Source organism: Tachyglossus aculeatus, chromosome X1 (genome assembly GCF_015852505.1).
Source record: "Tachyglossus aculeatus isolate mTacAcu1 chromosome X1, mTacAcu1.pri, whole genome shotgun sequence".
NCBI lineage: Eukaryota > Metazoa > Chordata > Mammalia > Monotremata > Tachyglossidae > Tachyglossus > Tachyglossus aculeatus.
In genome coordinates, this window is record NC_052101.1 from 113,504,900 (window position 1) to 113,608,966 (window position 104,067).

Genomic DNA, 104,067 nt, shown 5'->3' on the forward strand with positions numbered 1-104,067 from the left:
ATTTTTGTGATTAGTCTGTTTCCTCCAAAGAGTTCCAGGTCCCCCGAAGAGACCTATTTTAAGGTTGTGTTTGTGTGCAGAAATATCCAGCAAAATCACTATGCTTTCTCGGTGAAAGCAGCCACACTTAAGTGGCATTTGCCAAAGCGAGAATTTATATTCCATTATCCAGTAGATGTGCTGTATTCTCTTTAAGCTAAGAGATGGGAAATACACACAGCCAATTCTCTACATATCCATGCTAGGGAGAAAAGAGGGATAAGCAAAATCCATACTTAATCCCCAACACCCCAAAGTAGCCATTAGGATTGACCTGTCCTGTGATTCTCCAAATGACATTCCTGGGTCAGATGCACAGTCTCCCTAGTCGAGTGTTGTGACGGCGGCACCAGGACGCTTGGAAGAACTGTGGGGTGGTGGCCCTCCTGGACACCCAGCATCATGGCTAGGGATGAGCCATCTAAGATCCCCTAACTTTCCCTCTAGGAACTCATTATGAACCGCTTCCACACAAAACTATTCAAAGCCCTCTTGGTCTTGCTGGTGTTTTCGGCTGTACATCTTCCTGCGAGAAGTGAAGCACCATGGCCTAGTGGGTAGAGCAAGGACCTGAGTTTTAATCCTGGCTTGTCTGCTGTGTGACCTTGGGCAAATCGTTTCACTTATCTGGACCTCGGTTACCTCATCTGTAAAATGGGGACTAAGACTGTGAGCCCCATGTGGGAGAGGGATTACGTCAAACCTGATTACCTTGTATCTACCCCAGACCCGTAGTAAGTGCTTAACAAATAGCATTATTATTATAAGCCTGTTGTGGGCAGGGATTGTCTCGATTGCTGTATTGTACTTTCCAAGCGCTTAGTACAGTGCTCTGCACACAGTAAGTGCTCAGTAAATATGATCGAATGAATGAATCAATGATTACAAATTCCTCAGTTTTCCCCCATACTGGATAAAGGGTTTCTTGCTTTTTTCCAGCGCTTAGAACAGTGCTTGGCACTAGTAAGCGATTAACAAATACCATCATTATTATAAAAACCATCATTATAATTAAATAATAAACCTTGCTCCTGTGGTATTCTCCCAGGAGCTTAAAATTGTGTTTTGCCATCAGTAGGCACTCAATAAATGTCGTTGATAGCGGATGATGATTGGTGGCTATAGTGTTTGGGAGAGGCAGGCAGGTTTTGGGACTAAAGGTCTTTTCAGCCCTTGGCAGGCGTTCTCAGATCCTGTTGGGAATTTGGGATAAGGGAATCTGAGAGTCCAAGCCCAGAAACAGCTGGAAAGAGGAAGAAATGGCTCGCACTAGTCCCTGCTAAGTGGCGTTCTGAAGATGATCCATGTAAGGCCTATGGCCAGAGAATGCTTTCATAAGAAAAGGAGGAAAAGACACCACAGACTTTCTCCCCTGGAGGGCTCCGCACCTTGGCAACTCCCTCTCGTTGCAGGAAAGTAAGCCAGGAAAGCACACCACTTTCTCTTTTTAAATGGGGAAATATTTTTAATTGGGGAGCATTCTGTTTTTAAAACTTCTGCCGAAACCCGAGATCGAACCAGGGACCTTTAGATCTTCAGTCTAATGCTCTCCTAACTGAGCTATTTCAGTCGGTGGCATCGTTTCACCCTAATTGAATAAACAGGGCATTTACCCTATTTCCCCATTTTTGTGGCTCTCTAAAAAGTGCATCCTACTCCCGAGTGACTCCTCAAGTAGATTTACTCTCGGCTCTCACTCCGAAAGCATGTTTTCCCCCCTTCCAACATAAAGGGAAAAGGGAGGAAAGCTGCCTGCGGCGGGAAGGGCATTATTCCCTTCCCAACGGCCTAGCCTCGGGTCACCATGCAACGTCATAGAACATTATTCTTTCGTCACATGAGGTTAAGAGCCGTTGTTTCTCATCAGGTGGCTTGGCCTTGCCAACAGTCGCTCTGAGGCTCATTTTATCCCAGGCCTGCCTGCAGAATGGGAAGAGGACCAGGTTCTAGCCATCTCACCTCTGACCAAATCTTGAGACTCCTAGGAGACCATGCCCGCCCCCACCAGCATCTCGACGATCCGGACCGGTCCCTGCGGCTCTCTATGCTGTGGGGCAGGCTGGATTCTTGCTGGCTGAGAGTCGAGCTTCAACGGTACGAACCGGACAGTTCATGACTGTAGGCATTTAAAGGGGGGATTCTTGTAAGGAGTCGACGGCAAGGCACTTTTGGCTACTCCTTCTGTGGTGCATCGGGTTGAGCACTCTCCCTTGCACTGAAAGGTCAATGGTGCGATGGTTCCAGCGCCCCATTCGAGGGACTCGGCTCTTTTAGCGAATCGTGTTACTTTTTTATGTGGTTCAGATTGATTTCCCAGGGTGTCTGCTCTGGGCCGAATCCAGGCTGAGTGAAATGAAACCTGCAGGGCCTCCTCCACTCTCCCTGACTCCTAGGTGCAAAGATGAACAGTTCCTTTCCTCGGAAATAAAGGAAATGAATGCCCTGGGGGAGGAAGCGAGTTGGGATCCGCAGCTCGGGTGGGGAGGGGGAGGATGGAGGGGACTCGAATTCGCCCTACTGCGGAAGCGGAACCCGAAGCGGTGGCGCCCTGTTTCTCCTCCGGCGGTCGAGCTCCTTTAGGCGGAGCACCCCCTCCGCTTCTCCCGACCCGGACTACTTAGGGCGGGACACGCGCGGAGGTTGTCTGAAGGCCGCTTGCAAAATGGCGTCGTTGGCGGGTGAGCGGGTGTCGGAGCTGAGGGGGCGAAACGGGGACCCCCCGAGCCCTTTGGGGAGTCCTAACAGGGGGGAGGAGAACCCTGCTCCACCTTCCCACCGCCTGAGAAATAGATCGGGGAGAAGAGGAGGGGGAGGAGGGCACAGATGGAGAGGGGCTGACCCTCAGTGGGCTAACACTCGGTTGTGGGAGGATTTGTTCGCCACTGAGGGTGAGACCCTATAGCTGGGTTATATGGGATGACCCCGGGAAGGTGAGGGAACTAAAGTTGAGGGGGGAACCTAGGAGCCACTGGAGTTGGGGGGGGGGGTGTTTTAGACTGTGAGCCCACTGTTGGGTAGGGGCTGTCTCTATATGTTGCCAATTTGTACTTCCCAAGCGCTTAGTCCAGTGCTCTGCACACAGTAAGCGCTCAATAAATACGATTGATGATGAGGATGGTGTGTGGTTGGGATTGAGCTCCCACTAGGGAATCAATCAATCGTATTTATTGAGCGCTTACTGTGTGCAGAGCACTGGACTAAGCGCTTGGGAAGTACAAGTTGGCATAGCAACTTCAGGGAGGAGGAAAAAGGGCCTTTAGGGGTGGGAGGGGCCGGGGACGAGGCTGAGACCTCGTAATTAGATGTGGGGGGGATGACCTTACTCGTGGGAGAGAGACCCCCCCGGGGGATACTGAGGCTCCGCTGGGGAGGGAAGAGGATGATGATGATGGCATTTGTTAAGCGCTTACTACGTGCAAAACACTGTTCTAAGCTCTGGGGCAGATACAAGGGGATCAGGTTGTCCCACATGGGGCTTACAGTCTTAATCCCCATTTTACAGATGAGGCAACTGAGGCACAAAGAAGTTAAATGACTTACCCAAGGTCACACAGCTGATAATTGGCAGAGCCGGGATTTGAACCCACATCCTCTGACTCCCAAGCCCGTGCTCTTTCCATTGAGCCACGCTGCTTCTCTAAGAGGATGTGATCGCAGTGGGGTAAAGGTGGGGAGCTAATACCAGGAGAGCCCGAGAGTAGTGGGTATAGAACATGAGACCTGATGTGGGGGCCTGAGGCAGATGCTTGTCTCTACGAAAAACTCACGAGAATGGAAGAGGAGAAGCATTTTGGGGTCGCCCAGGTGGGAGGGGAGAGTTCTGTTCCCTCCAGTTGCCCTCCTCCGTAACTCCTGCCAAGCAGCATTTCGAGGCTTCTCTTGGTTGGATCCCCGTGAGGTGAATATGATTGGTTTCCCCTGTTAGGGTGGTCTCTGAAGGACTGTTGTGCCTGGCTCCCTCGTAGGACTGTGAATCCGTTGAGAGCAGGGACTGTGGCTTCTCCCTCCGTCCCTCCCCCAGCACCAGTACAGTGTATGGGTGTTGGTGTGGTTGTGTCCTGCCTCCCCTGTTAAACGGTTCCCATTCTTGGATGGGGAGGCCCAAGGAATTCTGTTGAATCATCATCATCAATCGTATTTATTGAGCGCTTACTATGTGCAGAGCACTGTACTAAGCGCTTGGGAAGTCCAAATTGGCAACATATAGAGACAGTCCCTACCCAACAGTGAGCTCACAGTCTAAAAGGGGGAGACAGAGAACAAAACCAAACATACTAACAAAATAAAATAAATATTGAATGGGAATGAAGGGGGGTTGGGTTCATCAGGGTTATATTGGAAGGCTCCTTGAGGGCAGGGAATGTGTCTACGTACTCTATAGTGCTCTCCCAAGCGCTTAGTGCAGTGCTTTGCCCACAGCACTCAGTAAAAGCCACCGATTTGATTGATCAGCGTAGATGATGGGACATGGGTGTTAGCTTCTTTTGTTTTGGTCATTATTCAGTTCACTTGTGAAGAAGTCAGGATAGTGGATGGGAGCCAAATCCTCTATTCATTCTTTCCAGGACTACTATTTGTGTGTCAGACTGTGCTCTAGCATAGAGGAGAGATGGCTTAGGGGAGATCTGAGGGAGTTGTCATCAAGATCTGAGGGAGTTGTCATCAAGCTGAGCAGGGCCCTCTTGATGCCCTCAGGGGCTTAAAATGGAGTGGGGAAAGCATGGGGTCAGATATCCAGAAAAACTTCCCTTCTACTGGGTGGACAGAGGGATTGGGGGCGGGGGGAGACCCTGGAACAAGCAACCAAGGGAGGGGGTAGAGTTTTCATCCTCAGAGATTTTTAACCCCAGGGTATCCCCCCAACCTTTATACTTTGGATTTGGGGCCGCCTGGGACCAGGTGACATCTACAGGGTGGAGGGGTGCTCCTAAGGTTCTAGAATCCAGTACAGTAATAATAATAATTATGGTACTTGTTAAGCGTGTATTATGTGCCACACACTGTTCTAAGTGCTGGGGTAGATACAAGGTAATCGGGTTGTCCCAAGCGGGGCTCACAGTCTTAATCCCCATTTTACAGATGAGGTAACTGAGTCACAGAGAAGTGAAGTGACTTGCCCAAAGTCACACAGCTGACAAATGGCGGAGTCGGGATTAGAACCCACAGCCTTCAACTCCCAAGCTCGGGCTCTTTCCACTAAAACATACTGCTTCACGTTAGGCTGGTGTCTTGGCTTGGGGACCACTCTCACACACTGGGGTCCCGGGGGATGCTGGGTGACTGGGTCGTGGCCAGAAGACTCTTCCAAAAGTAATTTTTTCGACACCCTTACCCTAGGCCCTTCCTTTGGCTTCTCGGGATTCCTCGTAGGAAAGCTGCCAAAAGCAGCAGTAGTAACGGTGTGCTGTAGTAGGCGCTTGGGAAATGCATAAAGATAAAGTGACATGTTCCCTGCCCACAAATAGCTTACACTCTCATGGAGAGACAAACAGAAAAGTATGTATAATTACAGTGGTCAAAATACATACATGAGTGCTGAAGAGGGTATGAATATGTCCATAATAGTGATAACTGTATTTGTTAAGCCCTTACCATATGCCAAGCACTGTATTATGTGCTGGGGTAGATACACGATAATCAGGTTGGACATAGTCCCTGTCCCACATAGGGCTTACAGTCTTAATCACCATTTTGCAGATGAGGTAACTGAGGCCCAGAGAAGTGAAATGACTTACCCAAGGTCAATCAATCGTATTGAACGCTTGCTATGGGCAGAGTACTGTACTAAGCACTTGGGAGAGTACATTATGACAGAATTAGCAGACATGTTCCCTGACCATAACGAATTTACAGTCTAGAGGGGAAGCAGAGAGGTGGCAGAGCAGGATTAGAACTCAGGTCTTTCTGACTCCTAGGCTTGGGCTCAGTCCACAAAGCCATGCAGCTTTGGAAAGATATGTGAAGAGTGTAATGGGGAAATTGTTTGAAGGAAACTTTGGAAGCACCAGCCCAACAGGTAGCTGTGCCCAAAATCCTCCCGGGGTCAACCTGTCTTATTAAAGTTTGGATTTCTGTGCTTTTCTCTCAGCATTTTCTCGCCTGGCCCAGTTCCGGGGCCTCAACCTGTGGTAAGTCATTTCTCACCTGCCGCAAGGGGTCAGATTTGGAATTTGGAGTGAAGAGGGGTGTGGCTGCCCATCCAGCAAGGAAATCAAACATTGGGTCTTTAGAGGTGCACACTTGGCCCTGAGGCTTTGCTTTTCAGCTTCATACAGTGTTGGGAGTTAATGCTGGCCTTCTAATTATTTCCTAAACCTTCTGTGGAAGGTTTTAAAAAAAAAAAAAAAAAGCTCAGGTAAGACAATCAGCAACACCGCAACCCGCCTGTGGGATGGCCACCCTCATTGTTAGGGACATACCCCCCCACACACACACCTTTGACTTTACCTCCAGGAGTGCCTTTTCATTCATTCAATCGTATTTATTGAGCGCTTACTGTGTGCAGAGCACTGTACTAAGCGCTTGGGAAGTACAAGTTGGCAACATATAGAGACGGTGGGCCGCTGGTCCATGGATCAACTCAAACCCCTCTTAAATCCGCTGGTATTTTCTGCTGTACAGCTTCCTGGGGAAAAGGATTTCATCTGCTCACCCCAGGCGCAGAACTTTTTCCTTCGGTTGGTTCTGAACCTGCCACTCTCCAGCTCCAATGACGGCCCCCCTCGTTGTGGTGGTGTGGGATTTAGGGAACAATTCCGGGTTCTCCCCGCATGCATCATTCACGATTGCATGAGCTTCAATCCTGCCTCTTTTCAGCCGATGTTTCTCCAGCCCGAAAAGTCCCGACTCTTGCATCTGTCCTTGTTCAGTACCAACTCCATCTCCCTGCCCTTGTCTGTCCATTCTCCAGCTTTTAATGTCCAAGTGGAACCAATGGGAATTTGGTATCATTCTTCAGTGCTTAATTCCTCCGTCTCAGAATGGGGTGCAGTTGACATTGCTGGAATTACACTATGTCCATGCGTCACATGAAGGGACAGGAGTGGGGAATGAGTGAGGGAAAGGTCTCTGGATAGAAAACTCTCAATTACCAGAAGCCTGGGGTGATAGGGTGTTGGGGAGTGGGGCGGCAGGGCGGAGTCTTCTGGGTACTACCGAGTTGGGGAGGTGGATCCGTTCTGGGTAGCAGGGATGGGCAACCTCAGGAGCAGCCTACATTGCGGAGAGGTAACCATCGATCAGGGAAGCCGAGAGAGGACCACTGGAGTGCCACAGTGTGGGACAAGAGCTGAGGAAAAGCAGGCTTCGTGCTGGTGAGGGCTTTTACATCTTGTGGATAATCCATGGTACGCATAATCCACTTTGTTGCTGTTCCAAGCCTTTCATTTCTCTGTAGCTGGGGGGTTCTCATGTTACATCTTTTTTCAAGTCAGATGTATATTTTTTTATTTTCCCAGTTCCATTAAAGTCCTTCAGGCTCACTTGCCCCGTCGGAGGCTGGTGACTAACAGCCCGAGCAGGTAAATGCACCCTAACATCTTTGGAAGTGCCCAGTTTGTGCTGTACATTCTCAGGCCTCTCTTTTTGGTGAGAACATTCCACCAAGGGGGAGGGAATGCTGGAGGAACTGGGATTAGAAGCCAGGTCTTCTGACCCTAGGTCTGAGCTAGACCTACTGTTTTTCTGATTGGGGCCTGATAAATGCTATCCATAGCATTTAATGGGCACATACTTTTACAGAATGCAGAACAGGCATTCCCAGTGCAGTGGGGTTCTGGGCATCGAAATTTTGACTGTATCTTGGGGTGTGTTTTCCCATAGATTTACGGATTATAAACTGGGATCTGTTTCAGAACCTCCGGAAAACTAATGTGACATTGTAGTAATAATAATTGTGGTATTTGTTAAGCGCTTACTATGTGCCAGGCCCTGTTCTAAGTGCTAGGGTAGAAACAAGCTAATCAGGTTGGACACAGTCCGTGTCCCACATGAGGCTCACAGTCTCAATCCCCATTTTACAGATGAGATAGCTGAGGCACGGAAAAGTTAAATGACTTGCCCAAGGTCACGCAGCAGATAAGTGGCGGAGCTGGGACTAGAACCCAGGACCTTCTGACTCTCAGGCCTGTGCTCTGTCCAGTAGGCCATGCTGTTTCTCTACATTATTCCATGTGCTATATACACTGTTCGATTCAGCATCATGAGGTTATTGTTTAATCTTTGTTAAAGTAATTCAAAGCAACGCTGCTCATTAACTAAAATGAGTTGATGTGTGATTATGAATCTCTGCAGGAGACTGCAGAAGGAGAAGCTTGTTCTGCTGACTGTAGTAGTGGTTTTTGAACTTTGGTGAAGAATGCGTCCAACTTAGGTTGACCATCAGCCTTTTTTTCTTGTCTTCACAAAGATCCTGTCACACCTGACCTCCTCTCTCCCCTAGCCTCCTGGATTGCTTTTATGCATTCAGTTGCTTTCTTTAGGATTGATGCAAGACTTTTTAATACCCAAATCTCATCTGATTTAGTTTCTTGTTAATATGCATTGGCTTGTTAGAGTTTCTAACAATATAGGTTGTGTGTCTGGGTCACATGTAGCCTGGGGTGGCTGAACCCAGCCAGGGGTGGTCCTGTACTGGCTGCTGACTGGGTGCCCAGCACCACGCTGGAGCTTGGGGGACATCCAAAAGAAGTAAAAAACACAGTCTGTGCCCTTGAGGAACTTGCAGTTTACAGGCAAGATGAGGAGGCACAGATTGGTAAATGTGTAGAGGACTGGTGAAGACAAGTAGTGTGGCCTAGTGGAATAGAACACGGTCCTGGGAGTCAAAAGACCTGGGTTCTAATCCCGGGTCCATCACTTGTCTGCTGTGTGACCTTGAACAAGTCACTTCACTTCTGGGCTTCAGTTCCCTCATCTGTAAAATGGGCATTAAGACTATGAGCACCATGTGGGACAGGGACTGTGTCTAACCTGATTACCTGGCTCTTAGAACAGTGCCTGGCACATAGCACTTACATACCATTTTTTAAAGAAGTGTAATAGATTAGAAGAAGTGTGAGTATATGCAATTGTATTTATTCACTTGTATTTAGTATCTGTAAGTACTAAATGTGTAAGAGGCTGAGGGGATGACATGACCAGGAAGAGAGGTGTGTGTATTTGGGGTTGGGGGGAAATGATCAGGGAGGGCCTCTTGGAGGTGACAGTTTTTTAATAGGGCATGGGGGGGGCGGTGTTGGTGGTGGTTGATTGTGGGGGGCGGAGGGGTGGTGTCAAGGCTTTCCCTGGAAGGAAAGAGAAGCAGCATGGTTTAGTGGTTCTAATCCCAGCTCTGCCACTTGTCTCCTGTGTGACCTTGGGCAAGTCACTTAACTTCTCTGTGCCTCAGTTCCCTCATCTGTAAAATGGGGATTAAGACTATGAACACCTTGTGGGACAGGGACTGTGTCCAACCTGATTATCTTATACCTACCCTGGCCCTTAGAACAGTGCCTGGCACATAGTAAACACTTAACAAATGCTATTTAAAAAAGTCAGTGGCTTTTTTAATTGTCTCACTGGATTGCTTGTCTCTCTCTCTCTCTCTTTCTTTCCCTCCTTCCCCAGCACCGCTCAGGCTGAGCAGCAGAGTGGGGCCGTGGTGACTAAAGCTCCCACTGTCCCAAGCAGCCGGGGGGAGTATATCGTCGCCAAACTAGATGATCTGGTGAATTGGGCCCGAAGGGTGAGTCAGCCTTGGATCTTCACAAGGGGCCAGGCCAGGTGGTGTAGGAACGAGGCACGGCTCCCCTTCCAGTCTCTCAGTCTGTCAAAAGGACCTGCCAACCTCATTTATCGGGTTGTTGGGGTGTCCCTTGAGTACAGGGTGCTCGGGGAACGGTCGCTAGAAGTAAAAGCGACGATCCCTGACCTTGCGGAATGGACAGTCTGACGGGGAAGCCAAGGAGGTACATCTTTGCCAAGTGTACGATGGATACAAGAGGGAGAGTAGCAGCTAGAGGGTGCTGAGAAACACAAGTAGGGCAGTAAAGAAATCTGATGACAAACTGAGAGTTGTGGAAGAGGTTATCTAGTTAGCAGTAATAGGCACAGGGGAATGAAGTAGGTAAACAGATTGGTGCCTGAATGCTGTGGTGGCTGAGGGGAAGGCATGACGAGGCAGGTGGGGTGGATTTTTGAGGGTGAGCTGGGATGGAGTGGGTGAGGAGGCTGTTGGCAGTCCAGCCAGGAGGCAGTGAAGGGCTTGAGGAGGGTGAGAAGAAGCCATCTCAGAGAAAAAACCATCAGGACTGGGAGGCCAACTAAATGTGGGAGGTAGATGATGGGGAGGGAAAAGCCGATGGTCCCTCTGGTCCCCTGTCAAGTCCACTTCCCCTCTCTGATCTTGTTCCTTCCAGAGCTCCCTGTGGCCAATGACCTTTGGCTTAGCTTGCTGTGCTGTGGAGATGATGCACATGGCGGCCCCCCGCTATGACATGGATCGGTTCGGTGTGGTGTTCCGCGCCAGCCCTCGCCAATCTGATGTGATGATTGTGGCTGGCACCCTGACCAATAAGATGGCCCCAGCCCTCCGCAAGGTAGCAGCTTGTTCCCCATGGGCCTGTTCCCCTGTCCCGGGAGGGCAGGAGCCTGGGTTAAGGGGGTGGGGAGGGAGTCTGGGAGCGGGGCAGCCCCCAGTAAGACTCTTGGTTGTGTCTCATCTTAGGTGTATGACCAGATGCCAGAGCCTCGATATGTGGTCTCCATGGGGAGGTAAGTGTGCAAGGCTTTCCCTGGTCAGACTTTGGTTTGGGTTCTTGACCAGGAGTGGGCAGCGGACTACATGCTTCCAGCCGGTGAGGGTGACCACCAGCTCGAGCTTCTTCCGGCTACGCTCTGGGTCGAGGCGAGAACTTGAGGCCGGCGGTCAGCAGGGCGGTAGTCGCTGGAGTTGGGGAAAAGAGAAACATTCCAGTGAGGCAGTGGTACCCAGAGTGAGCGCAGTCTCTCACCTTGCCTATTCTGGCTGTGCTGGCCTAGTTGTCTGGGAGTGGCAGAAGAGGGGGTCAACTTTGGGGGTGAGCACAGAGGAGCAGGGATCATTTCACCTGGAATCTTGGTGGGATAACACTTCTACAAAAGGTTGTCCGCTCTTACCCTGAGATAAGTGAAGGAAGGTCTAAATGCTGGATGTGCCTTTAGATGGGCTTTCCCAGCTCCTGCTATTCACGGGGTGCTAGGGTTCGGGGACCCAGCCAGGCCTGGGGAATCTCTAGAAGCAGCTTGGCCTAGAGGAAAGAGCCTGGGCCTGGGAGCCAGAGGACTTGGATTCTAATCCCAGCTCTGCCACTTTTCTGCTGTGTGACCTTGGGCAAGTCACTTCACTTCTCAGTTCCCTCTTCTGGAAAATGGGGATTAAGACAATGAGCCCTATGTGGGACTGGGACTGTGTCCAACCTTGTGCTTATCCCAGCGCTTAGTACAGTGCCTGGCACATAGTAAGCACGTAACAAATATAATTATTCTTATTACCATTATTACTCCGGCCTCCTAACCAATTGGCAGAGCCATCCCAGCTCTGCAGTCCAGACCAGAAGAATGATCTCTGGAAGTGCAGCCTGCCACCTCAGGCTGCTAGGAGCCCAACCCTGGATACAGTCTCAGTTGGGTGAGCTTGTAGGGATGCCCAGGGCCAGGGGTCCTTCCAGACCAGCAAACCATTACTAGGGGCTCTTGGACAGTCTAGCCACTTAGGACACAAGAACAGGGGTGGAACACGGTGATCCCAGGCAAGAAGAATTGCCAGTCAGTGATGCAGCTGGGTCCTCTTGGGACTCGTGGTTCCAGGGCTGAAGTGTGCTTGGCAGGGGAGTTTCCCTATGCCCGTGTTCCAAGTCACCCAGAAGTCAGCTCTGTATTTCCTGGAACTCTGGAAAGAATCCTGGCATCCTGTCCAACCACCACCAAACCCCCGAGGGCCCTGGGGCCAACACCATGGCTGTGCCTGCAGGAGTCTCACCACTGGAGTTGATGTTCCCTGGTGTGGCTGCACTAAAGAACCCTCTGACTCCATCTCTTCTTCATCCGTTTTAGCTGCGCCAACGGCGGCGGCTACTACCACTATTCGTACTCCGTAGTGAGGGGCTGTGATCGGATTGTGCCAGTAGACATCTACGTCCCTGGTAAGGAAATCGGGACCCTACTCCCAGAACCAGGCACTGGAAAGATCTGAGCTAAGGGACTCTCTTCATGGGGAGGAATACTGACGGTGAAGTGACTCACCCTAGGCTCCCTAGTTAGCTCCGTGCCCTAGTGGAAAGAGCCCAGCCCTGAGAGTCTGGGACCCTGGGTTCTAATCCTGGCACTGCTGCTTGCCAGCTGGGTGGCCTTAGGAAAGTCACTTAACTCCCCAGTGCCTCAGTTCCTCATCTGCAAAATGGGGATGAAATTCTTGTTCTCCCTCCCCCTTAGGTGGAAGCCCCTAAGTGTGGGAAAGGGACTGTGTCTGACTTAATTATGCTGTGTCTACCCTAGCAGTTAGCACACTACTAAACTAAGTACATGTAGTAAGCACTTAAATACCACAATCGTTACTTGTTTTATGAGAGTTGGAATTCCAGTTTCTAGGCCTCTGTCCTGAACTCTTCAGACAGACGTTGGCTTCTGGGTCGAACATTGGGTTTCTCAGGTCATGGCTCTCCCCCGCCACCTTTTCCCCTGTTAGGGCCGGCTGGGCCAATATGTCTAATTCACCTGGGCCAGGTCTATATGCCAGGCCCTCCCCACCCCAACCTAGCCCTGCTTGCCAACCTTCCCACATCTTCAGTGGGGGTGCAGAAAGGGAAGAAGTGTGGGGCTTTAGAATTATCTGGGGCAATTCAGGTTCCCTCTAAAAATGCCTTTTGGCTTCAGTAATCGTAGATGCTTGGGCTAAATGCCTAGGAAATTTGAGACTAAAGGGTGTTTTCAGTGGGCCTGAAGTATCCTTGTTACTGGCTACCTGAGCTTGTTGTCCAGTCTGGGGAGCAGGCCAAAGGAGCAGGGCAGTTGGGGGAGAATGGGGAGGGGCAACGCACAATTGGCCAGTGGATGGGACAGATTTACCCGAGTGCAGACTTGAAATCCCATCTGCCCCACCCTCCCACCCCCAAGATGCCTCCAGCTCCATCTCTGAGGCTCTAATTTCCCTGTGCCTTTTAACTATGAATTCCTTCCAAACTTCTTCAAAGTGGCTCTGCCACCCAGGCTATCTTGTCTGATTAATGATCCGAGTCACGGTTGTGTGTGTTTTCCCTCCTTCAGGCTGCCCACCCACCGCAGAGGCTCTACTGTATGGGATCCTGCAGCTCCAGAAGAAAATCAAACGGGAGAACAGGATAAAAATCTGGTACAGGCGGTAGATGGACATCCCCCAGCTCCCTGAGTGGGAAGTGACCCTCAACCATGTGTGGGAGAAAGCGTGTCATGGGAACCCATTTGTATGATTTATGTATCTTGTTTCCTTCTCCGGGTTCCCCACCATATCTCAATAAACCAGTCTAAAGCTTCGGGGGGCTCTCTTCATTCAAATAAGGGACTGCAGTGAGAGGGTTTCCAGCCTTCCCCCAGCATCTGTCTGATTTGGAGCTGGAGACTCTTCTTTCCTGGCATTCTGACAGCCTTTACCCTAAAAAAATGAGGGTCGGCTGCCCTGGCATACAGCAAACAAGGGGATCCCTCCCTCCTCCAGCCGGATCCACGGGAGTTGGAGGTGAATGGTATTTTCAGCTGAGTTTCAAGGGCTCAAGAATATCCAGGAGAGGGGACCCTTTGAAGCAAAAGGCAGAAGGATAGTGAAAGCGCCCCTTCTTTTTTCCTAGTGTATGTAGAGGGCCACCTAGCACAGTAAGTGCTCAGAATGGGATGTTGATACTTTTTGAACCAACAAAAGCAACTGCTTCTTCACCCAACAGGTGGTAAGTGTGTGGAATTAATTCCTGCAGGAAGGTGTGCCCCCCGCCCCCCAAACAAAAAATACCTGCAGGCGTAAGAGGGGTTTGGATAGATCCTTATGGAGCAAGCTGGTACACGAGAGGGGTGGAGAAGGGAAAGTTCGGGATGGTTAATGGTTATGTCCCTCTACTTCCTAACCTGGTTCCTCCACGTGGTCAGGGGCAGAGTCCTGGACTAGACTGACCTAGGAATGGCATGCTTCAAGGGCTGAGGAAAAGAAAATGCCCCTGGAGGAAATCTAGCAAGGGCTTTTTTCCTCTTCTGGCAGGGAGTGGGAGGGAGGTGATACAAACCCCAATGTCACTGGCCTCTGCCCAATTCTTTCATGCCCCCTGCTGCCATGTCAAGACATGAACTAGATAACCAGCAGTGGAGGGAAGGAGCCAACAAAATCTAGATACGGGCCATTCCTGAAAGAATGCCAATGCTGTGGCTCCCCATGGTCTCAGGAACCAGAAAATCAAGAGGCTAGAAAACACCCATAAACATTCCTTAATATGTTCTCCTCTTTCCCAGATTTAGCCACCCCAAAAGGAGGAAATCAACAGCTTCCAAGAGGGACTTGGCAGGGCCCCTTTAAGCTTCTACACAGCCGGGAAAGAGAACAGAGTCCTCCACATCCGGATCCCAGATTTCACTGGGACATGGGCGGGGGGGGGGGGAGTAGTCATTCACCTGGACTTTATACCTCCCAACAAAGTCTCCGGGTTTATTTTTCTGATTGTGCTAAAAGTTAAGACTTTCAAACAAACATTTGGCTCAGAGAGCAGTAGATTAAAGTAAAGCTATGGGGGAGGGGCAGTGAAGGGTGCAACCTCTTTTTCCTTTCTTCAGAGCAAGTTCTACTTAGGAGCCTACGGGTTCTGGCTGCTAGACCGTCAGATTTGGGGGTATTCATTGCCCGCCTGCTTCTGTGGGCCCCCCACATAATCAATCAATCGTATTGAGCACTTACTGTGTGCAGAGCACTGTACTAAGCACTTGGGAAGTACAAATTGGCAACATATAGAGACAGTCCCTACCCAACAGTGGGCTCAGTCTAGAAGAGTGCAAAGCCATCTTGCACATCTGAGAAACAGGCAAGATGACTTTCTTTCCAAAGGATGACAGTGAGAGGCACAGCAAGCAGAGCTGGCACTCAACCCACTACCCCTTCTTTTCCCAGTCACCATGTGACTAGAAACCAGTGGGGGTGGGAAAATCCAGACTAGAAACAGTTGGCCTGCCTCAGGCCTCAATGACCTCCCCTCTCAGCTTGGATGGGTGGAGGAAGCAGGGACGGGGCAGGGGGATGATTAGTAGTGATTGGAAACAAATTGGAAATTCACCTCCCTTCCCCACCTTTCTTCGGAGGCCTTGGAGTGGATTAAGGGGGTTTGTGGGGAGGGGTGGAAGGCTGTCACTGTTTGATGATAATGGGGGTGATCATCTTGGGGAAGGAGTAGTAGCGGCAGTCAGCTGGAGGGATGAGGTCCATCACTGTTGTGCTGATATTCTCCTTCTTGAACCCCGCCTCCACCAGGGCTGCCATCTGGGTGTCCTGGGGGAGAACAAATAACCCAACTCCTTAGGTTTCGTGCACACAACCCGAGGTCTAGTCCAGAGGTTAATAATCTCTTGGAGTTGTAGAATGCTTTTTACCCATCAGTTAATTTTTGTCCTCACACCATCCTGCTGAGAGGAGAGGTTAGATTAGCCCCATTTTACACATGAGGAATTTTTAAAGGGCCCTCCAGCAGGCAGAGACAGGACTAGATAACCCAAGTCTCCTGACTCCCCTCGTAGTAGCCAACCAGATCACAGGGCACCGTCCTCTACTATGGGCACCATGGGGAGAAGGAACGTATGATGTGGTGAATAGGGCACGAATATGCCCACATCAGGGCATCTGCTCAGGTGCATTTATGCCCTCAATCAGACCCAGCTGCCATTCCAGACCACGGTCAGAGTTGTCCTGTCCACTCTAGCCTCTTTCCACCCACCCCTGACCACTACTGTTTGTCTAGCAGGGAGGTGGAGAGGGGGCTGGGTTGCAGTCTCAGCTGACCGTACCTCAAACATCTTCTCGATGTCCTTGTACTGAGATTTGAGCAGCTCTCCCCAGGATGTCAGGTTACAGTAGGTGAGAACCCCACCGGGTTTCAGCAGGCGGAAGGCGTGATTCTGAGAGGGGACATGAGAGGGCCAGATGGTCAGAACTAGTTGCCCTGACCTTCTGGGAGAGGAAAATCAATCAGTGGCCTTTATGAAATGCTTACTGCGTGCAGAACGCTATACTGAGGGCTTGGATGTATGAGAGCATAAGTAGATAATGATCCCTGCCCTTCAAGGAACTTACAGTCTAGCAGCGGAGCGAGGTAGGGCGAGGAATAGAGTTTAAAGTTGGGTACGTAAATGCTGTGATGGTAAGATGAGTTCCCACAAACTCAAGTGCCTAGATGACCCAAGAAAGGGGTATAATAGGGTGGGGACATGAGATTAGTCAGAGAAGCTTCCTGGAGTAGTGCAGTGTGGCTTAGTGGATCCCAGCTCTGCCAGATATCTGCTGTGATACTTTGGGCAAGTCAGTTAACTTCTCGGTGTCTGTTACCTCATCTGTAAAATGGGGATTGAGTGTGAGCCCCATGTGGGACAGGGACCGTGTCCGACCTGATTAACTTGTATCCACCCCAGTGCTTAGTACAGTGCCTGGCATAAGTAAGTAGGTAGATTTTAGAGGAATGAAATGTAGGGCCTGGGTTGCAGTGGAAGAGGAATGAGGATAGGTAGGAGAGAGAGAGCTGATTGCTTTAAAGCCAATGGTGAGGGGTTTCTGTTTGATGCAGAGAGGAATTGACAACCTTTGGAGCTTTGGAGGAATGGGGAGATGTGAGTAGAACTTTTTTTAGTAAAGCAATCTGGGAAGCAGAGTGAAGTATGGACTGGAGAGAGGTGAGGCTGGAAGCAGGGAGATCAGTGAAGAGGCTGATGCAGCAGTCTAGATGGGATACGACAAGTGCCTGCACCAGCGTGATGACAGTTTGAATGGAAAAAAAGTGGTGGATTCTGGAGATGTTGTGAAGACAGAACCAATGGGATTTGGTGACTGACTGTGGGTTGAAGGAAAGGAAGGAATCAAGGATAATACCAAGGTTGCTGACTGGTGAGACAGGGAGAGTGGTGGTGTCAGCAAAGTCGAGGGGAGAAGAGGAAAAGATGTAGCTGAGGTGGTCCAGAGGAGGGGGAAGAAGGGAGAGAGAAAAGGGGAGGAAAGAGGATTAGTGTCTGTCCAATGGACAGCTTTACCGACTGACAGCCACAAAAGAATTCATTCATTCAATCGTATTTACTGAGCACAATCCAACTACCTACTGCCTTGCTCACTGGCATTCATTCAATCGTATTTATTAAGCACTTACTGTGTGCAGAGCACTGTACTAAGCGCTTGGGACGTACAAGTCGGCAACCTATAGAGACGGTCCCTACCCAACAACGGGCTGGGGTCCTAGCCCCACTGAACTCACAGGCAGAGACACTAGCACCTTTCTCCTGCGAAAGTGACAGTGAGGATATTTTCCATTTTTGTTGTCTGGGGCCTGGCCCATCATTATCATCATCGGTATAGAATGGAAGCGTGTTGGGCAAATGAATACAGTCTTGGGTGCCTACTGAGTGCCAAGCACTGTACCGAGTGCTTGGAAAACAGAAGTAAAGACTTGATTCCTGCCCTCAAAAATTTGAAATTTAATAGAGGGAGACAGGAAACATAAATGGATAAATAAATCATGGTTGAAAGAGACTAGATACAACTAAGAAAAACAAATTAATAGCAATATCAAAAAATCCATGAGGGTGACTACAGGGATGTTACGACTGGGAAGGCGAGGGAAATGAATAACGGAAGGCCTCCTGGCAGAGGTGGCATTTCAGGAAGGGGCCTCGGGATCTGTACTGAAAGCTCCCAGCTAGGGGCTGGGAGAGGCAGGGTAGCCACCTTACCTTGATGAAGTTGAACTGGTGAGTATGCCAGGTCTCTTCTGAGAGCGGATAGGTGTCATAGAGAATTCCTGTTCAGGGGAAAGTGCATTAGCTCCAGGACACAAGTCTGGTGGGTGCGAGCAAGCTCACTCTGTTCCTAGGAAAGCCGATGTTCTCAGCCCTTCTGCCTGGACCCAAGGCTGAACAATCCCAGTTTAGCAAAGGGAATGACAGTAACTGGAAACATGACCCTTCAGCCTCCTAGACTCTCCCAAATGGCCCCACCCCCATCCCTGTCCACAGCCAGAGCATCAGCACCCAAACCAAGGGTGCCTGTTGTCTCCACGCCGGGGTTGTCAATACCTCGGGGTCACTCCCCAGATGGGGATCATAGATGGCTAAGCCTGAGGATGAGTGTGTGTGCAGAACACTAACAAGACACTCAACACAACGCACCCTTCCTAGCCCATTAAAGCTGAGAAAGGGGCCAGCCCAGAGATCCTGGAGCCATGAAAAGCAGGTCTGGGAGCCCAACATCTGGAAGCTGATGGCCCAACCATCTGACAGTGCACCTCCCTTCAGGACTCTGCCCCCAAGAGCACGTCCGTATGTGGTCATGTTCCTCATTACCAGCAGAAGGAGAGTAGAGAGGAAGCAGCACAGCCTAGTGGATAGAGCCTGGGCCTGAGAGTCAGAAGGATCCGAGTTCCAATCCCGGCTCCACTGCTTGTCTACTTTGGGATCTTGGGCAAATCGCTTCACTTCTTTGGGCCTCAGTTACCTCATCTGCAAAATGAGGATTAAGACTGTGGGCCCCACAGGGGACAGGGATTGTGTTCAACCAGATTAGAAGCAGCATGGCTCAGTGGAAAGTGCACGGGCTTTGGAGTCAGAGGTCATGGGTTCAAATCCCGGCTCTGCCAACTGTCAGCTGTGTGACTTTGGGCAAGTCACTTAACTTCTCTGTGCCTCAGTTACCTCATCTGTAAGCACCAGGGTAAGGGAAGCTTGTCCCCTCTGGGGTGAGGGAGCAAGTGAAGAAGTGTGGCATAGTGGATAGAGCACGGGCATTTTGCTGTGTGACCTTGGACAAATCACTTCACTTCGTTGTGCCTCAGTACATCTGTACTGAGATGTAGGATTGAGACTGTGAGCCCCATATGGGACAGGGACTGTGTCCAACACGATTTGCTTGTATCCACCCCAGCACATAGTACAGTGCCTGGAACATAGTGCTGAACAAATGCCATAATTATTACTATTATTATTAGTGGAAAGAGCCTGGGCCTGGGAACCAAAGGACCTAGGTTCTAATCAGTGTGCCTCAGTGGAAAGAGCACAGGCTTGGGAGTCCGGTCATGGGTTTGAATCCCATGGGTTCAAATCCCAGCTCTGCCACTTGCCAGCTGTGTGACCTTGGGCAAGTCACTTAACTTCTCTGTGCCTCAGTTACCTCATCTGTAACATGGAGATTAAGACTGTGAGCCCCATGTGGGACAACCTGATCACCTTGTATTCCCCCAAGCACTTAGAACAGTGCTTCGCACATAATAAGCACTTAAAAAAACCCCACTATTATTATTATTATTATTAATCCCAGCAACATCACAGGTCCACTGGGCGACGTTGGGCAAGTCACTTCACTTCTTTATACCTCAGTTGTCTCATCTGTAAGATGGGAATTAAGACTGTGATCCCCATGTGTCCAACCTGATTATCTTGTATCTATCCCAGTGCTTGGCACATAGGAAGCACTTTGCAAATACCATTAAACACACACACACAACACACACCCGACCCCCACCCCCAGCAGGGTCCCTACTAATTAAAGCGCAAAGAAACTTTCCCGACCTTCACCGATGATGCCAACCGCACAGTGCCGATCCTGGCTCAGCCCCACAGACCACCCAGCCCATGACCGTCAGCGGCAGCAGGATGCTTGGTACAACCAGGTGGCGGTAGCCCTCCTGGACACGAGTCCTCGTGGCTAGCGATGGGCCACTGAATGCTCCCAACTTCCCCTCTAGTAATCCATTATGGATCATCGTTTGTCCATGAATCCACCCAACCCATTTCAAACCCGCTGGTATTTTCTGCTGCCAACAGACCTGGGGGACAAATTCCTCCTGCTCATCTTTCCTGCAGGGTCCAGAACTGTTTCCTTCTGAACCTGCCCCGCTCCAAGGGGTGAATGTCCCCTCGCCCTGATGTACTGGGACTTGGAGAAGACTCCCCTGTCCCCAGTGGGCCACATGTTTCCCGGGACCAGATTCCAGCCTCTCCTGCGGAGGTCTCCATCTGGCCCCTCCCTGTCCGGGGTTCCTTTCCCTACCGTCAAAATGTCCATCAGGCAGCGTGGGCACCACCTCTTCCCATAGTCCTTTCAAGGGAACGACCTTGGAGCCAGGAGAGTAGATGTGAGAGGGGGGAAGGGGGAAAGGGTTAATGCTTTCTGCTCTGCCCCAGGCCTCTGGGAATCAGGCACCAGGGTCACCAAATGTGGATTTAACTCCCAGGTGGGACCTTGGGGTGGGGGGGTAAGCCTGGGTCTGAGTCCCACCCCATTCTCCTCTCCATTCATGTCCATTCTTCCCCCATCCCCAGATTGGTGTCTCCCTGGGCCTCTCCCCACCATCTCTTCCCTCTCCCCCAGCCCAACCTCTCTCCTCTATTCTCTTTCCCCTTTGCCCTCCCTCTCTCCCCAAACCCACCTAAAGCCCATCCCTCTAGACCATAAGCTCATTGTAGGCAGGGAACATGTCTATTTATTGTTATACTGTACGCTCCCAAGCACTTAGTACAGTGCTCTGCACATAATAAGCATTCAAAAATACAACCAAATGAACTACAACTGAATGAACAATAGGCTTCATGTGTCCTAGCTGTGGGCTGGTTATTTCAGATCCATCCACCCAGGTCTTAGCATCGTTGCCTGTCTCATGGGATGCTTGCTGTACCTTTCCTGAGGATAGCGGTGACCACCAAGTTTGGGAGAAGCAAGGAGACTGCCTCTCCGTGTCCCCTCCCCCTTCTCTTCCCCTGCCAGAACAAGGCTCCTTGAAAAAGAGCTGACTGAGATTGGGAAATAGGTTTATCACTTCTTCCCTGGGGGTTAGTCCCAAATGACCTTATCTGTAAAATGGAGAATAAGACTGTGTCCAAACTGATTATCTTGTATTGACCCCAACACTTAGTATGGTACCTGGCACATAGTAAGCACTTAAATAGCATTTAAAAAAAAGAAACAATGCTCCATCTGTCAGGCTTTGGGTAGAGTCTGTTCAAGTTCTTTTTGTCCAGTATAGACATGTAATGCAGATTTGTAGCAAGGGGAGGGATTGGTGGTATCTGATGATAGTCTCCGAGGTCCCCCTAGCCTAACCTCAGCAAGTTCTGACCCTGACTGTCCCCCACAAGCTCTTATATATCTCTAGGCTGGGCAGCTGTGGGTGGAGGTGGGGAATGGGGCTGAGTGCCGTGGGTTGGGCATCGGGAGAGCAGATAGTCATCGGTGGCCCTTGGGAGAGTGTCAGGGTCAGCCATTGAGGGTATTTACTCCCACAGGCCCAGAGAGCCGGGTACAAAGTCCTATCCTGTTGACACCATGTCCATTCTTCAGCTCTGTGGGGGGAAGTCAGACAGCCTGCCCCTGCCTGCCCCCTCCACTTGAGACCGGATCCCAGGGTCACAAGGAAGAAGAGATCCTCGTGCCCCACGCTGTCCTGCTAGAGATAAAGGACCCAGGTGTCTGTAAAGGAGGAAAACGACACTTGAATGCCTTTTGGATTTCTCATAGTTGGGAACTAGACCACCACACACTCCATGCCCAGCGTCCTAGCTATTTATCATACCTTGTGGGGCTGCTGTGAAGCCCAGGCTTTCAGCCGCTGGAAGACGTCTTCGTTGCACTCAATGATCCAGTGCTCCTTGATATCGGCCTCTTCCACCTTGCTGGCTGCGATGGCCAGGCCAAAGCCAACCTCCAGCACCCGGCCCCCTGTGTGATGGAAGGACATGAGCCGGGGGGCGGGGGGGAAGGCGCCTAGGACGCAACCCCAGACCCACCGCCCCTTTCCTACCCAAACTCCCTCTCATCTCATCTCCGCCTCCTCCATCCAAACCAGAAGGCGAGGCCTCTCTGGACACCCCTCACTGCACCCGACAATTTCCTATTCCTCCTACACTAGCTCTGCTTCTCCTCCTAGCACTCCCCCTCCCTCTAGAACAGTGCTTGGCAATAGTAAGCGCTTAATAAATGCCATCATTATTAGCCAGGTTAGGAAAGAAGTAGTCCTGGACACAGGTTTCCCCACTAACTCTTTCTCCAAACAGCATGGCCTAGTGGATAGAGCAAGGGCCTAGGAGTCAGAAGGACCTGGGTTCTAATCCTGGCTCTGCCACTGGTTTGCTCTGTGACCTTGAGCAAGATGGTTCACTTCTCTGTGTCTCAGTTCCCTCATTTGTAAAATGGGGACTAAGACTGTGAACCCCATATGGGACATGGACTGTGTCCAACCTAATTAGTTCAGTGAGAGGCACATAGTAAGCACCTAACAAATACCATTTTAAAAAAAGTGCACTAGCCCTCTAAATCTGCAGTCAGCCAATATGTCTAGGCCGGATTCCCGGCCTTGCTCGCCCCAGGGCTCCAAGACCAAAGTGCTTCTGAGTGAGCCTGGAAGACTCCAGATTGGGTCTCTCTGGCCTGTTAGCTCTGTGCAGCTGACCCAATCCTCCCCAGCCCTGTCCCACTGGCTCTCCCTCTTGGAGGAGAGGCTGAAGGAGGAGACATGGTCCCTGCCCTCAAGGGGCTGACGGTTTGATGGAGGAGATGCAACAGGTCCCCAGGCAGACAGGAAGCATAAAGCACCACTCGGCAAATCCACAAGAACCCAGGCTACCAAGAAATACATCACTGCTTCTGAGAAAGGAGAGGGGAGCTGGAGGAATCAGAGTGACCTGAGTCAAAAACACGATGGGTGTCAAGATACTAGAACATGCCTACCTCCCTTGCTGCTCCTTCTCCTCAGACTCTTTAGCTCTTCCTCTGCTTCCCACTGCCACTACCTCAGGGTTCAGTTCTGGGTCCCCTTCATTCTCCATTTATACCCACCCATTCCCTTGGGGAACTCATCTACTCTCACAGCTCCAGCTACCAACTCAACCAACGTGGATGACTCCCAACTCTGTCTCACTAGCCCCATCCCCTCTCCTTCTCTGCAATCTCACATTTCCTCCAGCCTCCAAGATTTCTCGGCACCAAGTTCAATTTGTCCAAAACTGAGCTCCTCATCTTCCCTCCCAAATCCTCTCCTCCAGCTAACTTTCCTGTTGACTGTTGACACCACCACCACCACAACCACCATCCTCCTTGTCTCTCAATCTTGCAACCTTGGCGTTATCCTTGGCTTCTCTTTCTCCTTTTCAATTCCCATATTCAATCACCAAATCGTTTTGGTTCTTCCTTTAAAGCATCTCCAGAAATCCACCCTTTTCTCTCCATCCCAACTGCCACCTCACTGGTCCAAGCACTTGTCTGAGCCCCCCTTTTCCTCTCCTTCTCCTCCCGTCCCCATCGCCCCTACTCCCTCCCTCTGCTCTATCCCCCTTCCCGCCCCACAACACTTGTGTATATCTGTACATATTTATTATTCTATTTATTTTATTAATGACTATTCTATTTTATTTTTAATACGTTTTGTTTTGTTGTCTGTCTCCCCCTTCTAGACTGTGAGCCCATTGTTGGGTAGGGACCATCTCTATATGTTGCCAACTTGTACTTCCCAAGCACTTAGTACAGTGCTCTGCACACAGTAAGCGCTCAATAAATACGATTGAATGAATGAATGAATGAACTCTATTTATATTGATGCTATTGATGCCTGTCTACTTGTTTTGTTTTGTTGTCTGTCTCCCCACTTCTAGACTGTGAGCCTGTTGTTGGGTAGGGATTGTCTCTGCTGCTGAACTGTACTTTCCAAGTGCTTAGTACCGTGCTCTACACACAGTAAGTGCTCAATAAATACAATTGAATGAATGAATATTCTAATGCAGCTACTACATCAGCCTCCTTGCTGACCTCTCTGCCCCCAAATCTCTCCCCTCTCCAGACCGTATTTAACTCTGCTGCTAGGATCATTTTTCTAAAACATCATTTTGTGCATGTCTCCCCACTCCTCAAAAACCTACCATGGCTGTCCATCCTTCATCATACCAAACAGAATCCACTGACCACTGGCTTTAAGGTAATCAGCTCATTTCCCACTACTTAACCTCCCTCCTCTCCCACTACAACCCAGATCACCCAATTTGCTCCTCTCAAGCCAACCTACTCTCTAGGCCTCATTCTCATCTCTCTCACTGCCGACCTCTCACTCACACCCTTCCTCCTGCCTGGAACTTCTCTCCTCTTCACATTTGGCAGACCATTATTCTCCCCACCTTCAAGCCCCGTCTGAAACCCTGTCTCCTCCAGGAGGCCTTCTCTGATTAATCTCTCCTCTCCCCATTCAATTTCCTCCCTTCTGCCACCTCAGCACCACCCCATCACCTAAGCACTTGGGCACTCACACCTCCTTGTTGCATTTATAGAAAGACACACTAATAGCTTCCTCCTACCTGCTTTTGATTTTTAATAATTCATTCATTCATTCAATCGTATTTATTGAGCACTTACTGTGTGCAGAGCATTGTACTAAGCGCTTGGAAAGTACAAGTTGGCAACATATAGAGACTTATAGCGCTTGTACTTCCCAAGCGCTTAGTACAGTGCTCTGCACACAGTAAGCGCTCAATAAATACGATTGATTGATTGATATAGAGACGGTCCCTACCCAACAACGGGATCACAGTCTAGAAGGGGGGGACAGACAACAAAACAAAACATGTAGACAGGTGTCAAAGTTGTCAGAACAAATAGAATTAAAGCTATAAGCACATCATTAACAAAATAAATAGAATAGTAAATATTTACAAGTAAGATAAATAGAGTAATAAATCTGTACAAATATATATACAAGTGCTGTGGGGAGGGGAAGGAGGTAGGGTGGGGGGATGGGGAGGAGAAGAGGATAGAGAAGCTGCGTGGCTCAGTGGAAAGAGGCCGGGCTTTCAGTGGTCATGGGTTCGAATCCCGGCTCCGCCACATGCCTGCTGTGTGACCTTGGGCAAGTCACCTAACTTCTCTGTGCCTCAGTTATCTCATCCGTAAAATAGGGATTAAAACTGTGAGTCCCCCCCCCTCCCCCCCCCCCCCCCCCCCCCCCCCCCGCCGTGGGACAACCTGATCACCTTGTAACCTCCCCGGCGCTTAGAACAGTGCTTTGCACATAGTAAGCGCTTAACAAATACCATCATTATTATTATAAAGGGGGCTCAGTCTGGGAAGGCCTCTTGGAGAAGGTGAGCTCTCAGTATGGCTTTGAAGGGAGGAAGAGAGCAATAATCGTGGTATTTGTTAAGCACTTGCAATGTGCCAGGCATTTTAGTGTTTGCCTTTCCCAGCTTAGAGTGCAAGTTCCTCGAGGGTGGGGATCATGTCTACTAACTCTATTGGACTCCCCCAAATGCTCAGGACAGGATGGTGATTGACTCCAGGAGACATGGAGGGGGGGGGCGGGGGGCACCAAGCTTCCCCTGCCTCCAGCCAGTCCCAGCCACAGCTGTCCCTGACATGTCACACAGAAGTGTTGAGAGCTAAGGGCCGGGCTCTTCTTACACTGAGTTTATTCTTAACTCTGATGGAAGAGAGGGGTGAAAAGCATGCAGATGAACTTTGCTTCTAGTTTCATTTGAAGGGTCGGCAATAGGGGAAGGGAGGGAAATCAGCCCAGCAGCCTCGGGGCTTTTAATTTCGACCCCGCCCAGGCTAGAAGCAGTATGGCATAGTGGACAGAGCACAAACGGGCCTAGGAGTCAGAAGGTCATAATGATGGCATTTGTTAAGCACTGACTATGTGCAAAGCACTGTTCTAAGCGCTGGGGAGGATATAAGGTGATCAGGTTGTCCCACGTGGGGCTCACAGTCTTAATCCCCATTTTACAGATGAGGTCACTGAGGCACGGAGAAGTGAAGTGACTTGCCCAAAGTCACACAGCTGATAATTGGCGGAGCCGGGATGAGAACCCATGTCCTCTGACTTCCAAGCCCGGGCTCTTTCCACTGAGCCATGCTGCTTCTAATCCCGACTCTGCCACTTGTCCGCTGTGTGGCCTTGGGTAAGTCACTTCACTTCTCTGGGCCTCAGTGACCTCATCTGTAAAATGGAGGTGGTGACTGTGAGCCCCACAGGGGACGGACTCTGTCCAACCTGATTTACTTGGATCCACCCCAGCGCTTAGTACAATCAATCAATCATATTTATTTTACTTGTACATATCTATTCTATTTATTTTATTTTGTTAGTATGTTTGGTTTTGTTCTCTGTCTCCCCCCTTTTAGACTGTGAGCCCACTGTTGGGTAGGGACTGTCTCTATATGTTGCCAATTTGTACTTCCCAAGCGCTTAGTACAGTGCTCTGCACATAGTAAGTGCTCAATAAATACGATTGATGATGATTTATTGAGCACTCACTGTGTGCAGAGCACTGTACTAAGCGCTTGGGAAGTACAAGTACAGTGCCTGGCATATAGTTAAGCGCATAACAAAACTATAATTATTATTATTATTGGTAGGGGGAGTGGGGGAGGAGTCTCCACACCAGGGGCTCAGTCCCAAGCTTCACTACTGGCCTAACTCGTGACCTTGGGCAATTCATTTTTCTCTGGGCCTCAGTTTCCTCTTCTACAAAAATGGGGATAAGATAGACTGTAAGCTCCGTGTGAGACAGGGATCAGGTCGGATCTGATGACCCGGTGCTTAGTACACGGTAAACCCTTAACAAAGGCCATCAAATTATTACCGTTATTCAGCCACTACCCTTGCACTCCCAAGGACTTGGGGCCCGCAAAGCTTTTGAACTTCTTCTCCTGGCCCCTTACTTTCTCTTTCCCTCCCCGCCCCCAATTCCCCCAGCTCCAGAGAACGAGCGTTCTCCCCGAGGGCCGGCAAGCTGCTTATCATTCCACCCCGGGGAAATGTTGGCTGCATTCAAGCACAGCAACTCGGTCGATCATCAGAGCCATAGGGCCCCGTCCCATCCAACTGTGAGGGTCCTGAAGAGCTTGTTTATGTACTCCAAAAAGTATTGGATCTGGAAAGGAGACCACCAGATGGGTTTGCCCTCCCTCCGCGTCCCCTCTAGCCCTGGCACTGCCAGCCTGCCCATCCCATGCCAACGAGATACAGTACCACGGAGTTCTCTGTTGGCCAAGAGCTGAACTTCCAGGTGCCGGGCGGAGGGAGAGGGAGGGTAGAGGTTTAGTCCAGTGCTCTGCACACAATAAGCTCTCGATAAATCCCATTGATTGATGGACTGATTGAGGGAGGGAGGGAGAGAGAGAGAGAGAGCTACCTTTAGAGGAGGCCACAGCAGCCAGAGAATGCATGTATGGTGTTTCCCAGCGCTCCATCACTGGCTTGCCCAGGATTTGCAGGTGGCAATTGCTGGAATCGAAGCCTGCCTGGGCCTCCTTCCAGACTGGCTTGCAATCCTCTCCCTGGAGGAAGATCGGCTGCATCGACTCGGTACTCATGCCTCCCTCCGCTTCTTTTCCTTCCAATTCCTCTTCTGGAATCAGTCCGGCAGGAGCTAGAAAGACAGAGGGTCGGGGGGTCCGCCCGGGAGCTTTCTAACCAACCACTGACAGAAGGCTGAGCCTGCAAACTGGGGCTCGCAGGACAGAGGTTGCTTCTGGACAAGGTTGGGGGGAGGGAGAGAGAAAAAGGCCTTATCTGGCCTGGCGATCTTGAGCATGCACAGTGCAGCCTGGGGGAGGAGAAACAGAGGCGGGATGGTTTTTAAGGGGAAAGGGACATCTGCTGCTAGCCATGGAGAAATGCATCCAGGCAGACGCCCCAGGTTTTCTTTGGGATGTCTTTCTTGCCTCCCCTCCACTCCCGCAGATCTCTCTCTCACTCTCCCAGATCATCTCCTCATCAGGATAATAATAATAATAATAACTGTGGTATTTGTTAAGCGTTTACTATGTGCCAGGCATTGAATAAGGGCTGGGGTGGGTACAAACAAATCGGGTGGGACACAGTGTTCCTGTCCCATGTGGGGCTCAAATTCTCATTCTCATTTTACAGATGAGATAACTGAGGCCCAGAGAAGTGACATGACCTGCCCAAGGTCACACAGCAGACTCTGGGACGGCTCCACGGGCACAAAAACTACATAGGTGAGTTCTAAGCACTTGGAAGAGTACAATACAACAACAAACAGACCAATTCCCTGCCTACAATGAGTTTATAGTCTAGAGAATATATCAGTCCAGTCAGCATGGCCCAGTCCAGCTCTGACATCCTCCCAAACCCTGTTCTCTCCCTGACTTTCCCGTCACTGTAGACGGCACTACCATCCTTCCCGTCTCACAAGCCTGCAACCTTGATGTCATCCTTGACTCTGCTCTCTCATTCACCCCACACATCCAATCACCAAAACCTGCCGGTCTCACCTCCACAACATCACCAAGATCTGCCCTTTCCTCTCCATCCAAACTGCTACCTTGCCGGTTCAATCTCTCATCGTATCCCGACTGGATTACTGCATTAGACTCCTCTCTGATCTCCCATCCTCCTGTCTCTCCCTGCTTCAATCTATACTTCACTCTGCTGCCCAGATTATCTTTGTACAGAAACGTTCTGGGCATGTCAATCCCCTCCTCAAAAACCTCCAGCGGTTGCCTGTCAACCTACGAATCAAGCAAAAACTCCTCACTCTCGGCTTCAAGGCTCTCCATCAACTCGCCCCCTCCTTAATGACTTAATAATAATATAATAATAATAATATTTGTTAAGCCCTTAGTCTGTGTCAAGCACTGCTCTAAGTGCTGGGCTAGATACAAGTTAATCAGGTCAGACACAGGCCCTGTCCCACATGGGGTTTGCAGTCTAAGTAGGAGAGAGAATAGGTATTAAACCCCCATTTTACAGTTGGGAAGTTAAGTGACGTGCCCAAGGTCGCAAAGCAGACAAATGGTAGAGCTGGGATTAATAATGATGGATTAGAACCCAGGTCCTCTGACGCCCAGGCCTGTACTCTTTGGCAGGGGCCTGAGAGTCAGAAGGACCTGGGTTCTAATCCCAGCTCCACCACAAGTCTGCTGTGTGACCTTGGGCAAAACACTTAACTTCTTTGTGCCTCAGTTCCCTCATCTGTAAAATAGGGATTAAGACTGTGAGCCCCATGTGGGACAGGGACTGTGTTCAACCTGATTAGCTTGTTTCTACCTCAGCACTTAGAGCAGTGCTTGACACAGAGTAAGGCCTTAACAAATATTATTATAGACACGTAGTAAGTACTTAACAAGTACTATTATTATTATTATTGCTATCATTATTTCCACTAGGCCAGCCAGTACCACCCAATTCGGCCAACATGGCCCAGTCAATCAATCAATCAATCAATCAATCGTATTTATTGAGCGCTTACTGTGTGCAGAGCACTGTACTAAGCGCTTGGGAAGTACAAGTTGGCAACATGTAGAGATGGTCCCTACCCAACAGTGGGCTCACAGTCTAGGAGAGTGTGGAAGAAAAATTTCACGGACTCTGCGTGGTGTTTTAAAGGGTATGTCAGAGAAAAATTTATTACTACTATTGCTTTTTCTAGCACTAGTAGGGAGTGGTGGTTGACTGACAGAAATCATTCCTTCAATTCAATCATATTTATTGAGCACTTACTGTGTGCAGAGCACTGTACTAAGTGCTTGGGAGAGCCCAGCTCAACTTCAAACAATAATCAATCAATCAATCAATCGTATTTATTGAGCGCTTACTGTGTGCAGAGCACTGTACTAAGCGCTTAATAATAATGATGGCATTTGTTAAGCCCTTACTATGTGCAAAGCACTGTTCTAAGTGCTGGGGGATACAAGGTGAACAGGTTGTCCCAAGTGGGGCTCACAGTCTTAATCCCCATTTTACAGATGAGGGAACTAAGGCTCAGAGAAGTTAAGTGACTTGCCCAAGATCACAAAGCAGACATGTGGGGGAGCTGGGATTAGAACCCATGACCTCTGACTCCCAAGCCCGGGCTCTTTCCACCGAGCCACGCTGCTTCTCTTCTCTTCACTTCAAGCTGCTTCTCTTCTCTTCAGGCTGCTTCTCAATACAGAGTGTTTTCATACAGCTGGCACAATATTCATAGCAAACAGAAGAGTACAATTCAGAAATCTTTAGGATAACAAGCCGAAAGTCCCCTGGGCGTTTTTCTCTCCCGAACCTACTTTGTTCTCTAGGAGACCCCGCTATTAGTGATAAGCAGGGCCAGCGGTCCTGATTAGTCAAGGGAGTAGTTTCATCTTCAGTTGATATGCTAAGATATGTGGTGGTGTGCCCTACTAGAATCAATAATCAAGCACACCCAGAGGTGGTGAAGCAGGCCTAGAGCTAAAACAGTTCATTCATTCATTCAATCACATTTATTGAGCACTTACTGTGTGCAGAGCACTGTATTAAGCACTTGGGAGAATACAATACAACCATGAACAGACATATTCCCTGCCCACAGGGAGCTTACAGTCTAGAGGAGGGGAGACAGACATCAATACAAATAAATGAATTACAGATATGTACATAAGTGCTGTGGGGCTGGGAGTGGGGGAGAACAAAAGGAGCAAGTCCGGGTGACTCAGAAGGGAGTGGAAGAAGAGGAAAGGGAGTTTAGCCTGGGAAGGCCTCTTGGAGGAGATGTGCATAAAAACAAAAAAAACAAAATCAAGTTCAGAGGAGAGAAGGCGAAAATGCAAGGCCTCGACAGTCATGTTTCCACAATCCCCCCTTTTGTGCTTTCAGCACAACAAACAAGGCAGAGTCAAGGAGCCTGTCTCCAGGACTCAGCCAGCTCCAGATAGCCTGCACCCATTTGGCTGCCGCTCACCATGGGAGCCTTTTTGCAGTCAGACTTTAAGCCTTGGGTAACCAACAGCAGAAAGCCATTCTGATGTTGGGGTTGGAAGTCTTACTGTCTGAACCTCCTCATATCCCTAACAACTTGTTCCTATTCAACCTCTCTTTCTCCCCAGGTTCCTTGTTATAGGCCAGTTTGAGCTTCCTCATTGTTTGCTGATGTTTGGATTCACTGACCGTGCATCTGTAACAGCAATTTCAGAACAAATAAAACAGAGCAGTAAAGAAAACCAATATCATCCACAAGCCATAAAATTCTGACCCCTATTTTCCAGCCCCAAAAGTCAGATTTCAAGGGACTAAAGCATGGGTATTCCTTGGGGACTATGATAAGGCACCTGAGCACATAGCCAACAATTACTCATATTAAGATCAACAGCATACTGAATCAAAGTATAATAATAATAATTGTGGTATTTGTTAAGCGCTTACTATGTGCCGGGCACTGTACTAAGCGCTGGTGTCTTGTCGATCAAATCGGGTTGGACACAGTCCCTGTCCCACGTGGGGCTCACAGTCTCAATCACAATAATAATAATATTCATAATCCTGGTATTTGTTAAGTGCTTACTATGTGCTGAGGATTGTGCTCAGCATTGTGTTAACCCTGGAGTGAATATAAAATAAGAGAAATAAAGGAGAGGTAACAATCATTACTCTGCACACAGTAAGCGCTCAATAAATATGACAATGAAATCATAGGCAATGGAAGCATTTAAATATATCAGAATCAACAACAAACGGCTCTGGTAGGGAGATAAACAGTGAACAGTCCTTAAAGAGGAGGTCCTGATGTTAGACCCCCTCCAGGTCACAGATTTTAGGAAGAGTGAGATAAGCATTAGAGAGGGAACACTTTATGTTTCCAATACACAAGTATATTGTGGGAACAATAATCCTGGTTCTAATCCCGGCTCTGCCACTAGGCCATGCCACAACTGCCTCTAAGAGGTGTTTAATTACGAAAGGAGCAATCACCTTAGTGCATGGGTATGCAATTAGCAATAAGCACACTGGTCACTGGGAAGGAGACACCGGTTGTTTCCTTGGGCTTTCTTTCAAGCCACCCCAAACGGGCTACGTCTCAAACCACCCGGGGAGACAGGTTCCCAAGGGGGAATACTCACTTTTCCTAGCTCTAGCAAGGAGTTCTTATCGGTCACTCAGCACCAGAGGGTCTGACGGAGTGGACGTCTCCGACTCTGGATAGAGGCGACTCGCCACATTGGTGTGACAAAGTTCCAACCTACTACCAAGAGTTCATAGAGACCCCTCCCCAGATATACTGATACTTCCAGATTCTTTTCCTTTCCGTTGGCCATATTTGAGGTGAGCAAGGATCCTGTGACAGACCTTATTGCTCATCCAGCCAATCTGGGGTCGGCAGGGGGTTATGGAAAGTGTTAATGCTTCTTATCGCTCCCTGCCAGGCCCTCAGATGTTAGTGTGCTAAACTCACTACCTTAGCCAGAGTATGACAGATCACAATCCACCCCTTGGGTCTTAGACTGTGAGCCCACTGTTGGGTAGGGACTGTCTCTATATGTTGCCAACTTGTACTTCCCAAGCGCTTAGTACAGTGCTCTGCACACAGTAAGCACTCAATAAATACAATTGATTGATTGATTGATTGATTGTCCACTGAGCCAAACCTTTGGGGAATGGTGCTTTCCCGACTCCATTCCCCTCATCCCACCACCCTCCTAGCACCTAACCCCTGGGCATGAAGGTGGGTGAGTCAGTTAGCCAGAACAGTAACAGAGGAGAGAGGCTTGGGGAGAAGCGGGGTGAAGACCAGGAACCAGGATGGCTGCACATCACTCTCCATTTTTGGGGGACCTCGCATTTACTTTTAGCAATGCACCACCAAGGTTCCCTTTTCTGGGGCCCTCCACTCAGAGGACCTGCACGATTTCAGCTTACAGGTCAAAAATATGAGTCCCAGCTTAAGCATCCAGATCTTATGGTGTATATAGTAACCATAACAGGGAAGCAACGTGGTTTAGTGGCAAGAGCATGGGCTTGGGAGTCAGAGGTTGTGAGTTCTAATCTCAGCTCTGTCACTTGTCAGCTGTGTGACTTTGGGCGAGTCACTTAACTTCTCTGTGCCTCAGTTACCTCATCTGAAAAAAGGATTAGGACTGTGAGCCCCATGTGGGACAGGAACTGTGTCCAACCTGATTACCTTGTATTTACCCAGCGTTAAGAACAGTGCTTGGCACATAGTAAGCACTTAATAAATAACATTATTATTATTATTATTATTGGGTTCAAACCTAGGAAGGTACAATCTTAACCATAGAATCTGTTAGGCAGATAAGTAACCAGCAGCATCATATAGCCAGATACAATTGATACAAGTTTGCCAATAATATTTAACAATTATTCTTAATTTATCTAAAAAATCATTATTCAATTATTTTTTAAAATATTCTTTATTTCCAATTATTATCCTTCTGTTACTTTCCAAATCCGTGGGATGATGCATAAACCTTCCTCGGTCCCTTAAAAGGAAACACAATTGCAAAGAAAGTAAACATCCAGGGTTTCTCTTTTACATATTTATGACAGGGTGACATTCATCTGCTCCTAGCCCCATCAGCCAGGCTATAGTAGCTACAACATGCAGGCTTCCATTGTTTTAACCTTTAACATAGTGAAAATTTTATATTAAAGACCATTCGAACTAAAAGATCAATGTAACGAGCAAAGATGAACAAATAAACCCCATTTTAATACCCCATTCAATTTGTAATGTTCAGCAATTCTTGTGTGCACCTGTCCCCTTATCAGAGACTTCTTAAAATCTGTGGCTGACAAAAATTTATCAGCTTAATTGTCTTTTTGTTAATTCTTATTAGCCATTTGAGAACTGGGGTTTTAGGTGGACCTAAAGTCCCTTGTCAAGTAAGGAGATGTCCCACTCCTGGGCCCTTTCCCCAAGAAATTTGTGCAACTTGTTAGGCCTTCCAGTGTTTAACAAATTCCTTAGGTTCTCCTTAATTCCCATTCATGAAAAAATCCAAATTCAATTATCATTCCGAATTTTTCCTTCCAATCTTAGTGTTACCTTTTATTCCAGAACAACATTTCTTTACACCAAATTTCCATATTTCCATTTATCCAAAGTTATATAAGGAACATTAATATATTTTCTTTACAGTCTCTTCTTTTTTCACTCCACATTGTTAGTTCCCTAGTGAACATATCAAGGCAAGTTTCTCTGCTCATTGTATCACGTTTATAAAGAGGAAAGTTTGCATTCAATTTACTCTTATCTCTACGAAATTAGAGCTAGTTATCACCTCCCTTTGCTTAACCAGCTGAGAACTACCTCTTCAACAACAAGATTCATACGTCACAAAAAAGATAGTTAACCATTTGTTTGGGGGAGGCACCTTCCCTTCAAACAAACTTTTCTAGGGTTTTCTTATTCCCAGCAAGGCCCTAAAAGAAATGGTAATTCATTAATTCATTCAATCGTATTTATTAGGCGCTTACTGTGTGCAGGGCACTGTACTAAGTGCTTGGGAAAGTACAATACAACGGTAAACAGACACATTCCCTGACCGCAAGGAGCTCACAGTCTAGAGTGGGGGGTGGAGGAGACAGACATCAATACAAATAAATACAATTACAGATATATACATGTGTTGTGGGGCTGGGTGGTGGGGGAGGGCAAAGGGAGCAAGTCAGGGTGACGCAGAAGGTAGTGGGAGATGAAAAGTGGGGCTAAACCTGGGAAGGCCTCTTGGAGGAGATGTGCCTTCAACAAGGCTTTGAAGAGGGGAGTAGTAACTGTCATCATCATCATCATCAATCGTATTTATTGAGCGCTTACTGTGTGCAGAGCACTGTACTAAGCGCTTGGGAAGTACAGGTTGGCAACATATAGAGACAGTCCCTACCCAACAGTGGGCTCACAGTCTAAAAGGGGGAGACAGAGAACAAAACCAAACATACAACAAAATAAAATAGAATAGATATGTACAAGTAAAATAAATAAATAAATAAATAGAGTAATAAATATGTACAAACAGATTTGAGGAGGGAGGGATGTGAGCCAGGGGTTGGCAAGACAGGTGAGATCGAGGCACAGTGAGAAGGTTAGTACTAGAGGAGTGAAGTACGTGGGTTAGGTTAGGTTAGGTTTTCTGCTTCCATGCCTCCGTTGCAGATCCCCTGCAATTAGGTGATTTCATGAATTGCTAGGAGAAGGGAAACAGAGTAAAAACAACCAAACCAATAAGATGACTCAACCTGTGGGGCTACCCAAATTCACAATGCACAATATGCATTTTCACAACACTGGCCATTTCATTTGAACATAACTCATTCTAGACACACTCTCACACAGACATGGGGGTGCAACCGATCCCTCCTATCAAATGAGGTGTCAATTTCCACTCCCCCAGAACAAATGCCTAAATCTTTATTCAACATTCTCATTCCTTTCTGTGACATACGCATTCCTTCTTTATGTTCCTATATTCTTCTCCACCCACATCCATATACATCATCTCTCTATAGGCATCACCTCAAATCTCAACCCCTTAGCATTCCCAAAACATCCTCCATAATCATTCTATGCACAGTCATTCATTCATTCATTCATTCATTCATTCAATCAATCGTATTTACTGAGTGCTTACTGTGTGCAGAACTCTGTACTAATGGCTTGGGAAAGTACAATACAACAATAAACAGACACATTCCCTGCCCACAAGGAGTTTACAGTCTAGAGGGGGGAGACAGACATCAATACAAATAAATAAATTACAGATAGGTACATAAGTGCTGTGGGGCTGGGAGGGGGGAAGAATAAAGGGAGTGAAAGAAGAGGAAAGGGGCGGGCCTAGTCTGGGAAGGCCTCTTGGAAGAGATGTGCCTTCAATAAGGGTTTGAAGGTGGGGAGAGTAATTGTCTGTCGGATTTGAGGAGGGAGGGCATTCCAGGACAGGGGCTGGATGTGGGCCAGGAGTTGGCAGCGACAGGTGAGATCAAGGCACAGTGAGAAGGTTAGCGAAGTATGCGGGCTGGGTTTTAGAAGGAAAGAAGCAAGGTGAGGTAATAATAATAATAATGTTGGTATTTGTTAAATGCTTACTATGTGCCAAGCACTGTTCTAAGCGCTGGGGTAGATACAAGGTAATCGGGTTGCCCCACGTGGGGCTCACGATCTTCATCCCCATTCTACAGCTGAGGGAACTGAGGCACAGAGAAGTTAAATGACTTGCCCAAGGTCACACAGCTGACATAGTAAGCGCTTAATAAATACCAACATTATTATTATTATTATCATTCAAGGTGGTGGAGTGCTTTAAAGCCGATGGTGAGGAGTTTTGTTTGATGTGGAGGTGGATGCACAACCACTGGAGTTTTTCGAGGAGCAGGGTGACATATCTTGAACGTTTTTGTAGAAAAATGATCCGGGCAGCAGAGTGAAGTATTGCCTGGAGTGGGGAGAGACAGGAGGCTGGGAGGTCAGCAAGGAGGCTGATGCAGTAATCCAGGTGGGATAGGATAAGGCCCTCAAGGCCCTACTGAGAGCTCACCTCCTCCAGGAGGCCTTCCCTGACTGAGCCCCCTCCTTCCTCTCCCCTTCCTCCCCCTCCCCATCCCCCCCGCCTTACCTCCTTCCCCTCCCCACAGCACCTGTATATATGTATATATATTTGTACGTATTTATTACTCTATTTTATTTGTACATGTTTATTCTATTTATTTTATTTTGTTAATATGTGTTGTTTTGTTCTCTGTCTCCTCATTCTAGACTGTGAGCCCACTGTTGGGTAGGGACCGTCTCTATGTGTTGCTGACTTGTACTTCCCAAGCGCTCAGTACAGTGCTCTTCACACAGTAAGCGCTCAATAAATACGATTGAATGAATGAATGAATAAGTGATTGCACTAACATGGTAACCATCAGGATGGAGAGGAAAGGTCAGATTTTAGCGATGTTGTGAAGGCGGAACCGACAGGATTTTGAGGCTGCTTGGAGCCTGGATTTTAAAGTTGGTTAGTGCTGATTTTAAACATATATTTTAATCCCAGGAGAGCCCCAGTTGGGATCCCATTTTACAGCTTTCATTATTTGGACTCTGGAGTCATTCATTCAATCGTATTTATTGAGCACTTACTGTGTGCAGAGCACTGTACTAAGTGCTTGAGTCCAGGCAGTGTAGATACAAAGGAAGATTCTCTAGTGAGTTTGATTGTTATTTGCTCAGAGTATTCACTGGGTTCCTTTCTTCCTGACCCCCAGCACTGACCTAAGTCACCTGATAAGAGTAGTATTGAGAACGGAGTTTCTTTCAGAGGAAGAAGTTAGGGCAGAGTAAGAGCTTGTATCTACACCAGTGCTTAGTACAGTGTCTGGTGCATAGTAAGCACTTAATAAATACCATTAGAAAAAACAAAACATAGCCCACTCCAGGCAGCACAGTCCAGCTCAACCAGCACTGCCCAGTCCAGCCACCACAGCTCAGTCCTGCCAGCGTGGCCCTTCAGCTGCTGCCTCTCCATTCACCCAGGGACCCACTCCTGCCCCCTGAATCCCCCCCCAATCCTGGTGTCCGGGGCAAAACAGTGGCTTGCTTGTTCACTCCCTTCTCCCCACTAGGTTGTAACGTTCTCGAGGGCAGGGCTTGTGTCTACTAACTCTCCTGTACTCTCCCAAGGGCTTAGTACAGTACTGTACACAGAGGAAGCACTCAAGAAATACTGTTGATTGTTTGATCCTCCCTCCCACCCTCATAACCAGGCTGCGGCAGCTGCTGTAGCTGTGGCAGTTACTGTGGCTGTGCCTGTGACTGTTGGATTCTGAGCCACAAAGAACCTGAAGCTTCTCTTCACTAACCACGATACCCTTCTATTCTTTTTGGTTTTTTTATTTTTGTATTTATTGTTCCATCTTTCCTCATGTGTCTGTTGCCAGTCCCCCTATCTCCTGCCCACATTATTCTTAGGTTGGGGTTCAGGGATGGTGTCTATTCTCACTGGTGTAGTTTCTTCCCAGTGCTTAATTCAGTAGGGTTTAACAAATACAGTCGGAGCTTAATAAATACTATTATGCTACTACTACTGAAGGTACTAGAGGTCTCTCTTTAGTTTGTAAACTCCTTGAGGACAGGGATGCTGGTTTTTTTACTTTTGTTGTACTCTCACAAGTGCCTCATAGTAATTATTATTATTATTATTATTATTATTATTATTATTATTATTATTATTGTGGTATTTTTTAAGGATTTATTATATGCCAATCAATCAATCACTGGTATTTTTTGAGAGCTTATTGTATGCAGAGCACTGTACCAAGCACTTGGGAGAGTACAGTACTATAGAGTTGGTAATAATAATAATAATGATAACAATGATTGTATTTGTTAAGTGCTTACTATGTGCCGAGCACTGCTCTAAGCACTGGGATAGATACAAGCTTATCAGATTGTCCCACATGGGGCTCGCAGTCTTAATCCCCATTTTACAGATGAGGTAACTGAGGCCCAAAGAAGTGAAGTGACTTGCCCAAAGTCGCACAGCTGACAAGTGGCAGAGCTGGGATTAGAACCCACAACCTCTGACTCCCAAACCCAGGCTCTTTCCACTAAACCACCCTGCTTCTGTACACAATCCCCACCCACAAGGAGTTTACAGTCTAGAATAATAATAATAATAATGATGGTATTTGTTAAGCGCTTACTATGTGCAAAGCACTGTTCTAAGTGCTGGGGAGGTTACAAGGTGATCAGGTTGTCCCGGGGGGGGGCTCACAGTTTTAATCCCCATTTTACAGATGAGGTAACTGAGGCACAGAGAAGTTAAGTGACTTGCCCAAAGTCACACAGCTGACAGTTGGCAGAGCCGGGATTTGAACCCATGACCTCTGACTCCAAAGCCCATGCTCTTTCCACTGAGCCACGCTGCTTCTCCAAAGGGGAAACAGACATTAAAATAATTACCAAAAGGGGAAATGGATATATACAAAAGTGCTGTGGGACTGGGGAGAATATCAATTGTTTAAGGGGTACAGTTCAAAATGCATAAGCAAATAGAGGGAATGAGGGCTTTGTCAGAAGGACTCTGGGAGGAGGTATGATTTTAGTAGGGCTTTGAAAGTAGGGAGAGTGGTGCTCTACCAGATATGAAGGGGGATAGGAATTCCAGGTTACAGGCAGGACATAGTCGAGGGGTCAGTGGCGAGACAGATGAGGTGGAGGTACAGAGAGTAGGTTGGTGTTAGAGGAGCAAACTGTGTGAGCTGGATTGTAGTAGGAAATCAGGGAGGTGAGGTAGGAGGGGGAGAGCTGATTGAGTGCCTTAAAGCAGATGGTGAGGAGTTACTGTTTGATGTGGAGGTGGATGGGCAATCACTGGAGGCTTTTGAGCAGGGAGATATGGACTGAACATTTCTTTAGAAAAATGATCTGGGCAGCAGAGTGAAGTATGGATTGTACAGGGGAGAGACAGGAAGCAGGGAGGTCAGCAAGAAGGCTGATGCAGTAAGTGTTTGGATCAGGACGGTAGGAGGCTTTTGAGCAGGGAGATATGGACTGAACATTTCTTTAGAAAAATGATCTGGGCAGCAGAGTGAAGTATGGATTGTACAGGGGAGAGACAGGAAGCAGGGAGGTCAGCAAGAAGGCTGATGCAGTAAGTGTTTGGATCAGGACGGTAGCAGTGTGGATAAAAAGGAAGAGAGGATCCTAGAGATGTTGTGAAAATAGAACAGACGGGATTTGGTGACTGACTGAAAATGGGGTTGAAAGAGAGAGAGAAGTCAAGGACAATGACAAGCTTGTGAGCTTGAGAGATGGGAAGGATAGTGCTGCTGTAGTACCGGTTACTGTATTTATTAATCCTTTACTGCGTGCAGAATACTCTACTAAGCCCTGGGAAGGAGTATACATGTGGGAATCGAACACGGACTCTGTTATTCGAGGGCTCACACAATCCAACAGTGACTTGGGGCAAGTCACTTAACTTCCCTGTGCCTCAGTTACCTCATCTGTAAAATGGGGATTAAGACTGTGAGCCCCCCATGGGACAACCTGATCACCTTGTTACCTCCCCGGCGCTTAGAACAGTGCTTTGCACATAGTAAGCGCTTAATAAATGCCATCATCATTATTATTATTATGAGAAAGTCAGGGGGAGGAGGGAAGATGTGTTCGGTTTTGGAAAGCTTCGGGCTTCTGCATAACAAACCCTTCCTCTCTTCCCCCTCCCACTCCTCTTTTCTCCCCCTACACCTCACTGCCCGCTTCTGTTCTTCAACGGGCCAAAGGTAAAAGAGAAACTCAGTTTCCCTTCTCATCCTCCTCGTCCTTTTCCTCTGATCATCATCATCATCAATCGTATTTATTGAGCGCTTACTATGTGCAGGGCACTGTACTAAGCGCTTGGGAAGTACAAATTGGCAACATCTAGAGACAGTCCCTACCCAACAGTGGGCTCACAGTCTAAAAGGGGGAGACAGAGAACAAAACCAAACATACTGACAAAAGAAAATAAATAGAATAGATATGTACAAGTAAAATAAATAAATAGAGTAATAAATATGTACAAACACATATACATATATACAGGTGCTGTGGGGAAGGGAAGGAGGTAAGATGGGGGGGATGGAGAGGGGAACGAGGGGGAGAGGAAGGAAGGGGCTCAGTCTGGGAAGGCCTCCTGGAGGAGGTGAGCTCTCAGCAGGGCCTTGATCACCCTAGTGGGGGAGACAGACACCAAGGAATGACAGACTAAGGGGAAAAAAGAAAGGGGGGAAATGGATGTATGGATGAGTACTGTCTCTAGATGTTGCCAGTTTGTACTTCCCAAGCGCTTAGTACAGTGCTCTGCACATAGTAAGCGCTCAATAAATACGATTGACGATGATGATATATGTATATATGTTTGTACATATTTATTACTCTATTTATCTATTTATTTATTTATTTTACTTGTACATATCTATTCTATTTATTTTATTTTGTTAGTATGTTTGGTTTGTTCTCCGTCTCCCCCTTTTAGACTGTGAGCCCACTGTTGGGTAGGGACCGTCTCTATATGTTGCCAATTTGTACTTCCCAAGCGCTTAGTCCAGTGTTCTGCACACAGTAAGCGCTCAATAAATACGATTGATGATGATGATCACCCGCCCGCTGAGCTTCAACGGGCCGAGGTTAAGGAGGAACTCAATTTCCCAGCGTGCTCAGCGGCTTGTCACTCGGGCGGGAAATGGGGGCGGGAGGCCGTACGTAGGCACGCAGGGGCGTGCCCCTGGCTCCGCCCCTGGAGGCCCCGTGCGGGCACGCGCCCAGCGAGAGCGGGGCGCGCGGCGGTTGTCGGTGCTGAGGCGCGCGGGCGGGGGAGGGAGGAGGAGGAAGAGGCAGGAGCCCCTGCCGCCGTTGCGCAGATCCGGGCTAGAGCTGAGGAGAGGGCGATCGGAGCGTGTGACCTTCCGGAGGAGGGAGCGCAGGCCCAGGCTTCCTGAGGCGAACCGACCGCCGCCATGAACAGCTCGGGCGCCGATGAGATCGGGTAAGCGGGTCGGGGAACGAAGGACAAGACGCGCCTCAGGCCTCAGCTCGGCCGTGAGGGAAACCGGTTTCCCCTTCCGCGGGGGTCCCGGATCCTCCTCCTCACGCCCTAAAGGGTGTCGCGGGGGTGGTGGTGGTGGTGTTCCCTCACCTGAGAAGGTGTCGCCCTCCCTCCTCATCCTCTCCCCCCCCATCCCGCTTTTGAAGGGACCCCACCTTTACCTCAGGGGACTGAGGGCGTCCATCCCCGCGCCCCTCCCCTTCTCGAGGTGGTGACTGTCCCTTTAATGCCCGTCTCCTCTGCCACTCTAATAAGTCTCCAAAACAAGGTTGAGGGGAAACTTGGTTCAAGGTGACCCCGAGGCTGGGTGAGATCCGGGAAGGGTGGGGGGAGGTAGAAGAAACCGATCTATTTGGGGTGAAGAGAGGCGACTGGTGCAACCCCCCCCGCTGCAGCTTCTCCCGCGCTTCCCATTCGGACCCGAGGCTTCTGGGGGGTGGGGGGGTCCTCCCCCTTTTTCCCGGGGTCGCCACAGGTCAGCATCCAGTCGGGAGACCCTTCCCTTCATTTATCTGACCGTGGGTAGACCTTTAGGTGCTCTGTGGATCGTGGGGGTGGCGGTGGAGGGGGGATGCGAGATTGAACCCAGAGCTGCGCACATGGTAGATACGAAATCACCCATCGCCATAGGGAACGGCTTATAAAGGAGGGGGGTCCAGGCTGAGGTGGGAGCGGGGATAAATGATGGGGCGAGGTGCCCCGAACGTGGTTTTCATCTGGCTAGGGGGAACGGGGGGCGGGAGGCGAAGATTACGCAAAACTAGACATCCTGACAGCATTGCCGTCACAGCTAAAGCGTGGCTTTGGCTCAAAACAGCCCGACCTCTTCTGCTCTGCTTTCAAAAAGACAAACCCCAAACCGAAAAACTTCAAAGCACTCGCATTTGGATCGGGAACAACTCTGGAAAGGTTCAGGGCGAACCCTCTTCCTCCCAGTTGTTAAAACCCTGGAAAGAAACAAACCCCCTTCCCCAACCCTCAGCTACTTTCCCGTACTGATAATGTTCCATCATGGGTGGGGAAATTTTGAGATTAACAAATTGTCCCGGTGGATTTTTATCTCTCAAAACTGTAATTTCTCTCCAAATTAGTATAAGGTATAATTTAAAGTTCCCAGGGAAGAACTTTCAGGGCTTCAAAGCAAACTACAGGAGGAAGAATAAGCTTCAAAAGCGTTGGTATTCGACAGCCGCACCTTACTGGAATGAACGTCTTTCTTTCCAAATTTGACCTTTTAAATTCTTCACGGCTTAGTGGATAGAGCCTGGGAGTCAGAAGTTCATGAGTTCCAATTCTGGCTCCGCCACTTGTCTGCTGTGTGACCTTGGGCAAGTTAGTTCACTTCTGTGCTTTAGTTACCTCATCTGTAAAATGGGGATTGAAACTGTGAGCCCCACGTGGGACAGGGACTGAATCCAACCTGATTTGCTTGTATCCCACCCCAGTGCTTAGTACAGTGCCTGCACATAGTAAGCACTTTAACAGATACCACAGTTATTATTATTCTAGGCAATACCTTTTCAATTCCAACCATCGTACTTTAGTTGATACACTCTCCCCATCAGTAATTTCTTTGAATTGGAAGGGCAATACAAGAATAAAATAACTTCATGAAATATGTAAAATTAAATTATAAGGTGATGTATTCAAATGCTTTTATCCCCATTATTAACACTAGTCAGTGTTGAGGCTACGGTGCATCAGTGAAAAATGTGTACCTCCCATAAAGGAAGTAGTCTTTACATCAATTACGTAGGTACACACCCGTGTTTTGGAAGGCATTACTGGTGGTGAAATTCACCAATGAGTGCATGTGTTGGCCGGAAAATGTCAAATGAGCAGCTTTTAAAGAATTAGGATAAAAGTTCTATTTCTACTATGAAAGAGTCTCAAAGTGTTTTATATAGATTGGTTTTAAGTCCCATGGACCCATCTACAAAGAAGGTAAGTGATATACTTAAATGCACACACCTCTAGGGATTAGCACTGTATCACATGTAGTGGCAAAATGAAAAAATCAGCTCTTATACAGCTTGAAATTGCAATCTAATTGGACAGGCCCAATAAGATTACCAAATTAGATTTTCGACACTCTTCTAAAATTCCCTGCTTTGCTCTTAAAAGCTCCAGGCCATCTCTAAGAACTGTGATTTTCCTTCTCGGAAATGGTGTATCCTGTTCAGGGAAAAGATGTAGAAGATTGGACAATCTAGTCATCTTGGTATGCTGCTCTCGCATGTGAGGTCACCTGTGAAGCACTAGCCGATGAGAGGATCCTAACATCTTAGACATATGAATTACTTGAAAATAAATGCTTAAAAGTTGAGGATGCTGCGCAGAGGAGCTGATTTTTCATTTTGAGTGCAGAGGTAAAAAGAGGGTTGGGATTTTGTGGAGGGGATGAGGATTGGGAGGGTCATTTTGAGTCATTTCAGCCTTGATGGGAAATTCTCAAATCTGATCAGAGACCCGGGATGAGCCAGTCTAAGAGTCCGGCTCTGAAAACCGGGGACAGTCTCCCCCACTGGTCCTGTGAAAGGGTTCCTACGTGCAGTTGGTTCATGGTTCTAAGATGTTAACAATGGTGTTTTCCAATTCCTGTGCCTCCCAAACTGGAAATCACCTTAGCTTGGGGGTTCATAAACTTAACCCAGTGTGTTTGTTCTGCCTGTATTTTTAAAAACTGAAGACTCTGAAGTTATGGAACCTCACGCTGTTTCCATCCAGCAAGAGATGCTTTTATATAGACATGCTGGTAATCTGAAAAAGATTTTATGCATGTAGTTTGTTTAGCATTGTAAAGCTAGCTCCTCTTGCAATTACTGGCTTGATCAGTAATGCAGGAGAGCCCGTATGAAAGGCTGCAGAAATTCTGGGGCTAATTTTGTGGGGTAATGTTTAGTTGAAAGGCTCCATTAAGTGACATGGGGCCAGGACAGGTTCAGTCATTCATTCATTCAATCATATTTATTGAGCGCTTACTGTGTGCAGAGTACTGGACTAAGCGCTTGGAAAGTACAATTTGGCAACAGATAGAGACAATCCCTACCCTGCCATGGCTGGGGAAAAAAATGGGATAGGGCAATTTGGAAGAAGAGAAGGTCAGGGTAGGGAGAGAACTAAGCAATGGGAAGCCCAGCTCCCATTTGCCTGGATCTCCACAGTGCTTTTGCACCTCCCTGAAGAGCCCCTGCTTAGCTCTGTTTGGTCAGAAACTCCCAAGCATGAGCAAGAGTTTCTGATAACCATCCAATGTCCTCGCTGCTTTAATATAGTACACTTGGTTCTCTTTTCACCTGGGGTTTTTGCTCTTGTAGAACTCCATGCTAAGGAAAGCATGCATTTTAGTACTCACTCTGTTCCCGACCCCACACATGCACCCAGCTGCTTTTTTGACCCTATAGAGGGGTCTATCCAGACAGAAGTGCTTTGTTGGAAGAACGTTTTCTAATTCTGCCATTCTGCTCTGCCCAGACCTGTAGTGAAACGCACACATTACGGCAAAGTTAAAGCTACCTGAATGACTCACTCTTGGGTCTATGTTCCCTTCTGTTTGTCACCTGCTAGATCCACAGTTTTCAAGGCTTTTCTTAACCCAGACCATCTGTGCACGTTAACAGCAAAGTACTTGGAAAATCCAAGTGCTTCAGTGGAAAATGTGAAGCTCATACTCTTAGGCTAGTAGCTGGCCTTATCTTTGTTGGTAGAACACTTCCGTTTCATTTCCCCGATTCAGAATAGAGGGATTGAGGCTGTCTTGTAAAATGAACTTAGTAGGTGGTTCGAACTCAAATACTGTTTTGAAATTCCCTACCTTTTTTTTTAATAATGGTATTTGCTCAGCACTCGCTATGGGCCAGGCACTGTACTAAGCACTGAGGTAGAGTCAAGATAATCTGGTTGGACTCATGTGGCTCACAGTCTAAATGCCCATTGTACAGATGAGGTAACTGAGGCACAGTGAAGTGATTTGCCCAAGGTCACACAGAAGACAAGTGGCAGAGCTGGGATTAGAACCCACATCCTTCTGACTTTGATACCTTCTGATACCTGGTATCTCCGGCCTGACCTCTCAACCTTGGTGGGTCCAGTTTTGAGTTTCAACTTCCAAGTAAGACCTGTGAGCCAGAGCCCCCTGCACTGTTATATTGATTTGAACAAAAGCGTGAACAGTAGCCATGAATAGCTGGGGTTGTCATTGTGGGAGGGATCCCAGGGTCCAGAGTTGCACCTGCCCTTTAATCTCGTTCTTAACAAGGTGGAAAACTGAGTACATGATGATGAAGAGGCATGTGGGTGTTGCAGATTCCAGATAGAAAAATGAAATATGGAGCCCAGGTCTCAGCTGCGGTCAGAACAACGTAAAGTTGAATCGAGCAAATTGCGAACCAAAGGGGATGTGCTAAGGGCAAAAAGAAAACTGCGATCCAGCCACGGTTTATGGAAATTTGGGGGCAAGAGGTCTTGATTTGTGAGCCACCAAGTCAGTCTTTTGACGTGGCAGCTGCGATGATCAGGGCCCTGGGGATTGCGTATACGGAGATGAGGGAGTTACTTTTCTGAAACTACTGCTTTCTATTTTGGGCATCTCCGGGCCCTGGTAAAATACAGACATCTCGGAGGGGATTCGGAGACAAGCAGCCAGAGGAAATGTGGGAAGGGAAGGATTGATTGGAAGAAAGATTAAAGCACAGTAAGTAGAGTTTTACTAAGAGATAGTTAAAGGCCGTGGGTCTCTGCAAGTGTTAGAAAGGCATAAACACTATAAAGCAGAGAGATCCATTAGCATGATATAGCGGGGCATAGGTGAAATTGAAACTGAATAGCAGGAAAATAATTTCTGAGAGTGACAGTTGGATCCCAGAATGGTTTCTCTAGACAAGTGGGAAGGCTTTTATGACCTGGAACCTTTCAAGCAAGACTCCAAACTTACCACCATTAAAAGGTCTACCATTGGGTTTCCCCAACTGGCAGAGAGTGGACCTTATATTTGCTTTCTTTTGTTAAAATTTGGAAATTGATGTGAAATTATCCTTACTATCCCATGTCAGTTTCTACCACGTTCACTTGGATGATGCTGTTTTGCTCCTGAAGCTGTACTCCTTATATTCTGTGGTAGTTTGGTCTTTGTGAACCACGGCATAGTATTTTCAAATCATGAGTAGTTCTAGGATTTTTCGATGGGTTACAGCACTCAAAAAAAATTTCAGGGCTAGAGACTTTTTCACCAGTGAAAGGACCACAAGCGATGCCACCCTCCCTGGGGTTGCCACTGAGGGGGCAAAGCCACTGTGGAGAGCCAAGATGGCGGCCCCACTTTTTTGGCCCCTGTTGGCAAGCAGAGGATGATCACCACCACCACCAGTTTCCTGGTCCTCACCAGGCACTGAGGCTGGACACGAGCGGTTCTTCTTGTTCAAAAGTCCCTCGAGGAGGAGCCGTTCACCCGGGCAGCCTAGGGAATCTGGAAACGGGCCTGAGTCACTGCAGCACTGCTACACTGCTTTTTGGGAAGGCTTTGGCCATGGTGATGGAGCCGGGCTACTAGTTTGGCAGCAGTGGTTATAGCCAGGAGAGCCTGGCCAAAAAGTACTGCAGCACAAGTGCGCTTAGTACAGTGCTCTGCACACAGTAAGTCCTCAATAAATGCGATCGATTGATGCGGTCCCGTGGATCAGTAACTGTACCGCAGCACGTCCAGAGTTCTAATCCCCAGCCCGTCACCAATGGAACTCTTAGGCTGCTTGGTTGCTCAGGCAGGGGACGGCTCCTCACGGACTTTTGGGCCAGAGGCAAGAGGAACCGCTCGCCCCCAACCCCGAAGCCCGGTGAAGACATGAGAAGCAGCAGAGGAGACAGCACAAGTAAGTACCTTTTCCTTCCTCTTTTTCTCCCCTTCCCCTTTTCTTTTCTCCTACTCTCCCCGTCCCTTTGACACACTGCTCCCAAATTTGCCCTTACACTCAACATGAAAAGTTGGCACCCCTGCTGCTATCACTAGGTCAGACTAGTAGTCCATTCACCCCAGGATTCTGTCTCCAATACTGGCTCCAAAGGACGGTTTTAAAAAACTGCGAGTTGGGTGCCATTCAGGACACCTAACGCAGCCCACTCATTTTACCTTAGTTCTGTTCACCCTCAGCCTGTCCCTCCCACTGTTCTTCTCTCCACCACCACCACCCCCATCTCCCCTTTACCTGACGGGCCCTTTTCATTTCACAGCACCTGCCTTAAATTTGGGCTGAAATATTTAGTTCTTTTGTGTTGGATTGAGAACAACGTTTTCTAATAAGAGAAATGGAATAAAGGAACAAACCCCAAATGAGTAAGCTTCTTACTCTCTCAAGACTAGAGAGTGCAGCTGACAAAGCTCAGCTGTATTGCTGTATTCATTACACAGACTGTTAATTAAAGATTTTTATTGTGATCTTTGTGTAGTCAGTGGTTTTTCTCTCATCAAAGCAGAATTATTTCTGTAAGGCTGCTGGTGATTTGTAAGGTAGCATAGACAGATAAGCCAATTGCAATTTGTAAGAAAGAAGCTTTTTTTCCCCCCCAAACACTTGGAAACATCTCCAGTTCCATGTTACAATGTGCTTGTTATAAAGCATCTGAATTCCACAGAGAAAGTGGATGAATTCCAGAGAAGGATTGAGACACCAGTCTGCTTATAGGGCTGAAAATACTTGGGAATCCTTGGGATGCAAAGCGTTCTTATTTGTAAGATGTATTGCTCTGTAATGAACATGAGTTTTATGCCCAAAAGGATCGGTAAAATAGAAATGTGCTGTTTCGTGAACACATTGATTTCCTTTTTATGCCCTTGCAGAAGAAGGTACATTTGCAACTGAACTTTAATTGATCACTGGAGTTTTGCAAATTACCTACTTAACTCACAAGCAAGGCAGTAAAAGACTAAACCAGTCAAATTGTGTGCAAAACAACTATTCTGTTTCTGTCAACTTTCTTGTTTATGGGGTCCTGGTGCTCTGTTTTAGCCTAGTGGATGGATTAATTAGATTTTTGCATCGGCAGGTTATATTAGAATCCATCAAGAAGCTGAGGAGCAAGGCAAAGACTTGTAGTTAGTGTATAAATAAACCCCCGTACCTCAGTTGACCCTAGTTTAGTGCTCTGACTAAAGCTTGGTAGGGTCATCCAAAATATTCCAGTAATGAGCATGGCAGGTTTAAAACATTTGTAAATGCACATATTTTTGACAGAAAAGTCAGAAACGTGGGTAGCCTTTCAATTCAATGGATCAGTAGTTCCTAGAAGCCAAGAAAGAGCAAAGACTTTTCTGTGTTTGACACCGTATTGTGTGGTTGCTCTAAATGCCCAGTGCTAATTCAGAAGACACTCAGAAAGTTCTTGAAAGTCTGATTTTAATTGAACAAGTAGAAAGGAAGTTACATACCACAGGCATTCATTGGGTGTGAGAGGTGCTAAATCGATGTGTATTAGCAATCGATCATATTTATTGAGCACTTACTGTGTGCAGAGCACTGTACTAAGTGCTTGGGATAGTACAGTATAACAGTTGGTAGATAGAGAAGCAGCGTGGCTCAGTGGAAAGAGCACGGGCTTTGGAGTCAGTGGTCTTGAGTTCAAATCTCAGCTCTGCCAATTGTCAGCTGTGTGACTTTGGGCAAGTCACTTAACTTCTCTGTGCATCTCAGTTACCTCATCTGTAAAATGGGGATTGACTGTGAGCCCCCCGTGGGACAACCTGATCACCTTGTATCCCCCCAGCGCTTAGAACAGTGCTTTGCACATAGTAAGCGCTTAATAAATGCTATTATTATTATTATTATTATTATTATTATTATTATTATTCCCTGCCTGCCATGAGCCTACATTCTAGGGGGGAGACAGACATTAATATAAATACGTTACAGCTATGTATGTAAGTGCTGAAAGAGTGGTGAATAAAGGGTGCAAATCCAGTGTAAGGGTGATGCAGAACTTCCTTGGAAAACTCATTTGCTCAAATATATCAACCACCACCTTTTCGCTCTTTGCTGATGACACCTAGATCTACATCTCGAGCCCTGATCTCTCTCCCTCTCTGCAGTCTCACATTTCCTCCTGCCTTGAAGACATCTCTGCTTGGGTGTGTGTCCTCCTGTCACCTCAAACTTAATATGGCTAAAGCTGAACTTCTTATCTTCCCACCCAAACCCTGTCCTTCCGTCACTTTCCCATCACTGTTGATGGCACCACCATCCTTAATGTCTCACAAGCTAGTAACCTTGGCATTATTCTTGACTCCTCTCTCTCTCAACCCACATATTCAGGCCATCACTAAATCCTGACAGTTGTACCTTCACAACATCGCTAAAATCCGCCTCTTCCTCTCCATCCAAACTGCTACCACGTTAATGCAAGCACTTATCCTATCCTGCCTTGATTATTGTATCAGCCTCCTTGCTGACCTCCGTGCTTCCTTTCTCTCCCTACCCCAGTCCATACTTCACTCTGCTGCCCGTATCATTTTTTCACAAAAATGCTCAGGCCATGTTTCTCCACTCCTCAAGAAACTCCAGTGGCTGCCCATCCACTTCCGCATCAAACAAAAACTCCTCACCATTGGCTTTAAAGCACTCAATCACCTTGCCCCCTCCTACCTCACCTCACTACTCTCCTACTACGACACAGCCCGCACACTTCATTCCTCTAATGCTAACCTTCTCACTGTATCTCGATCTCCTCTATCTCGTCGCCAACCTCGCCCACATCCTACCTCTGGCTTGGAATGCCCTTCCTCCTTATATCAGACAGATAATTGCTCTCCCCCACTTCCAAGCCTCATTGAAGGCACATCTCCAAGAAGCCTTCCCTGACTAAGCCTTTCTCTCATCTCCCACTCCCTTCTGCATCGCCCTGACTTGCTCCATTCATTCATTCTTCATCCCATCCCCACAGCACATATGTATTTATATCTGTAATTTATTTATATTTATGTATATTAGTGCCTGCCCCAACTGTGAGCTCATTGTGGGCAGGGAATGTGTCTATTATTGTACTCTCCCAAGCGCTTAGTACAGTTCTTTGCACACAGAAAGTGCTCAGTAAATACGATTGAATGAATGAATGAAAAGAGGAAATGGCCTAGTTAAGGAAGGCTTCTTGGAGGAGATGCGCCTTCAGTAAGGCTTTGAAGATGGAGAGAGTAATTGCCTGTTGGATATGAAGAGGGAGGGTGTTCCAGGCCAGAGGCAGGATGTGGGTGAGAGGTCAGCAGTGAGATAGACGAGATGGAGGTACAACGAGTTTGTTGGCATTAGAGGAGTGGAGGGTGCAGGCATGGTTGTAGAAGAACAGCAGCGAGGTAAGATAGGAGGGGGCAAAAGTGATTGAGTGCTTTAAAGCCAGTGGTAAGGTGTTATAGAATGGTAATGCATAGACTTTATTCGGAAGAGGAGGTAGTCCACTTTTTGCCCATTGACCCCTCTCCCTTCCCATGTTCTTAGGGGTTGTGAGCTCGTTGGGGGCCAGGGACTAAGTCTAATTCTCATAGACAACAAAACAAAATAAGCACTTAATAATTACCATTACTACTACTACTACCTGAGTACTGTCTTAATGATGAGGTCATTGATGATTTCGTCATCAGACTCAGGATGGCCTAGTAGAAAGAGCACAGGACTGGGAATCAGGAAACCTAGGTTCTAATCCTGACTCTGCTACTTGACTGCTATGTGGCCCTGGGCAAGTGTTGACTTCTACGTACCTCAGTTTCGTCATCTGTAAAATGGGGATTCAATACCTGTTGCCCCTTCCCCTTAGACTGTGAGCCCCTTGTGGGATAGGGATTGTGCCTGACCTGATTATCTTGCATCAACCCCAGTGTTTAGCACAGTGCTTGACACATTGTCAGCACTTGACCAATACCACAATTATTATTGTACTGGTAAGCTTCAAAGGAGTCATCACTGATGATCGGACCCAAAATTTGAACCCAGTGTGATGTCAGGATGAAGTACTTTCTATATCTTTGCAAAATCCACGTAATCTTTTTAATGCTTTTAAATCCTATGCAGTCGCAAAATCAGTATTTTAGGCCAACTACAGCTGTTGCTGAAATTACTAGTCTCTTAGTAGAAAAGCAATTACCACATATTAAAGTTGATGATGGGCAATATTCTCTATGCCTAGTCAGATGTCTGTTCTAGTATTCGTTTTGGTTTGTCCTGCTGCTTTTAGGGGAATTGTTTTCATGAAACAATGCTTAAATTGTATTTCCTATTTTATGCGCCTGTAGTTTGGGAGTTGAAAAATAAAATAAGCTTTAGCGAAAGGGATGTGCTCTTTTGTAATTGGTGGTTAAATGCCATGCAGATATCTTCCCTACTAGAAAGAATTGTAAGTCTTAAGATCAAGTTTGCTAAACCAGTAAGCTTTGAATATATTTCACAGAGATTTTGTAACATAAATGTGACCATCTTAAAAACCCGATATTAAGTCACCAGCCTTGAAATTTGAAAATTGAACAAGGGTTAGAACATGAACTAGCCTGACTTGTTTTTCTGGTGCGTGGAGGATTGGATTGCTTGTAGGGAACACCTGCTTATTAGGTTACAGTTGGTTGCAATTCTTAGCAAAGCTACCTTTTCTGGAAATTAAGATGGTGTTTTTTGGAGGGTACTTTAAATCCTTTTATTTTTCTTCTTTTTTTCCAAAGCAAATACTTGCCCCTTTCCAAAATACTGAGCAATTTTTAAAATGTGGTTTCCTAATTGAAGTGTCCTGTAGCTTAGCACCTAAAGCCGGTCAGACCAGATTATTAAAGGCTTCATGATGACAGAGTAAATGGCTTCTACTAGGATGGTGCCCCAATTGTATACTTACCCAATTTAAGGTTTGGGGAGCAGAAAGTAAAGAAGAGCTCCTCCTCTTAGCCTCTACCTTTCAGAAAATAGTGGAGGGGGGGGGCGGTGGTCAGGGGAATAAATATTACTTCAGGGTTCTCTTTGGCCCAATTTCAAGATTATAGGGATTTGCATTTTGAGCAATTTTAAGTTAATGAGGGCTGAATCTCTGAACGATTGCTTTTTGTTGTGGAAGTCTTCTAATGAAGCTCTTGTCTTCTCAATTGTGATTTCCAAAGGGCCTGTAGCATATGGAATTTGTGAGAAACTTTGTGGGTAATTTTCCCCTTGCTGTACATTGTGTGGGTTGACATTTTGACAGTATCCTTAGCGTTGGTGAAAGAATTGTGTTTTCCATCCGTGCATAACTTACAAATATTCCCTTGGAGAATAAGAAATTGTAAACTCTGATAGAGAACAACACCTGGAAATTTTGCTATTCCATCTGTTTTTTGCAAAGGGATTACTCTAATTGCAGTCTGTCTGTTCATTAGGGCTCTGTACAGTAATCAGATTGATCAGAGTTGTTTAGCAGGGTAGGCATTAAACGTGGAAGATCTTAATCGTGAGATGTTTGTCATAAATGTTAGGTAAATATCACTTTATTACAGTTTCTTTAAGAGTCCATATCCTTGCTGATGGAGCAGTAAAGTAAAGCTTTTCAGGGGTCTTTCATCTGCAGTCTAAAAGTGCTTTCTAAACATGAGTTAGTTCTCCCTCTCCTTTCTGCACGACAGGCTAGTATTTTCATTGACAGTGGTACAAGGGAAAGACATTTGAGGGGCTTGCTGAAGGTAATCAGGGAGTCAGGGAGTCTAGCAGACTAAATGCTCGTGGTGAGATTTTTCTCATTTCTAAGTCAGTCAATCAGTTAGTTGTATTTACTGGTTTTATTGATGCTGCTTTGTGTAGTTTTGCTTGACCAGTTTTAGGTATGCTTTCTGCCCAGAATCCTGAAAGTTTGATTTCTGGCTTTCAGAATCAATCAGTGGTACTTTTTGGGCTCTTATTGTGTGGCGAACACTGTATTAAGCACTTGGGATAGTACAGTACAATAGAGTTGGTAGACCACAAGGGGCTTACAGTCTAAAAGCATATTTTTCTTACCTCTTAGCTCAGTCTGAGCAGAATATTGCAGTGAATAATAATAATAATAATTATGGTATTTGTTAATCACTTACTAAGTGCCAAGCACTGTTCTAAATGCTGGGGTAGATACAGCGTAATCAGGTTGGACACAGTCCCTTGTCCCACATGGGGCTCACAGTCTCAATCCCCATTTTACAGATGAGGTAACTGAGGCTCAGAGAAGTTAAGCGACTTACCCGAGGTCACACAGCAGACAAGTGGTGGAGTTGGGATTAGAACCCATGACCACTGACTCCTGAGCCCATGCTCTTGCCATTAGGCCATGAATAACACACTCCTAAACATATGGTGCCAATTTTACTTCCCATATCAGAATCTTGAAAAAGTTTTACCTGTACATAGTTTTATCCAAGAGGCCATTTTCAAATAATTTACTAATGCACAGTAGGCTATTTGATAAATATTTCATGAGGGGAAAAAATGTGACTAGTATTTGAAGTGTGGGTGGTTTGTGGATTTTGTCATTAAAGTGACCGGAAAAGATTGGAGTTGATTTTGACCATAACAATGAATTCTTTAAATTACAGAAAGCTCTTCGTGGGTGGCCTGGATTGGAGCACAACACAAGGTAGGTTCTCAACCATAACAGTTGAATGTCTAGTGTGTGCAGTGTGTGGTAATAGCTACTTGGGGGAAGTACAAGACACAGTCTTCTGTCCTCAAGAAGTCTGCGATCAAATGGGAGACCTTGGCGGGCACAAGTTATTTCCCAATCAAAGCAGGAGGAAGAACAAAGATACAACTAGTAATAGCAGGAGTAAGGAAAGATGAATAGCCAGTGTACGTAAATCAGTAGATACCAGTATTAGGTGCTAAGGATGGCTGCATATATTAAAGTGCTAAGTTATGTATAATATAACACCTAAGTTTTAAGTCACCTTAATGTTATGTATCATGCGGTCCTGGAAATGGAATATAGATCATTCTAGTCATAATGACACTTGAGCACCTACTAAGTGCTTGTTAAAGCCAAATTTCTGTAGAAATGTATAGTTAATGGCAGTAGCTATACGGTGAAAATCGTATGCTCAGCTTGCGTTCCCTTTTTATGAACTTTGGTCCTGGTTTTTATCATAGGTACCATATTTAGTATGAGAGCTGCCTTTGTATTGATGGGGATGATGTATTTGCTTTGGCACTGTAAAATTTTGTTTCCCCATTTGATGTCCAAGAGGTGGGGAAGTGTGTAGCCTCCATTGAAAGTTCCTAGCCAGCCTTTTTAAGGCCATTGTGGGATCTTAAAGCCAGGAGAACCCTGGCTGTGCATGACAGATAAACTAGCACTTCAACTCCACCCTTGCAGTGATATTCTGCTCAGATGCAAATAGAAAAAGAGTTTCCAAATAAAGTCATCCTGTGCTAGTCAATATTAGGAAAGCCCTCCCTACTGGTTTCCTGGAGCCCAGAAATGATCCCCTGCCCTTTACTATGATTTCCCTTCCTTTCCCTGGCGCCCTCCCCGACTTTTTTCCTATTTCATTGCCAAAAATACATAGATCCTGTAGATTATGTGTGTTTTGTGGGCTTTTTGTGAACATAAGGTTAACTGAGATAAATTGCTGGTTCAGATAATTTTGAGCAAGTGGCCCGTTTCTGCTATTAAGAATGAGTTGGTTATGGTAAGCTAAAACCTTGTTCTGAAAGGGTAACTATGAGAATAGATACTTACTACTGTGGTTGTGTGTGCTTTTTTTTGTATTTTTGTTTTTCCAATTTCTTAATAGAAACGCTACGCAGCTACTTTTCCCAGTATGGAGAAGTTATAGACTGTGTAATAATGAAAGATAAAACAACAAACCAGTCTCGAGGTTTTGGGTTTGTCAAATTTAAAGATCCTAACTGTGTGGGAGCAGTACTGGCCAGCAGACCTCATACATTAGATGGCCGAAATGTAAGTTTTCTTTCTTTTTTTTTTTAAAGTTTTCTTTCATATTCATTTTGAATTGTTTCTTAACTTAAACTTATCTCAATAGCTGAAATTTCATTTGTGGCTATTAAGCTAAATATATCACCTGTGGGACTACCTGAAATGTATTCATTAAGTTTAGCGCTTATGTTATTGAAGTAACGTATATTCACCCAGTGAGTTCGTGGACATCTCTACTACCACTGGCTGATACTGCTAGAAACTCATTTCATAGAGCAGACCATTTTGTACATTTATATATTGTCTGACTTGCAACTTCCTACAGATTGATCCAAAGCCATGCACACCCCGGGGAATGCAGCCGGAGAGAACAAGGCCAAAGGAAGGATGGGTAAGGGAGTGCGCCCTCCCAGGTCCTTGACTTCTGGACTCCTTCTGCTTCTTATAAACAGGGATCAGCATGGAGGCTGGTGGAGGGTGGAGCAAGGGAAGATTTTTCTAGTTTGACATATGAGCAACCAGGCCTTCTTTAAGAGAAATGCTTGGGAATCCAGCCTTTGGGAGCTATTTATCCCATTTCCCAGACTGGAAGTCCCTCAATCTGCGCATCAGGCAGAAACTCCTCACCCTGGGCTTCAAGGCTCTCCATCACCTCGCCCCCTCCTACCTCACCTCCCTTCTCTCCTTCTCCAGCCCACCCCGCACCCTCCGCTCCTCTGACACTAATCTCCTCACCGTGCCTCGTTCTCGCCTGTCCCGCCGTCGACCCCCAGCCCACGTCATCCCCCGGGCCTGGAATGCCCTCCCTCTGCCCATCCACCAAGCTAGCTCTCTACCTCCCTTCAAGGCCCTACTGAGTGCTCACCTCCTCCAGGAGGCCTTCCCAGACTGAACCCCTTCCTTCCTCTCCCCCTCATCCCCCCTCCATCCCCCATCTTACCTCCTTCCCTTCCCCACAGCACCTGTATATATGTTTGTACATATTTATTACTCTATTTATTTATTTTACTTGTACATATCTATTCTATTTATTTTATTTTGTTAGTATGTTTGGTTCTGTTCTCTGTCTCCCCCTTTTAGACTGTGAGCCCACTGTTGGGTAGGGACTGTCTCTATATGTTGCCAACTTGTACTTCCCAAGCGCTTAGTACAGTGCTCTGCACACAGTACGCGCTCAATAAATACGATTGATTGATTGCTCTCTCCTTCAACCATGCTGACAGCATAGTCTAATGGGAAGAGCACCAAACTCTTGATTTCAAGTTTAGCATATTCTCCCCTTTGGCAAGTCACCCGCTTTGACCTAAGTTTGCCCTACTATAAAATAGGAGTTCAAACCACTTAATCCTGCACTGCAAGAGAGGTTGGGGGGTCGGTTTGGGGGGAAAGTCGGGGGGGTGGAGAGAGAAGGCTAACCAGGGAAATATACGGACCTTCTCAGGAATAGGGGCTTTCTAAACTAATGGTTGGGAACCATAGTAGCTTGTTTCTAGGATACTTCTACAAACAAAAGAGCTTTTTTTTTAAAAAAAAAAAAAGAGTGCTCGTCCCTGTTAAAGAGCCAGAGAAATTAGTTGTGTAGCATTTAGAAGATTAAATTATAATTTGAAGCAGGGAGAGGTTAGACAGTGAGGACTTTATAAATAGCCAATATTTACCCCAGACAGTTTTTGTTCCTATCTTTATGTGGGGAGTTTAAACCTTTTATCTGCTGGGATCCCCAACTTAGCTGCTTCCAGTGTTACCGATGTCCGTTTTCTCCTCTCTCTTACATTAGAATCTAGAGACTTCATAGACTTGAGAAGCAGTAGATGTTGAATTTTGAAAGCTGTAGTTCACCTTTCTTTAAAACAGCATTTTTATGCAGAGACTACAAGACAGTAGATACCCTAATTAGTAATTGCATTTGTTAGGTGCTTACTATGTGCTAAGCACTAGGGTAGACCCAGGATAATCAGTTCAGAAACAGTCCCTCTCTCACATGGGGCTCACAGTCAAAAGCAGGGGTGGAGGGAGTGGGTGTTTCACCCCATTTTACAGACAAGGAAACTGAGGCACAGAAAAGTTAAGTGACTTGCCCAAAGTCACACAGCAGGCAAGTGGAGGCGCTGCGATCAGAATTCGTATCTGAATCCCAGTCCTGTGTTCTAGACCCCAATGTCCCTAAGGCTCTACTGAAGAGGAACCAAAGAACCTGGTCAGGGGAATCATTCAATCAATGGTATATACTGAGCACCTTCTGGGTGCAGAGCATTCATTCATTCAGTTGTATTTATTAAGCGCTTACTAAGCGCTTGGACTAAGCGCTTGGAAAGTACAATTCAGCAACAGAGCCAATCCCTACCCAACAACGGGCTCACAGCGAAGCACCTGGGAGAATACAGTACAACAGAGTTGGTAGACACGATTCCTGCCCCCAAGGAGCTTCCAGTCTCAAGGAATAAAGATGAGTGGTTTGAGTTGCTCTTTAAATTGGGTGGGCATACTGAACCCAGTAAGTTTGTTCCCTGATAGTAAACTAGGCCCTTTGAGAAGGGCTGACAACTGTCCATGAAGATGCACTGAAATCAGCCATAAAACCTATTTCTACACCGATAAATCCCAGCAGTTGCCACACCTGGGGATCGTCCAGGCAGGAGGCATCCAGGGGGTGGTTCTTGTCCCAGCCACCACCACCACTCTATTGCTGCTGCCTCCACCTTTAAAGTGAAGGGTGCCCAGATACAGTGTCTGTTGTGAGTCCAACCGGCTGTTCTCATGCGAGTAGTCACCACCCCTCTCCCCCTGGGATCACCTGCTCTCTGCCATTTTTGATCTTTCAGTAAAAAAAATTTGAAAATCTGTAATTTACATTCATCATGCTTGTAAAAACTAGTTTTGGCAGTTGGCAGCCCTGCCTTTGAGAAGAGTGTTATCTGAAGCCTCTTTAGGAGGCTTAGAACAGACAGTCAATGATTGGTAGTTATTAAGTGCTTACAGAGTGCAGAGCACTGTACAAGTGCATAGCAAGAGAGGACAATCTCAATCACTTTGCCCCCTCCTACTTCACCTTGCTACTTTCTTACTACAACCCAGCGCACACACTTTGCTCCTCTAATGCCAACCTACTCATTGACCATTCCTCTCCAAAATCCTTTAGCAATTTGTCTACACCCACTGTCTCAAATTCCTCTCCTCAGATTCTCTCCTTGACCCCTCCAGCTTGGCTTCCGTCGCCTTCACTCTGCAGAAACTGCCCTCTCAAAAGTTACCAGTGATCATCTTGCCAAATCCAGCGGCCTCTACTCCATCTTAATCCTCATCGGCCTCTCAGCTGCCTTTGACACTGTCAACCACCCACTTCTCCTGGAAATGTTATCCAATTTTGGCTTCACTGACTCTGTCCTCCCCTGGTTTTCCTCTTGTCGCTCTGGCCATTCATTCTCAGGCTCCTCCTCTGCCTCCCACCCCTTAACTGTGGGGGGTCCCTCATAGCTCAGTTCTGGGCCCCCTTCTATTCTCCGTCTACACCCACTCCCTTGGAGAACTCATTTGCTCCCATGGCTTCAATTACCACCTCTATGCAGATGATACCCAAATCTACATCTCCAGCCCTGATCTCTCTCCCTCTCTCCAATCTCACATCTCCTCCTGCCTTCAAGACATCTCTATTTGGATGTCCTCCCATCACTTCAAACTTAACATGTCCAAAACAGAACTCCTTATCTTCCCACCCAAACCCTGTCCTCTGCCTGACTTTTCCATCACTGTAGATGGCACCATCTTTCCTGTCTCACAAACCCATAACCTTGGTGTTATCCTTGACTCCACTCTCTCAACCACATATTCAATCCATCACTAAATCTTTTCGGTTCTACCTTCACAACATCGCTAAAATCTGCCCTTTCCTTTCCATCTAAACTGCTACCATGTTAATCCAAGCACTCATCTTATCCCACCTGAATTACTGCATCAGCCTCCCTGCTGACTTCCCAGCTTTCTGTCTCTCCACTCCAGTCCATATTTCACTCTGCTGCCCAGATTATTTTTCTACAAAACCGTTTAGGACATGTCACCCCGCTCTTCAAAAACTCCAGTTGTTGCCCATCCACCTCCGCATCAAACAAAAACTACTCACCATTGGCTTTAAAGCACTCCTCCATTTTGCCCCCTCCTACCTCACCTCACTTCTCTCCTACAACCCAGCCTTCACACTTCCCTCCTCTAGTGCTAACCTCACTATGCTTCAGTCTCACCTATCTCACCACCGACCCCTAGCCCACTTCCTGCCTCTGGCCTGGAATGTCCTCCCTCCTGAAATCTGCCAGATAATTACTCTCCCCTCCTTCAAAGCCTTATTGAATCTCCAAGAGGCCTTCCCAGGTTAAGCCCCACCTTTCCTCATCTTCCACTCCCTTCTGCGTCACCCTGACTTGTTCCCCTTGCTCTTCCCCCTTCCCACAGCACTGTACATATCTGTAATTTTATTTATTCCTATTGTTGCCTGTCTTCCTCTCTCTAGACTGAAAGCTCGTTATGGGCAGGGAATGTGTCTATTGCTTAATTGTGCTCTCACAAGCGCTTAGTACAGTGCTCTGCACACAATAAGCCTTCAATAAATGCGATTGATTGGGGCTTGTGAGATAGTATAAAGCTTTATAAGTAATAGGTATTAATCACTATTGACTGAGAGCAGGGAAGAAGACACAGTTCCTGGTTCACACCAGGCTGACTGTCTAATTAGGGGTCGGGGGAGGAAGTGGCAGCCAGACACACAGGGAAATGTCAGCTACTCAAGTGAATCAGAGCAAGGAAAAACATTAAAATTGAACAATTCAGAACTTGTTGTACAGTCCTCGGACACTTCACTGCCCCAAGTAAACACTTGTGATGCATGGCTGCAGACTGGCTGATAGCAAAAAAAAAAAGGGGGTGGTGGTGGTGAGTGCAGTCATTTCACCCACAGATCTGGCATCCTGGCCACAAGCCGATCCCAGATGCCTACTTCAATGATTTTGGGGGTCTTGGCATACCAGGGTGTTACTACCAATATACATGGCTGGAAGGTCTTCATTGTAGGGGGAGATCGCTAGGTTAAGTTGTCTAGTGGACCGTATCCAGTCTGCAGGCCATGTTTTGCCTATTCTAGTTTGTTGTGCGCACACAGCTGTATTTCACTGTGTCTATCTGTCCTTGGTTTGGAAGGGGTTAAAGGTCAGTCATTCGGTCAAAATGCCTGGCTTATTACCAGGATGTAAACTTAGACACTGGGAGAATCAGACTTCATATTTTTCCTCACCTAGGCCATATCCAGATATATTTTTCACTCCTGTTTTTTTTTCCTTCTTTTTCCTGGAACATTTTGAAGGAGAGAGAAAATCTGACCTCCATAAGGATAATGGACAAACAAATTAAAATAATAAAACAAAAATAGCTCAACTCGAGATCTTAGCAGTCTTGGGGGAGTAAAAGTATTGTCCATTGCTTTCAGTATTCATTCATTCATGCAGTTGCATTTATTGAGCGCTTACTATGTGCAAAGCACTGTACTAAGCGGTTGACTTTGTCCCAGCTCCGTTATGTATTCATTTTTTATTTGAACAAGTTAGAGGTCCCACTGCAGAGTAGGGGAGGTGGCAGAAGGAAATTTTAAAGTTATTTACTTCTGCCTGCTGTCAGCTTTGGTCACTTGTCACAGTCCTAGTGTTGTCATGCATCTGGAGTCAGGTCTGGGTTCCCAGTTGCCAGTGCCTTCTTCAGAAACTAGCCACTGATTAGACCCCCAGAAAAACCGCAGGCTAGTTCTTGGGGGAATCAAATCCTTAGCTCTTACCAATGAAAAAGCCTAGTCTCTTGACAACTCACTTTAGGTGTGGCAGTGTCAATGCCTGCTGCTTCTCATTGCCTAATGGAGAAATACCTGTCCAGCTAATGAGGCTCTTCTCTTCCCTCAAAGTGATTCCAGGTACCCACCATATCTGACATGCTAGAAAATGAGGATTTACTATGGGGAGGAGTCTGCCCAGAGCCCAAGTGTTCTCCTTAAAACTTGTGGGTTGTGGCGGTGCAAGGTGAATCTGAAGTACTGAATTTCCAGAGTGAACTAACCTAAACTCTCCTTTTTGACACAGCAGAAAGGACCTAGGAGCGATAACAATAAATCAAATAAAATATTTGTTGGTGGGATCCCTCACAATTGTGGCGAGACTGAGCTCAGGGAGTACTTCAAGAAATTTGGAGTGGTGAGTCATTTACCCTGACAGTGGCTGTTGGCTTGTTAGAAGAGGTGCCCTCCCTTTGCTGCTTGCTGTCTCTCTGATTTGATTAAGCTGTTAAGTCCATTTTTCCAGAGACAAAGAACCGTACAGTTGAAGTCATTCACAAGAGCCATCGGTGTTGTTGGGACTTTGGCAGTGGCCTGTTCAGCCACAAATACGCCCTTAGGAGTACTTCACCACCAGTGGTGCTGTCAAGGATGATGGACAACCATGTGTACAGTAAAATATACCTTAATTGGTGGTTCATATCCCAAACGTTTGTCCTTCTCCCTCCCTCTCTCCCTCTCACACTCACCCAAGCCCTATCCATTGTCTCCAAAGAAGCTGATGTTGTCTTAATTCATTCTTGGGGTTTGAGCTTTCCTCTGAGGTTTGGAAGAGCAAGGACTTTGGAAGATAAAGATCACCCAAAGGGTTCACCTTCTGTCTAGCAAGCAAGGAGGAGAGATAGTTGATGGAAACCCAGGTTTCGACTCTTGCTTGATGTGGCAGCTGGGTTTTTCAGGCATGATCAGTTGGTTCAATTGGACAGTGGTGGCAGAGAACAAAACTCTCAGCCTTCAGAAACTAACTTTACATTGGGACCGGGCAGTTAGTGTAGTTGCTAGCCCATAAGAGAGAAGGGAGCTCTTGATGGGCTGTTCTCAGTTGCAGCTGTTATTTTGTTTGGAACTCGAACTTGAGAGTCACAGGGCAAAGCCACCATCATTCATTAGCAGTTGTCAGATGGGGTCAGGTAACTGGAAGTGGGCATTGGAGCCCTCACTAGCTAGTAGATGACCTGGATCCCAATTCCAATTGGTTGCTCTTAAATATTTCCAAGACTCACAAGTGAACCTGTTCCATTTTTCCTTGATATTTCTTATTTTCTCTACTTTTACTCATAGATGGAATTTTATGATGGTGGGCAGGGTGAGTTGACATGGAATATGCAAAAATCCACTTTTAAGACCAGCCTCAGCATGGTCAACTTCAGTTATTCAGAAAACTGAGCATCCATTTAGTGGATTATTTGGGTGCCTTCTTCCTCGAGTTTCTGGCTGCTGCTGACCGTTTCAGTGCTTTTAGAGAGGTGATAGACATCAAACTGGTCAGGTTTGCCACTTATCAGCTCCAATAAAATGTGGGGGTTGAAGCAAAGGGTTGAATTGAGGCTTTTAGGTAATGTGTGATTTCAGTTATCTGGGTCTTCCTAATCCTCTTTATTATGGTTACTTGGGAGATGGCTAACCAAGGCTGGGGAATAGATATTAGTGTATATGTGTGTATATATATATATATATAAAATTGTAAAACACAATAAAATTGTAAAACATAAAACAATGACATTCAAATCAGGAGCTTCACAGTTAAAGACTGTAACCTTTTTCTAGCCATTATTGCTTAACTTCATGACTGAGTTAGCTTGTTTCAGCTGTTGGTTAGTTGGTGGGGGTGTGTGTGTGTCTGTGTGTGTGCGTGCCTCCCTGCAAAATTCTAATGGCCAGAACAGGTATTTATTTGTTCTCTTTTTATAGAATGCTAAATACTGGTCTATTCTGCGGGCTGTTGTGATGTTCCCTCGAGAGCATACTTAGTAGAATTTCCCTTCCTTTTCAGGTCAGTGAAGTTGTAATGATCTATGACGCAGAGAAGCAGAGGCCCCGAGGTAAAGGCTGATCTAGTTTGTCCTTGAAACTTCTTCATCTTCTCCTTTACTCAGATGGCAAACTATTTCACACATTAAAAAAAAATAGGTAGAATTTTTTTTTAAGCATTGCCTCACTAAAAGATTTTCAAGACAAATACTTAAGGTGGAGGTTTTTCACATGCAACCCCATTAAGTGTGTTTGTGCTTTTTAAGGTCAGACATTTTGCATTCACTTTTTTTGCTGGTCCTTTTTAATTGAAGTTTTGAAAACTTGACGTTAATTAAATATGGTTTCTGTTTTTAAATGTGTGTAGAAAGATTTGTAGGTATTTTAAATTGTGGTGAACTGATTCTGCTTAAGACGTGTCTCCTGTTTGAAGCCAACATGAACGTACTTGGAAGCCTGATTTCACCCCATCAGCCTGGTTTCCCCCTCCCCTTCCCTTTCCCCTTGGTTCAAATGGTCTCTGGTTGGAATTGGAGGTCTGTTCATCCATGCCACACTTTCCTTTTTGTTCTGTGCATTTATTCCAACTGTTCCATGTGAGGATTAAGAAAAGCAATTTTTATATAAGTTGCAAAACCACAGCACCTCCCAATGGATCTATGGCGTGGGTGTGTTTTTGTGGGTGTTTTGTTTTGCTTTTGATTTTTGTTTTTCCCCTGAGTTTTTGGCTAGTGAGTAACTCTTGTACAGGCTGTGTGAGCAAACCTGTAAGTTTTGGTCTGTCTGCCTGCCATAGCTATCATGTCATTCACTGCATCCAACATCTGCTGAATATTCGAGGCAATATTTTATGATTGCACTAAGCAACAACCACCCTGTAGCATGTTCTGAACATGCTGGAGAATAGTTTGCCATTTGAACTTTCATTTTCTCTTCTGATTCCACTATTAAGTAATGTATTCTTCCCCTCATATTTATTAAGCTGTTAAGTCTTAGTTTTATTTTTAATTTAGACATACATCCTTAGTGACATATTTAAGTGTTTCATAGTAATGTACAGTAATGTTAAGTAAGTTTTTCTCTGTGGATTGTTTGATTGTGATTAACGATATCTCTTTAGATTTCTTTTCTCTAGGTATTAAATATATCACACAGGTACAGGCCAGTTCCACAGTCAGAGGAGGGACGGGCTTTGTCTTCATTGGGGTGTAAACGAAGTTTCAATATATTTTTCTGTTCTGCTTCCTCGTTGGTGATGTAATCTTGAAAGCTGCATTCCCTAGGCAATCTATTTCCTGGTTAGACCCCCTTAATCTAAGACATGTTGGTTCTTGTTAGTACTGTCCATTTTTACAAGAAGTGGAAGGATGTGATCCACGGATTTGGTGAAAACATCCTAGAGTTTGAGAAGACTTTAAAACAAACAAACAAAAAAAGACCAAGCAAACAAAAAACCCACGTTGCCTCATCACCTGGGTGATGTGTGGTTTTATCCGATGTTTTTATCCCCATCTTGCCACGTCTCAGCAAGAGGGATTTCTGGAGTCCCATTCCTTTTGTATCACCAGTGCAGTGCATCTACGTGTTTTGGTATTTGTCAAATACCACAGGCCCGGCCTCAGGCTCTCTGCTCAAGTCCTGACCCTCCGATCTTGGCCAGGAGCCCAAAGGAACAGGTCGGCTGATCGGAGCATCGAGCCTCCAGGAGAGATGGGGCGACTGGGGTAGAGTCAGAGCTATTGCCTGGCTCCGTCGGGGCAGCGTGCTGCTGAGGGCAGGGGTCGGGAGGAGAATCGTCTGCATCAGGAATGGACTGATGGGAGGCAGCTGAGGGCACCCCTGAGGAGTGAATAACTGAAGAGCAGAACTTTAGCCAGGGCAAAAAAAAAAAAGGCCCCAGTCACATGGTGGTGTTCCTTCAGCTGCTTGACTGTGGAGATGCCACTGCTACCCATATTCGGAAGCAAAATTTGCCTGGCAAAATCACATCCCTAGGCTTTTTATCCCCTTCTCTGGTTCAGAGAGAAAATGGGAAAGCAGGGTGTGAGTAGACCCATCCCTTCTGAGTTAGCTGGCTACCCCACGGGGTGTCCTGCTGATTTTTCCAAACTTTTTTTGGAACATTTGGATCTTTTGCAATGTTTCTCTATCTCCATTTCTATGATATAATGGAAGTTTATCTGTACACAATATTCTGCATGGGATGCCTTAATGCTATAAACCACTTCTTTAGTTTGTATTCAATAGATGCATTTATTCCTCCTCAGACAACCCCCAGCACATTGTTTCATAGTGTAATGCTGTTGAGTATATTCCCTTTTCGAGTTCCTAACCTTGGTACCTAACATTTGTTTCTCCCTGAAGTGCCTTCTTCACTTACCTTTCAGTTTTCCTTGCAAGTCAAAGTTAAAACTTTTGCCTTCCTCCCTTTGTGTTTATTCCACGCCCAGTTTTGAACTTCAAATTTCATCCATGGCTGGGGCACTGATTCCCGAAAATAAGTCAAATTGATCTCAGCACCAATCTCAGTTGTATTTAACTAATAATCTTTGTCAACTCATTTGAAGTCTCCTTCTCCCCCATCCCTTTCATTGCCTATTGTTTTACTTACCCCCGGGCCCTTTTTAAAAACTTCTCCAAAGTCCCAGGTAACTAGAGCCATGGTGTCCCCTTATCAACTTTTGTTTACTCCCCAAAGAAATCCAGACTTGAGGCAGGCTTTATGAACTGATCCTGGTAATCCATAACTTGAGTTTTTCCCCTTTTAGTGTGTTTAGAACTTGGCTATTGACTGTACATGAGTTCGGCTAATCCTCAGTGACCTGAGTGTTTTCCTATATCCCCTCTTTTAAATATGCTTTAATAACCAATTTCAAGTCCATTAACAAGTTTGCTTCTCCCCCTCCCCCTCAAGGGCCAGAAGGGACTGGGTTTTTGTAAACTTTCTCTTGCCATGTTCTCTCTCTCAAAAAAAGAAAAAAAGAAAAAAAAGAAATTATATATTGATGGATTCTATCTGGGTCTGGACTCCTGTTATCTTTGGTCCTTCTGCTGCAGACCTGAATTCTTTCAGGATTTCATCTTGCTCTCTTCCAAGTTCTTCCTGGCATCTGTCTCCCAACAATCTTCCTTTTGTGAACAGAGTCAATGGACCATCTCTGTAGGTGGATGGTGCCCATCCGATACCCCTTGCCTCTAGATGAAAGTTGGTAATCGAAACTGATTTTAATGCTCCATTCAAAGACTTGAAAGGATCCTCTTCTGGGCTTAAGAATTCCAGTTAACTTCAGACAAATATATTGTGATGAAGTGCTGCTTTCATCCCAGAGCTACCAAACTTCGTTTATACTGCCACTCTCTTGTGTTTGGGAAATGCTAAAGTTTTTTTTTTTTTCCTTATTTTTTTATTTTATTTTAGTGATGTCTCTTGCTCTTGCTGCTGACAGCAGAATTTGACCTGCTGGAATTCATTTTGGCCTGTATCTTTGTGTATTTATTATATATAACCTTATCTGATAGGCCTCCTTGGGCTTCCCCAACATAGTTGGGGAAGCTTAGCGAGACACTAACTGTTATAGATACTGTATTTCTGTTTAACGCTTTAGAGCAATATTTGGCTGCTGTCAGCACTAGCTGCAAAGCAAAATACAAACCAAGGGGGAAAATCTTGGGTTTCAGAAAGCAAATCTGCATCCAGTGTTCATACATGAGTAGTTAGTGTAACAGGTTTGACATTTTACCCCTCTGAATCCGTATTTCGTATTCGTAGCCAGTAATCCTTGTGTAGATTTCAAAATTTTATTTAGGGGGGATAGAATTCACATTGCTCCATGTATCTCTGAGCTCAGCTCTGGGTGGGGGAGAGGGGTGCCCTAGCCAGGTAAATGGGAACCATTTTAATTGGTTGTTTTGCAACTGCACGATTTGGAAAAGAGCAAGTGCCTAACACTTGACAGACACACTACCCTAGTCCCCTGTTTTGGGGTTATGACATTGAAAAAATGGGCAGGCATATGCTTGTAGGCTTTTTCTGAAACCCTTGTTTGAACCCTTGGTCCACCCCTAATACTGTTCATCATCCTGTTTTGTGTCACAACACCCTGCTACCTTGATTCACTCTTCGTCGTTGGCTAGGTTTTGGATTTATTACTTTCGAGGACCAACAATCAGTGGACCAGGCTGTCAACATGCATTTTCACGACATCATGGGCAAAAAAGTGTGTAGTTGTAGTTTTATTTTACCTTAAGACCAAACCAAGCCTTGGGCAACTGGGGGTTTCACTGGTAGACACAAGTTGAGGTGGTGGTTTCCTCACGAGAAAGAGTTTAGAAGGTTGCACCGGCACTAGGAGGTGTTTTCTTGGGCATGCCCCCCTTAAATTTTTAAAGCCAGTAGTTTGCCAGGAGTGAAGAGATTCAGGCAGTCCCTATCTCAGAGGAAGTGGGTCGTCTTAAATATATGCCAGTTTTGTTGCGCTTCCCTGGGTTTCTTCATAAATAGCTTCCCGGTACTTAGGTGTGCCATTCTTTCAGGTTATCATTTGGAATGCTGAGTGTTCATGGAGGTGGGGGAGGGAAGCTAGAAATTTGCATGCATAAATCTGGCTTCCAGTGAAATCACTTGAGTTGGCTAAGGCTCGGTTTCAGATACCACTCCTTCAGATGTGGCTTCTTATGTTCAAATTCTCTAGACTGATCTGGTACTGTGAGTAGAAATGTACCTTTGACCACTCCCAAGTTATCGCTTAAACTGAACCGAACAACGGAACATCATGAAGGATTGGTTTTCAAAATTGGGTCACTTACTGTGATACTTTGGTACAAACCCACATTCTCTATATAGTATTTAACCACAATGCAGTTAAGTGACCTCTGGTTGTTTCATCTTCATACTGTGTTGCTAATTTGCTAAAGGTGAAGAGTAGGAATGGGAGGAAGAAAACACACTTTGGGGATTGCCAGGTTCCATTCCTTGGCTTAAGGAAAAACAAACAGAAGGGATTAAGCAAGTTCATACCCAAACCATGCCCATACCTCCTCTTCTCACTGCTTCTGGAAAGTGAACTCCAGAATGATTAGCTGGGAGAGATTCTGGAAATCCAGAACTTTTTGCAGTTAATACTCCATGTACTTTGGAATCTGAATTTGAAAGGAAACTTATGGTTTGGGTTTTTTTTAAAACCACTAGTAGTGTGTAGGGCATAGGCAAGCTCAGTAATAGTGCCAACTATTTTCCTGCTCTTGATCTTATTATTACCCTTTGAATGCAGAAGACTCCTTTGTCTTGTCTAGTCTCTCAGACACATCTTGGGCTGATGGTTAGCTGTCTTGGCGATTGTCACCCCAACCTCTTCCCACAAAATGGGTGTTAGATTTAAAATTATTCTCATTATTCAGATCCAAGGGTTTTTAATTATTTTTGAAATGCAGGTGGTTTAAAATTGAAGTCCTAGCGAAGTGTATTTTAACATGGGGAAAAAGGAAAAATTGCAGACAGACACTTATCGAAGCGTTCAAGTTTAAAATTAGCATGCAGATTTCAAAGATGCATGGTGATTATGATCACAAATTCAAAAGAGATGGCATTCAATAGTTTAAGATCCTGCAACACAGTCTTGAACAACGTGTAATCCTTAGGTACAAGGCAGAAAATGTTTTGCTGAATTTGTCAGCTAGTGGTCTAGTGATCATTTCCCCAAGGTCCCCTGTTTATGTAAACAGCCGTGACTTTTGAACAAGCTCACTACCAAGCATTACTGAGAGAATGCTTTCCAGTTCCTTCACTCACAGGGTGTAGAAAAGATGGCCAAAACTGGGCAAGCATATGTCGTTTAAATAGTCCCACTCTGATTAAAAATAAAAAATAACGCTTTGAGTTCCTGTTTATTCCTGTGTAATTGAAATCTGGCCATTTAGACAATCCTCCCTCCCTCCTAGCATGGGTTATTAATGGTTTTCAAAATGCGAGTTTCCCCAGTTGGGAATTAAAAATGTATGGCCGAGGTGACTGCATCCATACATTCTGTTATTAAAGGGTAAAAATTCTAAATCGCAAGGACTACTTTGCTTTTGCAAGCAGGAACCAAATTCCCTTAAGGAAAGTGTGTGAAGACTCATTAATTTGAGTTCTTTGTAAAATTCCCTTGGTCCACTGTAGCAGAGCTTTCAGCTCAGGGAGGTTTTGTTACCACCATGTAGAATGTCCTTGGGGCATGAGCAGAAGGCAAGGGGAATGAGGGTAGGCACAAACCTTTGTCCTAGCACTGTGCCTATTTTCTGTTTGTTCTCTGACATGAATGATTTTTAAGGCAGAGCAGGAGAAATTCTGAATACAAAATACCTCCCTTGTCCTGCTGCTCAGCCCCAGTGGTGAGTCAAATTTATTTTCTTTGTGCTCTGGCACCCATTAAAATTGATCAGAAAGTAAAAATTCTTAAATTTTGGAATACACGAGTGCTGAGGATTTCCATTAATCAAGAAAACTGGGGCCGGGTTGAGGGGATTTCTTTAAGGGAGCAGTAAAGCTGAACTTTGTGTCTAGAATGTAAGTGCTAAGTGTAAGTAGATCAAGAACACTTATCTTCTAGGATTCCAAGCCACTCAGTTTAAGTCTTGAAAATAAAATGTGGTTTGTTGAACGTTTAAAATAGCAAAGGTTCTGGGTTACTCAACACAGTATGAAGATTTGCTTACTGATTCAACTGTTCATTTTTATTGCATGTTTGTTTACCTTTTTTTTCGTTAGATGTAATGTAAGATTCTCTTATCACATCCATTCCCTCTGACATTATTTTGAGTTAATCGAGATTCTTTAAGCGTTAGCCTGGGGAAGGTAAGTCTTTATCTTCCATTAGACATTTTAAATAAAAATCTTAAGTAAAAGCCAAGCGGGTGTTTCTCAGGTATGAGCAGAGCCAAAATTGCAGTTAGACTGGGTTGGCTTTAAAGTCTAATTTCCAAACGCACCATTGCCATTGATTATTTAAAGCTGTAGTACCCTCTCTCAGAGTGGGCTCTTTGCTTTGGGGAGAAAGCCCCTGCTCAATTGGCTGATCTGGAAACACTGCAGATGTGGATTGGTCGGAAAGATCACACTTTTGTCTGCTTGTGAAAATTGTGAGGGGCCATTGAAGGTGTGTATATTTGGCGGGGGTACTTTGGCTTTAAATTTAAAATGTGGAAAACATACAGAACACGTCATTTAAGGATCTTTTTTAGCTCTAAACACATTGTCTTTGTGCGTAAGACTTGCCACGTCTTACAGATGCCTCTGTTGTACCTGAGAAACATTTTTTTTTTAATTTTACTGGCCTAAGTAAGTTTTATAATTAAGTATTTAGAATTGTCATAAGGTGCTAAGTGTAGTCGTAAGTATAACTGAGGGTGTTTATGAAAGGAAGGGGGGTGTTTTTACCTGCTGCTTCTCTCCTGAATGGGTAATCTGTTTGTTTAGGTGGAGGTCAAACGGGCCGAACCTCGAGATAGTAAAAGCCAACCTCAAGGACAGCCGGGAACCAACCAGTGGGGAAGCAGGATTGTGCCAAATGCTGCTAATGGGTGGGCGGGTCAGCCCCCTCCTACCTGGCAACAGGGTTACAGCCCACAAGGTAATACCTCCTGGCTTAAAGACACTTTTGTGGTCTGAAGTGGGTTTTGGTGACTGCTGTCTGTGTTCATTTGTAATAGGCCCTCACCTTTCCAGGTCACTGTTAAGAAACGCTCGCTATCAGGCGGTTCTGGGATTCCTCCTCCAATAGGCAGTCTTCCTCTCAAGTCCCTACAGTGGGTAGGATCGACCCCGACAAGGGGGCTCCTCGTGTTCCATGGGACACGTGCCAGGGCTTACTGCTGTTGTCGGAAGCAGAAAAAGAAATGTCACACCACGAAACCTAAAACGAAGGACCCACCCTCAGTGCGGCCTGGGAATGGTCGCCCTGATCTTCTCCTTCGCTTAACCCCTCCAAGCCATATCTCTGCCCTCTGTGATCTACCTGATCCAGAGCTTGATGCTGGTCTGGATTGGGGGGCTGAGGCAAGCTGAGCCCTGGGACTTCAGGGCCAGGAATGGGCAGTCCAGCATCTCTGCGTCTGCTGGAGGCCCTTTGAGGCCTCCACTGCAGGAACACAGCTACCCGCAGGCTAGCCCAAAGCCAGTTGCAGCGATCTGGGACCTGGCCTGCATCGGGCTCTCTTACCGCATGCCTGAGGAACGTGCCTTCAGCTCTGTCCCTTGGGTGGCTAGGACCCTGGCCGGGGCACCTGCATCGCGGGGAAAAGTTGGGTTTCTCTGGGGCTACAAGGGACAGGCCTCAATCTGGAAATACTGACAGGCCATGAAGGGCAAAGTCAGTTTTCAGAAGGCATTTGCAAAGGAAGTCTTTTGTAAGTCAGGAAGACATCTTTGTCACTTGGAGTGACCCACCCAAGCCAGCTAGCCCTCCAGCCAGGGATATTGGTGGTGCTGGGCCAATCCTGCACCAAGCCCCATCCACATTTTTCAAGGGCGACAGCTTAGTTTTGTTCTGTCATTGTCCGAAACCAACTAGATTTGGCACTGTTGTGAGGAGGGATAAAGTGCAACTTCTTGGAGGCTGGCTTGCTGTTTTGTTTTTTAATTTTCCTATGGAAATCCTTAGGTGTTCACTTTGTACTCTGCGGAGGAAAGAATGGAGCATTTCTTAAGTTATGAAAACGACGGACTGGGTTCCCAGGAGATCGCTTATGAACTCTGCAGCTGTGGCTGCTGTACCCCACAGTACAGTAAACTGCAGCCAGGCGGAATAACGGAGCATAGAGTTGGACCTCAGTCAGCGCCTCCATACCATGGGCCTTCTGTAGGGCCACCCCCAGGGCGCTTCCTTCATATTTCCTGAACAGTTGGCCCTCGGCTAAGGCAGGTGGGAGGGAACATTCTCATGGCGCAGAAAGATAGAGAGAGAGAAAGAGAGCCAGACAAGCCCCCAGGTCACGGACAGTATAGTAAGGACCAAAGCTGGAAACAGATCCCCAGATACTCAAGCCTCACATCGAGCTGGGTGGAGGGAGGGCCAACGATCCGTCTAACTCACTTTTTTTATACCTAGATCCTACAGAATACAATAGGAGATCACCCATACTCCAATGCTCCTGAAATCCCCGAGTGATAAACCAGGTTCCCGATGGAAGCCATATGGATTCTCTTAGTATCCCATTTGAAGTCCTAGAGTGTTAAATCATGGCTGAGTGATTTGTAATTGGATTCTCAACTTGAATCCTGACCATAATTTGGATTTTGTTTTTGAGGATAAAAATAAGGGCGCTTCTGCCGATATTAACAATGAACTGATTGTGAAACCCTTTCTGGATTGCACTAACTTGCTTTCCATTGCCTGCTGCTTGTATATGACTGAGTGGACTTAGTGTATGGAAGGCTCCAACTGTTCTCTTCTGTTTGGTTTTTTTTTTCCAGGAATGTGGGTGCCAGCAGGACAAGCGATTGGTAAGTAGGCCTCTGAAAAACCTTCAGCTTGCCCAGCCAGTGTGGCCAGCTCCCTCAGGAAATGCAACTCTGGCACTCAGAGCCCCCAGTTGTCATTCCCCTAGCCGGGCCCATGGAGAAAGGTGGGGTGAAGGAGAAATTGGGAGAATTGATGAGGAATTATATTCACTGCTGCTGTCAGGGATATTCTGTATCTTCATCTCATTAGGCATTTATGTCCAAGCTCTAGAATTCAGAGCTATGAATTTGATATTTAAGGGCAGAAAGGATGCTCCCCCCCCCCCAACCCAGCGTGTATACACACACACACACACACACGCACACGCACATCAAGTGCCTATTTAAGTGCCTAATTGAATTTATTCTCACTACTCTTTCTGGGTTTTCTAGGTGGATACGGACCGCCTCCCACAGGAAGGGGAGCCCCACCTCCTCCCCCACCTTTTACCTCGTACATAGTGTCTACGCCACCAGGAGGATTTCCACCTCCACAGGGGTTCCCTCAGGGTTATGGCACCCCTCCTCAGTTTAGTAAGTTTTTTCTTAGGCTGGGGCAAATGGGGGAAGAGGGGTGGGCAGGGTGTGGGGAGACCTGGATTCTGGACTATCTTCTATTTGCATTCATAAACCTCTGTGAGAACAAGATTGCTATTGAGATGCTGGGCTGTGAATCATCAGTGGGACTCTTTTGTTTCACAAAGCAATCATGACTTATTGAGGCCTTTCACATGAAGAAAAACAAAGGTTTGTTTAGCATCTTCAATTTGTTAATTGTAGTTTCTGCGCCAACCAAATTGTGTCTATTCTCAGTGCAATCACTTTAATGATATCTCTTGCTTGAAGTAGTGTTTTGTTTTTTTTACCAGAAGGGATTTTTCTGTAAATTCTCTTTTTTTTCCTTTTTTTTTTTTTTTCTGATCCTCATCTGCCACCAGTTTGGGAAAGCTGATTTTTTTTAATTTATTTTTTAAAAAATCTAAATAACTCCCAAGGATTTTTTGGTAAGTTCTGTCCAGCCACAATGTAATCAGGATGGCTCTTAATCTTTTGAAGCTCTACCTTTGTGCTGTCTTAAAATCAGTGCCTGATTAGAGTGGTCAAATGTGGAGTTTGGTGGAGTCATCCAGCTAGCAAGTCACATAGCTTGCCTTCAATATGGAGGCATTCCTAAGGAAATTGAGGGGAATATTGACTCCCCTGTTATATTGAGGGGTTTTGTCTTTATCAAGTGTTTCACTGAATATTTGGGAGAGGGGGGAAGTTGGGGTATGGAGAGCCAGGCACATGACATCATTACACTGCTCCGCACATGGTGCAGTGTGATGACATTACATGGCTGCTTCCTAACAACTGCTGCTGCTGCCACCGGTAAAAATGGGAAAGGAAAGGTAGAGGAAGAGAAGGGTTGGGGAGGAAATCAACAATGGGCAACCCACCTGGGGACTTCTGCCCAGCAGGATGGAATGAACCCCAGTCTCCAAAGGGTCATGGGAATCCTCACCCCAATCCACCCAGGGAGGGAGTTTCTGCCCCCCACATCAGGCAGAGGAATCCCCGCCTATCCTGGATGCTCCCGCGCACTCCACAGATTTTCATCTGACCTGTACTCCTGCTCCTGCCTGCAGTCCCCCGACCTCCCCTTTCTCCTCAGACTCCCTTGCCAGCTTTGAAAAGCTAACGAGCCAAGAGGGAAAGCTGCAGGTTGGGGTTGCAGGCCAACACAGCAGCTGGACTCACCCCCGGCCTAGCACTTGGCCAGCACGGGGCTTCTTTTGCTCCAGACACTCGTTGTGGGTGAGCGGTCTCCATCCCCAACTCAGCTTGGCTGGCCTTGGCCCCACTGCTGTTTGCTGTGGCTGAGTGTTGCCCGCTGGGCGGGAGTTGGGCACGGAAGGGAGAATTAGAGCAGCCTGAGCTCACCCTGCCATTGGTGAGGAATAGAGCCACCATCTTGGCTCCCCCTCAGACCCTGTCCATTCACAGGAACAGTGCAGTCCAGCTGGTTCCTGCGTAGCCTTTTGCCTTGGGGGCGGAGCTATGGCCAGCTCCCTCACGGTGCCAAGTCCACAGGTGGGCATCAATGCTCAAGCCACATTTGATGCCAAGAAGAGCAATAGGTTCCTGACCCCTGCTTTTAGAGTTTACTTGGATCTATCAGGTGTACATGGTGTGTCTGTGGGCCTAACCAGAACCAGTTAAAGAGATGTCCCCAGAGCAAATCGGAGTGTTTTCAACTGGCTGCCCGTTCTACCCTGTTGAGTGAATTATCCCAGAGATCTTTGTAAGTACACTGGGGGCCTTTTCTGCTTGGGGAAGGTGAACATCTCCCAGCTGAAGTGCTCTGGGAAACCTCCCATGGGTTGAGGAGAGTGTGGGAATCTTCAGCCAGGGTCTTACACATTGCAGTGCTGCAGGCAGCATGCCACTGTTTTATTTGGCTATGGTAGCCAACAAATCCTCTCTTTTTATATATATTATATATATTATATATGTGTGTATGTATGTATTCCATCCCTCTTACAGGTTTTGGCTATGGGCCCCCACCGCCTCCACCAGATCAGTTTGCCCCTCCGGGAGTGCCTCCTCCACCTGCTACTCCTGGGGCAGCACCACTAGCTTTCCCACCACCGCCAACTCAGGCAGCTCAGGACTTGAGTAAGCCTCCAACGGCCCAGCCAGATTTCCCTTATAGCCAGTATGGTAAGTACTTAGGTCTTGTATCCTGGATGTTGTTAATTCCCCTCCCCCCCTCCCCCAAGACTGAGTGTGTGTGTGTTTGTTCCCTTTAGTTTTAATGTTCTGGTGCACGGGGTGGAATTTACAAATGTACAAAGGAGTCTAAAGCCTTTCAGGAGTCTCTTGTTCCATGCAACTCTTTCTGTACACGTTTTTGGTCATGCTAAGTTTTGGGACTCTGAAAAGCAGGGATGCAAGCCCTGGCTAATGTGGGACCTTCCCTCCCTGCCGCCCCTACTCCGACCCTAGATTTAGGACATCTTAGAAATGGGCGGGTTGTTTCTTCTACTACCCTTGGTAGTTTGCTTTCACTTTCCTAGTTCCCCCAAGCCTTCAGCAGCCCTTACCATGCCCCCCACTCCCTCCCCCCCAGCTGCCCTCCCTTGAAACTGCAACAGCATGGGGCCTCCAGCTCACCAACCTGCTGAAGAGGAAAAAAGATCCAGTGGGGGAGGCTTCAGAACAACAGGTCACAGCAAAACTTGAAGCAGAAGTGGCTGCTTGCTGGGTCTCCTGAGGACCCTCAAACTGAAAGGCAGTACCCCCCACACACACACATACACACACATACCCCTACCCCCAGTCTTCAGGGTATCGTCAGTTGGGGAAGATCGGGCCTGTTAGTGGCTGAGAGAAGTTAGAAGGGTTGAGGGGAAAGGGGGTAGTTTTGTGGGTGTAGCTGTGTGAACAGCAGGAAGAAGATGAGATTTCATGCCCCTGAGTTTCTGTTGAACTCCATGAACGCTGCTGGCAGTACCTCCATCTGAAGCCTCAGATTGGTAACAGTGGAAGTGGACGACTCGGACTGAAAGACCTGCTAGTCTGATATGGCTAGAGTCACCCAGAAGCCACGCTGTCTTAAGCAGTTTCTCCTGTCGGTAGCTGGACCTGACATGACTGCCTCAAGGAGCCGTTCTGTAGAAAGAGCCCGAGTCCCAAACGTGTTTCCCTGTGTAGAAGATCATGGGTAGCATTAGGATTTGCCGGCCTCTTGTGGTGTGCAAACAGCAGGGATTAGTTTGGCTTTCTGGCTTTAGTCTGTTTGGACCAAGCTGGTCAGCAATTGTTCAGGGAACCGGAAAGGGGAAGAAAGGTTGCGGTGTGTGGGGTTTTTTCTTCCCCAGGATCTCTTTGTGTGTTGAGCAGAGTGAAGGCTGACAGATTCCATGTTCCCCCAGGCAGACGAGGGATCCAACTCACTAGAATGATTGACCTGTCCCAGTCAAATCGGGGGTCTCAACACCTCGACGTCTGACGAGGCCAAATGAGACTGCTCGTTTCTTTGGCGGGCAACAGTCCAGAACAATCCTACCCCTGCTTATTCCAAGCTTCTGGCTTCTAAGCCCCAGCACTCTACCCATCCATTCTAAAGTACCTGGAAGGCAGATGGGACAGAAAGGGCAGGGTGGTGTCTCGCCATCCAGCCTATTTTCTCTCTCTCTGCTCTCTCTCTGTATCTGTCTGTCTCTCTCTGTCTATCTGTCTCTCTCTCTCTGTCTCTGATCTGGGGAAGGACTGAATCCCGCAATCAGCCCTGAGAACTGAAGAGTCAGATCGGGGTGGGTGGAGGGGAAGCTAGGGTTTGAGCAGTTCAAATACCGTTTTAAAAAATAACCCGACAACAAATACCATAAAAGATCCCGGCCTGATGTTTCTCTAGCCAATGACAAATTGCTTCTATGAAAATTCTATAAGGGACATTTCCTGACCCTAAAATATCCCATTTTGCAGACAATTTCCTGTACTCCCCCGGCCTCTGCCTTTCCAGTACTGTTTTCTCGCCATTCTGGCTGGGGGAGTTGAATTAGCCCTTCCCGTGCACGCAGTGTGCAATGAAGGCTCCTGGATTGCTGTTGAAAGGCCCTTCCCTTCGCTAACCGTGCATGTTTTCCCTTCCAAACAAATGAAAACATTGATAGACGTCAAAGCCATTGAACCGTAGAGTGATATTTTTTTGCATTTTTATAGGCGGTTATTTCAGACACCTTAAAGCCCTGTAGTATTTATAATTAGTGAAAATGTAAAGTTGCTGATAGAGTAACCATAAGCCCTGGTGTATGTTTCCCCTTCCCTCCCCTCCCCACCCCCCCCCTTAAAAAAAGTTACTATCTGTACAAGGTGTCTTGGGGTTAGTCACCCTGGTCTCCTCATTTCTTACTAGGGCTGAGTACCTATTCTCAAGACCCCTCAGGCTTCGGGCCAATACTTTGTTTACACTCTTATGGTCAGGCTGAGCAGTGATATATCCTAGGTAGGTGGAGCCTATTTATAACCAATGCTCTTACTGTATCTGCACTGGGGGAATGAATGTTTCTTAGAGGGTCTCTTCTATCTTGTTTTGGTTTGGGGTGGGAGGGAAGGCTAGTGCTGTGGCTCTGAAACGTTTGCTTTTTCCCATCGAAGGACCTACTTAACCACCTTCCTAAGTCAATTGGGTCTAGTTAGATCTAGCCCATCCACGTTAAGAAGCCAAAACCTACAAGCGCCAAGAATTGTGATCTTTCCAGCAACTCTTCATGCAGGACTTCCTTGAGTGAATTGTTGCTCGGATGAGGTTTTGCGGAGGGTTGGAAGGCCGACTGTGTTGTATTCCTTTAAGCAGCTGGTTCAAGGTCCACTTTGCGGTCGGGACTGGGTGCTTAACTGTTCTGGAAAGCAGTATCTGCTAGAGAAGGCAATTGGCCACGTGTCTGCGTTTCAAGGGCGTAACTGAAAAACAGCACCCGAGAGAGGGAGTGTGGAGGGAGAGGCTGGACTCAAGATACGTTGGGTGATTTGGGCTATCTTACCACAGGATTCCATTCTGTGGCAAGTAGGCCACAGGCCTTGAGCATCTCAGCCCCTCCCTCCAAGCCGCAGCACTCTCACCAGCAGGCTTCCCTTTTGGTGGTGAATTCTGCCCCTCGGCACTTGGTGGGTGGGGGGCAGTGGGGAGGGGCGGGGGTGGTTTCAGTGCATATAAGGTTGGTTGCCTGCTGATCTTGGTTTTGAAACAGCTGAAGTAGAGAGGCTTGAGTAAGTGCTCCCCATTAGACATCAGCAGCCTCAAATAAATGTGCTAGTGGGGCCATTAGAGGCCAGAAGACCCCGGGCGGGGGGCGGGAGCTGGCCCGAGCTTGAAATTGGAAATGCTGTGGAAATGCCTGGAGATGGCAGGACCTGGGATTAGCCGAGTGAAATCCAGTTCCACCTGGCACGGCCAACAGTAGTCGTAAACTGTCCTGCCTAATCGGGCAGGATTCTTGGAGTGGGGTGGGGGTGGGGGGTGTCTCAGTAAAACAGGATTGGTTGGCTCTGGATTCCACGGTTAATGACTGTATGGCATTTTAATCACAGGAAATGTCCTATTTTGTGTCTTCACTTCCTACAGTAAGTTTACTCGGTAAACATCGGCATTCCACCAGAGAAGGTAGTACACACACACACAGAGGGTTTCCAGAGCGACTCCATCCATCATGGAGTCTGTTCCGTCTCTCCCTCTTCGCACCCTCCCTGCCCCCTAGCTGTTAGTCAGCCACGGGTCTCTTCACCCCTCTCCTCATAAACCGATGGATTCTGATTCCTTGGTTGTGGGTCTCATAGCCCCATTGGGTTCCCTGGAGGCTTTTCTCCACTTCCTCCCTCCCATTTGTCCAAAAGAGAGCGAAGGGCCATTGGAACCGCTCTGGGGCCTCCCTGGGGTGGGGAATTTAGGGGCCATTGGAGGATTCCCGGGGCTTATCTTAAGGTCCAGTGGGAGTGCACGGAAGTGGGGTGGCGCTTCTGGGAACTCCGGGGACTTTGCCTGGAGTTAGCCATCATTTTTGAGGCTTGCCACCCTGGTGGGGGAGATAAGACAGATTCCAGCCAATTCCTGTGCTTCCTTCCTCAAAGAACATGCTTTACCCAGCTTCCTCTTATTCAGGCTATAAGCATTGTGTCAGGGCCCATTGGCCCTGGTGACTGAAGCCACAGGCCCCGTTTTAGGCCAAAGGGCAAGGACAGCCACAGTTGAAAAGCTGCCTCCAGGAGGCCAAACCCTGTAGTATCCAAGGGGTTCGTTGGCTGACCTGAACAGGGCTTCCCGTCCCCCGTGCTCCCCCCCCAGGTTGTGGGTCTCCCCTGGGAATCAGGCTCAGGAAGAGTGGTGATCCAGCTGTCATTCCCCCAGATCAGCCTCTCAGTAGAAAGGGCAAAATGTTGCTATCGATGGGTATGACTCGCCAATGCCCGTGGGTTGTCGCCACGGGTGGGTTCTCCGGCCGGTCCTTACTATAGTCTCTCTTTCCCTTTTCAGCAGGTTACGGACAAGACTTGAGTGGCTTTGGACAGGGTTTCTCAGATCCCAGCCAGCAACCTCCCTCCTACGGAGGACCCACGGTACCAGGATCGGGTGGCCCACCTGCGGGAGGAAGTGGTTTTGGACGAGGACAGAACCATAACGTTCAAGGATTTCACCCTTATAGACGCTAGCCCGGCTCGAAATCAGGGAATTCTGTCCACAATGGGATATCTGGTACCAGCTGAAACCGGGAATTCCAAACTTGGGAACTTGTGACAATCACATGATGGAAAAAACAACAACAACAACCTAATGTTTCGTTTGGGGGGTAGGTTGGGAGGTTGGGGGGAAGGGGGGGCGGAGGAAAGCAAAGCTGTGGGTGTTTGGACTGCCATTTTTAAATCTCTTCCTTTCTCTAACCCATCAGCACAAAATATATCACTGGTTCAAACTACAGGGTTTTAAAGAAAAGTCTTCAGCTTTAATTCAAAACTTCAGGTTTCTTTTTTTTTTCTTTTTTTTTTTCTTGGTTTGTTTCCTTTGGAATTTTTTTTCCTGAGCCTTTGTTTTACTGAATATTGTAAACTTTTATGTTGAAAGAAAAAAATATACATTTACAGATTTGTGAAATTTTTAAGATAAATTTTCTACTATGTATGCTGGTTTATTTTTTAATTTAAGACAGGGTTTCCGTTGGCATTGGTGGAAGCAAGGGCCGGTTTTCACCCCTTCTCCTCGCTGTTGGGGCTGGAGCCTGTTGGTCCAGAGACTCTGGGAGTTTGAAAAAGAAATCTACTGAGTGTGTATATGTTTGTGTTACCCGACTCTCTAATCGGTAGCATCTCAGCTGCAGATGTGTTGATGCACGGGGTCACTTATGGAGCACGGCGTTTTGATCCGGGCTTTTAAAGCTTTCAAATCCGGTTTGTGGATTTCATTGGGGGTTAACGGAGGCCTTGTTAAAGATGTAGATTTCCCTCAGGCAAAAGGTTTTTGGTGCATTTTGCACTAACCAGTGATTACCCCTGGTTTGAATAAAGAGAAGTACATTTGGATTAGAAACACAAGCTTGTATTCCTTTTACTTGTCTTCCTGGAGACTACGCAGAACCACATAGGGGGCTGGGTCTTGGCCGGTTTGCGGGGATGGGGGAGCGTTGTTTGTTGGGGTGGAGGGAGTGGGATTACCAGGCAAGGCAGCCTTGGACATCAACTCTCTTCTCGATTCCCAGGAACATAACCGAGGAAGGCCAGCGTGGCACTTGTGCTCGATAGCATTTGGAGTTGAAGGAAATTTCTTTTTAGGGTATCAGGACCGGGTGACAGTGGCCCTCCTGCACACCCATCCTCACCTTCCCTGCCATGTGACCCACTGGGGATTGAGCGTCCATGAATTGAACAAACGCCACTTGAACCGTGCTGCTATTTTCATCCTGTGCTGCTTCCTGGGGGAACGAGTTCCAATGCTATATTGTAGAGGGGCTGCGGTGTTGTGGATCAGAAGGTGCGTGCCGTTTCCACAGAACTGGAGTCAACGTGTCAGTTGTCAGTAGACTTTCTCCATCTCTACCCGCCAGATTTGCATCAGCGAAACACACATGCAGTCACCAGGAGTGACTACACGTGCTCCGGGCTGGGTCTTTGCTGTACTTCCCAAGCGCTTAGTACAGTGCTGTGCACACAGTAAGCGCTCAATAAATACAATTGATTGATTGATTGATTGATTTTGGAGAGAGGCAGAGGGGGTAACCATTGGGGTTTTTTTTGCTGCTTTTCTCCCAAGCTTGAGGCAAGCTTTGGTTCATAGACCTAACCTCGTGGTCATTCTGTTCCTCTGTCCTTGGTGTCTGAAGCTTCAAGGGCAACGGCGGCCACTGAATCCAAAACGGCAAATCGAGTTCCCTCTAGGTAGGATGGCAGATGGGAAGGAGGGGTTACAGATGAGGTAACTGAGGCACGAGAAGTTGAGTGACTTGTCCAAGGTCACACAGCAGACAAGTGGCGAAGGCGGGATTGGAGCCCACGTCCTTAAACTCCCAAGCCCTTGCTGATGCCTCCTGAAGTCAGAGCTCGTTACCATCTCAGGGCTGATTCATTTTTTTATGGTACTGTTAAGTGCTTACTATTTGCCGGGCACCGTACTGGGATAGGTACAAGATAATCAGGTTAGACACAGTCCAGGGCTCACAGTCTTAATCCCCATTTTACAGCTGAGGGGACTGAGGACCAGACAAGTAAAGTGACTTGCCCAAGGTCACACAGCAGACAAGTGGCGGAGCTGGAATTAGAACCCAGGTCCTCTAACTCCCAGGCTTGGGCTCTATCCACTAGGCCACGCTGCTTCTCTCAGAGAGGTTTCGGCAGCAACTCTTGCACGTCACAGGGACCTGTGTCTCCCATGTGTATAGCAATCCATTCTCCTGCCAGCATTTCTCCCCCTGCCCTCAGCAGGAACAGAGAGTGTCTGTGGGCATGAATCCACGAAGGAAGGGGCCCAGGCTGTAAGTCCTGGGCCAAGGGCACCCTGCCCAGTTTCTAAAGGAGAAATTATCCCCTTGTAGCTCCCGAGGCTCCATTTTTCTCAATCATCCACCAGGGAGGCTTTGACGTCTCAAATTGCAGCTGCTGAGGTCATTGCCACAAACTATACCTCCCACTTCTACGTGCCCCCCCCACCCACTCACCCCCACCAGCCCAGAGGATGCGATTGGGGCTCTCCCAGCAGCCAGAGGCTAAATTTAGATCCGATCTGGGACATCTTCCGCTGTCCTAATCTGAGTTTCCCTGGACCAAGAGAAGGCTCGGCAGATCTTGGAGAGGGCACAGACCCTTTTGTGTGCCAGGCCAGAGTTAGCCTATTTGGGCTTGAGTGCATAAAGAGCACGAAGGCTGGGCCTTTCAGGGAAGTTGTCAACTTGCTTTCTTTACTCCCAGCAGCACCTGGGGACTTGGCTTTAGGCTAATTTTGGGCAGGGCCAGGCAACTTTCTCCCATGCCCTCTGAAAGATTCTGCCCGTTAACCCCTGGTTTACTTGCTGTAGTCTGAGCCAGTCCAGTGGTGTATAGAAGGTTTCTGCTTTTGTTTTTCTGAACTCCACTGCGTCAGATATCTCCTGGGGCAGCCCACCGCGGAGCATGGAACAGCAACCTAATTGGCCCTTGGAAACTGACTTCTTCCCAAGGATCGGTGGGCTGGGGAGGCTGAGAGTGAATACTGACGCCCCCCACACCATGACTTGATCACTAATCTGAGAGAGAGCCCTGAGGGTCCAATGGCCTTGAGCGTCCCACCCACCTCTGCAGAGACACAGGCTGAGAGGGGACAGGCTTGGAGTCAACAGCTCAACAATCACCAAGTGGGTGGGGAGAGTGAACACGGAATTACTGTTCCCCAAATCCCACTGTACCAAGGAGAGGGGTGCTCAGAGCAGAGGGAGGGAGGGAGGGAGGTGGGAGGGAGGTGCAGTGCGGGGGGGGAGGGGGCAGGTTCAAACCAAAAGGAAATATGTCTTCAAGCAGCAGAAGGATTAGATGAAATGAGTTCCCGAAGGAAGCTGTGCAGCTGAAAATAGCAGGCACGAAGAGAGTTGGAAGCGAGTCACGGATAAGTGGATAAGTGGTCCATTCGGTGTTTTGTTCCTTTATTTTTCCATGCTCTTGTAGTTACTGGTTGTATAAATATTGTTGAATGAGTGACATATTTATATTTTTCCTCCTATTCCCACTGATCTGTGCCTGCTGGTTCCCCGCCTCATAGATCAGAAAATCATGAGGGCCGGAACCATCTTTTAGCTCCCGAGGCCAGGCAACTGTATTGTACTCTCCCAAACACTTAATACAGTACTCTGCACTAAGTGAGTGTTCAATAAATACCTTGGATTGGTTGTCCCCCACCTAGCACATTGCTGTGTACAGTGGGCTTTCAGTAAATACCACTGAATGAAAGAAGGCTCTATCAACAACAGTGTAGACTATCCTCACCTACCTCCCTGACTTTCCCTCTCGTGACCCTGGATGGGCCTGCTTCTCCATGGATCTAGCCAAACCCCCCTTGAACCGAATACTTTGTGTTGTACACTTTCCTGTGGGAACCAATTTCATCTTTTCACCCCCTATTGGGTGACATGTGAGCCTTTTAGACTGTGAGCCCACTGTTGGGTAGGGACTGTCTCTATATGTTGCCAACTTGTACTTCCAAAGCGCTTAGCACAGTGCTCTGCACACAGTAAGCGCTCAATAAATACGATTGATTGATGTGGTTTGCAGTGCTAGTAATAATAATGATGGCATTTGTTAAGCGCTTACTATGTGCTAAGGACTGTTCTAAGCACTGGGGGGATACAAGGTAATCAGGTCCCACATGGGGCTCACAATCTTAATAATCATTTTACAGATGAGGTAACTGAGGCTCAGAGAAGTTAAGTGACTTGCCCAAAGTCACACGGCTGAGAAGTGTCAGAGCCAGGATTAGAACCCATGACCTCTGACTCCCAAGCCCATACTCTTTCCACTAAGCCACGCAAGCGCTTAGTCCAGTGCTCTGCACACAGCACATGCTCAATAAATGCCATTGGTTGGTTGATTGGTTGCAGGGCCAGGGAGTGGCCATATTAATCAATCAATTGATGATATTTATTGAGTGCTTACTGTGTGCAGAGAACTGGATTGAATGCTTGGGTTACAGTCCTCTAGTTATGATGATGATGGCATTTGTTAAGCGCTTACTATGTGCAAAGCACTGTTCTAAGCGCTCTCCCAAGCACATAATAATATTCATTCAATTGTATTTATTGAGCGCTTACTGTGTGCAGAGCACTGTACTAAGCACTTGGAAAGTACAATTCAGCAACAGAGACAGTCCCTGCCCACACTGGGCTCACAGTCTAGAAGGGGGGAGAAAAGCATCAAAACAAGTAAACAGGCATCAATAACATCATTATCAATAAATAGAATTATAGATATACCATTAATATAAATAAATAGAATTATAAGTATGTACATATATACACAAGTGCTGTGGGGGGAGGCGGGGAGAGCTCTGTGTTTGCTCTGTGATCTTGGGCAAATTAGCTAACTTCTCTGTGCCTCAGTTACCTCATCTGTAAAAAGGGGTGTAAGACTGAGGGCTTTGTGGGACAGGGACTGTGTCCAACCTGATTAGCTTGTATCAACTCCAGCACTTAGTACAGTGCCTGCTACATAGTACGTGCTCAACAAATACCACAATTATTATTTGCTTAAAAATATTACAAATAAATTAGGGGTTTGTACATAAGTTCACTGTGGGGCTGAGGGAGGGGCAAATAAATGGTTCAAATCTAAGTGCATGGCTAATACAGAAGGAAGTGGGAGAAGAGGAAATGAGGGCTTAGTTATATGGCCAACTTTAACCAGTGCAAACAGGCAACTTGATGATGGTATTTGTTAAGCGCTTATTATGTGCCAAGCACTGTTTTAAGCACTGGGGTAGAAACAAGGTGATCAGGTTGTCCCCCGTGGGGCTCATAGTCTTCATTCCCATTTTACAGATGAGGCCATTGAGGCCTAGAGAGGTAAATAACAATAATAATGATGATGATGGTATTTGTTAAGTGCTTACTATGTGCCAAGCACTGCCCTAAGGGCTGGGGGAGATACAAGATCATCAGGTTGTCCCCCGTGGGGCTCAAAGTCTTCATTCAGCCTGAAGCAGTGTGGCTCAGTGGAAAGAGCACAGGGCTTGGGAGCCAGAGGTCATGGGTTCGAATTCCGGCTCTGACACTTGCAATCAATCAATCAATCGTATTTATTGAGCGCTTACTATGTGCAGAGCACTGTACTAAGCGCTTGGGAAGTACAAATTGGCAACATACAGAGACAGTCCCTACCCAACAGTGGGCTCACAGTCTAAAAGGGGGAGACAGAGAACAAAACCAAACATACTAACAAAATAAAATAAATAGAATAGATATGTACAAATAAAATAAATAAATAAATAGAGTAATAAATATGTACAAACATATATACATATGTACAGGTGCTGTGGGGAAGGGAAGGAGGTAAGATGGGGGGATGGAGAGGGGGACGAGGGGGAGAGGAAGGAAGGGGCTCAGTCTGGGAAGGCCTCCTGGAGGAGGTGAGCTCTCAGCAGAGCCTTGAAGGGAGGAAGAGAGCTAGCTTGGCGGATGGGCAGAGGGAGGGCATTCCAGGCCCGGGGGATGACGTGGGCCGGGGGTCGATGGAGGGACAGGCGAGAGCGAGGTACGGTGAGGAGATTAGCGGCGGAGGAGTGGAGGGTGCGGGCTGGGCAGTAGAAGGAGAGAAGGGAGGTGAGGTAGGAGGGGGCGAGGTGATGGAGAGCCTTGAAGCCCAGGGTGAGGAGTTTCTGCCTGATGCGCAGATTGATTGGTAGCCATTGGAGGTTTTTGAGGAGGGGAGTGATATGCCCAGAGCGTTTCTGGACAAAGATAATCCGGGCAGCAGCATGAAGTATGGACTGAAGTGGAGAGAGACACGAGGATGGGAGATCAGAGAGAAGGCTGGTGCAGTAGTCCAGACAGGATAGGATGAGAGCTTGAATGAGCAGGGTAGCAGTTTGGATGGAGAGGAAAGGGCGGATCTTGGCAATGTTGCGGAGCTGAGACCGGCAGGTTTTGGTGACGGCTTGGATGTGAGGGGTGAATGAGAGAGCGGAGTCGAGGATGACACCAAGTTTGCGGGCTTGTGAGACGGGAAGGATGGTAGTGCCGTCAACAGAGATGGGAAAGTCAGGGAGAGGACAAGGTTTGGGAGGGAAGACAAGGAGTTCAGTCTTCGACACGTTGAGCTTTAGGTGGCGGGCAGACATCCAGATGGAGATGTCCTGAAGGCAGGAGGAGATGCAAGCCTGGAGAGAAGGGGAGAGGCTACTCCGGCCACCTGTGCTTCTGACCCCATTCCCTCTCATCTTATGAAATCTCTCGCTCCATCCCTTCTCCCCTCCTTAACTTCCATCTTCAACCGCTCACTCTCCACTGGTTCCTTCCCCTCTGCCTTCAAACATGCCCATGTCTCTCCCATCCTAAAAAAACCCTCTCTTGACCCCACCTCACCTTCTAGTTATCGTCCCATATCCCTCCTACCATTCCTTTCCAAACTCCTTGAACGAGTTGTCTACACGCGCTGCCTAGAATTCCTCAACAACAACTCTCTCCTCGACCCCCTCCAGTCTGGCTTCCGTCCCCTTCATTCCATGGAAACTGCCCTCTCAAAGGTCACCAATGACCTCCTGCTTGCCAAATCCAACGGCTCATATTCTGTCCTAATCCTCCTCGACCTCTCAGCTGCCTTTGACACTGTGGACCACCCCCTTCTCCTCAACACGCTATCTGACCTTGGCTTCACAGACTCCGTCCTCTCCTGGTTCTCCTCTTATCTCTCCGGTCGTTCTTTCTCAGTCTCTTTTGCAGGCTCCTCCTCCCCCTCCCATCCTCTTACTGTGGGGGTTCCCCAAGGTTCAGTGCTTGGTCCCCTTCTGTTCTCAATCTACACTCACTCCCTTGGTGACCTCATTCGCTCCCACGGCTTCAACTATCATCTCTACGCTGATGACACCCAGATCTACGTCTCTGCCCCTGCTCTCTCCCCCTCCCTCCAGGCTCGCATCTCCTCCTGCCTTCAGGACATCTCCATCTGGATGTCCGCCCGCCACCTAAAGCTCAACATGTCGAAGACTGAGCTCCTTGTCTTCCCTCCCAAACCTTGCCCTCTCCCTGACTTTCCCATCTCTGTTGACGGCACTACCATCCTTCCCGTCTCACAAGCCCGCAACCTTGGTGTCATCCTCGACTCCGCTCTCTCATTCACCCCTCACATCCAAGCCGTCACCAAAACCTGCCGGTCTCAGCTCCGCAACATTGCCAAGATCCGCCCTTTCCTCTCCATCCAAACTGCTACCCTGCTCATTCAAGCTCTCATCCTATCCTGTCTGGACTACTGCACCAGCCTTCTCTCTGATCTCCCATCCTCGTGTCTCTCTCCACTTCAATCCATACTTCATGCTGCTGCCCGGATTATCTTTGTCCAGAAACGCTCTGGGCATATCACTCCCCTCCTCAAAAACCTCCAATGGCTACCAATCAATCTGCGCATCAGGCAGAAACTCCTCACCCTGGGCTTCAAGGCTCTCCATCACCTCGCCCCCTCCTACCTCACCTCCCTTCTCTCCTTCTACTGCCCAGCCCGCAACCTCCGCTCCTCCACCGCTAATCTCCTCACTGTACCTCGTTCTCGCCTGTCCCGCCGTCGACCCCCGGCCCACGTCATCCCCCGGGCCTGGAATGCCCTCCCTCTGCCCATCCGCCAAGCTAGCTCTCTTCCTCCCTTCAAGGCCCTGCTGAGAGCTCACCTCCTCCAGGAGGCCTTCCCAGACTGAGCCCCTTCCTTCCTCTCCCCCCTCGTCCCCCTCTCCATCCCCCCATCTTACCTCCTTCCCTTCCCCACAGCACCTGTATATATGTATATATGGTTGTACATATTTATTACTCTATTTATTTATTTATTTATTCATTTTACTTGTACATTTCTATCCTATTTATTTAATTTTGTTGGTATGTTTGGTTCTGTTCTCTGTCTCCCCCTTTTAGACTGTGAGCCCACTGTTGGGTAAGGACTGTCTCTATGTGTTGCCAATTTGTACTTCCCAAGCGCTTAGTACAGTGCTCTGCACATAGTAAGCGCTCAGTAAATACGATTGATTGATTGATTGATTGGGAGAGAGCAGGGGCAGAGATGTAGATCTGGGTGTCATCAGCGTAGAGATGATAGTTGAAGCCGTGGGAGCGAATGAGGTCACCAAGGGAGTGCGTGTAGATTGTCAGCTGTATGACTTTGGGCAAGTCACTTAACTTCTCTGTGCCTCGGTTCCCTCATCTGTAAAATGGAGATTAAGACTGTGAGCCCCACATGGGACAACTTGATTACCCTATATCCCCCCCAGCACTTGGGACAACTTGATTACCCTATATCCCCCCCAGCGCTTAGAACAGTGACCGGCACATAGTAAGCGCTTAACAAATACCATCATTATTATTATTATTATCCCCATTTTCCAGATGAGGTCACTGAGGCCCAGAGAAGTGAAGTGACTTGCCCAAGATCTCACAGCAGACAAGTGGCAGGGCCGGGACTGGAACCCATGACCTGGGGAGAGTACTGAGCTGTGAAGGATATGAGGAGGAGCTGGCTGATGGGCTAGGAGAGCTGATTCAGGAAAGGCTTCCTGGAGGAAGTGGCCTCCTTTAGTCTAGGAGGGAGACCAGAAAATAGGTTCTGAATGGGAAAGACAACTTGGACCAACACACAGAGGTGGGAGCCTTGTAGGGATTATGAGCTTGGCTGGATCCCATCCCTCTTGTAAAACGATCTGCCACCTGCTCCCCCATCCCTCCACCCCAGTGTTAAGTTGTTTGTGCACAGCCATCTCCCCTGGGGCAGGGGAGGGGATGGAGTTCATTAGCTGGTGCTTCCCCAGAAGATCTGCAGGGGCTCCCTGGGGGTCCTTTCCCAACTTCCCCCGCCCAAGCCTCCCACCTCCCCCCCAGCCAGTTCTCCCTCCTCCACGACCCAGAGATGCTGCTGCTCCCCTGAGAGGATCTGGATCCTCAGACCCTTGGGGTTTGAAAGAGACTGTGTTTCAAGAGCCTGTGCCCTCGGTGCCTTGGACTGGCCTACGTCATCCCCCTGGCCTGGAGTGCCCTCCCTCCCAACATCCACCAAGCTAGCTCTCTTCCTCCCTTCAAGGCCCTACTGAGAGCTCACCTCCTCCAGGAAGCCTTCCCAGACTGAGCCCCCTCCTTCCTCTCCCCCTCGTCCCCCTCTTCCATTCCCCCGTCTTACCTCCTTCCCTTCCCCACAGCACCTGTATATATGTATATATTGTACATATTTATTACTCTATTTTACTTGTACATATCTATTCTATTTTATTTTGTTAATATGTTTTGTTTTGTTCCCTCTTTCCCCCTTCTAGACTGTGAGCCCACTGTTGGGTAGGGACTGTCTCTATATGTTGCCAACTTGTACTTCCCAAGCGCTTAGTACAGTGCTCTGCACACAGTAAGCACTCAATAAATACGATTGATTGGGACAGTGTGGGTTCAGTCTCAGGATCTGAGAGCGGTAGGTAGGATGGGGAAGGGGTGGCTCTGATCTAATTATGACTTCGTTAAGCCTTTAACTATGTGCTACCGAGATACGAAATAGGTGCTGACCTCAAACTCGCAGTCTGGGCCACCACTTAAACTCTTCTCTGTGATCTCTAGCACTACTCTCCCAAGTGCTTAGTACAGTGCTCTGCACATAGTAAGCGCTCAATACCGTTGATTGATTGCTAAGCATCCATATAGCCCCTTGCCTCATGTATGCTCAGTTCTGGGAATAAAGCTCTCTAGCTATCTGCTCTCTAGCTACATAGGAGATTTTTCCCAATTAATTCTTCTCCCTAGGTCCCATCTGCCCAACTCCCATCTCAGCACATGGGTATGCACAATCTCCCATGGCTCTTTCGTACTTATCGATGTGGATAGGGCATGGGCCTGAGAGTCAAAGGACCTGGGTTCTAATTCCAACTCTGCCAATTGCCTGTTTAGTGACCTTGGACAAGTCACTTCTCCTCAACTGTCAAATGGGAATTAAATTCCTGTTGCCCCTTCTCTTTAGACTGTGAGCCCTGTGTGGGATAGGGGCTGTGTCCAACCTGATTAATTTGTTTCTACCCCAGCACTTAAAATAGTGTTTAACCCATAGTAAAGGGTTAACAAGTACCATAGCACGGGCTTGGGAGTCAGAGGTCTTGGGTTCTAATCCCGGCTCTGCCAACTGTCAGCTGTGTGACTTTGGGCAAGTCACTTAACTTCTCTGTGCCTCAATTCCCTCATCTGGAAAATGGGGATTAAAACTGTGAGCCCCACGTGGGACAACCTGATTACCTTGTATCCCCCCAGCGCTTAGAATGGTACTTGGCACATAGCGCTTAAATGCCATCATTCAGCTCTTAGAACAGTGCTTTGCACATAGTAAGTGCTTAATAAATGACATTATTATTATTACCTTAAGAAAACCTCACCGATTCCTCTATCTGACCAAAACCTCCTCACGTGCCTTCTCTCCCCACACCCCCTCCTCCCAAAATCTGCCCTGATCCCCCCACAGAGACCTCTGATCTTTTGACCCCCTTCCAGTTTTCTAAAGTCATCATGCCCCCTTTGGTCTCCATACCCAAACTACCTTCTCTGGACACACAAATTGACACCCTCTCAATTCCCTCATTCCCCTGTCCCTCCCACCAATCTCATACCACTAACCCGCTCCTGTTCACCAGCTGTGGAGTGCTGTTATGAGCCCTTCTAGACTGTGAGCCCATTGTTGGGTAGGGACTGTCTCTATATGTTGCCAACTTGTACCTCCCAAGCGCTTAGTAGTAATAATAATAATAATAATGGCATTTATTAAGTGCTTACTATGTGCAAAGCACTGTTCTAAGCGCTGGGGAGGCTACAAGGTGATCAGGTTATCCCACGGGGGGCTCACAGTCAATCCCCATTTTACAGATGAGGTATCAGGCACAGAGAAGTTAAGTGACTTGCCCAAAGTCACACAGCTGGCCATTGGTGGAGCCGGGATTTGAACCCATGACCACTGACTCCAAAGCCCGTGCTCTTTCCACTGAGCCACGCACTCAATAAATACGATTGAATGAATGAATGAATGCTGGTGGAAATCCAGACACCAAGCTGACCTCATCCATCTCCAACTTATCTTCACTTGTTTTAACTGCCCTCTCTGCTACCCAGCAAATATACTTCATTCATTCATTCATTCATTCATTCATTCAGTGGTATTTATTGAGTGCTTACTGTGTGCAGAGCACTGTACTAAGCGCTTGGGAAGTCCAAGTTGGCAACATATAGAGACGGTCCCTACCCGACAGCAGGCTCACAGCCTAGAAGGAAGGAAAGAGGTGCTGGGGTTGTCTGAATTCATTCAATACTTCTCAGTCCTTATTGATTTCTATGCCCACTGCCTGTGCCAGCTTTCTCATACTTTTCACTCCCTCCTCAAATCTCCTGGGCCCCCACCCCACAACTCCCTTTTTTTAATGGTATTTGTTAAGTGTCTCCTATGTGCCAGGCACTGTTCTGAGCACCAGGGTAGATACAAGTTAGGTTGGACACAGTCCCTGTCCCACATGGGGCTCACACTCTTAATCCCCATTTTACAGATGAAGTAACTGAGGCACAGAGAAGTGAAGTGATTTGTCCAAGGTCACTCAGCAGACATGTGGCAGAGCCGGGATTAGAACCCAGGTCCTTCTGACTCCCAGGCCCATGGTCTGTCCTCTAAACCGCGCTGCTTCTCAACTAAGTGCCAGGACAGATACAACAATCAGGTTGCACACAGTCCCTGTCCCACATGGGGCTCAATCTAAGTCCAAGGGAGGAGGATTCAATCTCCATTATGCAGAGGAGGTAGCTTAGACCCAGAGAAGTGACTTGCCCAAGGTCATACGGCTGACATGTGAAGGAGCTGGGATTAGAACCCAGGTCCTCTGACTCCCAGGCCCACTAACCCATGCTGCTTCCTTCTTGCCCCTAATGACCTGGCCTCATGCTTTATGGATAAAATTGAAACCATCAGGTGTGATCTTTCTAAAATCTCCCCTGCTCCTCTTCAGTCCCTCCCTCTTAAACTTTCCCATTTTTTCCAGCAGTATCTCAAGAGGAAATTTCCCACCTCAGCTAAAATTGTATCACTTCCACCAGGGCTTCTGACCCAATCCCTTCTCACCCTACCAAAATAATTGCCACCTCCCTTTTTCCTCCCTGGTGGCCATCTTCAACCACTCACTTTTCAATGGCTCCTTCCCCACTGCTTTCAAACATCCCCCATCCTAAAAAAATCCTCATTTGAGCCCACAGCTCCCTCTAGTTATCGCCCCATCTCTTTCTCACCGATCCTTTCCAAACTCCTTCCTCTCCTCCAAACTCTCTTCTAGACCCCCTGCAATCTGGCTTCTACCCTCTTCACTCCATGGAAACTGCCCTCTCTAAGGTCACCAATGACCTCCTCCTTGCCAAATTCAACAGCCTCTACGGCATCCTAATCCTCCTCAACCTTTCAACTGCCTTCGATGCTGGCGACCACCAACCTTCTCCTGGAAACATTATCCAACCTTGGCTTCACTGACACTGTGTCCCCTCCTGGATCTCCTCCTATCTCTCTCTGGCCGCTCCTTCTCAGCCTCTTTTGTGGGTTCCTCTGTCTCCCTCCCTCTAACTATGGGGATACCTCAAGACTGAATTTTGGGTCCCCTTCTATTCTCCATCTATGCCCACTCCCTTAGAGAACTCATTCACTCTTACGTCTTCAACTATCGTCTCTTCACAGATGATTCCCAGATCTACCCCTCTAGTCCTGACCTCACTCCCCTGCAGTCTCACATTTCCTCCTGCCTTCTGGGCATCTTTATTTGGATGTTCTGCTGACACCTCAAACTTTAAGTCCAAAACAGAACTCCTCTTCTTCCCACCCAAACCCTAACAGTGTGGCCTAGTAGATAAGGCATGGGCCTTACCACTTGCCTGTTGTGTGACCATGGGCAAGTCAGTTAACTTCTCTGTGCCTGTTTCCTCAACTGCAAAATGGGGATTCAATACGTCTTCTTCCTCCTACTTAGACAGTGAGCCGGGTGTGGGACAGGAACTGATCCAGCCTGATTAATTAATTCATTCAGTGGTATTTATTGAGTGCTTATTGTATGCGGAGCACTGTACTAAGGTCTTGGGAGAGTACAATACAACAATAAGCAGACACATTCCCTGTCCACAACCAGTTTACGGTCTAGAGGGGGAGACAGACATTAATGTAAATAAATGAATACATTACAGATATGTACATAAGTGCTGTGGGACTAGGCGGGGGGATGAATAAAGGGAGCAAATCAGGGTGATGCAGAAGGGAATGGGAGAACAGGAAACGGGGGCTTAGGGAAGGCTTCTTGGAGGAGATGTGCCTTCAATAAAGCTTTGAAGGAGGGGAGAGTAATTGTCAGATTTGAGGAGGGAGGGCGTTCCAGACTAGCGGCAGGATTTGGGTGAGGGGTTGGCGGCGAGATGGATGGGATCGAGGAAGAGAAATAGATTAATTTATATCTAGACCAGCATTTAGAACAGTGTTTGACACATAGTAAGTGCTTAACAAATACCATAAAAACAAAACCCCTGTCCTCCCGTGACTTTCCTATCACCGTAGATAGCATCGCCACCCTCATGTAACCTTGGCATTATTCTTGACTCATCTCCCTCATTTAACCTGCACATTTGTGAAATCCTGTCTGTTCTACCTTTACACCTTTAGCATCCATCCTTTCCTTTCCATCCAAACTGCTAGCAAACTAATCCAAGCATTCAATATTTTCCACCTTGATTACCACATCAACCTCTTTGCTGACCTCCCTGACTCCTGTCTCTCCCCTCTCCAGCCCATACTTCACTCTGCTGCCTGAATCATTTTTAGTCCATATCTCCTCACTCCTCAAAAATCTCTAGTACTTGCCCATCCACTTCTGCAGCAAACAGAAACTTTTTACCATTGGCTTTTAAACTGCTCAGTCAGCTCACTCACTCCCATCTGACCTTGCTGATCTACTACAACCCAACCCACACACTTCGTTACTCTGAAGCCAACCTACTTTCTGTACCTCAGTTCTGTCATCTTGCCGCCAACTCCATGCTCTCCCTCTGGCCCTATATTCCCTCCCCTTTCATATTTAACAGACCACCACTCTCCCCACCTCCAAAACCCTCCTAAAATCACATGTCCCTAATCCCTCATTTCCCGTACCCACCCTCCCCTCTGTGTCAACTGGGCCCTTGGCTCTGAACCCCTTAAGGACTTTGATACTCACCCCAACCCCACACTATACTTATGCACATATACAGCAGAAAATTCCATGTACAGACATTCCAGCAGAAAATCAAACTTGTTATTATGATAGTATTTAAATGCTTACTATGTGTGAAGCGCTGTTCTAAGATGGGCTAAGTTGTATACAGTCCCTCTCCCCCATGGGGCTCCACAGTCTGTCGGGGGGAGAACAGGTATTAAATCCCCATTTTACGGATGAGGAAACTGTGATACCGAGAAGTGAAGTGACTTGCCTGTGGTTACACATAGAGGGCAACTGGCAGAGTCAGGATTAGATGCTCTGCATACAGTAAGCGCTCAATAAATACGATTGAATGAATGAATGAACCCAGGTCATCTGACTCCCGGGCCCCAGGTTCTTTCCACTAGATCCCACTGCAGGTCCCGCAGATTTTACACCGTGCAGTGTAAAATCGGAAGATTTAACCACCCCTGTTCTAGACGCTGGTCTCGGTGGTCCTGGGACTGAGCAGAGAAACCTAAGGAAATTAATTCATTCAATCGTATTTATTGAGCGCTTACTGTGTGCAGAGTATTAAGTGCTTGGGAGAGTACAATGCAACAATAGACACATTCCCTGCCCACAGAGTGCTTGCAGTGGCGGGAGGGGGAGAGGAGACAGACATTAATAAAAATACATACAGCTATGAACATAATTGCTGTACAGGACAGGAAGGATGGCCGGTGCCTCCTACAGTGATGGGAAATCCCCATTTTAACCACATGCCCACGCACTTTTGCCTTTTGCAGGTACAGGCATTTGACCAGATTGCACATGTCCTACTGGTATAAAGGCGATCTGGCTCCTAAAATACCAAGAAGTCAGAAATGGGCTGCTGTTCTTTTTCTGGCCAGCAGAGGTCGAACTAGCGCCGCGTGAGAATGAGGCGCAGTCGCCGTAGCCGGAAGGACGTAAGAGGCGCGGCACGTAAGACCTAGAGGGCGGGGCGAGTGTGCCTCTCGCGATATCTGAGTGTGCGCGCGGCCGAGCGGTCTTTTCCGGAGCTCAGCCGGCAAGATGGTAGGTGTGGGTTGTGCTCTCTGGGGCGGCCGGGGTCGAATCCGAAGTCATCGGGTCTCAGGATGGCCCGGGCGCCTCGAGATATCGGGTTTTTGCTTTCGGCTCTTTTTCCCCACTGCATCTGGAGGCATCCGGAAAGGGGATGCGCCCGCCTGGGGCCCGTTCAGCGAGGAAGTGCTGGGCGGGCCGCGGGGGTGAAGTGGACGGGGAGAGAGGCCGGCCTTATGCCGCGGTGGAGTCCTCTGGCTGGGAGAAGGCACGATGCCCACCTGCCCCGATGGCGGGGACTTGGGGCGGCCGCGTGGGGGGCTAACTAGAGCGGGCCGTCTGTCGGGGGACGGGCCGGTGCCCGGCTCTCACCCTCGCCTTGATTGTTTCGCAGGCGGAAGTCGAGCAGAAGAAGAAGCGGACCTTTAGGAAGTTCACTTACCGGGGCGTGGATCTGGACCAGCTTCTGGATATGTCCTAGTAAGGGACCCCTCCTCCCCGTCCCCCGGGCAACGATGGCCGGGCTCCCAAGCCTTTCCCAAACGTTTCCCAAACCGGGGCCTCGCAGAGGCCGGGAGGGAGCCGCGGGGGAAAACCTGACGGCGTGGACCGTGCAGCCAGACGCTTAGCCCCGACCTAAGAAAGATGGCGGGATCCTCAGTCACCCAGCCTGGTGACTTCACTCGAACGCCCAAATCCGGGTCTCCCGGCTGCACCGTGCCCTCCACCCCCACGCCCCTCTGGGCGGTGGTGGTGGTGGGGTCGTAACGCCGATCCCTTCCTACTTATCCGCTCCCCAGCGAGCAACTGATGCAGCTGTACAGCGCCCGGCAGAGGCGACGGCTAAACAGAGGCCTGCGCCGCAAGCAGCACTCGCTCTTAAAACGCCTGCGCAAGGCAAAGAAGGAAGCGCCTCCCATGGAGAAACCCGAGGTGGTGAAGACCCACTTGCGGGACATGATCATCTTGCCCGAGATGGTGGGAAGCATGGTCGGCGTGTACAACGGCAAGACCTTCAACCAGGTGGAAATCAAGGTAAGCCGCGTCGGAGATCGGGTGGACCGGCTAGCCAGAGGGAGGGTCAGCTCCTTGGAGGCAACTGGAGCCAGTGGCCCACCGGCCTCTACTCCGGAACCGAAGCCGGCTGGACTCCCAGCCCCATTCGCCTCTGGGCTCCAACGAGACCCAAGCGCTCCCGGGGGGAGGGGCCTGAAAAGACCCCAAACTGGGTCTCCAGCAGTGTCGTTTTTAGTGGAAGGCCACGTGGGTTTGTGAGCCGGGAGAGTTGTTGGCGCGACGTAGCGATTCGGTGCCCACCGTGTGCAGAGCACTGCAATAAACACGTGGGAAAGCAGAAAGCACGATTCCTGCTTTTGGAGGGAAAGGCGGAAAAGGCCTTTTCCTGATAGTCCTCATTCCCGTTGACTCCGGTGCTTTTGAGCAGAAGGGCAAGATGTTTTAGATGAGATGAGGAAGCACCTTGATGTCCGGTGGGAGTCCAGCTTCTGATAACTGGCCTGTCCGTTTTTCGCAGCCTGAGATGATCGGTCACTACCTGGGCGAGTTTTCCATCACCTACAAGCCTGTCAAGCATGGCCGGCCCGGGATTGGAGCCACCCATTCTTCCCGCTTCATCCCTCTGAAATAAATGTCAACTGGAAAAGCCCTTCTGTAAATAAAGAGGCTCTTCCTATTCCGTGTCTGCCTCTGGTGTTGTACATGGGACCTGGGGCTACTGGGACAGGGGCGATAGATGATTTTCTGGGGGCGAGAGGCTTCGATCAACTGTAGTGAGCACTTAACTATATGCAGAGCACTGTACTAGGTGCTTGGGAGTGTATGATATAAGACATTCCCTGCCCACAGTGAGCTTACAGTCTAGACTTGGTGGAAGAATGAACACAGCCCCCTTTCCCTACACTCAAACAGCGCTTAAAATGCTAAGCAGGCAGTAAAGACCTAGTATTACCAATGGGTTGTAGACTTGGGGCTGAGAGGGCAAGAGGTGAGGATCTTTTTAGGCACTGGGCTAGAGACACCGTCTCTTCTTCATGAGTCACCGAGAGAGCAGGTCGAGATAAAAGGACCAAGGCGTGGAGAAGTCATTTGTCCACAGTAGTCTTATGGCAGGGGTGGGCTTAGAACCTAGGTCTCTTAACCCAGTCGGGTAATCAGTGGTTTTTTTTGAGGGCTTACTGTGTGCAGAGCACAGTACTGAGGACGGGAGAGTATTAATACATTGGAGGGGGTAGATGTGAATCCTGCCGTTAGAGCATGGAGTTGGAGGGGAGTGGATGCCAAAAATACGAATGGAGGAAGCAGCAGACTAAACACGCGGATAAGTACTGCAGGGGTGGGTTCTTAGGGGGTACAGACCCGTGGCTAGAAGTGCCTTGAGATGGTGGAGGAATGAGGTTAGGCAAGGCCACGCTCTTGCTAATAGACAATCTTGCCTTGCTCGGCTATGTAAGTTTGTGTAGACTATGTAACTGCTGAAGAGGCACTAGAGGTGGTATAAGCAGGAAAGTTTTATGAGAACCTTCTTGAAGAGATGAAAGTTTAAGCAACAAGCTAGCAAGCTGCTTGGCTGGAGGAAAGTTAAACATGACTAAGTCTCCACCCTCGAGTTGTCTCTAAGGGAAGCAGTGTGGCCTAGTGGAAAAATCGGGAATCAAAGGGCCTGGGTTTCTGGTCCTACTTGGGTGACCTTGGACAAGTTAAACTCCACCTTGGTCTCCTCATTTGTAAAATGGAGACTCAATACCTGTTCTTATTTATTCTGTGAGCCTCCTGTAGGACAGACTGCATCCAGCCTAGTTAACTATCCTAGGGCATAGAGCATGTTTGACACATAGTAAGCATTTAACAAGTTTCATTTGTGTTAACCTGATTGGGTTGGGGACCCTAGCCTTGAAACTAGTGGGAGAAGTGGGTGATAATGGTGATGGTGCTTCCTAGGTGCGGAGCACTGAACAAATGTTGGGGTAGATGGAAGTTAATTAGGTCAGACAATCCCTGTCCCACATGGGGCTCACAATCTTAAGCGGGAGGGAGAACCAGGTAATGAATCTTTTTAAATGGCATTTATTTAAACAGTGTGGCTTAGTGGAAAGAGCACGGGTTTAGGAGTCAGGACATTAGCTCATCTGTAAAATGGGGATTAAGACTGTGAGCCCTTTGTGGGACTACTGGATTACCTTGTATCTGCCCCAGGGCTAAGAACAGTGCTTGGCACATAGTAAGAGCTTAAGGCAGTGTACTAAGGTAAGTGCTGGAATAGATATAATAATAATGGTATTTGTTAAGCACTATGTGCAAAGCACTGTTCTAAGCGCTGCAGGGGATACAAGGTGATCAGGTTGTCCCGTGTGGGGCTCACAATCTTAATCCCTGTTTTACAGATGTGGTAACTGGCACAGATAAGTTAATGGACTTGCCCAAAGTCACACAGCTGACAGTTGGCAGAGCTGGGATTAGAACCCATGACCTCTGACTCCCAAGCCCAGGCTCTTTCCATTGAGCCACGTCAGATTGGACATGGTCCATGTCCCATGTGGGACTGTCTTAATAACTATGGATGAGGAAACGGAGCTAGAGAGAAGTTGCATTTATTGAGCACTTTGTACAGAGCATTGAGCTAAGTGCTTGGGAAAGTTCAGTATGACAGTTGGTAGTCCAATTCTCTACCCATGAGCTTACAGTTTAGAGAGGGAGACTCAGTATTAAACCCATAGGTACGCGCAGTGGGGCTGAGGGAGGAGTGAACAAAGGGGTGCAAATCCAAATGCAAGGGCGGTATGCGGATGGGAGGGAGAAGAGGAAATGAGAGCCTTAGGGACAGGCTCTTGGAGATGTGCTATAAGGCTTTGAAAGTGGGAACAGTGCTTGTCGGATATGAAGAGGGAGGGCATTCCAGGCCAGAGGCAGGATGTGAGCGAGGGGTTGGAGACTGATGTACAGTGAGTAGGTTGGCATTAGAGGTGTAAAGTGAGTGGGCTGGGTTGTAGTAGGAATTACAGGAGGTAAAGTGGGAGGGGGCAAAGTTTTGACTTTAAAGCCAATGCTAAGGAGATTCTGTTTGCTGTGGAGGTGGGTGGGCAGCCACTTGGAGGTTCTTGAGTGCAGAAACATGGACTGAACTGTTGCATAGGAAAATGACCTAGGCAGCAGAGTAAAGTATGGACTGGAGTGAAGAGAGTAAGGAGTTAGGGAGGTCAGCAAGGAAACTGATGCAGTAATCTAGGAGGGCAAGGTTAAGTGCTTGGATCAAAGTGGTAGCAGTTTGGTTGGAAAAAACAGATTTTAGCGAACATTGAATCGATGGAATTTGGTGACTGAATATGTTTGTGGGCTGAATCAGAGGGATGGGTTGATAATGCTGAGGTTATGGGCTTGAGACGGAGGATGGTGGTGTTACCTTCAGTGTGGGGAAAGTCAAGGGGAGGACAGGGTTTGGGTGGGAAGAGGAGTTCTGTTTTGGCCATGTTAAGTTTTGAGGTGCCAGTGGGACACCCAAGTAGAGGTATCCTGAAAGCAGGTGGAAATGTGAGAATGCAGAGGAGAAATCAGGGTTGGAGGGGTAGATTTAGTAGTCATCCTCATAGAGATGGTAGTTCATGAGAGTAGATAAGTTCTCCAGGGGAGTGGGTGTAGATGGAGAATAGAAGGGGACCCAGAACTGAGCCATAAGGGACTCCCACAGTTAGGGGGTGGGAGGCAGTGGAGAAGCCTGCAAAAGGGCTCCTCTAGACTGTAAGCGTGTGGGCAGGGAATGTATCTTGTTTATTGTTGTATTCATTCAGTTGTATTTTATTGAGCGCTTACTGTGCAGAGCACTGTACTAACCACTTGGGAAGTGCAATTCAGCAACAAATACAGATAATCCCTGCCCACAACGGGCTCACAGTCTAGATGGGGAAGACAGACATCAAAACAAGTAAATAGGTATCAGTAGCATCATAAATAAATAGAATTATAGTTATATACACATCATTAATAAAGATAGAATTATAAATATGTACATATATACACAAGTGCTGTGGGGGGGGGGGGTAGAGCAAGGGGAACGAGTTAGGCCGATGGGGAGGGGGAACAGAGGAAAAAGGTGGGGCTTAGTCCAGGAAGGCCTCCTGGAAGAGGTGAGCTTTCAGTAGGGCTTTTAAGGGGGGAAGTGTGCTAGTTTGGATTTGAGGAGGGAGGGCATTTCAGGCCAGAGGTAGGACATGGGCCAGGGATCGACAGCAGGACAGGTGAGAACGAGGCACAGTGAGAAGGTTAGCACCAGAGGAGCGGAGTGTGTGGGCTGGGATATAGATGGAGAGAAGGGAGGTTAGGTAGGAGGGGCAAGGAGATGGAGAGCTTTGAAGCCAATAATGAGTTTTTGGAGGAAGGGGGATGACGTTTCTGTAGAAAGATAATCTGGGCAGCAGAGTGAAGTATTGACTGAAGTGGGGAGAGACAAAAGGTAGGGAGATCGAAAAGGACACTGACGGCAGTAATCCAGTCGGGATAGGATGAGTGATTGTACTAATGTGGTAGCTGTTTGGATGGAGAGGAAAGGGCAGATCTTGGCGATGTATCATCCTCTCCCAAGTGCTTAGTACAGAGCTCTGCACACAGTAAGCCTTCAATAATACAATTGAATGAATGAAGGGTCGGCCAGAGAGATAGGAGAGCCAGGAAAGGATAGTGTTAAAGTGACTTGTCCAATGTCACACAGTAGGAGATGGGTAGTGGTAGGATTAGAACCCAGATCCCCCAACTCCCAGGCCTGGACTCTCAACTGAGGATATGCTGCTTTTCTGGGTTTCATAATAAGAGGGATCTTTGTGTGAGATTCATTATTTAAAAAGATTAGATCCATGAAGTGGGCCTCTGGGTGGTCCCTTGGAGACTGTTTGTTTCTGGACTAGGGGAGCCGGGGTACTCGTGGGGAGAGCTGTCCTCAGTTGAATGAGGCCCATGATTTGGAGTTGTTGCTTGGGAGGAGTGACGCATGAGGGAATAGTAGGCGACAGAGTCCACTGGTGGGGCCAGATTGAACCCTGAAGCCAAGGATTAGAGGGCAGGGCTGGATTTCGATAGGTCGTCCTCCGCAAATATAACTATTCAAAATCCAGCTGTTCTGGAATTGGTGCAGTGGGTCAGTTGACATTTCTCAGCTGGGGTCCTGTTAAGCTATCCAGGACATGTCTCACTTAATCACTTAGCTCCTTTTTGTTTAGTAAAGAAGCTTTGGGAGTTTCCATTCCCATGAGTTGCTGCTGGGCGAGGGGATGGCAGCAGTGGAAAAGGGTCATGGTTAAGAGAGAAAAGGAAGCTATGCTGGGCCTACTGAATGGTTCAGGCCCCCTCCACTGCCATCCCACTGAACCCTAGATGGGGGTTCAGAGGGCATCCTGGTGCTTAAGGAACCCCAGGGAGGAAGGTCACATGCCTAAAGTGGGTAACCTGTTTCCCCACCTATTCACTCGATTGTATTTATTGAGCATTTACTGTGGGCAGAGCAATGTACTAAGCGCTTGGGAGAGTACACTATAACAATAGACATATTCCTCGCCCACAATGAACTTAGTCTAGTAAGCCCTTGGTCACCATTGCTGGGCTCACTAGAGTGAGAAGAAATGACCAGGGGCTAAACTGGGCTGTGAAATGCCTTGGGTATACAAATAGATCATTCATTTCTGTTCCAGGAGTTGCAATAAGCATTCATTCAATCATATTTATTGAATGCTTACTGTGTGCAGAGCACTGTACTAAGCGCTTGGGAAGTACAAGTTGGCAACATATAGAGACGGTCCCTACCCAACAGCAGGCTCACAGTCTAGAAGAGTGGGCTCACAGTCTAGAAGTGTGCTGTGTGCTGTGTGAGCTTGGACAAATCACTTTTCCGTGCCTTAGTTGCCTCACCTGCAAAATAGGGAGTCAATACCTGTTCTCCCTCCTACTTAGACTATGCACCCCAAGTGGGACCTGACGATCTCTGTGCCAAGTACTGTTCTAAGAGCTAGGGTAGATGTTCATTCATTTATTCAATCGTATTTATTGAGCACTTACTGTGTGCAGAAAACTGTACTAAGTGCTTGGGAAGTACAAGTTGGCAACATATAGAGACGGTCCCTACCCAACAGCGGGCTCACAGTCTAGAAGGGGGAGACAGACAACAAAACAAAACATATAAACCAAATAAAATAAATAGAATAAATATGTACAAGTAAAATAGAGTAATAAATATGTACAAACATACATATATACAGGTGCTGTGGGGAGGGGAAGGAGGTAAGGTGGGGGGGGAGGGGGAGTAGGGGGAGAGGAAGGAGGGGGCTCAGTCTGGGAAGGCCTCCTGGAGGAGGTGAGCTCTCAGTAGGGCTTTGAAGGGAGGAAGAGAGCTAGCTTGGCAGATGTGCGGAGGGAGGGCATTCCAGGCCAGGGGGAGGGCGTGGGCCAGGGGTCGAAGGCAGGACAGGCAAGAACGAGGCACGGTGAGGAGATGAGCGGCAGAGGAGTGGAGGGTGCGGGCTGGGCTGTAGAAGGAGAGAAGAGTGGTGAGGAAGGAGGGGGCGAGGTGATGGAGAGCCTTGAAGTCGAGGGTGAGGAGTTTTTGCCTGATGCGTAGGTTGATTGGTAGCCACTGGAGATTTTTGAGGAGGGGAGTAACATGCCCAGAGCATTTCTGCACAAAGACAATCCAGGCAGCAGCGTGAAGTATGGATTGAAGTGGGGAGAGACAGGAGGATGGGAGATCGGAGAGAAGGCTGATGCAGTAATCCAGTCGGGATAGGATGAGAGATCTAACAAGTAGGGTAGCGGTTTGGATGGAGAGGAAAGGGCGGATCTTGGCGATGTTGCGGAGGTGAGACCAGCAGAATTTGGTGACGGATTGGATGTGAGGGGTGAATGAGAGAGCAGAGTCGAGGATGACACCAAGGTTGTGGGCTTGTGAGACGGGAAGGATGGTAGTGCCATCAACAGTGATGGGAAAGTCAGGGAGAGGGCAGGGTTTGGGAGGGAAGATAGACGTGAGGTAATCAGGTTGGACACAGTCCCTGTCCCACATGGGGCTCACACTCTTAATCCCCATTTTACAGATGAGGTAACTCGGGTCCTTCTGACTCCCAGGTCCGTGCTCTATCCACTAAAACATGACACCTTCACTGCCCACAAGGAGCTTACTGTCTACAGGGGGTGACAGACATTGAAATGAATTACAGATAGGGGAAATAGTAGAGCACGAAGATATGTACATAAGTGCAATGAGGCTGGGGGGAGTATTAATCAATCAATCGTATTTATTGAGCGCTTACTATGTGCAGAGCACTGTACTAAGCGCTTGGGAAGTACAAATTGGCAAC

General features: G+C 47.5%; 4 protein-coding genes and 1 non-coding gene across 17 annotated transcripts; 3 read left to right on the forward strand and 2 right to left on the reverse strand.

The window, feature by feature from the left end:
- Window positions 1-1,536: 1,536 nt before the first annotated feature.
- TRNAF-GAA lies at window positions 1,537-1,609 on the reverse strand. Its single transcript has one exon. It is a non-coding gene; the product is annotated as a tRNA-Phe (tRNA).
- A 357-nt stretch (window positions 1,610-1,966) lies between these two features.
- NDUFS7 (NADH:ubiquinone oxidoreductase core subunit S7) lies at window positions 1,967-13,566 on the forward strand. 3 transcript variants are annotated; one of them, XM_038771879.1, is made up of 8 exons: window positions 2,652-2,717; window positions 6,128-6,167; window positions 7,497-7,559; window positions 9,646-9,763; window positions 10,437-10,616; window positions 10,745-10,791; window positions 12,112-12,200; window positions 13,321-13,418. In XM_038771879.1, the coding sequence occupies exons 1-8, from the start codon at window positions 2,702-2,704 to the stop codon at window positions 13,416-13,418; spliced, it is 651 nt and encodes a 216-aa protein (XP_038627807.1). In that variant the 5' UTR covers window positions 2,652-2,701. The 3 variants fall into 3 exon arrangements, with proteins under 3 accessions (XP_038627805.1, XP_038627807.1, XP_038627806.1); XM_038771877.1 differs by lacking the exons at window positions 2,652-2,717; window positions 6,128-6,167 and adding an exon at window positions 1,967-2,133 and having other exon boundaries at window positions 13,321-13,566; XM_038771878.1 differs by lacking the exons at window positions 2,652-2,717; window positions 6,128-6,167 and adding an exon at window positions 7,208-7,352.
- Window positions 13,567-15,129: 1,563 nt separating this feature from the next.
- Window positions 15,130-27,787, reverse strand: GAMT (guanidinoacetate N-methyltransferase). The gene is made up of 6 exons (XM_038771880.1): window positions 27,421-27,787; window positions 21,819-21,964; window positions 20,300-20,363; window positions 17,989-18,056; window positions 16,063-16,173; window positions 15,130-15,550 (listed from the first exon to the last, which is right to left on the reverse strand). Exons 1-6 carry the CDS (start codon window positions 27,599-27,601, stop codon window positions 15,410-15,412), a joined length of 711 nt encoding a protein of 236 aa, XP_038627808.1. The 5' UTR covers window positions 27,602-27,787; the 3' UTR covers window positions 15,130-15,409.
- A 13,520-nt stretch (window positions 27,788-41,307) lies between these two features.
- On the forward strand, window positions 41,308-80,832 carry DAZAP1 (DAZ associated protein 1). 11 transcript variants are annotated; one of them, XM_038739904.1, is made up of 13 exons: window positions 41,308-41,509; window positions 47,326-47,433; window positions 54,117-54,157; window positions 55,314-55,480; window positions 55,782-55,847; window positions 61,567-61,677; window positions 63,313-63,361; window positions 67,425-67,507; window positions 70,744-70,897; window positions 72,739-72,768; window positions 73,159-73,299; window positions 75,292-75,468; window positions 79,781-80,832. In XM_038739904.1, exons 4-13 carry the CDS (start codon window positions 55,367-55,369, stop codon window positions 79,954-79,956), a joined length of 1,101 nt encoding a protein of 366 aa, XP_038595832.1. In that variant the 5' UTR covers window positions 41,308-41,509; window positions 47,326-47,433; window positions 54,117-54,157; window positions 55,314-55,366; the 3' UTR covers window positions 79,957-80,832. The 11 variants fall into 11 exon arrangements, with proteins under 11 accessions (XP_038595832.1, XP_038595828.1, XP_038595829.1 ...); XM_038739900.1 differs by lacking the exon at window positions 47,326-47,433 and adding an exon at window positions 77,666-77,755 and having other exon boundaries at window positions 79,781-79,867; XM_038739901.1 differs by lacking the exon at window positions 47,326-47,433 and adding an exon at window positions 77,666-77,755 and having other exon boundaries at window positions 79,784-79,864.
- Window positions 80,833-95,655: 14,823 nt separating this feature from the next.
- RPS15 (ribosomal protein S15) lies at window positions 95,656-97,412 on the forward strand. The gene is made up of 4 exons (XM_038739831.1): window positions 95,656-95,728; window positions 96,111-96,196; window positions 96,517-96,751; window positions 97,251-97,412. Exons 1-4 carry the CDS (start codon window positions 95,726-95,728, stop codon window positions 97,362-97,364), a joined length of 438 nt encoding a protein of 145 aa, XP_038595759.1. The 5' UTR covers window positions 95,656-95,725; the 3' UTR covers window positions 97,365-97,412.
- The last annotated feature ends 6,655 nt before the right edge of the window (window positions 97,413-104,067 follow it).

Bases quoted from the DNA above. Each gene is read 5' to 3' on its own strand.
- GAMT (XM_038771880.1), bottom strand. From the start codon at position 27,601: ATGAGTACCGAGTCGATGCAGCCGATCTTCCTCCAGGGAGAGGATTGC. The intron at 21,965-27,420 runs GTAGCTCTCTCT...TCCATCACACAG, and splicing joins TGCTGTGGCCTCCTCTAAAG to GGGGCCGGGTGCTGGAGGTT. The intron at 18,057-20,299 runs GTAGGGAAAGGA...TCCCCTGAACAG, and splicing joins GCCTGATGGACATTTTGACG to GAATTCTCTATGACACCTAT.
- RPS15 (XM_038739831.1), top strand. The intron at 96,197-96,516 runs GTAAGGGACCCC...TCCGCTCCCCAG, and splicing joins CAGCTTCTGGATATGTCCTA to CGAGCAACTGATGCAGCTGT. The intron at 96,752-97,250 runs GTAAGCCGCGTC...CGTTTTTCGCAG, and splicing joins TCAACCAGGTGGAAATCAAG to CCTGAGATGATCGGTCACTA.
- NDUFS7 (XM_038771877.1), top strand. From the start codon at position 1,967: ATGGGAAGAGGACCAGGTTCTAGCCATCTCACCTCTGACCAAATCTTG. The intron at 2,134-7,496 runs GTACGAACCGGA...TTATTTTCCCAG, and splicing joins CTGAGAGTCGAGCTTCAACG to TTCCATTAAAGTCCTTCAGG. The intron at 10,792-12,111 runs GTAAGTGTGCAA...CATCCGTTTTAG, and splicing joins TATGTGGTCTCCATGGGGAG to CTGCGCCAACGGCGGCGGCT.
- DAZAP1 (XM_038739896.1), top strand. From the start codon at position 41,481: ATGAACAGCTCGGGCGCCGATGAGATCGG. The intron at 63,362-67,424 runs GTAAAGGCTGAT...GTCGTTGGCTAG, and splicing joins AGAGAAGCAGAGGCCCCGAG to GTTTTGGATTTATTACTTTC. The intron at 73,300-75,291 runs GTAAGTTTTTTC...TCCCTCTTACAG, and splicing joins TGGCACCCCTCCTCAGTTTA to GTTTTGGCTATGGGCCCCCA.